We start from the raw sequence: 117,203 nt of genomic DNA, 5'->3' as shown, positions 1-117,203 counted from the left end.
TCGAACACACATGCAAACAGGCCACCGAGGCAAGCAAGTGTGCGCTGATGCAGAAAGAGAGGGAGTCACTTTCACTCAAAACAGACAAGCCAATTGAGGTGTTTAGCTGTGGAACGAAAGTGAACTGCCATTCAATAGCATCACAGTCCCTCTCGGCCTGTATTAATTAACTCTGTACAAAACAATACACCCTTGTTTATTTTGGATTTTCTGTCAGGCGAACCCATCATCCCCAGTTTTTGAATCACATTTTCTGTGTGGACGAACGTTGTTAAATGCACAGTGGCGATTGAGATATTTGATTACCAGCACAGAGAACTCATATTAATTAGATTTTTATTGTTCTGAAACTCTCACTGAGCATGTTACAGTTGACCCAAAAATGAAATACTGTTGTCATTTTCTCAAGGTCAGTTCACACCAACACAAATGTTTGGCACAACATTTTTTTCTGTGTTTTAGAAGTAATTTGTCTGTTCATGGCTGAATGAAAATTACAAAATTGATTCTATTAAGTAGGTGGTGCTGTTAAAAAGCAGAAATATCCCAGTTATTTTGGTATTATAAGTGCTGTGCAGTTTTCTATTACTGACTCTAATGAAAAACATAATTTGTTTGTGAGCACAACCAAATAATTTTTTATGTAACAGCAGAAGCTATTGATATGATCAAAAGTACAAATCTTATTGGTTGCCCAGTTTTCTATGCAGTGCAATGAAAGAGAGATTACAACATCTCTTCATTAAAAAAAAGAAAAAGAAAAGTTCCTCTGTCGCCATACAAATGTTTGTGTCAGTCTAAAGAGGTGCATCAATAGCCGTTCATTCAAATTCATCTGTATCATACCAAATATTAATCTTGGTGAGAACAGGCCTTCACCCTCATATCAACTGTATGATATCTAGAAGAATGTCCAAGCTGCTTATTTCATATGTAATGAAATTGGATGGGTCACCGTTCCCCTTTCATGTGGAAAAGTGCAGCTTTGACTATTTCAGGGTGAACTGCCCCTTTAATTCATTTTACAAGAATAAAACTTGACTCAATCAGGTCAGCTGCCAATTATTTCCAGTAAACTGATTATGTAAGCAGTGAATGCTTAGAGGAAACCTTCAACCGATGTCACTCATTCAGAGGACTAATTATCACTTAAATGAAGACATACAGTATTGATAAACCGCAATGAACCACTTTCATTATATTCTCACTAATATCCTGAGCAGATGGTGGTCCATTTTTCTGACTCCTACACAATCTTCCCGTCTTCACTGTCTTCCCCATATCTCTTTCTCTCGATGAACCTCTTATATACACACACTCTTTATAGATAGCATTATGCCCATACAATTTTCTCTTTAAACTGAATTACGCAGGAAATCCATTTTCAGTGCCAAACAACTAGTGGGTTTTTTTCTCTCTCTCTTTCTCTCATTCTGTCTGTATGGAGTAATTGATTCAGGCATTAAATGGAGTCTCGTTTCTGTTGTGTATTGAGATTCTGTATGTGGTACTCAGGGTCTGGACACTGCTGTTCTGAGAATACAGAGAGAATGGAGTAGCATATTGTGTTCAGGAGCTCTAAGGTGTATTTATAAATTCACCAAATGGTTTTAAATGATCCCCATTCTTCTCTTATATATGTGGGTGTGTAATCGCATTTGTCCATTCTGTCTGAAATGTACAGTAGTCTTGTCAGTTATTTCTTGATGTATGCTATGCACATGTTAGTGTCTTGACGAACGGCATGTCTCTTAACTTGCTATAACCTTTTACAAACTTCTCCCTAGGTTTGCTATTCCTCTGGATATCTATGTAAGACAAAACATATCATGTCTAAAACCCCTTTAAATTGATTCCTGCAGGACTTTTGTATAAGCTATACATATGCAGCAGCCAGTATGCCATACCTCAGTCTGAGCAGTCCACTCAAGTGTGAAGGCTTTATTTTCTTTTCTGGGTTCGGCTCATGTGCAATAGATGAGGTTTGATCATTAGTCTACTCACATTCACAGAAGTTTCCCTTATTTGGGTCTCTGAAGAAGGGAAGAAAAAAAAAGCTATGGCTATTTTCAGGCACTTTGTAGCTGCAAAACATTCTTGCTATCAAAGCTTTATGCTTTTTTAATTTCCCTTTATTGATTTAAAAGTAAATCATAAATGATACATGTATATAAATCGTAAAAACACTGTCTCAGAACTGCCCAGTTATTTGTGTCAGAGTGCCTGATATTGCTGGTTATTAATAGACATTTGTGTTCTGCTGCATTGATCTGAATGTAACTGTTTAAAAAAAAACTCTAAGAAAATAGACAAAAAAGAGCATGTCCTGAGAAAGCACTGAATGCAACTCTAACTATGTAAATATGTACCAAAGCATATAAAGATGCTATTTTTGCATGCTTTTTGTACCCAGACATAATCAAAAACAATAAAGATATCACAGGTGACTCGGGTTCCTTCTTTGTTTTGTCACATAGGATTTTATTATTATTTTCAATTGCACGTGATAAAAAAATCATTGAAATGTACCTACTAATAATACATGTAACAGTAGCTATAGTATAGGAAAATAGTATTTTGTACACAATAAAACCAAACAATCCTTCATGGTGCTGTCTGATTTTAAAATTGTTCAAGATTTAAAAAAAAAAGTAAATTCAAAACTCAAATTTAGGTCAATTCCAACAAATACAAACAGACAAATTCTCACTCTAAACTTATTGCTTATTAGTGTGCATGTCACTAGCATATTGGTTGCTTATTATTAATTATAAAGCACATAACACTGCATTACCATATTTTAGATCCCTTAATTCACCCAATACCTAAGCTTAACAACTACCTTACTAATTAATAATAAGCAGCAAATTAGGAGTTTATTGAGGCAAAAGTCGAAGTTAATAGTGAGAATTGGAACCCTAACTAAAGTGTGACCAAACTATTTTGTTCTATGGAAAACTATTTTGTTATTTGTTATAAAGAAAGACTGTATGACACGCAACAATGAAATATATGGGCATGGAATATTGATTTGAGTAATAATTTTGGAGACCAAACACAAGCAAAGCTAAGAGTTTCCTGGCTAAGTGGTCGGAATATGTCACTATTTCTGAAATATTTGATGACTGAATGCTGCATTAAAATCAAGTAGTGCAGAAGGCTGTGTAATAATAAAAAAATAACAGACCTTCGAGACAGAGCATCCTATGTTTCTTGGCTCAGTGTTTTGTGAATGAGTTAAAACAAGAGGCCTAAATCACTCACCATTCTGCCTTTCAGAGCTGGTTAGCTTCAACCTCATATGGTGGACTAACCGTCAAAAATTTATTTCACACAAAAATTGTAGGCTCACAGTTTACTTGCTACAAAAACAACAACAAATATACCTTTACAAAATGCATATTAGTAAATAAAAAATTTAAATTTAAGGTGATACATTATCCAAAGTTAAATATGGGTGACATATCCAGACATGGCAAATGCCAAGAACTTTGGGAACCTTGTAAACACCTCAAAACCCTCACACAATTGTGTACCTTTACAGTCCTGAGCCTCTCAATATAATCACATTCAGTGGATATTAGTTATGTCTTAAATCGTAACAGTGAATTAATTTCTTTCCTTTGTAGTTTGGGAAGGATATGTTATTTAGAAAGGAAAAGTGATGCCTGACAGTTCTGTGTCAAGTCTCCCAGTCATCTTGTTGAAGCTCCAGTGTTTTTTCTCCTCTCTCTCTCTCTCTCTCTCTCTCTCTCTCTCTCCAGTGCAGTAGTCAGTCATCATGACAGCCATCCTGACTTCACTCCTGTACACAGCAAAGATCAGAATTACTGTGACCACAATTAAATTTGGAAAAGTTGTCTATGGAGATACGCCATAATTCTACAGAGATCTGCAGCTGAAATGATTTTAATGGCATGTTACCTTCGATAGATCTCTTTCTGTCTTTGACTGGGGCAAGGCTGGCTTCTGTGAAAGGGCAAATACATATCTGAGACCATTTCCCATGCTCCTATCAACCCCAATGTGTTTCTTTCTCAGAAGGCTACTAGAGTGGGAGTCCTGGAGGTTAAGATGTGGCCTCACTTTCCTTTCTTATAAGAAACAAGTATGGTCAATGTGCTGCGTTGCTAGGGTAACTATCACTGCAGAGATTTCTACAGGAAGCTGTGGTGTTGCGTGGACTTGAATACAGTAGTCTTGCACACTGCACACTGCCTACTTGCATACAGATCAGAAGTAAGATACTTAACTGACGCAAATGTGGTTTTACTTTTCCACTCACATAGCCTACACTCCCTCAGACGTGCTTTGGACATTTGAATTATAGTTCAATCCTGGATGTTTCCATAATGACACTATGGGAATGTAGCTTGATGTAAATATTTGGAAACTGCATTGCATCTGCCCAAGTAACAGTTTTTTTTTTTTTTTTTTTTTTTTTTTTTGCACGGCACCTAACTATGTATCTCTGCTGCCATCTTGTGTTTTGGTAGTGGACTAACATGGAGCTCTCAGGGACACAAAGACAAGATTGATTCCAATGAAATATTTGATTTTTATTTTTTTTTTTTCATTTAAAAACAACACTCACCTCTTCCAAGATTTCTGTATTCTTGAATTTCATGTTTTTGTAGAAATTTCTCTTTGGAACTAAATATAGGAGCAGCATATCGCACACAACGGTTGCCTTAACAAATGAGAGCAAATGTTAGTTCATTTTCCAACCCGATTCCAAAGAAGTTGGAAAACTGTACAAATTGTGAGTAAAAAAGCAGCCTTGGTGAACATAAGAGAACTCTTTCAAAAGCATTAAAAAATCTAACTAACCCAAAACTTTTGAACAGTAGTGTATTTGTTTAGTTATTACATTTTTGGCCACAGACAATCATAGTGGACTGATCAGACTGAAGTACTTCAGAGAGCTGGGTAATACACAGTAGTTCCACATTAATGCATCTTTTAATTTTTACATGGATGGTGCAACCCAAAATATTTTTACATCTGGTATCATCTCTTTCATTAAAAGCAGAATCCAAAGGATGGAGTCTGTAGTTAAAAGTAATTGAGGAACTTATACCAGGAATCTCTTTATATAAGTATGTAAGTTTATTCTTTGTGACACTCACCACTCCAAAGATTCCCACTCCTGAGCCTATGGCCGTCAGCGTAGGGATGATATCAAATTTTCCTGCCTGCAAGGAACAGTTGTAAACAAATGGAAATGTGCATGTCCCATATTTTTTTTTGTGAATGAGCCATAAAAAATAAGCTTACCTGTCCATGGACAATGATGTCTATGCGTACACCAAACACCTTCATTAGCGTTCTCCTTTCCTCCCCATTCTCCACATAATATTTAGCGTATCTAAAACAGACAGTATCACATAATAGTTCTGGTAGTGTATACACTTAATATATTCTTAAAGTTCTTCAAAACCATTTTTATTGATTCTTTCACATAACATCAAAGCTTACAGGTTCAGGAATTATACAGTTCAGCAACACTGACCTTTTCTCATTTTATCTGTATTAAATGGACATTAATATTGACCAGGTAATCTGTGATTATCACAGATTATCAGATTTCTTGGACAATGTTCATTTTCCTTGTCTCTTTTATAGTTTTGCTTCTACAGGACCGTAGATTAGTCAAATTAAATAGCTAGTTGTTTTCATAAGGTGAAGGAGTTAAACCTTCTTACCCACCTAAAATTGTATCCCAATGATGGTTTGTCTTCTTTGTCCCCATTTTTCCCCGTTCCATAAAGACCATAGAATTCATAGTTTGGTTTGCATTGTCTTACACTCAGGTCCAGATTGCAGTCCCAGTCGATGAGGACTCCTATAGCACCACCCTTACACATCACATGGGAAATATCATGGAGATTATCATCCCATGTTTCTGTAATCTTCTCCAGATCTAAAATATTTCACTACAATAATAATACTCTTGTTAACCTATAAAACATTTAATACTGTACAAAATACTGTAGCCTACCATTTTAAAGTTTGTAAACTATACAATTAAATACATCACTCTTTTGGAAGTCTATATGGAAGATATGTGTGTATTTACAGTCATCGATGACTAAAACCTACCACGCGAGCTATCTCTGAGAAACTGAACCCAGAACGCTCAACAATGTCTCCCAGTCTGAAGATAGGACACAGTGGATCAGTCTGGGGATGATACAAACACTTATTGATGTAACTCTGATTCACACTCTCCACCAAGTTACTTCTAGAGAGAGAGAAAAAGAGTGAGGTGTACTTTAATCAGTTAGACAAAACTAATAAAACTGAGTGCTGCATTTTAAGCCTGGCCTTCAATAGCATATACAGTATGAACTGTACAAATATTGTTACAGGATGATGCCTATTGCAAATCCACAAAAAAAAAATTTCCTTTTTTATTTTATCCTCCTTTGTCCGAATTAACCTGTCTTTGAAAATTTACCACAAGGAGAATTTGAAATTTTACCTTACTACATTAAACTGGGGAAAGGTAATAGAGTTTTTGATGAACAGTGTGTAGTTTTCTGCTGTCAGCAGGACTGGAGGGCTGTGGAGAAATATAAGAGGGACAAAACAAAGTTAAATGGATCAGACCAAAACTGTAGGCTGATTCAAAACAGTTTTGAATACAATCTGTCACATGCCCCATGGTATAAACATATTTTTACGTTTAAAGCAACTGTCAAGTGTAATTAGATTCTTTTGTTTAGTTTCCAAGATTTCTAAACAAACAGGAAGTTCAAGTCATTCAGGAATGGTTGCTTTTTATTAAACAGTATCTTATCAATTTATTATGGTTGAACTATAACACATTGCTGGTCTATTGGCAACCAGACCTTTTTTGGTGGGTTTATAATTTAGTGAAAGTGAAGTGACATGTGGCCAGATATGATGACCCAACAACAATAAAATAGGCATTCATACTCTGGTATTTTACGGTCGTCTTCGACTGGACACCAGGAGTAGATCTCACAAGTACTTGTATTTTTTATACATCTGCCCGTCATGTGCCCTGAGAGAGACAGTGATGCCGTTAGGTGAAGAGTACAGTAAAATAGCTTTGGTGTTGATCAGAACAGACTGAAACAAAACAAGACAGGCCCAAAGAGAGATGGCAGGGTATATCGTAGGATCCAAAAGTTTTATGTCCCTTGTGAAAATGCTTAGATTTAGCATTTTCTAATTTAATACCAATGTACATTTATCCTTACATATAGTTATCCACGTTTACAATCCATAACACTTTGAATCCCACATTTTCTTTATGCATTTAGACTTTGGATACCCACTGTATATGCACAAACACACACATACACATAAACAATGTCATACTTTTGATTTACTCTCAGCACACTTTAAAACTGGTATTCAGAAACATGTTTTTAATATTTACATTTTTAAATTGTAAAAGTATTCACATTTAAAAGTATAAAAAAAAATGTGTAGAAGATTGTGAGACCATGTGAAAGCACTAAGAAAAAATCTAATACATTTGTTTGGTTGATACACATCTATTTCCATTAGCAACTGACTGTGATTTCAGTGAGGAGCTGCCATGACTTTGATGTTACTAAATCAACTTTTCTCTGAATTAATGAGCATGAAGGATGATTCTATCAGTCCAGTTATTTAGGAATGCTTTCACCAAATTGCATTTGGTCATATTTTTTTAATTTCAGTCTGACTTTTGTAACATTTACATTCACAAACTTGCTTTGTTAGTAGAATAAAATTGACAAACTTTTGTACCACCATTAAAATACACTTAGTCTAATCATAAAATATAACACATCCCTTGTGTCAAAGAACATCTAAAATATATCAGAGACATGATACAATAAACATAAAACATATGCAGTCTGAAGCCTTGCATAAACAACAAGAAGCTTGTGTGTTTTACCCTGAATTCACAGGGTCAGTATTGTAACAAGATTAAAGAAAATATGAGTTGTATGGTGAAGTTTGTGGGACGTTTGTACCAATTGCCCATGACTGGAAGTCATGGCAGTTTGAATTTCTGTAATGTGAGATAGTGCTGTTTACTTACGTCTGTATTCCTGGAGTTAATCGTTCTGCTAGGCTGCATGTTAAACTGAGTCAATATTTGAGTATTTGTGACCCACACAAAGCTCACGATATCAGTCAGTAATGTGGCTTTGACTGTATTTTCCTTTTTTAAATCAGCTTGTTGTTAAGTGTTTATTAACTATTGGTGTTCCCATTAGCAATGTTGATTGAGTTTAAAACCAACTACTACTACTAAGCTTTGCCAGTCCTTTATTTAACATGAGTTTGGGTAGCAGTGGAATAATTTTGCATAGCTCCTGTTATAAATTATCAATTAAAATTTGGAGAAGGTTTAAAACTGAAATAAATGTTAAAAAATAAATAAAAATGAGTATAAAGATATGGAAAAGTTTTTATTTTATGTTTTTCAGTGACATATTAATTCATATTCTTTCAAAACTGGCAAAACAGCTGTATAGAAGCGGCTTGTCACACCAAGTAATCTAAATCTGGATAAGAGTGGATCTCTGGGAATTACAGACATCAGTAAGCATGGGGTAAAATTCATCAAAGATGTGGAAAGCTAAGAAAAAGCCTTAGAGCATGATAGCAAAGCATGTTAGTGAATGTTAGTGACTTACGGAGATGACAGCATGGACGATGTGCAGGTTTGTCAGTTAGGAGAGTAAGAGTTCATTAGGCCCCCTTTGATTCTGAGTAGAGCTGAAACCAAATGCTTACGTGCAAGTGCACCAATTTTCTTACCCAATGATCATTTGAATTCTGCGGTACGTATCTTACACCGCTGGTGTATTGATTTAGTAACCAGTCAGGGTCAAAGGGATTATACAATGGCAATGAAAAGACACTTAACAAGTGAGTTCCTCTGCCCCTGGCTGTTAGTGATGCAAAGTTATGCTGCTGCTTCCTTCTGTCGGGAAAAATGTAATGGTTAAAACTTTACCATTTCCCATACGTTTGTATTTGCCTTCATCACAGTCTGCATCAGAATTGCATGTGTTCTTCCCATCTGGCAGCTGAAATTCACAAAGGAAAGTAATCACTTTAATGGATATTAGGGTTTAATTAAGCCCCAACTGGCTTGTTGAATATATGCAAATGTGAGATCCAAATGAGACAGGATGCACCGAATAACCACAAAACTCAATTCTTGAAACCTGGTTCTTGAGACTTATTTGTTTAAGCAAAGCTTTGCAGGTAGGGCAAAAAAATCAAATAGAGAGTCAAGTGAAAGTCAAATATAACTGAGGTAAACCAAGAGCAGGAAAATGAATTAAGAGATTGTACAGGAAATTTAGCCATGCTATTTTGTTGGAAATTAACAGATTGTATCGCAGGTTATATGTGTGTTTTGCAAAGGACAATGGGGGAAATAAGTGACACTTTCAGTTTCTTTTTAGGATAAGATGGATAATAATCCACTTTCTGTATTTCTGTAACTCATCTATTTAGATTTAAATTAACCTTGGGTGGTTGGCAATCAACCACACTGTAAAATGTCTTTGCCTTGCATGTATTAAGGACTGAATTAAGTGCTAAAATGCATTGCACTTTAATTTTGGCTTACTGGTACATTGCATCTGTTGTAAAAGTTCGTTCATTTTAATATCATACTTAAGTGTCACACACCATTACAAACATATCAGTTTAGCTTTGACTTAAAAAACACTAGAGAATTGTGACTGTACATAATATGAGCAGACTATTTTGTATTTTATGCATTTTAATGAACAATGCAATAAATCTATTGAAAAATATGCACTAATGAAATGTTAAAAAAAGATTGTCTTTGTACAGTATTTCAGCATTTATTATAAGGGAAACTATATTCAAACTAAACAAGCATGTACACCCTCAGATTTTTGAAGTGAATTATGAATGCAAAAATGTTGCAGTTTACCATGCACACTAAATTAAACTTTCACTACTAGTTTTCAATAAATTTGAATGCATTTATTATTTAATTTAATTATTATTCATAATTTGGATTAAGTTTTAGTTTGGTCTCAAGCAGGACTGCCTCGTGCCTCTCAAAAAAAAAAAAAATCTGCATGACGTCCCTCATCCCTTATTTCTGAGAAACAGGCTACTGTATATTAACTGGGGGGAAAGATGATCAGGATATGACTCATATAGAAATCTTAGAGAGAAAACAAACAATTATGAGAGTCATGGTTATGAAAGCCAATAGAGATCTAGAGAAAAAGACATATTGACATACCTCAGGACATTTGTCCTGTTTCTGTCCCACAGTGGCAATGTAGTTCGTCATCACAACAAAAGACGAGTCACCCTGGAAAACGGAACAGACAGGACTTGAAGGGTTACACATGACCATATGTAGTCTCAATCTCTAAACACAAACCAGTGTGTGGATTTCTACAGAGTGCCATGATGAATATACAGTACATCTTTTGTCTATTAGGTTATACAGTGGTTGCATAAGAAATTGAGTTTTTGAAACGCACAATGCTCGCTTGACTTCATGATACTGTTTTTGACACCCCTGCATGACATGATAAACGTCCTTTTTTAAAACCAAAACCAAAAACCGACCTCAAGAAATCTGTCTCTGTATATTTGATTAAGTATTAAAAGCTTGATTTAAACTGAAGACTGACATGGCTATATTTTCAGCTCGCATCAGAGAAGCAGCTGTGTTTAAGGCTGAATCTATGATTTAACCTCAACCTTAAATAGTCGAAGTATCATTTTTCTCATGTCTCTGCTCTGCTAGCACTGTTAGCTTAGTGGCAGCAACCTGTACTCAATAAGTGATTCATTTATTTATTTTTAATGGTCATTGACACCAGTGTTTTTGTGCAGAATCTTAGAGTACATAAATTATTTGAATATGCTGATTATCACCGTTAAAAAGTTGTTGTGCTTAATTTTTTATATATGGAAACTGTAATACATTTTTGTCAGGATTTTTGATGAATGAAAAGTAAAAACAATTTATTTGATTAAGGTAACATTATATATCTCTTTACCATCACTCTTGATGAATAGAATTTTCTGTTAGGGCTGTGTTTAGGGATGGTGAATAGAATATACAGTTTGTACAGTATAAAAATCATGTCAATAGAAAGTCTCAGTATAACATGAAAACCCAGTGTGTGTGCTTGCGTGTGTGCACAACAGTGCTGATATTTGTTATCATGATGCACATATATTTGATATTTGCTTTTTTGGATGATATTATTTGACTTAATCTAGTAGCTCCTGGAGCCACTCCTTTGATTGCTGAGTGATGACGTGTTTACTTTTCTGTCAACAGTCTGTCTGTTTCATATTGCACTGGGTGCTTTCAGCAAAATAACACACACATTTCACATTCTGAAACTGCAACAGGCCGCTGGCATAAAGTATATAATGGCAGACATTTTCAATTATTTATGAAAAACTTAACAGTAAATATACAATTAAATATATTGTAAAAAAAAATAGTTTATTCTAAATAGTGTCACAATATACAGGTGCATCTCAAAAAAGCACGTTAATATCATGGTCAGCAAACCACTTGGAAGTGATTTTGGCACTTTGGGCAGGTGCTAAAGTCCTGCTGAAAAATGAAATCAGCATCTCCATAAAGCTTGTCAGCAGATGGAAGCATAAAGTGCTCCAAAATCTCCTGGTAGATGTATTGACTTTGGACTTGATAAAACACAATGGACCAACACCAGCAGATGTCACGGCTCCCTGAATCATCACCAGACTCCAGACCTTGATTTCCAAATGAAATGCTAAATTTACTTTCATCTGAAAAGAGGACTTTGGACCACTGAGCAACAGTCCAGTTCTTTTTCTCCTTAGCCCAGGTGAAATGCTTCAGACGTTATGGTTCAGGAGTGGTTTGGTTCTAGGAATGTGACAGCTGTAGCCCTTTTCCTGAAGACGTCTGACTCCGGCTTCAGTCCACTCCTTGTGAAACTCTCCCAAGTTCTTGAATCTGCTTTTCCTGACAACCTTCCCAAGGCTGTGGTCATTCAAGTTGCTTGTGCACATTTTTCTACCACACTTTACCTGTCAACTTTCTATGAATATATTTTGATACAGCACTGTGAAAAGCCAGCCCTTTCAGCAATGACCTTCTGTGGCTTACTTGTCGATGATTGTCTTCTGGACAACTGTCAAGTCAGTAGTCTTTTCCATAATTGTGGTTGCATGTTCTAAACTAGCCCAAGAGGTACCCAGTATTTATACTCAAAAATGTAATATTCAAATTTTTTGAGATACTGCTCCCCCCCCCCCCCCCCTAAGCTGTAAGTTGTAAACATCAGAATTAAAACAAAAAGAACTCTTGAAATATTTCAATTTGTGTGCAAGATTTTTTTTTATTAAATTACAAAAAATAAAGACCTTTTACATGATATTCAAATTTTTGGAGATGCACTTGTAGATGTTTACTTGCTGTCAAGGTGAGAATAACCTGCATGTGTCTGCAGATGTTTACACAATAAGAGTAGAGTACATTTATCTGTGATTAAGCCAAATTCACAGCCGTAATGACTCTCATACGTACCAATATAAGCATGTTTACACTCAGGAAGCATAATACAAAGTTAGGGAATGGACAATTACCATTCAGTAGCCTACATCTGCATTCAAATACATATTTCTTCATTTTTTAAATAATAATGAAAATAAAGAAAAAAATAATGATACCTATGTATTTAAATTAGGGTGTCTGAAGTTTTGTCAATTCTGAGGCCAAAATGAGGAGACACAACCCACCTGTTCCGGAAAAACATAATCAGCTACATCCCATATCCGCTCCTTTTTGCTGATATTTGTAAATGCCACTCCCTTCATTTTGGTGAAGACGGAGCCTATGGCAGTATCTACTACCTGGTAGCCTTTCTCATACATGAACACCCACCTAAAAAAAACAAAAAACAATTTATGACACAGTCTGCTATAATCAAACTGCCGTCTGAAGCTATATGTTTACAGTACACTATATATATACTGTGGGTATAGAAAAGAATCACCCCCCTTTAAAATAATCACTTTTTTTCTGTGCAGCCTGAAATGACGATGGACAAAGTTTTTTGTTTAATCCAACTGCATTTCCTCAGAAACTTATAACATCCAAATGAAAGAAATAACACCAATACTAAAGAGATAATAATGCAGAATAACTCGGAAAACTTGGAGTTGGAAAAAGGATCAACCCCTTGTGTCAGTATTTTGTTGAACCACCTTTTGATTTAATTACAGCCTTTAGTCTGTTGGGATATGTCCCAATTTCTCTACTAACTTTGCACATCTAGACTTTGCAATATTTGCCAACTCTTCTTTGCAGAACTGCTCTAGTTAAGTTGGTGACCATTTGTGGACTGCAGTCTTCAAGTCATTCCACAGATCTTAAATGGGGTTTAAGTCTGGGCTCTGACTAAGCCATGCAAGGACATTCATCTTTTTCTCCCTCAACCACTGTGTGGCCAGTTTTGCTGTGTACTTTGTCATGTTGGTAGGTAAATCTCTTCCCATTGACAACCTTCTGGCAGAGGGCAGCAGAGTTTCCTCAAGAATTTGATGGTATTTTGCCCCATTCATATTACCACCTCCATGCTTTACCGTAGGAATGCTGTTATTTGGATGGTGAGCTGTACTGAATTTCTGTGAGACATATCATTTGGTGTTGAGGCAAAAATTATTCATTTTAGAAAGCTCAGACGTGACTGCATGTGCTCTTTCTTGAGGAATGGCTTTTTTTCTTGCAACCTTCCTATACAATCCATGTTTGAGGACAATTTGTGATATTGTTGTCACATGCACACTGTAACGATAAAAACTCCATAACTATGGGAAGAGGAGGTGGGAACCTGTGGACAATCAAAATGAAACTTTAATGCTCAAAATAAACATAAAACAGCACGTCAGCCACTCACAGACGACTGACGCGCACAAATAAAAACCAAACACAACTAAAACCCAGGCCTGGTCCTCTCTCGTCCTTCACGGTCGTCGCTCCTGTTTTATATGCTTCCATCTCCTGCTTGGGACTCGAGACCGGTGGGTCGAGCAGGTGTCGCTCATCTCCAAACACTCCACCGGCCTCGCTCCTGTTCCCACGTCTCTCGGCTCCGCCCCACTCGTCACATACCCCCATCACCCTTCGCAGGCCGGGGGGTACCCTCGAGACTGCGCTCTACACCCCCCCCCCCCCTTCCGGGGGGGACCGCTCACGGGGACCTGCGGGAACCTGGGGGTAGGTCAGACGAGGCGAGAGAAAAGGAGATGGAAGGAGGAGCGACAGAGACGAGAGAGGGGAGAGAGGAGAAAGAAAAAAATTCCTGTTCCCAGACCCACTGCTGCTCGGCGGTGGCACTGGACGGCGACGGCTCCTCCGGTTTTGGGCAGCCGGCAGGAGTCCCCCGTTCCCTGCTCCTCCGGATTCCTTCACGGAGGCAGCAGGCTCCGGCCCCCTGGCGAACGGCGCCGACTCCTCGGCTCCCTCACGGATGGCAGCAAGCTCGCCCGTCCCCGGCAACTCACTCAGCCCACCACCTTGAGCGTCCATGGCGGCACACTCCCTCGCCTGCTCAATGGCACAGCGGATTCACCACAGTGGCGAGGGATCTTCAGCAGCGCATCCCTCCTTCTCCCGGGGTTCCCGGGGAAAGCTCTTTTCATGCTGAGCTAATCAAAATGACCACAGCTGATCACAGTTGAAAGTCAGATGGCTTTGTGTAAGACTGAAAATGAGATTGAGTTTACAAGTAATTTTTGGAGCAAAATATCATTTTTCCAACTCAATGATTCTGTATTTTTTTATATTTATGTTTACGTTTTACGTCCCCTTGGAATTATAAGGTTCTATCTGACATTTTTGTCAAAAATTGAGTTATTCACATATTCTTATCCTGTGTCAACGTATTTACATTATGTGATAGATTTTTTAATGTTATGTATATTATGGGACTTTTTATTTAAAAAACAATAAGGTTCTTTCTACACAGTCGAATGAAACACAAAAACTTTAAAGCTCAATATCTCAAAACTACTTGTAATGCAGATACCGGGAGAACCTTATAATTCCAAGGGGACAATATATAAATTATATTATCTGTATTATTATATGACTTGATGATATTATGATTATATGACCTTATGAAACATTTCTTCATTCCTTCTTTCTATTCATGAAAATTCACAGCACACAATTTGTAAATATTGAGCTTAATTTGTCAACAGAGAAAGAAAAAAGTTTTTTAATTTGATCCTAATACCTTTCACTCAGAGTTGCTATTAGTTTCATTTTTATTGCTTACTGATTGACAATAACAATACAAAATATATTTACCAGTGCATTATTATTTTCAAGTAAAAAGCATATACTGAATCCTCGTGATCTGCACTGTTACACTTACTTGCACAGCAGTTGGAAAAAAAACATCATAAGGCTATGTTTCATAGTTTCCATGTTAGAATGTGTGCATGTGTTCAAACAGTAGTTTGAAACATGTTTCAAACATGTAGTTGAGCCACCTTGTGTCATATACAAGTAGAATGAAGCAATTTTGGCATCATGCCCTCTAGCAAGACACGACAAACAGTATCCTTCCCATTGAGGCGTGACTCTCAGTCATCATGTGGCATGCATAAGGTTGAAATACTGTTCCACACAGACCAAAACTAATACTATTGCAACAGTTTATCAACTTGATCAATTTGTGGTTAATTCAGCTAATTTGACTACAAAGACAAACAACTTCCTCATGACAGATAACAGAAGCACCATCCACTTTTAGCTGCACAAACACCAGCTATAGACAACATGTAAGTTTTTAGTGTATAATGCTTTCTAGCTTTGAATTCCCAAACAAATACCTCTGTTAGCCTGCTGTAATTTGGACCCGAGCTGGATTTGATTCACTAAGGGTAGTCTGCTGATGTTCACTGATAAACTAAAGGGAGTAACAGAGAGGGATAACAACTCATATGCTGTTCTGTGATCACTGACATTAAAGTTTAATACAGGGATGTAACACTTTGTAGATGTACCCCATAAATAGGAGATAGACTGCTACATATCACAGTATATTACAGCCACTTTTCCAATTGTGTTTTTGCTCCAGTGGCTTTATGTACTGCACCGTAGTCATTGATTTCAAGAGAAGTGCAACAATTTTATTCAACATTCATTTAGTTACTTTAAATGCAAATTGTATTGTTTAGACGAGCAGATAAGTGACACCCACATAATGTGTTAACTGATGCTCAATGGGTTGCACAATACAGGTTTGAATTACTTAAGAGGAAATGAGCAGCATTTGTCTGGACTTGATTGTCCTAAAGGTTAACATCTGCAAGTCTGCTTTTTCTCCATGAATGACTACAGCATTACATTTTACCGCTCAAATTAATGTTTGCTTTTATAAACATGTCTGTATGCGAGACACATATCATGAATATCGCGTAAGTGAATCTTTTACACATAAGCCACGTACATCAGTTATCTAATACATACTGAGGGCCAGCTGTTAGTTGTATGACTGGAGATAAGCTATATGTTATTGAAGCTATAAGCCATTAAATCTAAATGAGATGCAATAAAAAAAACTTTTTAAAAAGAGAGAGCATACTTTTAAGTAAACTAATCATATAAAATACATTTCAGTTTATTCAAATTCTCTTCAGAAATGTGTGTCCTTTTCTGAAATAATAACAGTTTGATGGTATGCTGCTAGTTTGATAAAACATTGTTTTTTAAATGGTACATCATGACAGCCCTTAACTCTTCAGTTCAATATAAGGCTCAAGCCGTTAGTTTGTTTGCATTCTTTAAATTTTTCATTCTTGTTGAAGCATGTTCTGTTCAGTTACTCATGCTCACTGACATTTGTCTGCTTTTCTGTTTCAGGTTTTTTAAGAATAAAATAAATCTCTTACCCAATGATATAAGCTAGAACACCCATTTGGATGATTCGGCACACAACTGCAACTCTTTTGTTCCTGACCAGAACCTGTCTAGGAGTTTCGTATTCAAAGAAAAAGTCTGAAAACGTTCTCCTTATTTGAGATTTCATTCTTCTTGTTAAAAGGAAAGAGTACAAAGACGTGTTACATCCTCCTCTCTGTCTTCACAAGGCTCTTGTTCACTGGTAAGATGTCCTAGTCAGTACTGTAAGATGTTTATAGAGTGCTGTAATCTGACTTCCTTCCTTGCCTTAACTTTATTTGTCTGTCTCTCTCTTTATTTCTCTCTCTCTCTCTCTCTCTCTCTCTCTCTCTCTCTCTCTCTCTCTCTCTCTCTCTCTCTCTCTGTCTCTTAAACCAAACACTTCTCAAAGTAAACCACCCACTTTGCATTGTCTTCATACTCCCTCTTGTGAATATATAACACAAATTCATGTACAAGTGGATAAACTTCTTAAGGGAGGAGTGACAACTTAGAGTCCAATTGCAAATAAAGGCTTAATGTCGACCGCACATCTTTCACATGCCTGAAACAGCCATCTCCTCTCTCTCTCTCTATCAGCACTCTTCTTGCGCTCTATGGCAACTGCCTTCCTGAATGAATGCTAAAGATAAAACCCAGTGTTCATTTTACTGTATGTTCACATACAGAATATACAGTTTCACAGGATGATTCTTATAAATGTATGAAGCACCTTAGTTCCAATTGCTTTATATAGTTATGGACCACCATTCTACATCAATTCTTTGCTATAGGACAGACTTTTATTAAATTGTTGAATCATCCAAAGCAACAACATGTATGTATGTTAAATCCCATACCATCTAAGCTCCTAAAAGAGGTGCTTCCAGAAGTCATAGATCCTCTTCCTAATATCATTAATTCATCATTGCCATTAGGATATGTCCCAAAATCCTTCAAACTGGCTGTTAAGCTTCTCATTAAAAAAACCTTGATCCTAGAGAATTAGTTAATTACAGATAATCTCAAATCTCCCTTTTCTGTCAAAGATACTAGAAAAGGTGGTCTCCTCACAACTATGTTTTTTCTTATAGAAAATGGTATCTCAAGTGTCTTCTATATTACAGATTTAGACCGTATCATAGTACAGAGAATGCTCTCATGAGAGTTACAATTAACCTAATCTTATTATACTGTGGTCTCTATTAGTGCTCTTGGATCTTAGCAACCACAACATTTGAATAGACTAGAAAATTATACTGGAATTGCATTGGCGTGGTTTAAATCATACTTATCTGACTGTCATTAATTTGTACCAGTGAATGAAGAAGTATCATATCATTCACAAGTACATTTTGGAGGACAACAAGGCTCAGTATTAGGATCGTCAGCTCTATATATTTCTTTCTCAATGAAACATACTAATTCACAAAACTAAAAGAATGCATAGCTTATATATATATATATATATATATATATATATATATATATATATATATATATATATATATATATATAATCATAATAATGGATCAAAAATAATCAAAAATGGATCACTAGTAATTTCCTATTGCTAAGTTCTGAAAAAACAGATTAGTTAATTATCAGACCAAAATCCTATGCATGTATCAAAATCAAAAACAACTGCAGGCAGATACTTTTCCTATTTAGCGCCCAAACTCTGGAACAATCTACCTAGAATTGTTCGGGAGGCAGAAACACTCTGTCAGTTTAAATCTAGATTAAATACACATCTCTTTAACCTGTTTTACACATAACACACAATCACTTTTCTTTAACTCAAATCCATTAAAGAATAGTTAAGCTGCATTAATTAGGTCAACCGGAACCGGGAACACTTCCCACAACACCTGATGTACACTTGTTACATTCTAAGAAGAATGGAATCTACGCTAATATAAGTCTGTTTTATTCTTATTCCAAGGCTACCGTAGCCACCAGATCCAGTCCGTGTCTGGATCAGATGGGTGATCAGCACCTAGAGGCGACCTTTACAGCCCTGAATGTCAGTGGAGACCATATCAATTAGATGAGCCCTAAGGTTGATCCCCTGCGTAGACCTCGTCAACTAGATGCCCATTGGAACAAGACCACGAGAACCAGACGAGTCCTCTGCCCAATCAGATGTGCGTTGCAGCCTGGAATTAAACCACACCATGCTGGTTTCATCTGGCCAGAGGAGAACTGGCCCCCTGACTGAGCCTGTTTTTTACCATGATTTTTTTTTTCTCCATTTCTGTCTCCGATGGAGCTTTGGTGCCTTTCCACAGTTGCCTTTAGCTTGCTTAGTTGGGAGCACAATTAGAACTGAACTGAGCTGGATAATGAGTTCAGAATGAACTTTAACTGTTAAACTGACTGTTTGTTATTGTCCTCTTGCATTATCAGCACACATTTTTCCTGTTTAACACTGTAAAGCTATAAATAAAGGTGACTTTTGATAAAGGTCACTTAAAGTACTGTGCATATATTACTGTTTTTTTTTTTCTCATGGTCAAAAAGATGCAAGTAATCAATCTAGGTCGAACAGTGGTGGTTTTCCCACTGTAGGAGTTTTAAAGTAACATTTTAATGTAATTATTTCCTGAACATTACAAGATCTGACATTTTCTTATTTGAGTGCCAGAAGTAAAAACAGGTATTTTCTCCTCCTATTTTCTCTTTTTTGATTATCAAGCAGAAAAGTCTCTGAAAAGCTTGAAAACAAAAGCAAGAGATTACTTTAGATTAGTTATCTGCATATTTTGATTATATTGAATCAATTATAACATTGTTTTTTTTTTTTTTTTGGCATTTTATGTTAAAATGCCAGTCAAATTAATTTTGCTCAGAGCAGCTGACAGGTAGTAGAGTGTTCTTTACCACTGGAGGACGCTATTACCCTGTACTTTTATTCAGCGCAAGCACGACCTTTTTCTCGTACATTTTTTAAACCTCCTTTAGGCGTTTCTACGTCAGATTTTCCATTAACAATGAATCCATTAACATCATGTAAATTTTAACGCCCTTAAATTTTATTTTTTCCATAACGTGCTTTTAACCACAGTTTATAAACGAGTTACACACAGGTAGAATGGGGCCATCTGATTTGATAGCTCTATTATTTGTTTCATTGTTTGTTTCTATGTTTGATTCTCACTGCTGGCTCCGCTTAAGCTCTTGTCTCGAGCTATTTTAATGTCGTCTTACCCGTTTTGTTTCTTTTGAAACTTTTCAAGACAGCTCATAGTTGTCAGTCTTGCGGCTCCTCCTCACAGTCGTATGATTGGTGCAGTGTTACGCCAATCTTCATATAGCGTGCGCTCTGATTGGATGGAGGCGTGGCCGTAGTAGGCGGGGTTTACAACTGTCAGTCTCGCTGGAGTGAAACCTTGCAGATCACAGCGCGAGAGTGGACAAATGGAGACAATTGGCTGAAACACGGATTCGGTAGTAAGACTAATATCTGTATAGTACTAAAGGACACAACTGAAACGTTTCACATGGGGAGCTAAAGGACAAAATGACGTGTATGCGTTACACTATGTTACTGTTCTCAGTTTTGGAGCTGTTGTTGTTGTTGTTAGGACACACAGCTGGTTTGTCGCGCGCTTTACGCCTCGCTAGCGATGAGAACGCGTCTCCAGGCGCGAGAGTCCCGCGTGCTGTGCTGGCTGAGACGTTAGAGGCTACTACCACCATCCCAAACCACTTACAGGAGGACGACAGGGACTCCAGATTTTCACCTTTCACCCCCAAAATGACCATCACATCCAGGACCACTGGTAAAACTAACCAACTACAGCCCTTTTGGCAGACCACCACGGCTGCGCCTCTGACCAAAACAATGGACCCAACCTCCAAACGCAGTAAAGCCAAAGAAAACAACACATTCTCCACAACACAAAACGATACAGAAAAACCTACTTCTTCCTCTCCATTAAGTGGCACTAAAAACACAACACCGCCTGCACTGGATACTGCAAACACTTCATGGACCGTGAAAAGCACCTCAAAGCCTCTTGTGACCACTGAGAGAGGTAAGTTCAGTTCTCATTCTTTTCAGTGACATGATGTTAGGCAGTGTGCCAGTTTATAAAATTCATGTTTTCCAAATATTCATTCAAACTAGAATGTGTTCCTGTGCACTAAAAATAGTGTCCTTTATTTTGAGGGGTTTTGCAAGAGGTTTACACCTGCACAAGCTGTTCTCATGCGCTACATTTATTATTTTATCTTCATACATTATACAGACACTTTTTAACTGTTTCTTCTATGTATTCCTATGGTAACAGAGTGTAGTTTCAAACTGAAAGTGTTCACATTATGTAGTTGTTGTTCTGTCTTTCAGTTTTCAGTACACTTCTTTGTCTCACTTCACAGTCTTTTGGTAGTACTGATAATTCAGCCGTTTGATCAGCTGTATCATAAAAATTAACTGACAGATAAATCCTTTCTACCAACCTCAGTACATCAGTACAGCTGTGTATCTTAAGGACATTCGAGATCTTCCCAGCTGCACAGAGACAACCTTCTTAATTACTTTAATGTGATTAATTACCATTTGACTTCCAAATGAGGAAAACAATCATAAATCTAAAACCCTCTACTCTTTTATCTTGAGTTACGCTATGCCAAGCTGGCTTGGAGAATGAGGATGATTAATTTTGATTAAGGTCATATCTAGTATAGTATCAGTCACCTTTATGTCTGCTTTAACTGTTTAATATAATGACACATTAATCTGTCTGATTCATAATCTTTCATCTTGACAGTTTCTTACTTGGAAAAAGGGTGAGAGCTTCCTCTTTTTAGTACCATTACATGCTCTCACTCTGAACTTGAACATATTCAGAGACAGCTGTGGGATTAAATGAAGTTAAAAGAAAAGGGAACCAGCCATATTGCGTGTCATCAAAGGTTCAGTGAAGACTTTGTGTGATCTGCAGCCCCGCTGGATCTCATTGTATGTGAATCTTTTACAGAGGAGGCAGGTGTTTGGGATTACAGTAAATAAAATGCATCTTATCCTGTGTAGTGGCCCAAAGGTGACTGAAATCGCTTCCTCAGAAAAGCAAATATGGCACATTAAACCCACTTATTCAGCATCTAAATGTATGTATGGAGAGAAAATGAGCATCATCATGTTTCAATGCCTTTGTTTCTTTAAGGTTTTTTTGCATCTTAAAATTTGTCGTGATTGTCTAATGTATGAGTGGAGTGAAAATTTCAGATGCTGACTATAAGAATAGCTGGTGTTTGACTTTTGTATCTAGTGTGGAAAAATTCAGTGCCCTTATTTCCCAAGACGTCTATGACACCATCATTTCTGGGAGGTGTCGTCCTTAGCCCTAGATAACATCTTATTTGAAAGCTTAACCTAAAATCATGAGCAGAGTATTCAGGATCCTCTCAAGTAATTTCTCATATTAAGAAAAATATTTGTTGTGATTGATTTAGAAAGTACTTGGGAATTTGTTCTGGCAGCTTCTCTTTTTGATCAACAGTTTGTGCATGTTTAATATTAGCAGTGGTTTGTGGAACCGTTACAACATTCACCTCATTCTGTCACAAAATGATTTCAGACTCAGAAATAACACAAGTTAATGCAGAAGCAAGAATCAGAGCGAGACACTTTAAGTTGAGTTCCTTTATTAATGATAATCACTAAATCACGCATTAATGCATTTTTATAGCTGTTGGACACTGGTAATTGTCTCGTTTCAGTTTCCTCCATTATATTCCCTTCTATGCTTTGTAGGTCTATTTCTGTAATTCTGTGTGATAGAAAAGCAATGGAAAAGAAATAAGATTCAGGTGTTTAAGGAACATCTTTATGTATATAGACCCATTGTTCGACAGAAATTAAGCTCACAAGAATCAAAAAAAGTTGCCATTAAATTGCATAACAACTACAGTTGTTAGTTTAGCTCAGAGACTAGAAATACATGACAAAAGTGGAGTTAATATATGAAGAACTATTATCAGAGTCTACTTCTCTTATTTGGCAATAGTTTGCACAGAACAGCTGTGTAATGTTTATTTCTCAAAGTTTTTTCAAATATTTTCATAGTTGAATGTCAACCACTCTATTTCTGATAATTAACAGTTTACAAGAATGCCATTTACAAGCAGAATTGAGGTTTAAATAACACTTATAAAATTGACACCTGTGTATATTTACGCTTGTTTAATAAGGGCAGAATTAACCCTTAAACAAAAGAATATGAGCCAATTCTTTTTCCAGTCAACATTTTTTATTTGCTCTGCTCCAGACTCCTGAGATGTGTTGTTTTTATTGCAATGCAGTCAGGGAAAATCATTTCCCAGTTATGTTTGTTCATGCTGTGGTGGTCGTAGATAGGAGTCTTTGCCATATACAAGAACTTTATTTTGTCGAGAGTACATATAATAATCATCATAAAATAATGTGAACAATACACTAAAATACCTTATGGAGATGATATTGGTTTATTGCTGAACTGACTGTAATGTTGGCATACTTGAGGGTGATTTTCTTTTCTTTTTTTAAATTGCCAGCAGATCATTTGTTAATGGGAATACACCCTGCACCACCTGTGATGCAGAGTTGCACTGTAACTCTTATTGCATGTCATATTGTGCTGTACGTGTGAGCAGCGTGTGGCTTATTAAAAACACAATTTAGACAAGGACAGTGAAAGTCATTTCATAAGTCCCCAGCACTGCCGGACACACAGGCTTGTATGATGGCTCTTTTTCAGCTACCACACTGTCCTCGCTCAGCTCAGTTTCATGAACGAGTTTGAAGAAACATGAGCTCAAACAGATTGCTACTGTACACAGATTATAGACTTCAGATTATAATAAGTCTTCAGCTATGTGTTACTATCTCGTACTGTACAGTTGATGACTAGATTTTTGTAAGGCATTCTGTATAGTAAGTTTGATGTGTGCTGCAATTGCGAGACAATTGTTGCTGTAGTCTGATTTACACATTGATACAGTTAAACATTGAAAGCATCCATCATGCTCTGAATGGAACATAGTCTTGTGTGTTTGCTTGGGTTTGGCTGTTGAACATTTCTCAGTGTGTTAACATTAAACTTCAAATAGTTTGTTTGATGTCTCATATGCCAAACTAATTCTTATCCAAATAAAAATAATTTTACAGAATGGTGATGGTAGTAGTGACTAAAGCTACTTTTCTTTGAATATGTGTAAGAGCTATTAAGAGCTATAGTTTGCTAATGTGCTTTATAGCACATATTAATTTGCACATTATTTGTGAATTCCCTGCTGCGAGTTTTATAAAAGCACCGCTCTGCTATTGCTTAGACTGCCTGCCATTCTTAATAGAGCTCCAGGCCTACAAACACCCTAAATCAAGTTATTAGTGAGGAGTATACACTTCTAGACTTTGCAGATAAATTTTTCTGGCTGATTAGAAACTCTGGAGTCTTAATACACAGATAACTGCCTGTGTCCATTATATATCCTAATATTGCACCCCTGTGCTATTCCTTATGCAAACAGTATGCCAACTTTGAAGTTTATTTTGCCACTGGCATTGATCTTGTCATTGTTATAGCTGAATTTATCTTCTTTGCAAAATTATATAAAATATACAGTGCTTTTCTATATGTACTGTATATATTTATAAATGTATGCATTATAATCCATTTCCTTGCTACTATTAATCAGTTGAATATCTAAAAGTGCACATCTAGATATTGCTCAGATGTTTATCTCCATCTTACACTCTGCTCGTCAGCACGCTACTTGCTCTGATGAAAATGAAGAGTGACAGTTTGTGGACTGAGCATGCAACAAAGAGCAAGAATATCAGCGCACGGTGTGCATTTACAGTGCTTTCACAATGCGTGCATTTCTTTGTAACTGAACTGAGACCACACCCAGGAATCTAGATAATCCACTTCCTCAGAAAATGAATTTTAGGACAGGTTTATACTTGTATACATCATTTCTTATCACTAGTACTTCTTATCACAATAGTCATTCAGCTTTTATTCGATAACCATGTGCCTTGCTCAGAGACGCAAAAGGGCTCATGTAGTTTGAATTAGAGATGAAACGGTATGAAAATTTATTATCACGGTTATAGTGACCAAAATTATCATGGTTATCAGTATTATCACGGTATTGTTAAAATGTGCTGGAAAGGTTTAAAAAGTACTGACACCCAAATCATTTGACCAAGTTTGATATTTCAAATCAACAAACTGAAAAAAAAGAGTTTGTTTGTAAAAACACTAAAACAATAGCATTACCAGTAATGTCTGTATTTTAAATGACAACATGACTGACAACAGTTTATCTAATAACATGTACGAAAAAGTTTAATAAAATTGTAAACCTCACATTTCAGCCCTTAAAGGGTTAGTTCATTCAAAAACATCATCAAAGTAGTCATTTTTGTTATTTTTGGACCAAAATGTATTTTCGATGCTTCATAATTTTCATTTTTGGATGAACTAACCCTTTAAGAAAAGGGTAAAGTCAAATAATTGATTAATAAGTGATTATATGTATTTTACCTGCTCCATAACAATCCTCAACTGACATCTTGGCAATTGAATTGCAATTGGCTAGTAAATATTTTAGTTTACTCACCAGACTGAAATATATGTTTGTAAAATGGCACATTTTTTTAAATATCTGAAAGTACACTCTTAATATCAGTCTGTCAAGCATTATAATATGATAATCAAGTATTATATAATGATAGATTTTTAGTAATTAGAATTAAAACTTGATAACCATGTATGAATGCATATTAGTCATTTTAACTGAACTTGGGACTGGTGGTGGTGCTTTTTTGGTTATTCAGTGTTTTTGTAAAAACAAATTGGGAAACAACAAAAATACTGGTAAGATACTAATGCCAAGAATTCCACAAATAAGAACCATATAAAACACACTAAGGATTAATGAGCTGCTTAATTCATGAATATTATATTATATATATTATATACAGAATTAGAGCTGTTTCCTGTAACCTCAGTGTCCAAAGCATTGGTTAGAACTACTGTTACTTAAAACTTTGCTTTATGCTGGACTTTATTAGTATTTATTTATCCTGAGTTGTTCAAATCACCATATGGAATACGGTTTTAATGACAATTATAAAAACAATATATGAAACTGTAATACTAACTGTGGATAATTTTAACATGATTTATCATCAAACTGGTAGACGTTTCATCTCTATTTTGAATCTACAATCCATTCGGTAACATGATGGGACTTAGTTGTAAATAAGTTTACTAATTCTGAGCCACACCAATTCAGCAATATCATTTGACACTCTATCATTTACCAAACCTGTTTGTGTTTATTTATCTAGCTTATAAATGTCTCTTTTGTTTTGTTTTTTAGAAGATTTCTTAGTAAACGTGACCGTATGATAGTGTTCATGTATTTTTCTTTTCTCTGTGAGATGAAGCCAGAGTTCTCACACTCTCAGCGATGCCACACAATCTGGCATGTGGGTGGCAATGAAGAGTAACAGGCCCGTACACTCATTACCGTTAAATAAGTGTCCCGTAAATGTCTTTTGTAACTTTGCCAAAGCTACTGAATCTGATCATGGGAATTTGTCCAAACATGTTCTGATTATGTGTGACATCCCTGCATATCACAAACAATGGTTCACCATTTTTTGGAAACTACATCTGATCTGATTTGTCACACAGTACTTTTCATTAAGCATTTTAGCATTGATGGCACCTTAAAAAAGTTTTTAGTCTTCGTTCAAGTAAGACCAATCAAGTAGTAATGATGAATGTTCACAAAGCAGTTGAACAGCAAAAAATTTGATTAGTTTTTACACAAATTATGATAATGGGGCAGATTAATGATTAACACAGACTTTTTTTTATGTTTCCTTGCACAATACTACGTTATTACCTCAAAACACATTTAACATTGCCCTTCAGGCAGTTCAAAGATTTGTAGAAACAAGCCAAAATGGCATGGTTGCTTAAGAAAATGTGTTTTTATCTCACGTTTGCTTTTGTTAAAACTATTGGTTAGGTTTAGGGTTGGGGTTAATGCGACTCAATTTAAATTTAATTTATGAATTGCTGTGATATGTACAATACCCAATGTAATAAAACATTGCCAGATTCACGGACATCTGTTTCAGATCAAACTGAATGTGCTTTCAGCCTCACCTATTTGACATTTTACTTTTAAAATGTCATGAAACTTGCAAGAAGCAACATAATACAATTTTACAGAAATGTCACCATAGGCACATACACGTATTTCCTATATAAGACTGAACAATAGTTAAAATCTGTACTTGTACTGTATGTTATTTTTTTGAGAATGTCTTTTTCTCATCTTTTATTTTTTTTTAGACTTTAAGTAGGCCTACATGGAGCAGTGTGTGAATTAGCATAGCTAATAACTTAATTCACCATCTCTGTGTCAACTCATCAATCAAGATGAGTCTTTAGCCACTTTCACTGTCAACCTTACTTTTACTGTCTGGAGCTAACCTGCAGTTTGCCATTAATGCGTTGAAGAAGGTATCTTAATGTCTATCCATACTGCAACAGTGAGACCCTCATGCAGAAATCTGAACCTAAAAATAAAAAAATAAAATAAATGAATAAACAAACAAACAGATTTGGAGCAGGAATTTCCAAAAAGGTGCCAAAAGTGAATTTAGGCCAGTGCTCCCAGCCCTTATTAGATATAGCTGGTAAACAAACCTTTAAACCTTATTCAACCAGAATAAAGCTGTGACCTTTATATTTTGGAAGGGAAAACTGCATCTCATTATCAGTGTCTTGAGCTGACTTCATTTCCTGCATTCTCAATGGATACTCAATAAGCGAGGATCACCTTGTCAATGTGTCAAGACATTTTACCCCAGGATTTTTTTGATAAATAGTAAGTTCAAAGGAATCACTTTTATTGGAAATGTATGTATTCTGTAACAATGTAAACATTTTTACTGTCACTTTTGATTTATTTAATGTGTCCTTAATGCATCCTTGCATTAGAATGAAAAAAAACTTCACTGACCTCAAACGTTTGACTGGTAGCATCTATATTTCTATTAAATGATGCCTGCCCTCACTGGACTGTGAGAAGTACAGTAGGTTAGGAGTGAATCTTGTAAGACGATACAAGACAGATAAGATGGATACTTGTAATTGTTTCATTAAGAGAAAAGTAAAAATAATAATTATTTTTGACTTTGTCTGGCAGAGCTCTCCTATTGTGTAATCTGATCTTCAGCAAGGTCACCTCTGATTCAGATCAGATTGCCCCCAGTCAGCTATGGGAGGGAACTGTACACGCTGAGAGCTTCTGCTAAATATATCACAGCGCTCCATTTCTCTCACTGTGTCAGTGCACATGTGTATATGTGTGTGTTTTTTCATGTGTTAACACTCACTGGTCCGATGGGAGGTCACTTTAAAACAATGACACACTGCAAGAATGGCCCCCTCTGGATTTATGCATGCAGTATGTTAAACAGCCAGAAGAAAAGGATAATTTTCTGAATTTAGTTCCCACCAGATGTGCTCCCTTACGGAGCAGTATTATTTCAACAAAATAATGCATCAAAATGTGGTTCTTGACTAGTGATTTTACTAGTGATCCAGGGCTTGCCTTTGGCATTTTGTCTGGTAGGCTGTACAAAGAGAACCAAAAATGAATATTTTATCTGACACTTTTTTTTCCCTTACCCTGCCTCTTTCTCTCACAGACACATCTCATTGAAACTAACATCATCGCAAATTACAGCTACTATGCTTTTCCTATGTGAGAAAGCAACGGCTCCTCTTTTACCAAGATAAAAACACAGATTGTGTCACTGTATTTGAACACTGCATCGATGTGATGTAGTTTCCAATCAGATAAGCCCTGCCCTACACAACAAACTAATATTACAGCACAGTCAGAAAAATTGTGCTTTAACAATCAGGCTTCTTTGTTCTGCTCAGATTTTGACTTTTGGGAGCAAATCATTTCTTCAAAAGCCTCTCAGTGACCTCTGTATTATTGCTGATTGTATTAGATGTGTAAGGTTCCTGCTGCTGTAAGTGCTGGAGGCTTCTGAGGTACTGAGAAGGCTGTTTTTTTTTTTAACAAAAAACAGTTTACAGATGTGTTGACGTGTGCAGGATAGAACAGCTTGTACTGCGAGAGCTGATAACAAGACGGGCCAGGCTCAAGTCCTCTCTAAATCCTACAAAACATTCCTTGAAAACCGTCCTTGAAGGCAGTAGCCAAATACTGTCTGCCACACAGGCATTTCATATAATTTCCATTAACTGCAATACTTGAATCATAATGTTGCTGTTTTGCTCATATAATTTCTATGAGAGAGATTTCAGTGCCATATTATCTGTTCTCGTTCTATTCCCATTCTGTAACAGCACTTGAAAGTGGCAACTTGCAGCTTTGAATAATTTCACACTTTCCTTTGTGCCATGTTCCTTTGATAAAATATGTGTAGGGGGCAAAATGAGAATGTGCTTTACCCCTACCACTTACTGATTAAACGGCTAACATGATGTTCATCTCTCTTCTCTCTCGTGCACAGGCCATCAGTGCAACTGTCGTGCTGAGGGTTCACAGGACCAAGATACCTGCAACTCTGCCACAGGTCAGTGTGTCTGTCTAACTGGATACACGGGTCAGCATTGTGATGAATGTGCCGATGCGTATTTCACCAATGGGACCGGTGGCTGCCAGGCCTGTAACTGTGACTCCTATGGAGCTGTGAATCGACTCTGCAATAGGTGAGTATCTGCTCTTCTCACATCAATCACATCACCCTTGTTTCATTCAGATAGGTATCATAATGACTTGGTGGAAAATTTCCTCAGCAACCTCTTTACAACAGAATGTAGGAAACTCAAATATTTGATAGGACAGTTTGTTCCCAGCTTTATAATATATTCTTATAATGTCATGTGCAGTGTGATGTACTGGTCAAAATTCAGCATGTTAGAAAATGTACTCTGATCTGAACTTATGAGCTGTGTGTCTTTGTTTCATTTTCTATGTCTGTTCTGATGCTGGCTCATATTGTAAAGCTGCACTTACCGTATGTCTCATGTTTGTCCTTAATTTGACATCTGCATGAATGCAGTCAGCAGGCATGGAGCAATTTCTCTCTGCACTGCAGTAGAGTGGCTGCTAGATCGTCCGTGTCCCTCAACTTTGTCAGATTCCTGCCAAACTGCTGCAATCATGTCAAATTTATTGTATCATCATAACAGGATGTCACCTGTCAGCCGTTTGCCTACGAGCCTCTTTATGATACTTGTCTCTGAGCAACCTTTCCCGAATACATTCTGCTGCGTGTATCCTGTGTGAGCATGTTTGTGGGTGTGTCATAGTGTCGTAGCATCTTGTCATTGACTGTGTTGTTTTGTGCACCTGTTGTTAGTATTAGACTGTAGGAATACGGTTAAGCCACAGAAACCTAATATTGTCATAGCAAACCACCACACATTAGAAATGTGACACTGTTTAATTCACAGCATTACACTTCATCATATAACATAACCAACAGGCCATTATAAATATTTGAAGGCTCTATCTATCTGTCTATATATCTTCCTGTTTCTCTGTATGTCTGTTTGTTTTATGCGCCACAGTAATAACTAAAAAACACTTGTTAATGTCTTGTCAGCTGTCTATACATGCATGTGCATGTAATGTACTAGTATGATGACAGTATCTCTCTATGTTCTTAGATCTGTGTGTGTAAAGCAGACATGAGAGTGCAAGGGTAAAGTTAGTGACTCCACACGTTGAATAATTATAGCTTTCCCACAGCAGACGGCTGCAGATGGAAACGAAATAGCCGCAGTCGTGTGAGAGTCAGCCATCCGCTTGTGTTTGTTTTGGAGCGGGCTCAAAGACTGCTGCCCCCCTCTGCTCCCCCTGACATGGAGAAAGGCATCATAATTCACAGCATTCCCACTCCCTCCACGAACACTGGCTGTAGAGAGCTTCCATTACAGTACCCAATCTGTCATTCATAAAGTCCTGCTGTGTCTGTGGTGTTTGAGAAGTATGTGCTTTTTAGGATAAGAAGCATGCAGTGGGGGATGCAAGTGTGAAGAGTCTAAAATTTTAATATTGTCAAGAAAATTGCATATAAATGTTAATTGGTTTGTATTCTATATTTAGGGTGCAAGGATCACCAGGTGATATTTAGAAATTTGATGCTGCATCTCTTGCTAGTTAGCTGGCATGGTAACTGTGTGTGTGAATGTTTGTCATTTGCTAAATAGTGATTAATGAGACCATGCTGTGAAGTACATTGCCACACTTAATCACAGATCACGACATCCATCAAAATACAGAATAAAAGTGACAGGGCATTAGCCAAGGGTGCTATAGATGATTATTCTATGCTGTAAGCTTTCATGCTACACACACAGGCATACAAGACACCCTAGGAGCCCCACACTGCGTAGGGGCCCTGACTAGTGTTGTCAAAAGACCTGGTACTTCGGTACCATTAATTAAACTTGTTTACTGTTTTTTATAATTATATTACTTGTAGAAAAACTTTAAACACAAATGTAAATAAGTATAAAGAATGGCATTGGTTTTATTTTTAGTGATAAAAAGTTTTTTTTTTTTTTAAATTAGCATATTTTTTTGTTTTGCTTTGGTACCGAAATTGGTACCGAGAACCGTGGATTTTCACTGGTATCGGTACCGAATACTGAAATTTTGGTACTGTGACAGCACTAGCCCTGACCCTAAATGGGAGGGGGGCAGTCAAGAGCAGTATGAGCCAATTTTATTATGGTAAAACTTGCTATGTAGAACTATTCTGCTTCACAAAGACGTCACATTAACCATCAAGTACACTATGCAGCCTAAATGTATTTTCAGTAATGGCAAACAATAAATGCATCACACATTTGAATGTTTATTGATTTAGACAGAAAATGAGAGTTGTGATGATTGACATGTCAGTGAGGCAGAGTGAATTCAGCCTTTGTCAGTCCAACTACCTCCCTGTGAAGCAAAGGAAAGATTAGAGAGCAGTGTTCCATTCTAGAATTGTAAAATGGCTACAGCGAGTTCACTCCACATTAAAGAGTAATAAAATTACATTTATTGTTTGAATTTCCTGATAAAATTGACTGAATTTGAAAGGTGAGACTTTGTTTAATATCAAAGTAACAAAGCACAAAACCTTTTGCAATTAATATGATGGCATGCACATGCACAAATAATTTTCTTAAGTTTTGTTCACACATCAACAATAAAATAAAATAGACTAAAAGATTGATCTTGGCATTTAAGAATCAATATTGGTTCAACAAAATAAAGACTGATTAAAATTTAGAAATTGATATTGTCAACTCAGTCCTATTTATTATTATTAATAAAATTGGTCATGATTAGAAAAAAATATATATATATCACACAGCCGTGGACGTGTAAAATTTTCATTACATGAAATGTATGTATCATGTTTCTGTGTTAGTCATTTGTTTTGGTGCAGTGAATGATGGCTCTGCGCTAGGGGTGTCCATGGTTAACCGATTAACTGATTAACCGTTAAAAATTGCGTAACCGAGTGAAACATTTTGCTCTGTTAAGTGGCGTCAATGGCGTGCATTGAATTTAGTTGTAATACATTTTATGCACCACTAGAGACAGCCAGAGCGCTCCAAGACATTTGTAATGTCCACAAGAAGAAGTCATGACCAGTTTTCTAATATGAAGCGGTTAAAGAAAAGTACAGCGTGGGAGCACTTTAAAATTGAGAATGATGGGGCAAAATGCAAGTATTGCAATGCAGTGCTTAGATATACTTCAAGTACAACCTCGTTGTTGTACCATCTCAACAGCCAACACCCGGGCATCATTAGAGAGGCGGCCGCGGAGCCTGCGAGTACCTTCGCCCAGCCTACCATCCCCACGTTGCTAGCGCAAAACATGTGCTGTGGTGCTAAAGCCGAATCCATAACACAGGAGATTTGCAGAATGATTGAAAAGGACATGATGCCAATTAGAATGGTGGAGGGCGAAGGCTTTAAAGAACTGATGAATATTGTTCAACCCCGCTACAGCATTCCCTCGCGTTCGGCAATCACACGCCGCATTGAAAAATGATATGAGGCAAAAAGAGATTCGCTCAAAGAAGATCTACAGTCACCTGATGTAGTTGCCATCACTACGGATTGCTGGACTGCTCTAAACACGGAAAGTTACATAACTATTACAAGCCATTACATTGACGAAGATTGGGTTTTAAAATCATTCGTCCTTTAACTGAAGCCCGGCCCGTTTGCCATACAGCTGATAACCTAGCAGAGAAGTTAAGGGAGTCCGTGGAAAAGTGGGCTCTTACAGGACGAGTGATTGCCTGTGTCCAAAGGTCGGTGTATTTTTGCTTTATACATTTTAGGCTTATTCTCAAATTCAGATTGTGTTAGGGGGCGGGATTATTAGGCAATTTTAATCAGACGGGAGAGATTTAATTTTGTCGGACATTTCATTTTTTTTCCGGCCAATGTCCGGCAATTACCGGACAACGGAAACCCTGGCGCACACTATGGTTAACTGAGTATTAACCGCTAAGGGCCTCGTTTAACGGTTAATGAAAAACTTGAAAACGTGCAGCCCTACTCTGCGCTGGTCATGGTCCAAACCTCAAGCTATTTCCTGGGCTATAAGTCTAAAGGCAAGCTGAAACAAATTAAAGAAAAACCGATAGCCCTGATTTGGTTGTGGAAGTAAGATCCTGTGGAAGTTGGTAGTTTTCACGTTCCTGGCTGCCCCGGAGTGTTTGGGGAATGCTGATTGAAGCTTGTGCTTTCTGCCTCTCATGCTGACACTGGACCGACATACTTATCCCATTCTGTGATTTCCACTATTGTAAGAGAAACCACAAAACTGGGCTCTTATCAGTCAGTTTTTAAAAGACAACTTAAATATGCTGTTACTTCTTGACAGCGCTTCACTTTCTGACATGCACTGCTGCCAGTAGGTTATAAGGGACATTTTCAACCTCAAATATTTACAGTGAGCCTCAAGTCATTATATTGTTCTCTACTGATATTGTAAGGACACACAGTATAATTAGATGCAGCCTATATCGAGCACAGACAGAGGAAAATCTGCTATCTGAGGGTGCTGTGGTATGCCGTTTGCCAGACCGAGTAAGAAAGTAAAGAAAACCTCCCTGTAATTCGGTCACATTGACAGTTGTAAAGCTGTGTTCCCTGCAAAAGACAAATATTGCTGTAGGTGTCTCCAGACTGAAAATGGTTGTTGTTCAATACAGTTGAAGTAACTTTAGATTTTCAGCAGTCTTCTCCACAGACATAATTTTTCAATTTATTATTTTCTTCACTATGTTCTTTTAAATATAGCCTCTCTAGGTCTGTTGTGGAAAGAACTGTGCGGTTGATATGTTTTTTCCCCCCTCTGGCCTGATTTACCACAATTTAGCCAGCTACTGCAACTGGAAAAACTGAATTTAAAGCTAAAATGTTGTTGCATAAAAGCCATTTCAGATATTAAGTAACACTAAGACTGATGTGTCACATCTTGTTTGATTTTTTGCTTAACGGACAAGTATGCCAGAGCTCCCTTCTTCAGTGTGGCTCATGCCAGTGTCTTTCTGATGCCAGCAACCCTTGTTTTCCTCTGATGAAGGTGCCTTGGGACATTTTTAAAGTGCTAATCCACATTTGCTGGAGCTGGCTGACTTTTGGTGGTATTGCAACAACAAAATCCTTTGAGTCCTTTGTTCTCATATTCTTCAAAATTCATTCCACCCAGATGTTTACAACCACTGAATTAGTTCCCAATGTTCACTCTTTAGAGTATACCTAGACAAACATTATTTCTGATTGGCTGTTTCTGTAAATAGCAGTGGGAAAAAGCTACTTAAAGGGATAGTTCACCCAAAAATGGAAATTTGACATTTATCTGCTTACCCCTAGAGAATCCAAGATGTAGGTGACTTTGTTTCTTTAAACACAAACCATTGCAGGTCCTTAGGTCTTCTTTGTCATATCTTCCTCTTTATGATGCACCAAATGTTTACTATGGGTGAAAGATCTGGACTGCAGGCTGGCCATTTCAGTATCCGGATCCTCCTTCTACGCAGCCATAATTTTGTGATTGATGCAGTATGTGGTCTGGCATTGTCATGTTGGAAAATGCAAGCTCTTCCCTGAAAGAGACGACGTCTGGATGGGAGCATATGTTGTTCTAGAACTTGGATATACCTTTCAGCATGGATGGTGCCTTTCCAGATGTGTAAGCTGCCCATGCCACACGCACTCATGCAGCTCCATTTCATCAGAGATGCAGGCTTCTGAACTGAGTGCTGATAACAACTTGGGTTGTCCTTTTCTTCTTTAGTCCGGATGACATGGCGTCCCAGTTTTCCAAAAAGAACTTTACATTTTGATTCGTCTGACCACAGAACAGTTTTTCACTTTGCCACAGTCCATTTTAAATGAGCCTTGGCCCAGAGAAAACGCCTGTGCTTCTGGATCATGTTTAGATATGGCTTCTTTTTTGACCTATAGAGTTTTAGCCGACAACGGCGAATGGCACGGTGGGTTGTGTTCACCAAAAATGTTTTCTGGAATTATTCCTGAGTCCATGTAGTGATTTCCATTACAGTAGCATTCCTGTATGTGATGCAGTGCTGTCTAAGGACCCGAAGATCACAGACATCCAGTATGGTTTTCCGGCCTTGACCCTTATGCACAGAGATTGTTCCAGATTCTCTGAATCTTTGGATGATATTATTCACTGTAGATGATGATAACATCAAACTCTTTGCAATTTTTCTCTGAGAAACTCCTTTCTAAGATTTCCTTTCTAATTTAACTTTTCCGGCCTCTTATTGCTACCTGTCCCAACCAATATTTGGCATGACATTTCAAAATGTCTCAGTATCAACATTTCATATGTTATCTATATTCTTTTGTGAATAAAATATAAGTTTATGAGGTTGTAAATTATTCCATTCCTTTTTTACTCACAATTTGTACAGTGTCCCAATGGGTTTGTACGATAAAAAAAAAAAAAAAAAAAAAATAAATAAATAAATACTGTGGCTTGTGACGATACATTAATGTGTAAAGACACAAAACGATCGGTCTTTTTACCTCCGATTTACGCAATATGCAAACTGTTAGAACTCTCCTGAGCACGTTCTCAGCAGCAGGCGTGAGGCTTCTTCTTCTTGCTTGCGTTATGAAGGATCACAGACTTATAAGTGCATTTCTGCCATCGATCTCTGAAGTGGACCATTGACACTCCTAATTGAGATGGTTCAGAATGAAACAAAGCAGAAGCAAACCACCTCTGTTCTCCCAGTGTGTCCCAAATCATTTGAACCGAACTGGGATGCAGTCTCCACTCCCTGTGAGAAATTCTGTTTCTCAAAAGCATGTCAGCTCCGTGGTTTAAAAGACCAGGGATAAGCGTCACTCTAATGGAGAGTAGATGACGATCCGCCCATAATAGGAGGCTTGCAGCCTGCTCGCAAATGACTCTGGAGTACATGCCTCCTTGGCGATTTATGTATGAAACATGTTATCGGTGTAAATCAGCACACAGCAGAAAAGCCACTAGGGCTAAGGATACCTCTTTTAGATCCAAGCGGTTTATGTGCAAAAGACCCAGGTGACAAACTGATTTATAAGGCCGATGCAATAAATCCCAGAAGCCTCTGAAATTCCCTCAAGGGAATAGACCAGCCCGGTCTGAAGTTGTGCAGAGCTGATGAATGGTTGCTATGCACTCTTGAGAGAGACAGGCTCGCAAAGCGCATAGCCTCAAAATTATATCACAATATTTCAAGAATATTTGCAATAACGAGATTTATGATAGAAAAAAATATGGAACGTTTTATTGGTGATTGCACATTGTGTAAATCTTATTGTCATAAGTTGGCAGCAGCAGCTATGAGTGACCGTCAAAATACTGCAAGAGTGACATAACCCTTATTTACACTAGGGGTGTGCACGGATAGTCGAACATTCGAATATTCGTTCTGCTCTAATTATTCAATAAATAAAAATGATATTCGAATTTCGCAAAAATAAAAAAACAAGTTCACAATAAAACCTAATTTGGTCACTTTCTGTGATTCTTCACGCCATATTTGAAGATGTATGCAAGCAAAAAATAATGAATGAATGAATAAGGGGCCGTTCACATATCGCGCCTAAAAACGCGTGGAAAACGCTAGGCGCGCCGTTTTCTCCTTCTTTCCAAAGCGCTTGGGCAGAAGCGCTCCTGAGGCGTCTGCCATTGTGAAGCAACAATGACGCGCTTTCTCCATGAAGACGCGAAAATTTCAGGGATAAATGGATTTGCAGCACAAAACATTGCTTGCAGTAGCTCTGCTACTAAATGTATTTCAAAATGGCAATCCATATACAGCTATGATCAGCTGTTCCTTCATCTTGGCTGAGCTTTCAACGTTGTTACATGACCTGCAGTGCGCTTGCGGCATTCTGAAAGTTGAGATGTTTTTAACTCGATGCAGTGCGGACGCGCCTGGAAAAAACGGGCGCGTCGCACGCGTCGCTTCCATTATGAGCGCGCATACCGCGCGCCTACATTGGAAATAATGAACTTGAGCGCGCCAAAGACGCGATATGTGAACGGCCCCTAAGAACTGCGGTCTTCTACAGTACTTCAAATATGCCGTGGATAATCACAGAAAGTGACCGAATTCAAGAACATTGCTGCGGCATCTCTCATGACACGAATAAACACAGCTAACTTGGAGAATGCAGTGAAAACTCCTCTTCTCGCATCTGCCCTAGACCCTCGGCACAAACATCTCAGGTTTCTCGATGAAAACATGATAGAAGTAAGAAAAAAAAACTTTTTTTGAACATTATCAGAACATTTTCCTTGATGCGAGTGGTGCGGATGTAGCCGCTGTCACCAACGATGAAGAGGATGCAATGCCCACTCGTCGGAAAAGGCAGTAGATATAAGTCAGTCAGTCAGTCAACTGACTGAGTCAGTTCTTCAGCGATGATTACAGAGAGTCCAGCCGAGACGAGTGGGAACAGTTCTTGTTGGAGCCATGTATTCCACCAGATGAGGATCCCATTCAGTGGTGAAACGAAAACACAAAGCTCTTCACAAAATAAATTCGCTTAGCACACCATTATTTGTGAGTCCCGCCAACGTCTGTACCGTCAGAGCGCGTTTTCTCTGCGGCCGGCCTTATTGTTAACAGACTAAGGAGCCGACTTTCCCCCGATCATGTTAACATCCCCGTATTTCTTAACAAGAACATGTAAAACAATAGAAAAAAAAAGCAAAAAAGATGTGCGGACAGTTTAAAAGTTTCAAAGTTAAGTGTAGGCTACGTTCTACAATAGCCTAATTGCTGCAGGCTGCTTTACGTTTTTTCTTTGTTCACTTTTTTTTTTTCAACGTTGTTACATGACCTGCAGTGCGCTTGCGGCATTCTGAAAAGTTGAGATGTTTTGAAAAAACGGGCGCGTCGCACGCGTCGCTTCCATTATGAATATGTATTCCATACATGCGGACCGCCCCAGGAAAGGAAGACCAAGAGTCACCTCTGCTGCAGAGGATAAGTTCATCCAAGTCACCAGCCTCAGAAATCGCAGGTTAACAGCAGCTCAGATTAGAGACCAGGTAAATGGCACACGGAGTTCTAGCAGCAGACACATCTCTAGAACAACTGTTAAGAGGAGACTGTGTGAATCAGGCCTTCATGGTAGAATATCTGCTAGGAAACCACTGCTAAAGAAAGGCAACAAGCAGAAGAGACTTGTTTGAGCTAAAGAACACAAGGAATGGACATTAGACCAGTGGAAATCTGTGCTTTGGTCTGATGAGTCCAAATTTGAGATCTTTGGTTCCAACCACCTTGTCCTTGTGCGACGCAGAAAAGGTGAACGGATGGACTCTACATGCCTGGTTCCCACCGTGAAGCATGGAGGAGGAGGTGTGATGGTGTGGGGGTGCTTTGCTGGTGACACTGTTGGGGATTTATTCAAAATTTAAGGCATACTGAACCAGTTTGGCTACCACAGCATCTTGCAGCGGCATGCTATTCCATCCGGTTTGCGTTTAGTTGGACCATCATTTATTTTTCAACAGGACAATGACCCCAAACACACCTCCAGGCTGTGTAAGGGCTATTTGACCAAGAAGGAGAGTGATGGGGTGCTGCGCTAGATGACCTGGCCTCCACAGTCACTGGACCTGAACCCAATCGAGATGGTTTAGGGGTGAGCTGGACTGCAGACAGAAGGCAAAAGGGCCAACAAGTGCTAAGCATCTCTCTGGGAACTCCTTCAAGACTGTTGGAAGACCATTTCCGGTGACTACCTCTTGAAGCTCATCAAGAGAATGCCAAGAGTGTGCAAAGCAGTAATCAAAGCAAAAGGTGGCTACTTTGAAGAACCTAGAATATGACATATTTTCAGATGTTTCACACTTTTTTTGTTATGTATATAATTCCACATGTGTTAATTCATAGGTTTGATGCCTTCAGTGTGAATCTACAATTTTCATAGTCATGAAAATAAAGAAAACTCTTTGAATGAGAAGGTGTGGCCAAACTTTTGGTCTGTACTGTATAGGCCTATAAATTGGAGATTACAGTTCTCTAATGGTGTGTTCACACCAGACGCGAATAGAGCGCGAGTGATTAACTGAATAAAGACCAAAAGATTAGATTTACAAATGAATTATATTTTATCTTGAACCACTAAAGAGACATCAGAGTCAGCGGCACATATCAGAAGGTCTAGCCGAGTTGAGAGTGCTCTTGACGGATACATGATCACTGAGCTCCCACTGATTGCATGGAGCTCATCTCCGAAAATCGGCTAAACACATTTTTAAATAGGCACTGTCTTTATTAATAAACCGCATATTTGAGTTTAAACAATTTATAAGAGACATGCCACTTCCTCAATCCTCAATACAACTATATAAGGAAAACCCGTAACGACAAAGATGGCGGTTGTATGCACAAGTCCCGCCCCTCCCGCTGGAAAGCCAATCATCTGCTTTTAACAGTCAAGCCGGGAAACATTTAAGCCTATCGTCTGGTTCCACTGACGCATGCGCACAGTTGAGGTTTTGGGCCAGCGGAGATGATTTGGTGACAGCGAGTTGTGGTGTGTGCAAGATCAGATGGAATCCACATACTGTAGTAGAGGGTGATAACAACGCGAAGACACCGGACTACCAAGGCAGTTTTATATCGACCACAAATATGCATTTGTTTAAGTGCTTGGCACAACACCGGCATTCTGGATAGAGATGTAAATGAAGTTGGTGTCGTGAACCCTTGCGCATGCGTAGTAAAAGTATAACCTGTGGGGGAAAAGGCGTTTTAAACCTTATTTTGGGACAAAGTCATCAAACTTTTTCAGGGAATTTTATCATATTTTACTGCTGTTTCTATACATGCAGTTTTTATGTCCCGGTGACCAGTGAAAGTGCAGTTCTGGCTCTCTGTCCATTTATTTAGATAGGAGCCTGGTCTTGTTAGTCTGAAATAGCTGCCTGGAGGCATTGCCAAGATGGAGGCCGAGTGGCACGACTTGCCTAAAAGGACTTTGGTTTAAAACAACTACATTCTCTCCTGAAATACTTTTAAAACTACATTTCAAGAGACGATAACAGTAATATTTTGAAAATTATCCAAATAAAAATGGTGGTTGAAATCACAATGCTTCGTGAACTCAACTGGCAGAAGCCCCTCCCATGACGTGAATTAGCTTCTGTTGTGAAGTTAATTTCATGCGCGAATGAAGCGAATTTCATGCTCAAAATGAACTCAAAATGTTCAAGCGTCCAACTACACGCTAATTGCGCAATTAATTCGCGCAAGTCGCGTCTGGGGTTAACACACAGTAACTAATCTAAAGAAAAAAAAGATTAGAAAACTAGACAAAATAACATAATTTACTAGTGGTTCTGACAAAATGTTTATTGTTTAAGTCTTTTTTTAATATATTAATTTGAACAAAATAAAAAGAATTAAATGGAGTCTGTCTCAATTAATAAAGAACTGTTTCTCAATTAGAATCTTTTGAATGAACGATTCAATGACAAAATTTTTTAAATGGGCAGTGGTCACCACCTTGTGGCGGAAGAGGATATTGTTTTACAATACATACCTACACATGTCAAGATACTTTCATTTTGATCGCTACTGTACAGAGAATAAGTGTATATACCCATACTATAAACATTTATCCCAGTACTTATCTAAATTATAAGTTATCTAAATGTCTGTGTAACGATAAAACCTTCATATTCATCCGGAAGAAGGAGGCGGGAACCGGCGGACAATCAAAAACATTTTAATAACAAAATAAACACAAAACAGCGCACCAGCCCCTCACGGACGACTGGTGCGCATAAAATAAAAACCAAAACACAACTAAAAGCCCAGGCCTGGTCCTCTCTCGTCCTTCACTGTCGTCGCTCCAGTTTTATATCCTTCCATCTCCTCCATGGGCCTCGAGACCGGTGGGACGAACAGGTGTAGTTCATCTCCAATCACTCCCCCGGCCTCGCTCCCATGTCCCTCGGCCCCGCCCCACTCGTCACAGTCTGTAATACAGAAATAATGACGTGTGGTTGAAAAGAATGTTTGTGTTGCTCTTTCTTGATCACTTGCAGCATGAATGATTAATTAACACAGACAGCAACAAAACGTGCTTCCCATGCTCCACTGACACTCGGGATGTGAAACAATCATAATTGTAGCCGCACTGGGTTGTACATTATAATTAACTCAAATGATATATAGGGAATTTTAATAATTAATCAGGAATATGATTAATATATATCTCATATAACAGTTACATTAAAATTATTGAAGATGAAAAATAGGTCAATTGTATATATCAATAACTCATTATAGGGCAATGTAATTTACTCATTAATATGTCAATATGCCATTCTTCATATCAACTATAGTGATATCTCTTACTGTAAATTACCGCAAATCAAACAGTGTTTTTTCCAGCACACGGCTGTAAGATTAACTTATCAACTTTCAATAAAGTTATCACTTCTAAAAATATTCTCTGGCCATGAAAACATTATCCTATCATTATGACATTTTGTATACTAAAAAGTAAAGAGCTTGTAGCTAAAGATCAGACATTTCATTGACTCGTGTTGTGAGCGCTTAGACAGAGGCAATCATGAATATATATTGGTTTTTAATAATTGAACTAATAATACATCAAACTACAAATCACAGAGTAAATACGCGTACGACAATACAGACAGTAAACTTTGTACAAGACATAATGGAATCCAAATGAGGGAGAGAGAGAGAGAGAGAGAGAATGAGTGAGAGAGGATGAGAGAGAGAGGTGAGAGAATTAGGCGCGAACACAGAATTACACGCTCAGTTATGCAAACTCACAGACAGTAACCCTTGAAAGACAACAACAAATCAAATCACCTTGAAAAGGTAATAGACAAACTTTAAGCAGCATTTAAATCTCCATAGAGAAGGGTACTTGTATGTGGTCTCTTTATGACTTGCCAGACCAGCGCGCGTGTGAGCGTGGTCCTTTGTAGCTAGGCGTGTTCTTTCGTGTCTTCCGGGGCTGCTGCGGAATCGCGCGATATTTGAAAGGTCCAACAAACGTAATGATTCCAGAATTCCTCTTCCTCGTGTAGAGAGGAACTTAGTAAGTAAAAGAAATGAAAACAACGGAGATGAAAGCTCCCGAAGGAGCCATGAGAACGGTTGTTCTCTCAGCCGCCGTGCTGAGAGGGACCAGACAGGGACAAGAGAGCGAAGAAAGAGCAAGAACAACAGAAGAAAGGGAGGAACTTCCTGGGTCAGTTCTTATGGCTTGACTGGTTCACGCCTCTGTTTGCGTGAACAACCAATGAACGTCCGCGATCTGAAGCGGGAAAAACGTTCCTTTGTCTCTGGGGAACCACCCACTCTAATAAGTTATGGTTTATCAGATTTCAGCAGTGATATTCTAGCAAGTTCGTAATTCCAGATTAATACATTTTTCATTAATTTCCTTTATATAAGTGATTCCGTCAAAGCATGACGATTAAACAGATATCAAATATAACATATATGACTGATTCATATGCAGAATTACACACATTTAAAGTTTGATTAACACACGATAAAATTGTAGATACTCCAATTTTTGATTATGGAAAACATCTAATGCACCAAAAAGCAATACTCAATACATTTAGAATACATTGAGAAAAGGTACCAGTTTAGAATACATTGAGAAAAGGTACCAGTGATCTGGCTTTGCTGTTCTGTCAGTTAGGTCATAAAGTTTTACGACCTGGTCAGGGGAGTAGGTTTACAGAATCATGACTCTTTGTGAGAACATTCATTCCAAAAACATTTCCCATTTACAAGTCAGCAATTTATAAACCTCGCATAACAGGATTAACCACTTTATGCAACACACAAACCTATTCAAAATACATATTATTAAGGACTTACATAAAGAGCATAAAGAAAAGTTTGTTTGTGTGTGTGTGCTTATGTGTGTGTGTGTTGTGGAATGTGTTTCGTTTCTCCTTTGAGGCTGCTCACGTGACAGTGGAATTTCTCGTCCAGAGTGTTCGTAAATAATTTAAATCCAGCCAGGCTGGCGCCAGGCATTTAGTTTAGAGAGAGTTGGGTTTATATGCCTGAATTCAAAATCTACAAGCTTTGGGTTTGCATTGTTTTAGATTCAACGAACTGTGATTCATTAGTTCAGAACCAATGAATCGATGAACTGCATATCCGTTACATAATAGACAAAGCTGAATCATTATCATTCAGGAATAAGATCGAGTGGGTGTTTGAATTGAGATCGCAATCTTTAAACGATTAATCTTGCAGCTCTTATGTAAACACTGCAAATTGTTTTGCAAGGATTATCATCATGTTCTCGCGAGACCAGTAGGATCTTGTCACATCCCTAATATATATAGATATAGATATAGATATAGATAGATTAGGTCTGCCCCCTAATAGTCGGCTAATCATTAGTCGACGAGAAGAAGCTTAGTCAGCCAAAATTTTAGTAGTCAGTTAGTCACCAAAAAAAAAAAAAAAGATCAAAGTTTGTTTCAAGATCAAAGACTGCAATAGGTAAGCACATGGCATCAGTACTGGAAAGATAAGTTTGTCTTAGTACTTTCAATGAAGATGATTGTGTGTTGACTAGGGCTGCATGATGTGTCGTTTAAGAATCGATATCGCGATGTACGAATCCACGATAGTCACATCGCAGGATGTGCGATGTAGGCTGTCGTAGTTGATCCGTTATTCATTAACTGTACGGGCCAGCTACTTCCCTGCCCTTGACGAATGTGATTAGCGGATTAATTGCACAGCTTAACCATCATAGAGTGAAAGTTTATAATTGACAGGACTGAAAACCACATGCAAGTTTAACAGGGCAGAGAGAGAGGGAGCGCGAGAGAGACAGAGAGAGCGAGAGAGAGAGAGAGCGCGAGAGAGACAGAGAGAGAGAGAGAGAGAGCGCGAGACAGAGAGAGAGCACGCAAGAGAGACAGAGAGAGCGCGCGCGCGCGAGAGAGACAGAGACAGACAGAGAGAGAGAGAGAGAGAGAGAGAGAGCGCGCGCGCGCGAGAGAGACAGAGAGAGAGAGAGAGAGAGAGAGAGAGCGCGCGCGAGAGAGAGAGAGAGAGCGAGAGAGAGAGAGAGAGAGAGAGCGCGAGAGAGAGAGAGAGAGAGAGAGAGAGAGAGAGAGAGAGAGATTTGAGATTTTATTTTCATAAACTTGAAAATAAAAGAGAAATTACAATCATAAACATTTATCAATCAGATCATAACAAAGTTCACAAAAAGAAAAATACTACTTCATTTTCAAACAGACAACACAGGGCACTATTGCAACACCAAATATTAACAAAGGTATCGAGATCATCAACAAATTTATAATAATTAAAATCAATCAAGATTCTTGCCTGTACCATATTAAAAAGAAGCTCAACTACATTTTGTTCTACATTATCTTCAATTTTTTTCTTTCTACTCAGATAAATTGCTAGTTTAGCCTTGCCTATGATAAAATTCAACAACTGACATTGAAATCTTTTCTCTCTAGCATATTTAAAACCAAAAATAAACAATTCCACAGAAAAGGTTTCACCACATCTTTCAAAAATATTGCTTAATGACAAAAATAGAGGTTTTAACCTGTGACACTTTGCAAAAGCATGGAAAACAGTTTCTCTTTCATTACAAAACGGACATTTGTCACTACTTTCAGGGTTTATAATAGATACAAAGGAATTAACCGCAATGGCTCCATAAAGGATTTTCCATTGCAAATCTCCTGTTTTCATTATCAATGGTGGTTTATAGAGTGACCTCCACTGAGGTTTTATATCTGCACTCAAATTGAAAACAGTACGCCACGGGGTGTCAACTTTCCCATCCAACATCTTTTTGTTAAAACTAAACACACAGTATTTATATAATTTTTTTCCAACACAGGATAAAAAATCAATATACACAGTACTGCAAGACTCCAAAAAAAAACCAGAATAATTTTCCACATTCACAGCAAAAACTAAATTTGGAAAAGGATCCGCTGGATTGGGTTCGATAAGCCCATCTCGGAACCTAGACAACAGAGTTAATTCAGCTGGTTCAAGTGTAGATTTCCATTTTGATAAAAGCTTTGTGATGATGCGAACAGACTTGAAGCCCAACTTTTGAGCAATTGTACCATTGTTCTTTAGGTCACAGTCTGTTTCCTTCAATAAAAGGCCCAAGGTTAGGATTCTGTTATCAATAAGGGCTTTGTTAAGTCCTGGAAATAAACCATTTCTAGACAAATCCATTCGTGTACCATATATTAAGGGCTCCTCCAACAACCAATGAAGTGATTGTAGATCCTCTGTTCGCTTGAAGTGAAAAAGATTCCAGATTTTAAAAATGTTCCTATAGAAAATTGGTAGTCCAGAAACGTCTATGTCCGAAGAATTCACGAGGAAAAGATTTTTGTCCAATCCTAGACCTTTGAACTTGCGTAGAATGACATGGGCAACAGCACACCACTTCACATCAGAAGAACTAACCAACAGTTTCTGAATACGCTGAAGCCGAAAAGTTGCCACTCTGCTCTGCAGATGTACCAAACCTTGACCCCCTTCTTTAGATAGAAAGAGCAAACTTTGAGGAATCCAATGTATATTGTCCCAAAAAAATTCAACTAAGATGGCTTGAACTTTCTTCAATAAAAGAGAGGGGGGATCAATACATGCAAACTTATGCCATAAAGAGGACGCAACCAAGTTATTAATTATTAGGATACGACCCCTATATGACATTGCTGGAGTCAGAAATTTCCATCTTTCTAAGCGACCTTTAATTTTTTCCACAACATTTTCCCAATTCATTTGTAAAGTAGAATCGTCTCCCAAAAATACACCTAAGTATTTAAGACCTGTTCTTCCCCAAAAAAGACCTTCTGGTAACTTTGGCTTTCCTCTCAACCATTTACCTAATAAAAGAGTTTCACTTTTTCCCCAGTTTACATTTGCAGATGATAGCTTCTTAAAATCGGATAATATCTTCAATAATTTTTCAATGTCATCTTGATCATTAATCATTATGAGGACATCATCAGCATAGGCTGATAAAATAAAATTATCTTTGCAATTTGGCAAACATACACCTTTTAACTGAGCTCTAAATTGCTGTAAAAGGGGCTCAATTGCTAAGGAATAGAGCATTCCAGATAATGAGCATCCCTGTCGAACACCTCTATTCACTTTAACAGGAGCACATAAACCACCATTGATTTTAATAAGACTCTCAATATCACAATAAAGAACCTTTATGAGATCGATAAACTTTGGGCAAAAGCCGAATGATTTTAAAACTTTCCAAAGGTAACAATGTTCCACACGATCAAAAGCTTTTTCTTGATCTAAAGAGATTAAGCCACAATCCAAATTAAGCATCTTGGAGACCTCTAAAATATCACGAACCAACGAAATATTATCAATTATCGTTCTGCCAGGGACACAATAAGTTTGATCAGAATGGATGACAATATCCATTACTTCTGCTAATCGATTTGCCAGAATTTTAGAGAGCAATTTATACTCACTACAAAGCAGAGATATGGGACGCCAGCATCTTATATCAGTGAGGTCGCCTTTCTTGGGCAAGAGGGTTAATACTGCTCTCCGGCAGCTTTGAGGTAGCCGGCCCTCAGCCAGGCTTTCATTCAACACCTCTAACACATCCTCTTCCAGGACAGCCCAGAAGGTCTTATACCACTCAATTGGTAGACCATCAACTCCTGGAGCTTTTCCTGACTCCATTCCTTGAAGTGCTTTAAACAACTCAGCTCTTCCAAGAGCACCTGAGATCTTTGCATTGTCTTCTTCTGATAATTGAGGTAGATCATCGAAAAAGGCATCCTCCCTCTCATATTCTGCTCCGAGTTCGTTCGTGTACAGTTTTTCATAAAAACTGATTGCTCTCTTTCTAATTTCTTTAGGATTAGACAAAAGCTTACCAGACTCTGAACGTAGAGCATGGATAACTCTGCTCTGTCCATTTTTCCTTTCCAAGCCGAAAAAGAAACTGGAGGGAGCATCCATATGATTTAATTTTTGGAATCGTGATCTGACCAAAGCTCCTTGTGTTTTAACCTGCAGTAAATCATTCAGCTGTGTCTTCTTTTTTGCTAGAATATCAAAATAGTTTTGGGTTCTAGTTGATTCAGCCAATTCTTGTAGTTTTAGGATATCAGCCTCCAAGATACTTACATTTAAAAAGGTCTCAGCAGTGATATTAAGAGTATATTGTGTACAGAATTGCTTTATTTGGACTTTTCCATAGTCCCACCATTGCCTTACAGAGTTAAACGTTTCCTTCTTTGTCTTAAAATCATCCCAAAAATTTTTTAACATTTTTCTAAAATATTTATCATTTAATAAATTAGCGTTTAATTGCCAATAGGCACTCTTTGGTTTAATTGAATTAACAAACACATGACACTGTACCATACAATGGTCAGAGAAACCTACAGGAGTGATTATACATTTTTTAATGATGTTGCAATGATGATTAAAAATATAAAACCTATCAAGCCTAGCTAAAGAAATCGTATTGTCACGAACATGTGTCCAAGTATACTGTCTTTGGGTTCCTTCTAAATGCCTCCACACATCACATAACTCATAGGTTTTAACAAGTTGAATAAGGCGTTTACGAGAAGGTGCGTGCGGTTCGATGTGATTTCTATCCAAGTTCGATACAGTACAATTGAAATCACCACCCAAAAAAAGATATTCTTCTCCGTGACAATTTTGTATAATAGAACTAAGTATGTCTAGAAAAACCATTCTTTCAACAGCAGAGGTAGGGACGTATACACAAATCAGAACAAAAGTACACTTTTCAAAAGTAACCCTTACTTTCAAGAGTGTTCCTTTAATGACTTCGTCAATCTGATATGTATGGGGAGACATTTTTTTTGTAAAAAGGATAGCAACTCCTCCACTGAGTGAGGTATTATGACTCAAGATTGAGAGCCCACTCCACTCTACTGCCCATTCAGGGGCATTTCTAATATCACTATGCGTCTCTTGTAGCATAGCAATATCTATTTTCTTTAGTTTAATTTCTTCAAACAAGCCAGCTCTTTTTCTTATATCTCTCAATCCATTAACATTGATTGTTGCTATGTTTACCTCACAAATAATTAAAGAAAAAAAGAGAAAAAATAAACAAAAAAACAGAGGTGAACACACATACTCTTTCATGGTTTTAAAGTTAGATCTTTCCACTGTCAACATTGTTATCCCCTAATGAAAGCTTTCTCACAATTTTTTTCAACCGGTAAACCTCCTTGTTTGTGAACAAACTCTCAGACATAGAAAACCTGACCTTGTCAGCAAATTTTCTTGTGTCTGGGGAAAAATCAGCTACACACACACCTCTTCTATTTTTTGTTGCTCTTAAAAAGAGTTTAATATCCTCAACTTCATAGCCGCTGCTAGTAAAGTCACTTTGAGACAAACAAATGCTGGAATCAGAGGATTCACTATCACTTTCTATGTCTTCATCAATATGTGTATTTCCAATGTCTATCTTTATGGCCTTTGCAATTTGAGGAGAATCAATATTTTTCCTTTTATTCGGGACTTTAAAATGAATTTGCTCTGTTTCTGTCTCGTTTTTATCCAGATGTTGATGAGACTGTGGCATATTAGACTCATCATCACCTTCTTGCATTTCTGTCTGTACACTAGGATCATATGTTTCAGTGTTAACAAGATCATTTTTACCAGCCATAGTAACAGAGCCAACTCCCTGAGATTCTAAACTCACTCTCTCAGATACAGCGTCTTCGATCCTCTTATCAGTATTCACGGTTTCACTCGCAGCAATACCCGATGATCCCGCTTTAACAGTCTCATTCACATCTTTCTCACTATCATCATTGACTTTGTTAGGACAAGAACGAATTAAATGTGTTGTTTCTCCACACCTAAAACACTTCATTTTCTCTGTTGTGACATAAATAATATAATCACAATCCTCTACTTTGAGGCGAAGTGATAAATCAATCTCTTCATCATCTTTTAAGATCATGAACAGATAGCGTCTAAAAGACACCACATGTTTCAACAACGGAGACTTGCATCCAACTGGAATCATCTTAATCGGTGATACAACTTTACCGTACCGTGACATAATATTAACTAGAGTTTCATCACTGACAAACGGAGGAACGTTCGATAATAACACTTTCTTGGACGGCATAGAAAGCGGGAGTACCGGAATAAAATTCTCACCCACAACAATGCCGGTTTCAACTAGCTCATTAGCTTTTTCAACTGAACTAAGAAAGATTACTACGGCACTGTTCATTCTAGAGGCCGACAATACATGCTCATGTCCCACCATTTCACCTGCAGCCAAACAACATTCCTCTACAGTCACCGCGGACGCCACTTTCACTCCGTGACGCCGTGTGAGGGAGCTTAAAATTTGCGATCGCGGGGCCGCCATGCTGCCTACAGCAACAGCAGCACACACGGCCCAACTCAATAATAACAACACGAAAAAAAACTCCAATTACTAAACTAATCCTACAAGCAGAGAAAAAAGGAAGGAAAAGTACTCACATTCACTTCTCACACTCAAGCCACTCAGCCTCACACACCTGTCCACTCGCACCGGAAACGGAAACGAGACAGAGAGAGAGAGAGAGAGAGAGAGAGAGAGAGCTCGCGAGAGACAGAGAGAGAGAGAGAGAGAGAGAGAGCGCGAGAGAGAGAGAGAGAGAGAGAGAGAGAGAGAGCGCGCGAGAGAGAGAGAGAGCGCGCGCGAGAGAGAGAGAGAGAGAGAGCGCGCGCGCGCGAGAGACAGGGAGAGAGAGAGACAGACACATTAGAAGTACCATCAATGTTAATAGAAATGTATATGGATTTATTTTGCATGTAATTTTTTTTTCTTATAAATATATATGTATTTTTGTTTTGTTTGTTTCTATTCTGCTATGTACAATGCTTTGGCAATATGTACCTTTGTATGTCATGCCAATAAAGCAATATGAATTGAATTGAGAGAGAGAGAGAGAGAGAGACAGAGAGAGAGCGAGCCGTTTTCAAACAACACGAGCGCTGTCTTGCTCTCTCTCCCTCGCGCATATGGTGGTGTCGATGTTTAAATCATTTAAAATGAGAATGTGCTCACCCCATTTTTGTTTGTAAGAAAAAAATATCGCAATATATATCCCAGAAAAATAAAATATCGCAATGTCATTTTTTCCCAATATCGTGCAGCCCTAGTGTTGACCCTCTGCGTCTTACTTTGTTTCATTTGCGGCAGTTTGCTTCATTTGGGTTGCTGAAGAGAAACTCAACTACTCGTCCGCAACGATGCGCATTGCATTAGCACAGTCATCTATGACTAAAATGTCATATAGCATGCTCTCACACGTTTATTTTATTTTTTTTTACATTTTGAGAGGAGTAAAATTTACATGAAATTTGTGTTAGCTTTACTTTAGATCTGGCCAAGAATTGTCATACTAAAAGCCTTTATCTCCATGTATTATTGGGCAGTGGTTGCTTTTGAGGAGTTGGTGTGGGAGTAAAGACAATGACCACAATGCAGGCTGACCTAATAGTTTACAGTAGTTTAACCAAATCCCACAGTGCTGCGACTGTCTGCCAGATAGCAGTGCATATGTCTGCTGTCTGGTTAAACACTGTTATCAGGCTTGCATTTTGCACATTCAGTATAGTGTATGTAGTGGAAATGCTTATGGAGTGTAGTCATAAGATGTTTTTCAACACACATTGTCTGAAAGGGGAAAAAAATAGGACTGCTTTACCATACCAATGTGTCTGCCGGCAGGGTTTATAAAAACACTGTGACAGGATTTGGATGCAAGCCTTGTGTGTCACAGTGGAGGTATTACAGTGATATTAAATTTTGGCACTTTTCTGTTCTGCTGCTGTTTCAGTGACTTGAAGTGTGTCATCATGAGAACATTTGTATACTAGCTGTTGAACATGTGCTGTTTGATTGAATGATGTGGTGTGAGGAGAGCTGGCCTTCCTTATACAAATGGTAACTTATTGTCCAAATTGTGTAAAAACACCCAAAAAAGAAACTTGACTTCAAGTGATTTAATTTTGTTCTTATAAGAGTTTATTCATATTTTCATTTTATACAAATGTATTGTCTCATATAACATGGAGTGGAATATTTGTTTTAAAGGATAGTTAATTTTCAAATCTACTGTAGAAAAATCTAATATTTAATGGTTCATCACTACCCAATGTGTGGAGTGTTTTTGAAGCACCAACAGATCAAATCATCACTTGCGTGTGATTCTTATCCATCCTGCTTGAGTGTGACAGCAGAGCGATTGACCTAGACTCATCTTAGAGCTTGTATGAAGTGTTTTGCATCTCTTCCTGTGAGCCACATCCTTGAACTGTGTCATTTTCTGGCTCTATGGGCAGCAAAAGCACCTTTGATGGTTTTCTGTTGTTTTCAGGGGCCATTTTTGCAGGTCATGAATCCATTACGGTTAAAATGAATCATCATAGCCTGGTTTTCATGGCCAGTGACAGATAAAAGGGACAAACCTCTCTTAAAGCACCTTGACTTAAATCTTCAGTTTTTAAGTAGCTGTGACTAAGTCTGTTTTCATCTCATTCATAGACTTTCATTTCAGGTACAAATAATCGTATAATCATTATTTTAAAGATTATATCAGCATATTAAATGACATAATGTTGACTTAATCATATGCTGTGGCAGCTGAAGATTTTGGCTTGTGTAAATGAAAGCAGGGGCAGTCACAGAGGGTTTAATGGAGATCTGAACACAAAGATTGGCACAACAAAGACTGAAATCCCTTCCACATAATTCCCCTTCAGCAATCTGTCCCCATTCTTCTGCTGCATTGGATAGTCATACTCCGTCAGCATCTTGTTTATTGGAATAGACAGGAAAACAGGAAAAATAAGAGTCAGAAAAACCATTAAAAACTATATGTGATACCATCCGATGTATCTGATCTAGAGCTGGTCCTAGAGCTGGTCCACACAGCAGAACATTTATGTTTTGGAGCAGGGAGTGCAAAGTCTTTGAATACAACACAATGCAATATATATGCATGGCAGTGCTGAATTAAGACTGCTCAATTTTGAAATATAAAATTATATATATATATACAGTATTGATAGCAGGGTTTTGGATTTTTCACAATTAATTTGAATTTAGATTTTTATATACACATTTTAATTCAGTTACAAAATAGACAGAATGCAAGTTTTAATACAAATTAGATTTTTATTAAATAGTACTAAATGCTGTAGGCTTGTTTGTTTATATATATATATATATATATATATATATATATATATATATATATATATATATATATATATATATATATATATAAATTTAATTTTATCAGTATGAACTGCCCATATACTCTTAATTTGTCATTTTTATTGTAAATGTGTAATGCCACTTATAGAAATGTGTTAATTTCTACATTTAGATTAAATTAATTAAATATTTTTTTAATTAAATTTGAATTATTTAAATATATTTAAGCCACTATTTATTAGTTTTTATTAGCATCTTTTGTTTGTTTTGTTTCCTTGCTTAGCTTCAGTGGGCAACCGGTTTTGGGCTACAGGGTGACATGGCTGCCGGCAAATGCAGGGCCCACACTCATGACAGGACCCCTCCTCTAAGGAATGGCTTCCAGAAGTTCCCGAGCGGCCAACCAGGGGAACGGCAAAACAGGGACAGAGCAGGGGGAGGAGCGAGGGGCCAAGTCCGTGTGCTGTAGTGTAGTAGTCCTTCTCTTAAAGACTGATCACTTAACTTATAAGGCACACTATATGGTGATGACTTAGAAGGACTACGTGAGAACCACTATGAATGATAAGTTCGCTCTGCCGTCTTGTTATTATTTTCAAGCACACCGCACTATAATGTGCATGCAAAATACATAGTTTTGGCCGTTACAAGTCTCCATCCACAAACAGAAGTACATCGTCTGCAGATATAAGGTGTTTCATTAGTGATGCACCGAAATGAAAATTCTGCGCCGAAAAACGAAACTGAAAATTTAGGATGCACTTGGCCGAAAACGAAAATGGCTTCTTTTAAAAACGTATATTTATATTGCTTGGATTTAATAGATCTGAATTGAAAAATCACAATATAATAATCAAACTTTTATTAACAGTTACATAACAAAACATAAAATATTTTTTACAATAAATATAAATAATAATTATTCTTCAAGTTTTATGTTCCATCAAATAGTTTTTTAAAAATTGTGCAAAAAAATCCACAATTTTGGAGATTTTTGCAGAACAAATGTTACATATTGCAACTTTGGTGTCCTCTCGTATAGGGCTGTCACTTTTGTGAAAAAAAAAATCCTGTTCGATTTTTGAGACATAGGCAAAGTAAAGGTAAATTGCCTATATTTGGCGTTGATCCGTTTTTCAACGCCAAATATAGGCAAATCCACCGACAACTAAACAGGCATTAGGGCGAACGTAAAGAGGGCACTTGAGACGCGCACAAGTCAGCAATGTGGACTGCCATAACATCAATGAAAAACATTACTGAAGGCTACATTGATATTATGCACTAATAGGCTCTGTGTGTGTGTGTGTGTGTGTGTGTGTGTCAGAACCTGCAGTTGCTGTGTGACGCGCGTTCACTGCGAGCGTATAGTGACGAGCTGGACGCGCTCCGAGAGAAGGCCGTTAAAATCGATTCCCTGTTTTCGTTTTCGAAACTTGTGTTGGTTGGTGCGATCGATTGTGCAGCTTTTGTGACAAGCTTTTTTTGATTGTGACAGCCCTTTGACATGCTTAATCTTTGATAGGCAGACGCGTGATAACAGCTCGACCGTGAGTGAAACCTCGCTTGCGCACGGATGGGAGGGGCGGGTGAAATTCATTTTCGGTTTACGTTTTCGGCTGTTTTTTTTATTTCGGCCCGAAACCGATAATGCCATTTCGGCCGAAAATTTTCGGCGGCAGAAATTTCGGTGCATCCCTATATTTCATTGCACTTCAACAAGTAATCTGAACGGCCTATATATGTGCATTATTTTAAACGAGCCCTCACTAACTGAGTTTAATGGCACAGTTATGTTAGAATGCATCTCAATATTGTTTCTGTGGCGGTGCGTCGGTCTCGTCATGAGGCGCGTGGTCCGGAGTGCTGTATGACTGATGCAGCAGTTCAATTCAACTTTACTCAAAATATATGAACTTACCTGTTATGAATACTTTATATTTAACATGTTATGTCATTTATGTCCAATATTAGTGTTAAACTGTTGGACTTTAAATGAAATCTATGTGTTTGAAAGTATATTTTTCTGATTATTGGTGATTCCATAGGCTCTCTCTCGGGCACCTGCACGGTTTAAAACACCATTTTTATGCTAGGATTAGAACAAATAGTCTCTCTCTTGCTCCACCCATACACGATAATATCGTGTATCGTCGATCTCACAAGCTGACGATATGACGATCTGAAAAATGGCCATATCGCCCAACACTAGTGCCGTGCTCATTTTTATTCATTGAAGTCAAAGCCTTTTGGAAAATCTACCCTGGGCCTCTGATCATCGTGACCTCGTAACAATCCCCATATCTACTGATTGGCTTCATCACTCTGTCTCCTCTCCACCAGTAAGCTGGTGTGTGGTGGGCATTCTGGCGCACTATGGCTCCAGTCGCATCATCAAGGTAGATGCTGCACACTGGTGGTGGATGAAGAGATACCCTTTCATGTAAAGCACTTTGAGTGCTTAGAAAATCACTATTTAAATGTAAGGAATTATTATTATTATTTCTCAAAGTCAATGAGGACCATCAACTGTTTGGTTACCCGCATTCTTCAAAATATCTTCTTTTGTGTTCAGCAAAAAAAGGAAGTTAATACTGTTTTGGGACAACTTGAGAGAGTAAATAATGATAGAATAGTAATTTAATTAAGATTTTTGTATTAACTACCCCTTTTAATGACAAGCGGCAGCACGCTTAAAGGGATAGTTCACCCAAAAATGAAAATTCTGTCATCATTTACTCATGGTAATCAAACAGTTAATGGTTCCCATTGACTTCCATCGTAGGAAAATAAATACTATGGAAGTCAATGGGAAACACCAACTGTTTGATTACCAATAATCTTCAAAATATCTTCTTTTTATCTTCAATATATAAAGCAACTCATACAGGTTTGGAATGACATAAGAATGAGTAAATGATGACAGGATTTTCATTTTTGGGTGAACTATCCTTTTGGATGTTATAAGCTGCATTAAGTAAATACAACTGGATAAAATAAAAATCTTCTGTGTTTATTTCAGGCTGCAAAGCAACAAAAAGGTTATTTTACGCTAAATGTATTTTAAAATTAACATTTATTTTCTTACATTTGGTAATATATTTGGCATTTGAAGATTTAATGAAATATATTTTCAATTTAAAAAATTGTCACGCTGGTAGCAACTCATTTATTTAGCATATTTGTGAAATATATTTTACGTTTAATTCCAAAATATATTAGTTTAATTTTGAATCAAATCTAATGTTGTTAATGTTAAATAAGACACAAACAAAGTAGCAGAAATAATTAACATTTTATTCAGTATTTATTAAAAAAAACTTTTTTGAGAAAAAAAAAATATTTTCCACTTGACAATGGCATTACGTTTGTTAAAGACCAGTAAAATGGCCATTTCTGTTATTCCGCAATAATGCAAAATCTCTCAAAATGAGTCTTGAGAAATTAAAAATATATTAATCTATCTCTCCCTGTTCCTCCCACTTTTCATTGTCCATTTTGCTTCAGTCTGCAGTGAGGTCTAAAGGCTCTATTCATGAGCCATGGAGAAGTAATGGTGTGAAGTTGTGTGTATGATTGCAGCTCTAGCCCTTTGTCCTACAGCCTGGCCTCTTGCCCACGGTAGCTCTCTATTTCCTGGGTGCAGCCATGGCTGTGAGCGTTTGAACAAGCCCTGTTTGATATAATCTGAAAAGGCTTTATTCATGCTAGAGAACAGCAAGAAAGGACTGGTCAAGACATGACCTTCCAGCAATTGTCATCCAATCAGATGACTCTATGTGCATGGCATCAGAGGATGTGATCCGGGCAAGATGTCCGGGGGGCCCTGTCGGGATGGTGAACTATTATGCCTCAGTAATTGCCGAGATAGTTCCACAAGAATGAATCACAATGCATGACATTTATTCATAATTAAATCCATTATTTTCTGTTACACGCGACTTGATAGACATTTGTTTCTTGACATTTTTCTCATTTCTGTTTTGGACTATTGTGGAGAAACTGTTTCATCTCTCAGTAAGCTATCAATAGAATTCCCCCTTTCAAAAAATCAATATATGAAATTTTTACACCAAGAGCATGAATGTTGTTTAACTCCATGTGAGTTCATTACTGATTTACTGGGGTATGTGCTACTGTAATAATAGAGATAAGTAATAATCTTCACTACACATTGACATGAGACAGGCCTTATATTTAGGAGAATTTTGTGACCTCCAGCTAAATAAAATGTAACCGTCTGAGGTGCTGGAGTAATTAAACAATGATATCGTAGTGCTAAAGCCAGTAAAAATGTATAGCCTGAATACAATGTAAGTCGCTTTGGATAGAAGCGTCTGCCAAATGCATAAATGTAAATGTAAGCATTCAAATGATATTGACACAGTTCTTGCTGGCCTGTCAATCATTTTGAAAACCACAAGGCTGGCTAGCTATACTGGCATGTTTTGTTGATGATATTGGTTGTTGCTGCTGATCTGGTTAAGAGGATGTGGCATAATGAATCAAGCCTTCATGTACTGTAGTGCAAAAGGGCTATGTTTACCCAGAGTGTGCTGAAAGAGTAATAATAATGATTTATAACAGCTTCTCTTCCCAGTCAACTTGGCTTTTATGTTCAAATGATTTATCAATAAAATTCTGTTACTGTATTCAGCTATTCAGACTGGGTATTCTGTGTGTGCAGTATCAGGAATGGACTTTTTTTTTTAATGGAATGCCACTCTAAATAAGACTCTAAAACTGCCAGTAGGTGGAAGTAAATGTCTTAATGAGTTGAGTGTATACTAGGGCTGTGACGGTTGCCGTGACAACCGCATCACCGCGGTGGTCAGTTGCTACCGCGGTTGTCTACTGCCACCGGCGGTAGTGCACGTGACGTCACAAACTCTATAGCAAGCATAATACAAAGTTTTGTATATAAGTGTAATAACTGTAATAGTTGCAAATTCTAAATCTATGGTAATTAACAAATTACCTCAAACACAGAGTTTCCTTTAGATTGGAAAATACAGTTTATGCATTCAGCAAATTAATTAAGTGTTGGGCAATGGATCTTGTTGGGAAAGCAAATACCACATCGCCGATCTGGAGTCATCTGCATTCATGTCACCCATCAGCGTTTGCACAAGTTCTTGTGATCGCAAACGCTGGCTGGTCAGGTACGGTGAGGCTTTCTCCAAACTGGACAAATACAAACGAGACAGCGATACATGAAAGATGAACGATTCCTATTTCAAAGAGAGCGCGTGCAGATGAGGAGTTAGCTACTGAGCTTGCTTGGTGGCGGAAAAGTAAACCGGACGCAACACAACCGCGTTGCGACAGGTTTAGTGTCTATACAGGACATTTGAACTCTGTGTCAGTAGCCTCACAGACCGGACGGGGGATTTATCATGTCGTGTTGTGCTGCATCCAGTATAGCATCACTGATTATGAGGAGTATTTTCTCACGCTTCGTCGCTCGCGTCCGTTAGACAGGGTGTATTTAACTTTCTTATTTAGGCTACTTTCTTGTTTAACTGCATTATTTCTTTGATATTTATTTTAGTGTTTTGCAGGCGGCGTTCACTGACAGAAGTGCTCAAATATACACAAACTGACGAGTTAAATATGATGTGTTAGATGAGTGAGACAGTGCTGGGCTGATTTCATAGACATGTGCATACATATAAATATATCCTGTATATAATATATATAAAAAAATATTACATGCATGCAGAGTTTAAGTCAGCTTTAATCACCTTTTTTTTGGTAATTCCATGAATTAACTGACCACGACACTGCTTGCACATAGTTTATTTCGCAGTTTGATATGAAAGGATATGCACAAAGGAAGCGCGCACCGGCGACTTTGAGCACAGGACCGTCCACGCTCGCTTAACTTGCACCTGATAATAAAGTGAGTGGAGCGCGTGTCTGAAACGTCTCCTGTTCAGTCATTCTGCGACTGAATAAATTCACTTCTTGTCATGAGAAAAAGTGACAGAAGCAGCAGTTGTGAGTGGGTGGCCATCTGCGCCCCTATATGTTAAATATTTTGAATACGTTAAACTGAAAAAAATTATCGCCTTCGTTAACAAACAACTTTTGACACTCATATATATATATATATATATTTATAATATTATTATTATTATAATATTATTATTATTATTATTTTTTTTTTTTTTTAATCAACACCGCGCCACCGGCGGTTGTTGGTCCATGACTACCGCGGTGGTAAAAATCAGCCACCGTCACAGCCCTAGTGTATACATGACTTTCTTCTTTCATACGAATCCATTTAGAGTTATTAAAAAAATTGTCTTTTAATTTTTCTAGCTATTTGATGCCACTCAGCAGGTGTTGCACTGCATCGTTTCATGAGAAGTTTAATAAAAAGTGCAGTGTCTCATACTCAGTCGGGGGGTGAACAAATACCTGTAGTGAATCGATGCATTTTTGTAAAAAAAAAAAAAAACTATAGAAGTTTGTCTAATAATCAGAAAGAATGTTTTAACAAAGGAATTAAATTATGCAAAAAGTATTATAACGATTGCTTTTTATATTATTAGTAATAGAAAGGCAAACATTATAATACTTTATCGTTTGCTGTCAGCATTAAGCAAATACTCATTTATATAATTTAAAATAATCTTTTAATGACTAATGAACTTTTAATTCCACACATCTTGCAAATTAAGTCGAACCCAGCTGTGAGATCTTGTGAAGTGTGCATGTGTATCCTGCATGATCACGTGTTCTCTGTGTGACGGTCAGTCCGTGTGAATTGAATGCTTTAAACTCATTATTTCAATATATGCTGCACTTTTTGCATTTGCCCAATTTCATATTCATGTAATTTTCTCTGTGTGCTGTATTTAAAATGAGTGTTACTCTTGCTTTATTTGAAAAATATGAATGCCCTGTTGGTTACAGTGTTTACTTCCTTTTTAATTATATTTTTATTAAATATTTATTTATTTTCAAAAAAAATTAGTTGTCATCTAAAGTATCAGTTTATTTTACACATTTATTTTTTAATACATTGTCAAATGATTTCAAATTTCTTAAATATTAATTAAAAATGTAAAAAAATTATATCGGTTTTATATCGGCTTTATATCAGCTCCCCCTGCTTTCCAAGATATCGGCATTGGCTGTCAAAAAACTAATATCGGTCGACCTCTACCGGAGTCGTGAAAACCAACATTTGCTAACAGGAGCAAAGGAAGCAAAGTTTCCTTACTTTAGCAATGGAGGCAAAGTTTCCATACCAGTTTCCTCTTGGCTTATATCGAAATCCTCCGACATTATTCTTTACAAATCCTTGTTTTTTTACTTCTAATTAGTGACCATTATTTTGTTTTGATCTCTCCGCTGCATTTCCACGTGGGTCACTTCTGAGTGGTGCATGCGCAAAGCTGACCTCATACGTCATTCCCCCGGACTGCTTCGTTAACAACTGTGAGCGCAAGCTAGATTAAATTGATTATTACTTTTTGAATATGGATATTTTTTGCTTACAAAATGCATCAGTTTGCTACAGGAGGCATTTGTTCACCCCCTGGAGCCGTGTGAGACTCTTTTTTTTTTTTAATGGATGAGCTTTTTATTAAACTTCTCATGAACCAATGCATTGCAACACCCACTGAGTGGCTTCAAACAGCTTGAAAGATCAAAAACTCCAACTGAATTCGTCTGGAAGAAGAAAGTCATATACACCTAGGATGACTTCAGGGTGAGTAATATATGGCTTAATTTTTATTTTTGGATGAACTAACACTTTCAATTAATCAAATTAAAACCTCCGTAATATAAGTCTGCAATAGTGCACTGTTCTCTACAGCCTTGTAATTCATTGTATTTTTTAAAAATATCATTTCCAATTCCGTGCAAATACGGAAGCCTAAGTGTTGCTTCACAGTGAAGATTACTACAGTTAATAACAGTATTCTTTGCAACAACACAATGTAACAGTATCAGAATAATTTCAAAATTAGGTTCATAATTTCAAAAACATCAATTGTAAAAAAAACGATGGCTTTTCACCGTAAGTAGCAAACTGGACTAGAGGGTGCTGGCACGAGAAAAAGTTTGATACATCAACATGAACTGTGGTTTGCAGACAACCTTGTTTTGCACTGCTCCTAACTAGCTTAATGTTAGCTTACCGGCCGTCTCATCGTCATCATTTGTTGTACTCTTAACTGGTTTTAAGGAAAAGGGTACTCCGCTTAGTACATTAAGCCGTGTCAGTTTCAGGAGCTTTTTTTTAATTATTCAGGGAACTACACTAACCTTTTCCACTGGTGGCACTTGCGCTACTAACTTTTTCAGTTACTGGCGCAAAACATGATTTTGTCGCACAAATTATTTATAGTAAGCCGCTCTGATAATAATGAACAATAATGTAACTGTATTGCATACAGATGTGATTTTTATTTTACTTGCCATCTTTTAAACCACATGCCTTCTTGTTTTATTTCTTACAGTACACACAGTGCATTGCTCTGTCTTGGTACCTTAACCCAGGGCTGTAGCTGGGGTTAGAGGGGCCCTGGTGCAGGTTGTACAGTGGGCTCTGTCTTAAAGTTTGTCTTTGTTAATAGCACTGCATAGTCTTCACTGTAAAATAAAATACACAGTCAAACCAAAATGTATTCAGGCACATTCAACATTTCTCACATTATCACAGTTTATTTGCTGTAGTTTAGAAATTGATAATAAAATATGACAAGAACTCAGAGTTAAACTGTGTCAGAACAAATTCCTCTTGATAATATCAGATAACTTTGATAGAAAGATATGTAATGGAATCAACCAAAACTTCAGACAACTGTCAGTATGACAATATTTACACAAATATCCATACTTTGTTGAACAGTTACCAGGCAAGCAATGCTTAATTTTGTTCAATCTGTGGTGTGAAAAGGTTGCATTAGCAATTAAAGAAAGAAACACTTAAGCAAAAAATGGTCAGGTCCCTAATTACAATATATATATATTAGAGCCCGACCGATATATCGGCCGGCCGATATTATCGGCCGATATAAGCTAATTGCATTTAAATTGGCATCGGCATTTATAACGGCCGATGAAACATGAGAAACAGAGTCTCATGCTTCACTCATATTATGAGTGTTGCACAGTGTGCCCACCAGAGGGAGCGCTGGCAGCTCCAGAGTTAACAACAGCGCCAGAAGTCCACTACAGAAGAAAGCGATCAACTGTTTTAATGGTGAGTCTGTCGTTCGTCATGTGAAATGATTGTAGATTTAGTTCATACCCTGTATATAAAAACTGTTTGGTAGTTCTAGCTAACGGTCCTATCATTATCACTTCTAAATATTCTGTAACATCACTTACAGCCGCTAATGCATTGCTATATTAGATTAGCCTCAAAGCTAATACCATGTTTATCAGTAGAAGAGCGCGAACGTTAATAGGAGGTCAAACTATAACGTTAGCGTTTAACTTATTCTTATTCTATTGCGGTGTGTTTCCCACATAATGACCGCGTAATTGGGCCTTTCACACAGTACGCGGTATGCACGGCGCTTGCCGCTGGGCTCAGCGTTGCCCTTCAGATACAACGCGATTTGCGCTGCGCTATGGCATAGGCGGAGTTTTAAAAACGTTTAGCGGGAGCTCTTTCATAGTCTGTTCCTCCACCTTTCGGTCAGCAGCAAACATGTATCTGTCCCGTTGTAAGAAGCGAGCGATAGCGCTAGTCCTGCTGATGAGAATTAAGAGAGAAGCAAGGAAGAAGAGGCTACCCTCAGGTCCAGAGAACAATTTGGTGAATTCAGGCTGGTTACGTTACTCTAACGCTAATAGCTTCCTTTTTAGCAGGCCCCTTAAATGCTTGCTATTAACTTGTTTGAAGGTGGTTCTTCTCAAAATTGACAGCGGTGTGTTCATGACACTAACGTTAACCATTCAACTTCGAATTGATTCCGTAATCTTCCGGTAATAGTAGGCAAGACGATGTTTTGATTCAGACTGCACAAAGAGAAGAGGAGAAGATATACGGGTCTGTTGTGAATGTGTCTGTGAGAGCAAATATAGTGTAGTTACAGTAACTACAGTAGGTGCGTCAGAAATGATTAAACCAGAGGGGACATGTAAATAAATGTGAGCTGAACAAGCGCTTTTTTTTTTTACATATTGTTTCAAAGCAGCTTTACAGACATAACAGGAAAATGTTGAAATAATATTGTTAAATATAAGTAGGTAATACCTATTGCTTGACAAATAAAAAAAATATATATATATTTCTCATTTTTGCCTATGTAGGAGATCCCAGTTTATTATTATTATAATTCTAATGATGACATGAGTAATAATACATGGTGATATTATTAATACACATGCTTATTCTTTCTCTGTCTCTCTTTCTGCCTACAGATGGCTGAAAAAGGTGAATGCTGTAGCAGCAAAGTGTGGGACTACTTCTGCGAATACTTTAACTTTAGTATTATAATTTATTTACAGTAAACACACAGACTGTTAAAATCAGCTTCAACTGGAAGAAAGTAAAAGTGTTAAATGTTTAAAACCAGACTGTTTTTTGATCATTAAAAAATATATACTTTTGATGTGCAATTGTTTAGTCATTGAGACTGTAATCTAAGGCTTTTTTTTTTAACATAGTCCATTCTGGAAAATGGTTTATACAGCCCACATACATAGAACAGGCAGATATTTTGCTATTGAATGTTGTGTAAGTGCAGTTTATAGGAAATAAGTCTAATATCCAGATTATTTTTAAAATCAAAATATCGGCTTATAAATCGGCTCTTTTCGAGTTAATATCGGCATCGGCCCCCAAAAATCCATATCGGTCGGGCTCTAATATATATATATATATATATATATATATATATATATATATATATATATATATATATATATATATATATATTCTTTTTTTAATTTCACTGGTAGTCTACAGTATGAAGAATTTTTGGGTATAATATTTCACAGATCACTGTATTTTGCTATACTCACTTACTGTACATAAATTAACTAGTGTCCTGCACCCACCAGTAAAACAATATAATCAATTATATCTGATTTTTAGTTTGACTGTGGATAAATTCTTGTTAAAACTACAAAGTAATTCAGTCAAGAGCAGTGAGTTATTTTCTTTCATTTTCATACATTAAAGACACTGACAGCAGAGCTAGTAAATTAGGCGCGGTCACTTTAAGAGACGATGCATCCATTTTAATGATACACATCTGATTTCTTTCTCAACTCTTTGCTTTCACTTAAAACATAACCACAGACTTTTTTTTCGAACACACTTTCCAAGACGGGTATTTTGACATATTTTGTATGTATTTGTTGTCTGTACAAAAGCAAGAAGACTTTGAGACGCGTCTCTGCGTGCACCCTCATCACCGCGGTGCTGAATTAAGCTCTTTCACTTTTCGCTCTTTTTTTTTTTTGTTTGTTTAAACTGCGATTTGTATTTGTTCGTTCAGGTGCAGGAGGACGCGAACGTCCTGAAGGAGAGCTCGGTTCAGTGTTGCTGTCCGTGAGACGCGGCTCTCTCTCTCATGCACACCGAACACAGCGTGCGAGTAACCAGCTGCTCAGTTCAGCTTGACCGTATCTTGTGTTTGAATGCTTTAAACTCTTTTGAATGTTTAAATTGGCAAGCCAACTTGATGTGTTGAATGCTCGGAGCACGTTATAAAATGTATTCTTAAAATACACATTTCTGTTTTAATAAATGCTTATATTAAATTATAGCATAACACATAAGTAGGTACAAAAATAATCAGTGATACATTTGCGACCCCATAAAAATTAGGGTCGCAATGGCATTTCAAAAGGTCGCATATGCGACCATTTTGGTCGCAGTGTAGTTCCCTGATTATTATTCTGACCTTTTCAGCACTGCCTTTGTGCTTTCTATTATCCATTTTTTGCTCTCATATCTCCAACAACAGAAAAGTTGTTGTTTTTTTTGAGCAAGGTGCCGCTGTCGGGGAGTCAAAAGATAGTTGCACCAGGCTGTGAGAAAATAATAAATAAAAAAGTGGGGCTGCTGTGAGTGCAGGCAGCATTCAAATTTCAACCCAGTGACATGACAACACCTATTCTGGACACACACAGCACTTTATATTTTTGCATTATACTGTTTAACTATATCATATTATATAAATAAGAGACAAAAAACATTTTTGCCACAATCTATATTAATTAAATTAATGTGTTAAATCAACAGCCCTAATATATATATATATATATAGAGAGAGAGAGAGAGAGAGAGAGAGAGGGGATTCTGTTCATGTAATAATTTTGTGTATGCTACCAGTAAAAAGTTTGGATCGTCTCATTATTACTTTCTACTGTTCTCACATTTTAGAGTATCAGCCATCAAAATTATGAAAACAAAACGGAAAGTACGGGAATTACGTAGCGACCATTTAACCACTATCACACACAGAGGTAGTAGACCCCAGTTACGCTTCTTATGAATCTTGTTACAGAAGATTTCATTCCCATCCACGCAGAAGTCTAAAGACTAGGGCTGTCACTTTTGAGAAAAATCAAATTCGAATGGATATCGAATATCATGCAATATATTCGAATATATTCAAATATTTACGTGCACGCCCTCCTCCCCCCCGCGCATAAAAAAAAAGGAAAATCACCATAGCCTAATGGAGATTCAATGACAAATGTATTAACAGTGAGTCATAAACAGGACTTTCTGGATTTATTTTATTTTACTTAATGTTTGAAACAGCAGGTTATCAACTTAGAATATCAACATATATGAAGTGCCACCATGCATATCCCACAACATTAGGCTAAATAAAAAACAAAAACAAAAAAAAAATGATTCGGAACAGGCACAAACAATAACGTGACAAATTAGGGGCCGTTCACATATCGCGTCTTTTGCACGCTCAAGTTCGTTATTTCCAATGTAGACGAGCGTTATGCGATCATAATGGAAGCGACGCGGTCGCGACGTGCTCAAAACATCTCAGTTAAAAACATCTCAACTTTCAGAATGCCGCAAGCGCACCGCGGGTCATGTGACAGGAACTAACCAATCAGCTTCATCCTTTCCCGTAACAACGTTGAAAGCTCAGCCAAGATGAAGGAACTGCTGATCATAGCTGTATATAGATTGACATTTTGAAATAAATTTAGTAGCAGAGCTACTGCAAGCGATTTTTAGTGCTGCAAATCCATTTATCCTTTGTTGAAATTTCCGCGTCTTCATGGAGAGAGCGCGCGTCATGGTTGCTTAGCAACGGCAGACGCCTCAGGGGCGCAACTGCCCGAGCGCTTTGGAAAGAAGGAGAAAGCGGCGCGCCTAACGTTTTCCACGCGTTTTTAGACGCGACATGTGAACGATCCCTAAGATGGCAAAGATTAAAATAAAGAACAAACGGTCTAATCAAAGACTGTAAAAAATGCGCTACACATGGCATTTTAAAAACCGGATATTTTATTTATAGTTCGATTACGGATATTTCACGTCATTCTCGAATGCATATTCGAATATCGAATAGAAAGTGACAGCCCTAGTAAAGACACTGACACCCAGCACCGTTAGCCTAACTAAACAAAGCTATAACACACTTAGAGCACTCTTTACTATAGCATATGAGATTACTACTTTCCTTTTTTCAATTTGCCATTTTCCATTTCTGTTTTTATTTGGATAAGATGAAATGACTTTACTGCTGATATTTATTGCTTGTGAAGAGGATTAGCTGAACCTGCTGCTTGGCCTAATCAAAAGCCAAGTAAGAAATTTGATGCTTGCCAAAGGAAAAATAAGATCTGCGCAATGGAAGGGTTTATTTTTGATCGGAAAGAAAAATCTTTGCTCATCACACACTTCTAAATGTTTCATCTGTTAACCAGAAAGAAGTCTTAAAGTGAATATGGGTTGGAGAAAGTGTTTAACTTTCTTCTTGTTTAAGTCTAGTTGGTTCCTCGATGTGACAGGTTGAAGTTGCTCTGATGTCTGGCCAGGCATAAGAGAACTGAGGGAGAGAAAGTACTTATTCTGTCTGTGGGGTTTGCACAGATAAAATCCAACTCATTCACTGTCCTGCTCAGTTTTATGAAGTGTTGCCGCCCCTCTGAATCAGCATGAACCTCAAGGAGTCAACCACTTTGGCATTAATGCAGGATACCCAGCAGAATTTAATCTCACATAAATTAAACATTCAAATAATGATATGCCGATCAAAGCTGATCAAAAGGGGGTTGGGCCCCGGCCTTGGAGAGATATAGCCAGTCAAAGTTTCATGTTCGGGGGGCTCTATCCCCGGCTCCCGAGGGGCTATCAACTCGGGGACGGCATTGTCGGATAGGGGGTCTATCATCGACCCGAGTCCCTAGGCCTCGGCGAGATATAGATGGGCAAAATTTCAACGATGCTATCTCCGGTGCCCAGGGGTCTATCCCCCTCTGGATTGCCTCCAGGTGAGAGCAAATATAAAAATGTAATGTTCATCATTCTGTCAAATTTAGTTACAACTTTTCACACGTATGTATGTGTGTTAATATTATTATTATTAAACAGAATTTAATTGTTACATGCTCCAATACTTTGCGTTTTTAATTCAGTTCAAGTTTATTTGTATAGTGCTTTTCACCATGCAAATCGTTGTAAAGCAGCTTTACAGAAAATTACATTTCTACATAAAATTTAGTAATAGCTTATCAGTGGTGACTCTCAAGTTGATGTCCATATGGCAGAAATAAATAAAAAATCAAGCAGTTCGTTAATGTCATGTAATCAAACAGACGGTGAACAATATTAACAGCAATGATGTTGCGATCAAACTTATAGCAAAATTTGGTCGTTTTGTATGTTGTCTGAGGGTTGGCATCATTTGAGGTCTTCTGAGGGGTTGGCATCATCTCTTCTCAGGTGTTCAGTCATCTCAGGTGTTTGTAATTCCTAGTTACCACAGGATACCAGAGAAGGAAATAGAGAAAAATTAACATAGCTGCTGTTCCATCTAAGCAAAATACCTGAATTACAGGGTTATGAGATACATTATGTGAATTCCTGTCTAAAGAGATGTGTGTTTAATCTAGATTAAAATAGAGATAGTGTGTTTGAACCCCAAACATTTTCAGGAAGGCTATTCCAGAGTTTGGGAGCCAAATGTGAAAAAGCTTTAGTGGACTTTGCTATCCTAGGAACTACCAAGAGTGACATTTGTGACCTTAGGGAGCAGGATGGATTGTAGCGTGATAGAAGGCTTGTTAGGTACGCAGGAGCTAAACCATTTTGGGCCTTAAACGTAAGTAGTAATATTTTGTAACTGATACGGAACTTCATAGTTAGCCAGTGCAAAGAATGTAAAATTTGGGTAGTATGATCATATTTCTTGACCTGCTAAAGACTCTAGCAGCTGCATTTCAGACTACCTGTAGCTTGTTTATTGATGATGCAGGACAACCAGCTAGCAGTGCATTACAATAGTCCAGACTAGAGGTCATAAATGCATGAACTAGCTTTTCTGCATCAGAAACATGTAGCATATTCCGTAATTTGGCAATGTTTCTAAGATGAAAGAATGCAGTTTTTGTAACATGGGACAAGATGCTGTCTAATATAACACCCACATTTTTGACTGTAGAGGGATTAACAGTACATCCGTCTAGATGCAAATTTTTATCTAAGAGATTCTGTGTATTTTTTTGGTCTAATAAGTAATATCTTTGTCTTATCCAAATTTAATGGGAAGAAATTATTGGTCATCCAGTCTTTAATGTTTTTAACACACTCTGTTAGCTTATATAATTTAGAAGTTTTTATCAGGTCTTGTTGAAATATGTAGTAGAGTATCATCAGCATAACCAATCCCGTATTTTCTTATAATATCACCAAGGGGAAACATATATACTGAAAATATCAGAGGGCCTAGGTCAGATCCTTGTGGCACTCCATAATTTACTGCATTTAATTGAGATGTTTCACCATTTAAATAGACAAAGTGTTAGCAATTGCAAAGGTAGGATTCTAAACCATCTTAAAGCCTGCCCTTAAATTATCTGTTAAGTTTTGTAATCTATCTATTAATATGTGTCCCTTGACCACAAAACCAGTCCTAAGTCATTGGGGTATATTTGTAGCAATAGCCAAAAAAACATTGTATGGGTCAAAATTATAGATTTTTCTTTTATGCAAAAAATCAAGTAAAGTAAAGATCATGTTACATGAAGATATTTTGTAAATTTCCTACCGTAAAAATATCGAAACTTAATTTTTGATTAGTAATATGCATTGTTAAGTACTTAATTTGGAAAGTTTTATAGGCAATTTTCTCAGTATTTTATTTTTTCAGATTCCAGATTTTCAAATAGTTGTATCTCGGCCAAATATTGTCCTATCCTAACAAATATACATCTATGGAAAGCTTATTTATTCAGCTTTTAGTTTTCGTATAAATCTCAATTTCAAAAAATTGACAATTAAGGTTTTGTGGTCTATGGTCACATATGTCATGATCTATAGCAGCGGTTCTCAATTCCAGTCCTCATGCCCCCCTGCACTAAACATTTTGTATGTTTCTCTTATCGCTTCAGACGTCTGTTCTATTCGAACGTAAGTGCCCTGTAAAGTGGACATCACAGGATATTCCGCCATGATGCCAGTTAAAAGTGAACATATATGTTCCATTCAAAGTGCATTGAAGTTTGCGAGACGTAAATTTAAATTGTATTTATTTACAGAAGGATATGATGTAACACTTGGCCGTGTGTGAAGACAATACGCAGCGCAAATCCATTATCTGACAGTGTAATATTAAGCAGAAGTATTTTGAATGAGTTAAACCTGTACACTGTTTTCTGAGTAACATTGAGAATATCACTTTATATTGTTGCAAAACCGCCGCCACAACCAGTCTGACATGGCTCATGCTTATAACAGTAGCTTGGTGGAGTAGACTTATTTAGACCAATATAGTCATTTGGTTTGAGCCAAATTCAGACCACATTTGATGATCACTCATCACTTCCTTTCTATAATCATTCTGTCCTTGACAGCTCTCTGCGTTCATTCTCACCAGCTCTGGCCTGTAGGCAGAAGGGGTTATTTAACAGTCTCCAGCTCTGCTCCAAGCACAGTGTGGCTTTGTTCTGTCAGGCCTCCCACTGCCCTCCACACAATCAGCATTTGCACTGTGTGCACAGGGATTTTATCAGGATGGGCCTACCCTGAAATCCCTCACTCCAAGTGGCATTTTACTTGTACTTCTGCTGGTTTGTGGTGTTTTCTACTATTGGATAAACAACCTTTGATTTTTGATTGTGGTGCCAAAGCTTGGTTTAGTTGCTTCAGATCAGATGGCTACAACATTTAAAAGAGATAAAACAGCTTTCTCTGAATGAGGAGTAAAAGAGCATCCATTGCCAATACATCTCTTCAGAGAGAAACCAAATGAATTAATTATTTTGGTGCGGTATTATGTTTCTGGTGACACTGTGTGTATACTGTAGTTTATTAGTTTATTAGTTATCATTTCTAGTTGAGGCTCACACATATAGTTCCTTTATCAGAAACATGCCTAAATATCCCAGTGAATGAGGGCACATCAGACCACCCTAATTAAGCTAGATACTGTCATCCAGTGTTTTACTGTATGTCTGTTACTCTGGGTTATTATTTCTGGGAACTCAAAGTATTTTTGGAAGAGATTGTGGCAGGATAGTGACAATGGCATTCAGTGATGCAGTGAATAATTAGGAACAATACCACAGTCAATAACAGAGTCAATGAACAGCAATGACCATCTGCTTTACAGATTTAAAAAAAAAATCAAAACAGTAGTAGTAGTTAGTTCCTATGTGAAATATTAAAAGAGAGCTGACTGATTATTTTATAGTATTTCTCTGGCTATATTCTAGTGAAATTAGATAAGGAGATACCCAAATATTACACGAGCTCATTTCTGGCCTGCCTGTAATGACCCAGGGGAAGTGTGCCTATTTCACTCAGCTTGAGTAAACCCTGAAATAACAGAGTGAGAGAAAGACAGAAAGACTCAAATTCATGACATCTGCAGTAGATGCTGCTATTAGGAGTATTGCGTTGGTGGTGAATTTGCCCTCTTTCCATTTTTATATTCATTTATAAACAGTTATGGTGCTAAATGTATTTGTGGAAACTGATGCATTTATTTCAGGAAACTTTGACAAATAGAAAGTTCAAAAGAACAGCATTTATTAGAAATAGAAATCTTTTGTTACAGTGTGAAAGTCTTCACTGTCACATTTGATGAATTGGATGCATCCTTTAATGCATCCTTGCTGAATAGTATTTTTTTCTTTAAAAAATAAATCTTACTGACCTAAAACATTTGAACAGTGATTACACTTGAAGTCAATTTTAATAATTGCATGGATTTATGTAAATGCCAAACATGTAAGAGGCTTCCTTGAAAACACATGCAATAAGGCTAAAAAGCTTTTCTTACATGGGATGTCTGACAAGAATGGACTATGTATTCTTCAACTGAATATGACAGTCTACTTTAGCACCACTGAACCATATGAGGCCAAGAGCTTTCAGAAGGTTGTTTGACTGCTCTGAAGACCTTTTGGGTCTGACCATATAATTCAGAGATCAGCATAACCCACTACCGCAAAAAAACTGGGTTATACATTAGAGGTTCCAAACCACCTAGGCTTCAAACCGCACTGCCGTTAAATAGTCTGGAAGGAAGTTGATTGCCTTCACCTGTATCTCATTACCTCATCAGTCTCACCCTATTTAAATCCTATTTCAACACACTCACATTGCTCAGTATTGTTTGATTGTTGGTTTGTTGTCTGTAGTGTTCCCATGTTTCCTGATTTTTCTAGTTCCATCTTGCCTTGCCTTGTTTTTGCCTTGGACTGTTTCTCTGGTTTTCTCTGATTGTTTGATGCCTACTAGTAATGGGAGAAACAAAGCTTTGCAAAGCTTCGAATCAACTGAACCAATTGCTTCACAAAATGATTCACTGTTTTGAAGTGCTGGAAACACTACACGCTGGTGACGCCTGCTGGTCAAAAGGGTGTAAATACAGCAAAAAATCAGGCTTAAACATGCCTAAAAACAGCTTTTAAGGGTGCTTTCACACTAGCACTTTTGGTGCGCACCTGGGTTCGATTGACGTCAGAGTTCAGTTCGTTTGGATAATATGAACACTGTCTTACGAACTCGGGTGCGCACCCGCGATCCATACCCGAGTCTACATAAAAAGGGTGGTCTGGGGTATGGTTCATGTGAACTCTGGTACGGTTCGCTGCTGATGTGAACACAGTCATACCAAATCGGGAAGCGAACTGCTATTAATGACATATTATTTGATGAAAATGTGTGTTTGTGTGTGTTTCACTCACTTTCCTGACAAGCGTGATTGACGCCCTGCAAGCAGAGAGCTGTATATCTTATTTCTGTTCACCTTCAGCATTCTTTTAAACATATGCAGTACAGACACTAGTGCCGTTATGTACCGAAGCTTTGTAAACAAAACTAACGGTTCAAAAATGTAAATACATAAAAGTGCAAGAGAGTAATGTTATGCATTTGCCGCCTTCTCCTGCGCCGTCGTTACGAAGTAACGGGGTAAACAACTGCTGGCTTGATGACGCAAGTGAAACCGCAGTTTGGACCCATATAAAATAATATGAACACAGTCCAGTGGGGGCAGGGAGAGGGGGGAGTAATCGAACACTGGTTCAGACCAGGCAAGCGAACCAAGTAGAGCTGAAACAACGAATCGATTTAATCGATTAAAATCGATTATTAAAATAGTTGTCAACTAATTTAGTCATCGATTCGTTGCTAAATAATTTATTTGCCGTAGGCGGCTTATTTCGTGCATATTTCAGATCTGCGGTGACCAAAGTGTGGCAGTAATGAGCCACCGGAGGATTTACTCAGCCAGTACAACAGGAGAAGTAGCGAATAGCCAATAGCTGGCCTCGTTTTATGTCACGTGCTTCCCGAACGGCGTCTCTGCAGCATTCAGCAGGATGTGGGAGTACTTTATTTTGAGCCTTCAAAAAAGAAGATTAACCTGTAAACTCTGCACTACTGAACTGTTTAAGGGACCGTTCACATATCGCGTCTTTTGCGCGCTCATGTTCATTATTTCCAATGTAGGCGCGCAGTATGCGCGCTCATAATGGAAGCGACGCGGTCGCGACGCACCCGTTTTTCCAGGCGCGTGCACACCGCATCGAGTTAAAAACATTTCAACTTTTCAGAATGCAGCAAGCGCACCGCGGGTCATGTGACAAGAACTAAATAATCAGCTTCATCCTTTCCCGTAACAACGTTAAAAGGTCAGCCAAGATGAAGGAACAGCTGATCATAGCTGTATATGGATTCCCATTTTGAAATAAATTTAGTAGCAGAGCTACTGCAAGCGATTTTTAGAGCTGCAAATCCATTTATCCTTTGCTGAAATTTCCGCGTCTTCAAGGAGAGAGCACGTCATGGTTGCTTAGCAAAGGCAGACGCCTCAGGGGCGCTTCTGCACGAGCGCTTTGGAAAGGAGGAGAAAGCGGTGCGCACAGTCTATGGGTGCGCCTAGCGTTTTAGGCGCGATATGTGAACGGCCCCTAAGCCTTTTATTTGTGCAGATTCTCCAGTACAATGTTGTTTGCAAATGTTTAGTCGTAAAAGCTGATAACAGTTTGTCGTTTACCAGTTCATAATTCAGTCGTGCAGCCTAGTTATGACTGAATGAGAGAGGTAAATGTTTAAAGATATTTGAAATGCACTTTTTTTTTCCTAAGTATTCACTGCTCTTTTTCACACAGCAGGTTTTTTGTGTGTACGTTTTTTCTGGACAACCTTCTGATGGATTTTACTTTAAATTGTGAGTTCCATTCAGGTTTCATGCCATTGGCACTTTATTCGAAGGATTGTTTACAATTTCACAGCATAAGCTATAAAGCTGTTTCCCAGTAAATAATAAAATACAACGCACTGCAATCTTATTCTGTTTTATCCTTATTCTTCGTGAAAATATGTTCTGAAAGATTCCTTAATAAGCTTTGTTCGGGATGTTTAACTACTTTAGGAGCTCTAAGGACTGCCATGGTGAAAACATTATTTGAAATCTCCTCGTGAAATTTGCTAGAGTATGGGTCAGTGTTCTGATTGCAGAAGAGTTCAACAAAAGGATTACTAACACATAATAAAACAACTCCAGGTATATTTTTGATTAGGATATGACAATGCAAAATTATTAAAATCTCTTAAAAATCTATGCTGAATGATAAAGACCCTTTATTAATAATTTACTTTGGGGGAAAAATGGAAAAAACTAAAATATAAGTACATAAACCGATTAATCGATTAATCGTAAAAATAATCGACCGATTAATCGATTATCAAAATAATCGTTAGTTGCAGCCCTAGAACCAAGTGTGAAAGCACCCTTAAGGGATACTCCACCCCAAAATAAACTTTTTGTCATTAATCAGTTATCCCCATTTTGTTCCAAACCCATAAAAGCTTTGTTCATCTTTGTAACACAATTTAAGATATTTCGGATAAATGGAGGCTTCAGACTGTCCCATAGACTGCCAAGTTACACTGTCAAGGTCCAAATAAAATATGAAAAGCATCGTCAGAATAGTCCATCTGCCATCAGTAGTTCAACCATAATGTTATGAAGCGACGAGGATACTTTTTGTACACTAATAAAACTAAAATAATGACTTTATTCAACAATTCCTTTGTCAACAGTCTCCTCTGTCTCTCTCCACATCACTCAAAATTAAATTGTGTTTCGAAGACGAACAAAGCTTTTACGGGTTTGGAACAACATGGGGGTTAAGTTAAGTTAATAAGTGATTTATGACAATATTTCCATTTTGGGGTGGAGTATCCCTTTAAAGCCCATTGCAAATGTTTTATTGAAAGTATACTACATTAAATGCAATAAAAATAATTAAATACCATTAAATATGAAGTGTCTGTATGATATGTGGTTTTTAAAATAGTTTATATTAATTTGCTGGCTTTATTGGTTTTATGGGCAGCTTCTATACTATTCTACTGTACACTATTCTATCTAGACACTATTACCTACTTCTCATTCTTTTAATTACACAAATATCTCAATAAATATGTCTACAAATTGATGAAACTGATCTAAAATCATGTAAAAACTATACATGCTGGTTCAGTGTTTCACCACTAGGCGAATTCCCAATGATTCACGGGTTTACAGAGATCGCCCCCCCCTGCGGCGAACATTACAATTTTGAAACAGACATGATGTAACAAAGCCTCGTTTGCTGAAATCACGTTATTTGCCCAGTTTGATATTCACTCCGAACCACTGATTCGAAACAAAATATTCATAAGAGTTTCGAAGCTTCATGAAGCAGTGTTTCAAAAGCAGCCATCACTACTACCTACTCTGACCATCGCCTGTTTTTGGATTACGTTTTTGTCTCATGCTGCATTTTTACAGTTTAACGTGGAATGTCAAGGAATTTGTCATTTTAAATGAATTATCAAAAGTATGCGATATGGACTAATATCTACAAATATTAAGCCGGAAAAGTCTATTTAAATATGAATCCTGCATGTCTGTGTTAATGAATGGTGCAGAAGCGCTGCTTTGTTTTATTTCACACACTGAAGCGCGTGTGATGCTCCGGTGATTTCAGCTTCTGTCCTCTCACTAAATAAAGATGTGAACACATGAACAACATCTCCAGAACTGCACTGAGAGTCACTTCATGAGCATTTGACCGTTTGATTTGAGTAAAACTAGCGTCATATCACATCATAGACTGTAGTATCACATACACATACACAGAACTGTAAAGGTAAACCCGTCAAAATAAAAGTATTTGCCAGAAATCTATTACTAGCCTATTGTTCAGCAGAATGTAGAAAGCCTATTACTACTACTATTCAAATGAAACGAACATAATTTAAGGAATAATCACACAACATTTCTTCCATGTATTATTTTTAATAGTAAATCCCCTTTGTTTACCAAAAAATAAAGTTTGCTTAATTTTCTATAATTAAAAGATAAATTAAATGAATGTTTTATGCCTTCATTTGATAACCAGAAAAATGTGAATACACAGAATTTCAGAGGGGAAAAAACATTTCACATAAGGCTATTTTAAGAAAAAAATTACACTTGCTTGAACACAGAATTAAATAACAATAAAACATATGGTGAAGAAAAAAATAAAACATTTCATAGGGCCCTAAACGTAATATTTGGCATATTTTTTTTTACAGTAGTTTTGGGGGGTTATTTTTCCTGTAAAGATATCGAGATATATATCGTATATCGAGATATAGCAAAATATATCAAGATTTTTTTTTTTTGCTCCATATCGCCCAGCCCTACAATAACATTGAGCATGTCAGCATTCACAAATAATTGCTCTGCTACTTTTTAAAAGTTAATATATTCTGGCCCTTATGAGTGGGTATGAACTGTGCTGTGCTGTGCCATCAGCATTTCCACAGTTTGCTAAAACGATTAATTCATTAATCTTGACAAGTGCAAAAGCTGCATGATTTACAAAAGGTTGTAAATTTGCTTCCACAGCTTATTTAATGCTTGTCTTTTGTGAGGGATTTTTGCCCTGGTGATTATACTGTAATATAGTTTCAGTTTAATCACAGCGGGTACTTTCTGGTGATCTGAGGTGTTATTGCCATGGAAACCTCAACATTCTTACACCCTCAGGGCTAAGTCGCTAGTGTATTCTCACAAGTTTTTAAGAGCTAAAGATTTGCATCCAGTGCAGATCTGGATTAGGTGATTCTGCATTTTTTATGTTTTATTTTTTTTTCTTCAGTAGGAACATTTCATTTATGTTCATTTTGAGGCTTAAAGCTGCAGTGTGCATGTAATGCTACTTTTTAAAAATGAAAGCTGGCTGAGAGCTACCAATGTTATACAGTACTTAAATCTCTTAATGTATCAATCCAAGCTGTTATACAAGGCATTGTTAAAATGTGCTGGAAATGTGCTGGGAAAATGTGCTGAAAAAGTACTGATACACACTGAAATAACCAAGTTTTATGACAAAAGCCAACAAATAAAATTAGTAGCACAATACACTTTTGGGAAGTCGTGGCCTAGTGGTTAGAGAGTTTAACTCATAAACCTAGGTTTGTGGGTTTGAGTCTCTGGCCGGCAATACCACGACTGAGGTGCCCTTGAGCAAGGCACTGAACCCCCAACTGCTTCCCAGGTGCCGCAGCATAAATGGCTGCCCACTGCTCTGGGTGTGTGTTCACGGTGTGTGTGTGTGTGTGTTCACTGCTGTATGTGTGCACTTTGGATAAGTTAAATGCAGAGCACGAATTCTGAGTATGGGTCACCATACTTGGCTGTATGTCATGTCACTTTTATTTACTTTTACTTTTATTAAGATGGAAAGCAAATGAAAACAAAACTTTTCTGAAGACATTCTGTTTCCTATTATGCATTCACACAAATAATGAAATCATATATTCTTTCATTTAATTTCCCTCAGCAGTCTGCCTTAATTTTTTCACACAAACAAAACTACCCTATTATGTGTTGCGCCTGCGTGAGACTCTTAATAACTTTGATTAAAGCTGAACTGTATTTACTGTGAGTTTTTTTTTTATCGCGATAATTTTATCGGTTTAATGAATTAAAATACATAACTACTGGTAGCTTGCGGGCGACGTGTTGGAAACCCCTGCTTTTGAGTATAGGCAAAGGCAGAGAGCTTCTGATTGTACATGTGAAGAGTAAATTCACTCTGAGAGTTAGTGTGTGTGTTTGTGTGTATGTGTGTGTTAGGGTTGTGAAGAAAATGGAAATTTTCCCACCAGTTAATCGACGTGTGACAACACTGGTAATTTCCTCTTTTCCTGGCTTTTCTTCGATCTTAAATAGCTTGTAAAAGCGAAGTGTGCGTTTTACTTTCACTTTCAAATAGCGACAATTGTAAAGCAATTGTTTGTTTTTAGTTTGTTTGAATCTTCCCTCTTTCCCACACTTTCCTTCACTTTTAAATAGCTTAAAAGTGCCGTAGGCATTTTACTTCCACTTTCGAATTAGCGGCAGTTCTGTGACAATTGCTTGAATGCAACAACAAAATAAAACGTCAAACTCAATTTAGCATATTTATAAAACTAAGTATTTTTATTAACAAAAAAATAAATAAAAATGCCCTATTCTATAGGGCAGGCTTTGTATAATATAAAATAACAAATAACTTGCATGAAGTTTAAATAGGTATACAAAACTGGAAATAGACTAAGTAAACATGTATAATAACTTATATAACCAAATAAATAAGAAAAGTAGAACGCTTATTAGCAAAAAGAATAAGAAAGCTTGGAGGAACAGCATAAACCTTGATGTCAAATAAAGTAAAAATCAGCTATTGGGAACCAATTAAATAAGAAACTAATGTTTAAAGAAACTTCCAAAATCACCTTAGATAAACTGCAAAAGTAAACAAGCTTTTCAAAATCCAAAATATTGCCAAACTTTTGCATTTCGTTACGAAACTAAATCATCAGCCTTTGTCTTGTCTGTCTCACCTCACTCTTGTCTGTCAGCTGGACTCACTCTCCTCACTGGATAAATGAAATCTGATCTGTGATGTGGCTGTCGTTGGGCATGTTTCATTGAGCAGCCGTGTTCAGTGTTTAATTGAAGTGTCTGCTTTTTTACTGTACTAAATAATTTTTATTACTATAAAAAAAATATAAACGACGTTGCCGCAGTAAGCAAGTGACGTGTTGTGCCTTAACACCGTTATCACCGTAAACACCTTCTATCGCGGCAAGCATAGTGTGTGTGTGTGTGTGTGTTTGTGTCTTTGTGTGTGTGGTTGTGTTTGTGTGTGCCTGTGCTTGAAATAAATAATTGCAGATATTTTTCATAGATTTCACAAGCCTCTCAGAAGAAATCATACTTCTGCATTTCTCATTCAAAGACTGAAGTGTGTAATCAGAAGTTTTTTAATCTCTGGGAATTTCTGTTCCTTTTTATTTTAAATGCTCTGATATTGTTTATTGTTGTTTGATATTGTTACACTTTAATTTCTCATGTAAAGCATTTACCCTGCTCTGTTTCTGTTCTAAGCAGTACAAAGAGATTTTATTACACGCACAGGCACTAATGACTAATCTACCGGTGTATAATCATTTCTCATGTAACCCAGGGCAGGAAAAGTTCTGGTGTATCCTACCTGCTGTTAAAGGGGACCTTTTATGCCCCTTTTCACAAGATGTAACATAAGTCTTTGATGTCCCCAGAGTGTGTATGTGAAGTTTTAAGGGTATAAGGGTGGTTATGTACACACACTGCCAACACACATTTATGTCCAAGCAACATGTGAAAGTGAATTTTGCATAATAGGTCCCCTTTAAATCCAATGCAATCAAATACGTTTAGGTATTTGTTGTCCACAAACCTTAGTCATTTCATATTTTTTATGCCTGAATTTGATAAATTGATCAATTTGGATTTCCATCAAAGATAAATTGTTTTTATGCCTTTAGTTTAACAGCATTATTTCTAACAGATGTTGCTTCGGCTTTCATAGAGCGGTTCTATTAACTTGTGATGGATAGGAAGGATCAGCTATTCTGGCAGTTCAGAGGAAACCTGGTGTTTGATGTGGACAGAGGTTTTAACCTCTCTGTGTCTGGCTTTTGAAAGATAATGTATGCTTCTGTATTAACCAGTGTGCTTTCTAACTCCATTACTGTTACTCTGTATTTTTCTGGCAGTTCAGGCATGTGCATCTGCAAGATTGGAGTGCACGGGGACAAGTGTGATGACTGCCGCCCAGGCTTCTCGAACTTCAGCAGCACAGGGTGCCAACCTTGCCAATGCAATAATCATAGCAGCTACTGCCACCCACAGTCAGGTGAGCCACCCACATGTATACAACATAAAGAACCTCAATCTCTAGAAACGTAATGTAATCTATCTAATTAGTCCTTTAACTGATGCTTTTACCCAAGTACATTTATTACAGTGACAAACCCCCAAACTCCTGGAGCTAATTGAGATTAAATGTTAGATTAATAATGATAGTTCACGGTTAGCCCCTTGCTGGGATTGAATCTGTATATGTATAGATCAGCGTTATCAGCTGCTTTAACGTTCACTGTATACCTAAAAGTGCCAGCGGGTAAATTTTACTGTAGCACATACCAGCTGTTTTTATATGGCTAAAGAACCTATTATTTCACTGTATTATGCTACTGTCTTCACAAAGAAGTGTCTAGAGTCATGAAATGATTATGTCTAGTCATCAACTATATTTTTGTCCTGTTGTTTTATGTTCAAGGCTTTTTTTTTTATGCAGGCTACACTATTCACTTTTAATAACGGTCAGTATTAAGCTGAACAAGCCTGCACTGACAACGAGAATTAAAAGGAAGTAAATAAATATTTGGGTGGTGTTATAGGTTATTATAATACAATATCATTAATCAATATATTAAGATAACCAATGTTATTTAAATTACTAGAATAGCCTATGAGTTTTTAATAATTCACCACATTGCATAGTATGATGCCATGACAAGCGCACAGCTTCACCTAATTAGTTATTGTTTTGTTTAGTTATATCATTCATAATTTAAATAATACAAGAAGAACACCAATAAACTTTGGGTAAAAAAAAAACAGAGAGAGAAAGGTTTTATTTATTACATCAGATCGGATTTTTCTTCTTTCAGTAGGAAACTGGCAGATTAGAATAAATAGCAACACAGAAGCGAACAATAAACGATAGAAATGGCGAAACAAAAATTAAAAAATATTTAAAGAAATTTGAAAAAATATTTTTTGTACGTTTTAAAAACATCCATGGGTAAAATTTACCCCGTGGCGGTTCTAGTGTTAAGGTCATTTTCTGTGTAGATTGCAGACCTTTAGATTGTCTAAAACATACAATGATCATATCTGAGTACTGTGATTTTGCTGTATTTATGCAGATTAACATTTTCCAACCTGGGAAGTATGACATATATGAATCGCAATATGTCCTTAAACAATTACTAAAACTGCAAAATTATGTGATTTCAAATACATTTGTATTTAATGGATGGATTGTTTCTGACAGCAATTGCTAGCGGCGCCATGAAGCGGCTGTGTGCTGGGCACCCTTAGCATGTCAGACACGGTTCGAAATTTAACACTCACCTAGTGCCAAATGCAAGTAAAAATAGTTTTTTGACTACTATATGAAATAGTGTTACTCACCACTTGATCCAATTATCAATTCACAAGGACTGTGTTTTAAATTATATAAGTATACAGTCTGATGCTGTGCATGCTTCAGAGTGCCATGCTCCATTGTGTTACTTGCGTGGAGCTACTGAACCGGTGTTTTCAGCATCTCTAAGTGTCTAGTTAAGTTTAGGACATTTATGTTGTTCATAATTTGCAAAACAAAATGCGTTTTCAACCATCTTCACAAATGTTTTATGAAAATGGTTTATAAATCTGTTGTCAAAAAAATAAATAATAATCTTTAAGGTCTCCAAAAGCTGTAATAGTTCAAAATAATATAAAAAATTAATGTTAATATTTGCACATAAGTTGTAATTTTACTGTCAAATAAACATTTATTGCCTTTTTATTTTTATTTTTTTATTACAGTCCTTTAGAGGGTGGTTCCGGTTTTCCATTTTGAATCCTTTCCTGTGTTTTGTTAAAAATGATAGCAGAGTTACATTTAGAAACATGAAAACCAAAACTTCAAAAATACGTTTTTTTTATATAAAGTTTGAGAAAAAGAGCAGTGCAACAATTTAACAAGCCTCCTATTCCATTATAATAGGGATTAAGAACCACAGCATTAGAGAAAGGATGGCATTGCAACAGTGTAACTTAAATAGGCTTTTGTTGTGTCAGTTCACTGCAGTAGCCAAAGACTGGTGTTGGTGTTGGTGTTGATGCTGATGCGCAGGAGCCATGTCATCACTGTAACTCAACAACCGCACATAAGCACTTTCTGCTGCTGTATGCACAGTAGCAATGCAGGGCTTTAACCAATCCTGTATCTCTCTACACAGGCTGTCCATTTTTCAAACAGACAGGTATTTTCAAACTTGCAAAAGGGTACCTCGTATCTAAAATCTAAAGGCAGGGATATATTTTTCAACCTAGGATCATTAGAAATATGTGCCTGTGGCATAATTTCTACAAAATATTACATGCCTTCTTGCATGTTTAGCAACACTATCAAAGTGAAATGTTCAAAGAGTGGTCCAATATTTTCTTATATTGCTTCTTTGTTGGTCACGGACGTTTGGAAATTAAATGTCTGCCACCTACACTACACTTAAACCCTATCTTAAACCTCACCAACAGTGTTAGTGTTACAAACACAAAAGTGAGATAAAAATGTGTTTGCTCAAGCAACCCCGCCATTTTAGCTTGCTTACAAGGCTTTGAGCTCTTTCATTTTAACTCATGTTTCGTGGGACTCGTAGCTGAGTGCACCACTTCACAAGTGCAGTTCTGTACCAGGTGAGCTACCAAGCATGTGTTTACTGCATCAGAAAAGTAATACATGTGGCTCTTATTACAGTGGACCATTGACACTCCTTATTGAGATTGTACTAGATAGAGTATCAATGGTTCATTTGAGAGATAGATGGCGTTAATGCACTTATAAGTCTGCGATCTGCCATAAAGCAAGCTCCTGCTTGAGAACGCGCTTAGGAGAGTTTGAACAGTTAACTCAGAGGTTAAAAACTATACAAGGACTGTTCAGTTTCTTGCACAGACCGATCGTTTTGTTTCTTTACATATCAATCTATTGTCACGAGCCGCAGGGTTGAATTTGGTTTTGTCTGAGTATGTTTTTTTTTTGTTTGTTTTATTATATGCTTTAGTCATGATTCCCATTCATCTCCACTATAAGACTGACAAACTGCAACGGTTTGTGTTAAAAATTGTTGTTTGTTTTCTACTGAAGAAACTAAGTTACCTACATCTTGGATGCCCTGGGGGTAAGCAGATAAACATCAAATTTTCATTTTAGGGTGAATTATCACTTTAAGGTTTGAACCTTGCTTAATATGAATCCATCAAGTGATTTGTTGCTAATTGTTTTCTCTCTTTCCTTCAGTTGATTTTCTGTCAGATATTTCTGCTGTTAATGTTCGCCTTAACAACCAGTTATAATTTTCAGTATCTAGTGTCATCTGCAGAATAGGCTTTTCCCCCACAATTCTTGTTAATTGGGAACATATTTTTATAATGGTATATTGGAACAGAAGCCTGTCATCTCAGATATTTGCAGGTATTCTTTCTCTCTTTTTTGATATTTGATGCATTGTCCCTATAGCTGTCTGGGCTTTTTTCCCCTATCATCCATTTGTGCCACTCCAGTGGTGCTTAATGTTCCTGTCAGCATGCACTCTGCTTTCAAAAAGCCAATAATGTACATTACATCAGATACCACAGCAGGAGTCAAACTGTCCCAAGCAGTGCCTCCAAGCTGGTGAATCTCGTCAGTCCATGCAGTGAGACCAACGGATATCGTTACATTAGTTCAGCACAATTTGAGCTGTTGTAGAAAACCTAGATGTGAATGTGTAGCTCTTTGGTCTTTTCTGCACAACATTCTTGGCTTAAAAATTTCATCTTAATGTACATTTTAGACCTGAAATAATCCTGTTTCCTGTCTGATTTTCCAGATCAGCCACTGACAATATGTTGGTGCATTAATTTTACATATCCACAGCAGAGATTTCCTTTTCAGAAATTACATTTCTGTTCACTATGATACAAAAACCATCAAAACCTTCACTGCTAGTTTTAGTTATTATGGTGTTTTTTACAGAAAGATAAACAAATAAGTATGATTTTATTCAATATTTTTTACTTTCTCGGGTCTTCTGGAAAAGTCTGGGGATTAACAACAAGACTTTTAAAGTTGTTACAAGTGCTGTTTATTATCTGTTGAAAGATTTTGTAGATTTAAGTTGCAACAGTTGAGGACCTTTTTTTTTTTTTTTTTTTTACTAAATTCAGTCAGTTTGGGCCTGTACATTTCTCATAAAGTTTTCAAACAAAGCTGTATTTAGTTCAATAAATAGCTGCCTAATCAGTGGAATTATTCAGTACAGTTTACAGTGATGACCCTTTCAAATTAAACCTTTTTCAACCCAGTTTCCAAAACACATTTTCCCCTTGCTTTCAAACAATATTACAAAGAAATCCTGTTCCGTTTTCAGGACGTGTCATAGTATAGAGTCTGCTCTTCTGAAAATGTAATGATTTATTGTTGTCTGTGAACTCTAAAGTCTTTTCTGGACCTTAAAATTGCTTTCGACATAGTCAGTCATGCAATTAATTTTATCATGGTTGATATTCATTTACTCCACTGCAGTAATCCAGCATTACACCTCTGAGGTCTTCAGATAATCCCAGTCAGACTTGAAGTGTGGTTGTGTGCGTTCTGCTCTCTGGTCGCTCCAGGGTTGTGAAGCCTTTCAGAAGATTTTACCCAACATTACTATTGATTTGTTTAAATCCTGTCTATAGATAACCTTTTCTCTTTGGTCTGTGTAAGTGCTTTTAAATTGAATTTTATGTTTTGTTTGTAATACATTGTCTTATTTAATATGTTTTAATTTAGATTTATTGTTATTTTTGTATAATTAATATATCATTATAGTATTTATTAATATTTTGAATTAGATTATTAAATTGAATTATTTGTATATTTTCAGTTATTTTAATTTTACTTTCAGTTTTATATTATGTGCTTTTATCAATTACTTATTTATTTATTTTTTCATGTTTATATATAACATGAATTGATGTTTGTTTCCATTTCGGTTTTAGTCATTTTAGTACTTCAACTTATTTATTTTATTAATTGCAAAGGCAACATTTCTCATTTCTCAAGTTTTTTTATTTGAGTTTTTAATTTAATATACAGTGGAGATCAAAATTAGAGAACAACCTACAATTTCCCAAATGTCAAGGTCACTGCTTAGTCCTATTTCAAGTTATAATAACAGGAAGGGCAGTTTTTTAAGCATATTTCATAAATTAATTGGGCTATATTCTAAAGCACAGTATACAAACTTAAAGTAGATATTTGAAAAAGAACTCTGATCAAAATTAAAGAACACTTACAGATACCTCCAAGTTCTTGATGTTAATCTGGCACCTGGTGCTAATTTCCTTGAAATTAAAATTTAAAATTTCTTGGGGATAAAAATCTACCTCAGTTTATGCTCTAAACTATGGGAACCCTTTTATGTTACTGTAAGGTTACAATTAACTATTTAACGTGTACGATCACACCGGTGTGATCAGTCTTGGCTGGTCCCTGAAGCGTACGATCACACGGGTGTGATTAGAACTTTCAGTGCGTTAAGTCATCAACTGTTGAATTTAAATCCGCTTTCGCGCTTTGGCTGATGCAGAGACAGACCAGACGTGCTGATAGCTTGTCATATTATCACAATATTCAGTGTTTTCAACCATATAATGCTTATTTTAGGTTTCAGTTTTGGCTATAACAGGGCAGAGCATGTAAGCTTCTCATCCTAAAAAGGAACAAAAGGAGGAAGACAGAAGGAATGAATCAACTGTGAGCAAAATGATGGGCAAGACCTTGAGGATATAACCAGATCTGGGCCATAGGAATACCTTAACAAGGCCCGGAGCAAACTCCATGAATGACTCACTAACAGAGAGAGCCTGCAAATTCCCTACGCGATAGAATCAAACACCAACAGGAGCATCACCTTAAGGGGCAGAATCTGTTCAGGAACTGACTCCGAAGGCTCAAATGGTGACTCCAATAAGCTCTCAAGCATGACAGACAAGTCCCAGGAAGGAACACTGACAGGGCAGGCCAGCCTCAAACACCTTACCCCACGCATAAACGAAGACCAAACAAGAGCCGTGTTTCCACTATCGAGCTTAAACTGGGCGTGCTAGTGCGTGCCAGGGCCAGCCGTGCCTCGCCGGGGCTTTCTCGGGGCCAACGGCCAGTTTTTTTTGGCCCGACGAAAACCTTGGGCCAAAGCGGGCCAGCTGGGGCTAGAGGAGGGGTTATGAACAAAGGCGGAGTTTCTCCGCGTCTAGAGAGCTCAGCGCTGCAGATCATTTCAGAGAGATAACAGCTTTAATACTGGTATTAAAGACTTTTTAAAATAAGTTGAGCTCAAAACTCACTCTTAGTTAGCAGCAAGTGTTTGAAATAACTTGATCCGATGTGGATTATAATCACTAAACAAGGCAGAAATATTTATAAGCGATGTAAAAGACTATGCACGCTAAAAATTAACATTACCATAGTAAACATGGTAAATATGACCGCTTGGATAAATCAGACGTCAGCTTCTTATTCTCTATCACAATTGTGTATTTATTAAGTAACATTTTATATGTCGTCTCGTTTCGTGAGTTTAGCTCCACGTTGCATATCATCAAAATATAATAAAGATTTTTGTTTGGGAGCTTTTATAAAAATAGAGAGCGTCTGCGCTATGGATCATTTCAGAAAGATAACAGCTTTAACACCAGCATGAAACACTTTTTTAAATAAGTCAAGCTCAAAACTCACTTTCAGTCAGCAGCGAGTGTTTGAAATAACTTGATCCAATGCGGATTATAATCACGTAAACAAGGCAGAAATATTTATAAGCGATGCAAAAGACTATGCACGCTTAACATGTTACCATAGTAAACATGGTAAATATGACCGCTTGGATAAATCAGACGTCAGCTTCTTATTCTCTATCACAATCGTGTATTTATTTAGTAACTTATATTATCTGTCACAAGCCTCGTCTCGCGAGTTTAGCTCACGTTGCCTATCATAGAAAAAAATATAATAATGTTTTTTGTTCGGGAGCTTTTATAAAAATAGAGATATTATCATTTTTTCTAAATGTGACGTCTACTGTGGCTACAAATAAACAGAAAGAGACCCGACTGAATAAGCAGGCTATTTTCATAAGCGTTAAAAATAAATAAATAAAATAGAAATAAGTGTATTTATGTGTGATTAATTTTGAGTCCTGATAAATTAAACCAATATGATCAATGTATCACTTATTCTATAGTTAAAACATCGATGCTTTTGAATTTGAATATATAACAAAGCATGCAAACAAATGGTCGCTTTTATCATGTTCGTTTTGTGATCGCGCATGTTCCAGTGACTTCTTAGTTTTCAGATAACTTCTCTTTGTTGGTGAAATGATGAGGTTGCATGAAGTTGTTCCTGAAAGGCGTGTAAAGGGCATGTTTTAGTGACGCGCAGCGGAGCTTCAGGCTCCACTGTGGAAACCCTGCGCTATTCTGGCCTCGGTGCTACTGGCCCGAGGCTATTAGTTCCGCCCGGCCCGCTTTAAGCCCTGGCTCGCACTGGCCCGACAGTGGAAATGCGGTTAATGTCTACCTAGAGAGACTTCATACGCATTCCTGCGTGCAGCGATAGCTGCAAGATAAACTCTCAAGGTGGTAGCAGCCACTCCTGCCACAAACTTCTCCTGCAGAAATTCCAGCACTGAACCAATTGGGCAGCAGACTGGGTCCACTGGATGAGCCGAACACCACTACTCAAAAACCTTGCACTTGGAAGAATAAAGCCTCCTAGTAGAAGGAGCCCTAGCATTATCAATGGTTTCCTGAACGTCCACAAGAAGAACAGAGGGCACAGCCCCATTCCACCTCCTTTCCAGCTGTGCTTTTTTGTTCCATCATAAAAGCCCAATTTCAAGTGCAAATCAGTAAAATCATGTAACGAGACTTTTGCGAAATGGGATGTTCTTGATTTATTTAAGTTGATTCAATTTATTCATGGTTTTAAAAGCATGAAAGAAATTTCCTTGCTTGCGCTTCCTCTGGAAGATTACTGTTGTATGAGTTTAGAGACGGAACACAACACGGACATATAAAGTCATCTTTTAGTGCCTAAATGGTTAAATACAAAAAATGTGTCAAAATGTAAAGAGTAGAGAATGAAAACACTTGTATAACAGTAAATTGGATCTTTTAAAGTGACAGCAGGCTATATTCCTGCTGCCGACTGTGCTTAATATTAATCAAACAACAAAAGACACATTCAAAATCACTCACTGCTCTTGACTGAAGGACTTTTGTAGCTTTAATAAGAAACAAAGGCTATGACTATGCTGTTTTATTTTACATTAGGTTAATCAATTTCTCTAGTAGGCTGTTAACTGAATAGCCAATACTTTAAACTCACATTAAAAAATCTTAAAGCACAGTTTGTTTCATTTGTATAATTTTTATTCCATTGTATTATTTTACTTTATTACTGTCATTTTATTTTTTACAGTTTAATTATTTTCTTTAATTTTTCTATCATTTTTTTATCTAATATTAGTTATGTTATCAGTTATAATATTTGGTATTCTGCTGTTGCATTGAGAATTGTGACATTTCGCTGGACTCTAAAATGTAAATGTAATAGTATTTAGTAGTAATAGTAGTAAACCGTATTTACCGAAATATATATTTGATATATATATCACAATCTTTAAATAAATCTTTCATATAAAGATTTGGTCATATGACCCACTAATAACCGTTTTAAATATTCATGATTACAATTTTGACCAAAATAATCGTAATTTTTATTTTTGTCATAATCAAGCGGCCCTAGTGTGATGTCTGTCTTCACCGTTAGGTATTTTAGCTCATTCTACCAGGAGTCTTGCTTCCTATCAAGCTCTTTTCAGAGGAGTTCCACCTCTCTTTTCAGAGGAAATCCAAGCTACAAAACCTGATAAAAGTGTGAGGAGAGGACCATGCTGCCGCCACACATATATCCCCTCCTCACACGTTTATCAGTTTTTATAGCTTGTATTTAAATGCATCGGGCCAGATATGGTAGCGCTTAGCTTGGTGGGTGTGGTATATCGTTCCCATTGCATCATAGCTACACAGCGTTGAGTGAACCTACAAAAGAGAGTGTCTCGGGTTACATGTGTAACCAAGGTTATCTAAATAGGGAACAAGATGCGGCATTTGCTGCCAGGTTCCTTGCGTTGCCGACAGAAGCGGAGGGCATTTCACCATCAGCCAACTAATTTTACATGTGCATTACTTTTTCTCCATGTTTCAAATTTCTTTAATCTTACTAGGTAAAAGTCTTCAGTCTAGGCATGTGTTTTTTTTTTTTTTTTGTCCAAAACCTTTTTCATTTGCTGACACTGGGAGACAACCTAGCTATTTTCAACCAGACAGTGAGCCTCTCTTTGGACTTTTACTAATTTACTGGCTAAGCATGTGTTTGATCTTCTCACACCTGTCTTCATAATTATGCTCATACATACACAGACACTCGCACTCATTAATTTGGCTCATTATTTCTCCTCCCAGTTCAGTGAATTCCTGGCCACTGTCAGAATAGTGATTTGTGGACTCACATTGTACACTAGCAGCTGCTGATCTATAAGCTTTCACTACACTGTAAAGTCTTGCAGAATCAACAGCACTTGGAGTTCTTTCACCAATGTATCTTGCCTCTCTATTCAGTCACAGCTTTTAATTGAATACGATACGATGAGAAACAAAAAGACAAAACAAAAGACTTTGAATCAGAGCAATTACTTATTAACATCTGACTCACTGACTAAATGTGTGTGGTTTTTAGCAGAGCCTGACAGTAAAGGAATACATTTACTTGAGTGCAGTACTTAAGTACATTTTTGAGGGATTTGTAATTTACTCGAGTATCATTTTTGGGGAGTACTCATGACTTTACTCAAGTACATTTGAGAGGCAAATATTGTACTCTTTACTCTGCTACATTTCTATCCATAACCGTAAGTACCTGTTACTTCTTCGGCCCCGTCCACACAGAGTTTACCCCAATCCGACTTTTTTTTCCTCGTCTCAAGGAATATCCGCATCCACATGAAACCACAAAACGACTTAGTATACATGCCAGACCAGCATGTGGCGCTGTAATTCTGCCACACAGGTATACTTAAAACAGAGAAGAAGACATGGACTTGTTCATAAACATTGCGCGTGATACACAAACGAACATGGAACAATACATTTATTAATCTGTGTTAATGTTAGTTAATAAAAAGACAATCGTTCAGTGTTTGTTAATGTTTTTGTTGCTGTTATGTGACATAGCGGTGTCTGACTAGGGGCGAGACGTGGGCTGATGACGTCATCGTTTCAGAATATATATTCGAAAATATATTCGCTGTCCAAACGAAAACGCAAAGGCGGCATTTTCAAATTTATCCACTCTGGGACCCAGTTTAAAAAAACATTGGTTTCACTCTTCCAAAACGCCGGATTCCGTGTGGACGAAACCTCTATCTTTATTCACAGAAACTCGTCTCCGTGTGGACGGAAAAAAAGGAAAAAAGAAAAGAAGACGACTTCAGTACATTTAATTGAAGTACAGTACACACACACACACACACACAGAGTTGTTACACATAGATTGTGTGTGTGAGAATGGTGTTATTCAGCTGAAAGTATTTTCTTCTGCATTGCCTGTATGTCAGTGTAAGAGGAAGGGGCTTAATACTGTCACTCAAATGAGCTGAATTTAATTTTTCCTTCTTTGTACGCTGACCTAAACACAGCTGATTTTCTTTAATCATTATTATTTTCTCTTCTATGCTGCGTGTATAACACGGTCAGGTTCAGAGGTGTGTCAGAACATTGCAATATTGCTTTCTTTGCTGGTTTAGGTTTATTGATTTGATTAATGAAAAAACAGAAACTCACATGTACACACAATTGTTAGCTGGATTTTCTTTTCTGATATTACACATTAATGTAAGCTGAGCATTTGCTTTGATATTCTTGAGTATGCAGTGTGTTTAACACAGTCAGGTTCAAATGTGGGTGCAAAAAATCCATTAAAACTCTAACAGAGGTTTGTCAGAGCGTTGCCATTGTGCTATTGCCTTGTGGGCAAGTGAGAAATGTTAAATAAGGCTACATAGTAAAAAGATGAAAATGACTTGATTTTACTTTCAATTCCTTTTATATTCTCCAAGGTATTAAAATTTTTCATAACTACCATGTAGGACGTTTCTGTACATAAATGTAAGCACTGTGCCAGTAGTAATGCAGTATTTAGAAAATGTACTCTTGTACTCAAGTACTTTTAAAAACAAGTACTTCAGTACTTTTACTTAAGTAGACATCTGACTGTAGTACTTTTACTTACTTGAGTAAAATTTAGCAAGGGGTATCTGTACTTTTACTCAAGTAATGAAGCTGTGTACTCTGTCCGCCTCTGGTTTTTAGTAACAGACACACATTCACAAATAGGTTTTATTATAATACATTTCATTTTAATTAAAACTTTAAAATACAATATAGTGTTGTTGGTATACATAGGCTGCTATACACTGTAGGAGACATTGCATATATTTTATTCATGACAGTCCATCTGATTCAGCTAGATTTAGATACTTGTTTTGTCTACTGCCTCGTGTTAACGTAAATACACCATCATTGATTGTTTTTCTGATTACTGATCTTGCTTCCCTCTGACCTCTGTCAGTCTCCTGCTATGAAATGAAAGTAGAGTTAGAGCTGGACCAGGGGGAGTGTTTGCATAAGGCTTCATCTGTGGACACTCATCCGTCTTCTATACAGGGAATAGCGTTTGAACACTAATGATCATCCTCCTGTTTTACTGTCTGGCCCTGGAGACCCAATGGAAAAACACACACGTACGCACACTCAAGTGAATCTGACAGCCGCCCATCTTTTGAAACACACATACATAGCATCTTTGATCTGTGTGCTTTTGGCCCTGAGTTGGATCTCTCTAGTGTTTGCTTTTGTCTTGCTTTAAAAAATATGTTACTGCTTTCATCCCTGAATATATTCAGACTCTTGCCTTATGTCATTTGATGGACAGATGCTTGAAGTCATCAACTGATCCATGATATTGTAATTTTATCCCATATTTGTATTTTGAGATTAATTCAAGTAACTTTGAATATAAAACATTGCGTGAATTAGATTTTAAACAATTTTTAGCACTTATTTCTTTGATTTATGCTCTTTATTAGAGGTGTTTTCTGAAGTTGAATCGGTCTTGTTTGTACAGTGCCTAGCCACCTCCTAGCAATGCCCGAGCAACAATTCAGAACGCTATAGCAGTTGAAATCTTTGGCAGTATGTTGGTGAGTTTTGAACAGCCAAGTACTACTCCCATTTTCTTCAGAAAATATAAAAACCTGTAATTGTTAAGCAGAGTATTTGTGAAAACCATTTTATTTTTGACTGCACAGCCAGTGACAGATAAGGCAAATGAATCTGAAGAAAAAGAAATCACCTTGTTGCCTGACTGTCTGTGATTTTGGTGTGTCGGATGAAATGTTATGAAATACAAAAACACAAAGGCTGCATTCTCATAATACAGAGATGATCAAACAGGCGTAAATGTTTGCTGATGACAGCTTGTAAAGATCTCATCCATGCACTGCTGTTCCGCTCCCGGCCTACAGGGGACACCTTCCTTAAGCCTCCTTGGTTAGGCCTTCAGATGGCATGTTTACCCCAAGCCTAGTGCTCTCCACCCCTGCAGAGGGCAATATTGTACTTAATCTTGCTAAGTACTCTCCTCGTTAGTCCGAATTCCCTTCACCTGTTTTTTACCCTTTATAAGGGTGCTAGTTCTCTGCTATTGTGTTCAGTCTTGAGCCTATGCACTCCAGTTACCAGCTCTCAGTTAAGGCTCAAGTCCCCTGACTCATGACTCTTCTGCTAGCTCAGTAGGAAGCACATCACACCTTCTACACCAGAGACCCGGGTTAAGGTGGCCTCTTAAAACAGCTGTACAGAAACTCGTAGTCAGATAATTACTAGTGATGCTGCTTACACCTGTGCCATGCAATTGTTCATCAATTGTGACTGTTGCTTTGTTCATTTGTGTCATTAATCTTTCTTTGTCTGAGGTAATTGCTCACTGAGAACTGCAGTGGACCCAAAACGTATTTGGACATTGATGCCACAATTAAAAATGTATGAATGTGATGAATTGCTTATGCTCCTCTATTGTATATCACTTTGGATAAAACCATCTGCTAAATGTATGAAAAATGTATGGGCTGCAATCGTATTTTAATCATGATGTCGATTTCTGCTTCTCTTGATTAAGCATAACCATTGCGTTATTGTCCTGCTGATTATTTATCCTCAAAAACATTTTTTTTGTGACATTTACATTATCTATAACAAGGCTAGGTTTTATTGTTGCCAGATGTCAAGAATCTAAATGTCTTAAAGTTTTATCCATGAATAGATACATTTTCCACCTGGTGTTTATTTAATGTTCCTCACCTGGCAGCCATGCACAAAAATAGTGTTCACAATCTGAAAACACAGACAATCATGCACATCAGTTATTCCATTTGCCGCTGTCAACAACTTAGGTGTCACGGGCTTTATATTAGACACTTATATTATTAAACTCTCTAAAGCTGCATTCCTTCAACTCTGCTGTATTGCCAAACTCTGTCCCTATCTCAACCCAAAAGATGCTGAATAATTAGTACATGCATTTATCCAGTCTGTGTTTCGTCTACCACTAAATCATTTCAAAGGGGTAATTTATCCAAAAATTAAAATTCTGTTATTATTCACTCATTTCATTCCAAACCCTTTCTGTTGTATTCCTTGGTTTGATAGTTTGCTATCTAATACAGTGACATTTATACATACTTTGTGTACAGGAGTAGGGACAGATTTGTTTACATATTTTTTTTTAAAGGATAAAAGAACAGCAAAAACAAGAAGGCTGATGTTCAACAGAGAAATCTCTTTTGGACATCAGTAGCACAGGTGTTCTTCATCATGTGAATCAGAGGATCATTGTCACATGTGAAAACACTGTCAGATCCTGTTCCAGCTCTAAACAACACCTCGATCCTCACTCAGTCCTTCCTTCTGCTGTTTCCTTCCACTCATTCATTACTGTGCACTGTATTTACTTCTTCTCTCAGGCTCAAAGAAGGAAATCATGACTCATTTATCACCTACAAGAGTCTATTAGCTGATCACTTTTTCCCAAATAGAAAGCTCACTATTGATGCACATGTCAGGTTGGGCTTGTTACATAATAATCAGAGGAATGCCATTCTGTGCGTGGTTTCTCGTACTTCCTTTGTGAATTATGCAATCGCTTGTTCAAGGGTTCTGTTTTCACTTAGCTTTCAAATACCATTTCAAATCAATAAAATAAGTTATTCAAATCACATTTAACCTGTAAAGAGTTCACTTGAATGTTACTGGCACGCAAAAAGAGCACATTCAAATTTTTAAATTTGTGTTTTATTTATTTTTGCAACTCTGTTAGCATTTTTTTTTTATTAGAGTTGCACTTGCTCTGGCAGGATGTGAGGAAGTTCCTTCCTTGTTTTCATGTGTTGCAGTTTTGCACGCTACCTATAGGTTTAATGTCTTCAGATTTTTATGTCTACCTTTGCGCCACTGAACTCCGTTTGCCTCTCGTCAAGCTCAGTGGACCAAAGTCCTGTCAGTCACAGCTGTGGGTCTGTTTACTCAACCCTCTCTCCCTCCCCTTGTTCTTTCAGGCAACTGCACGAACTGCCAAGGCAACACCGAAGGACCCAGCTGTGAGAAGTGCAGGTATAATTTCTACCGAAGTCTCAGTTCTCCCGTAACAGAGTCCTGTGTACCCTGCCCCTGCTCCAGTGTCACCTCCACAGGCAGCTGTAAGCTCGGTGAGTCCTTCCCACATGCATGCCAGGCTAGTGTAGCTGACGTTAGCGTAGCCTGCTAACTTTATTATTGAGCTCTTATTGGCCACTGCTGTAGTAAATTCAGAGGAGATTTCCACATCTGGGATATGCGGAGTACCCCTCTCATCTGTTTTGGATTATGTGTCTTGCATCATTCTGGCCAACCACCTGCTGTCTGATTTTCTGGGTGGGTGGACTGAGACTTTAAAGAGAAGAGAGGTTTATTTTAAGTGAAAGTGAAACTGGAAACTTTTTTTCTCTCCTCTCTGGGCCTCCACTCTGAACAAAACCCACAGGATATGTTTATGAAATACTGTAAAGGCAAGAACGGATGGGAGTGTTTCTTATTTCTTATTCAGAAGTGTTTTGATCAGTCCCACAGTGCTCTGTCTCTCTGTCTCATGGCTTATTCACTGTGTGTTTGTGCGGAATTGCGTGATATTGTTTTGTGTAGGGATTTCTGGATTTACTGACAGCAGCAATGCTCTTGTAGCCTTGCAAGCTGATGTAAGGTACAACCCGAATTCCGGAAAAGTTTGGACGTTTTTTAAATTTTAATAAAATGAAAACTAAAGGAATTTCAAATCACATGAGCCAATATTTTATTCACAATAGAACATAGATAACGTAGCAAATGTTTAAACTGAGAAATTTTACACTTTTATCCACTTAATTAGCTCATTTAAAATTTAATGCCTGCTACAGGTCTAAAAAAAGTTGGCACGGGGGCAACAAATGGCTAAAATAGCAAGCAGTTTTGAAAAGATTCAGCTGGGAGAACATCTAGTGATTAATTAAGTTAATTGATATCAGGTCTGTAACATGATTAGCTATAAAAGCTTTGTCTTAGAGAAGCAGAGTCTCTCAGAAGTAAAGATGGGCAGAGGCTCTCCAATCTGTGAAAGACTGCGTAAAAAAATTGTGGAAAACTTTAAAAACAATGTTCCTCAACGTCAAATTGCAAAGGCTTTGCAAATCTCATCATCTACAGTGCATAACATCATCAAAAGATTCAGAGAAACTGGAGAAATCTCTGTGCGTAAGGGACAAGGCCGGAGACCTTTATTGGAAGCCCGTGGTCTTCGGGCTCTCAGACGACACTCATCGGCATCACTCATCGGCATGATTGTGTCAATGACATTACTAAATGGGTCCAGGAATACTTTCAGAAACCACTGTCGGTAAACACAATCCGCCGTGCCATCAGCAGATGCCAACTAAAGCTCTATCATGCAAAAAGGAAGCCATATGTGAACATGGTCCAGAAGCGCCGTCGTGTCCTGTGGGCCAAGGCTCATTTAAAATGGACTATTTCAAAGTGGAATAGTGTTTTATGGTCAGACGAGTCCAAATTTGACATTCTTGTTGGAAATCACGGACGCCGTGTCCTCCGGGCTAAAGAGGAGGGAGACCTTCCAGCATGTTATCAGCGTTCAGTTCAAAAGCCAGCATCTCTGATGGTATGGGGGTGCATAAGTGCATACGGTATGGGCAGCTTGCATGTTTTGGAAGGCTCTGTGAATGCTGAAAGGTATATAAAGGTTTTAGAGCAACATATGCTTCCCTCCAAACAACGTCTATTTCAGGGAAGGCCTTGTTTATTTCAGCAGGACAATGCAAAACCACATACTGCAGCTATAACAACAGCATGGCTTCGTCGTAGAAGAGTCCGGGTGCTAACCTGGCCTGCCTGCAGTCCAGATCTTTCACCTATAGAGAACATTTGGCGCATCATTAAACGAAAAATACGTCAAAGACGACCACGAACTCTTCAGCAGCTGGAAATCTATATAAGGCAAGAATGGGACCAAATTCCAACAGCAAAACTCCAGCAACTCATAGCCTCAATGCCCAGACGTCTTCAAACTGTTTTGAAAAGAAAAGGAGATGCTACACCATGGTAAACATGCCCCGTCCCAACTATTTTGAGACCTGTAGCAGAAATCAAAATTGAAATGAGCTCATTTTGTGCATAAAATTGTAAACTTTCTCAGTTTAAACATTTGCTATGTTATCTATGTTCTATTGTGAATAAAATATTGGCTCATGTGATTTGAAAGTCTTTTAGTTTTCATTTTATTAAAATTTAAAAAACGTCCCAACTTTTCCGGAATTCGGGTTGTAGGACCTGACAATGGATAAATACCACATAGACCAGCAGAAGGGCAGGTGTGCGTTCAGTGTTTCCAGATTTTACAGTAGGGTACATCACAAATGTAGCCACACAGTGTAGCTGCTGTTTTTGTGTAACAGGAGATTACATTATAACATTCACTATAAGAATTATATCTTTTTTTATGTATTATTTATATGGTTTGTTAATGTTGATTAGCCACTGTTTCTAAATCAGAAGAGACTATATAAATCCTATGTGTAAACACTTTCATCTTATTTCTTAGTGTGTGTTTAGCATTGCATCTGCATTTGCACTGTTTGCAATCGGAGAGCATATATATTTGTCTTCTTTAAGCTTTCTTAATCAGGTTATACACTTCAAAATGCATATATGTTTTATAATTGTCTGTTGGTTGCCATTTATATTTATGCAAATACTGCCATCTGAGGCACATCAGCATAACTCAAGGCACATCTTTGTAACAGAAGCTGTATTAGGCTCTTTATATGTGATTTAAGAGAAAGTAAACATGCCTGACTACAGTTCTTTCTATCTCTCCCCTTGATCCGGCATTTCTACTGTTGATTTGGAGGAACAACTGATAGACAGCATTTTGAGATTATGCATAGCCTTCCGAAATTTAGCTAATGAATTATTAATGTGGTTTGACTCCTCAGTTGAAAAGTAAGGACTCCTGACATGGCATTTAATGAGGAAAGTCTGCGTTAAAGAGAGAGTGTTGATCATCATGCCTGTATTCAAAAAGCGGCCCACACTGAAATGGGAACTACAGGTTCAGCCTTAGAGGATTAGTGATTATGTTAATGGCATGCTTATAACCAGCACAGTCAGGACAGCGGCTCTTTAGACGACAGACCTTATTTTATTCTGCCCCTAAATCCCTGATGCAGCCCGATGAGGTATAGGGGAGCACATGACTGTTAAATGAATTTTGCATTTACTCATCAAGGCCACACTTTTATTAACAAAACTCCCTGAATAGCTAAATGTACCATCAGCCGGCCTCTAGATTACACTGCAGGCTCACAGGGCGTCTCTATAGAGCTAACTGGGGAAGCTGTGTTTTACTGGGATCTAAACAATGGAAATATATCATAATGTCAAAGCACCAACAAGAGGATGGAAGTGATTAATTCACACATGTGCTGCAGTAAAGGTCACTCAGCACAAGAGCAGAGCACATTGCTTAGATCATTACTTTACATCCTGCACTGCACCATGGGAGGCATTAGCTCTGCTGCTGTGATTGAAAGGTTGCTGGTTCAAGTCTCAGCATCTGAGAGAATGATGTAGCTCTAGGTGGGTGGCAGGTTGCACCCGTTTGCACGCTTCCTGTCCTACTGAAGCTGTGTTTTAAAATAAGAAACTGATAATGTATAACCCCTTAGTTCCAGTGCCATAACCCAAATAAAAGATAAACCTTTTAACCCGTGGCTTGGCGAGCCTTACACTGCTCTTTTAGGATTAAAGCCAGAATGGTTCTTTATCAAGTTTTTATCTGACATTTTAATTGCTCTGAACATAAAAGATGTGCCCTTAGCATCAGTTTAATTAACACTACATATTTTTGGTCTTGGATGGTGTGATATCACTATTTAAAAGATCAAATTTAAAGCACAGTCATGAAATATAACACCCAATATTCAGTATTAGTGAGAGCGTGGAAACAGCATAGTGCTCATAACACAACTCCTGTTTGACTTATGTAGTCCAGTTTTAGTCACCGTCTGATTGGTGCTCAGGGACTCTTTTTTTTTCTCTTCCTCTCATTGTGTCTGTGTTCATCTACAGTCTGGAGGCATCCCTCAGAACTCACAGCCAGAAGCTCTTTGCTTAGATCTAACAGCAAACTCTAACAATGTTAAGTGTTGAGTGTAAATACACTAGTTTGTTTCATTCCCATTGTACCGCATAAAATATAGTATTAAAAGTACTGTTTTTTTTTTGTGTAAGGTAGTCTGCCACAGAAAATACTGTGCATAGATACAGAATTAACAGCATCCTCAGAAAGAGAAGAAATTAATAAATGCTTTACAAAAGATTAATATCAAATAAATGCTGTTGTTTTTTTGTTTGTTTGTTTGTTTTTCTCTCAAGAAATCCTGGATGAAATCGATCACTGTTTTGATGACAATGAGTAGTACAACTACCTTAACTGTGATTACAAGAAATGTTGAACATCAAATCGGAATATTAGAATGGTTTCTGAAGGATCATGTGATACTGAAGACAGACTGGCTGCTGAAAATTCAACTCTGCATGACAGGAATAAATTACATTTTAAAGTATAATCAAATAAAAAACTATTTAACAAAAAATTAAATTAAACTGTAATACTGCAAAATGAGTATAAAAGACTTCTTTCCCTATTAAAAAAAGTCTTTGCAACTCCAAACGTTTTAACAGTAGTGTGTATTTGTTAAAATCATACTAATAAATTTTTGTTTGTGTAATTTAATCTTGTGTGTGTATGTTTATGTTTGCTCTATTAGTAAAGTGAGCTCCATCTTTAGACTAAATTCTTTTAACGCTTCAGACTTTTTTTTTACTCTTATTTCTTTGCTGTCCTCTTAACATTTAGGCCATAACTTTATTTACAAATACAGTATGACCCTGAGTGCCCTATTTTTTCTTTAAAATGGTTACTATGTAATGATTCAATAATAAATAAATAAATTATTTAAGGACACATTTTTATTATATAGTCCCTGAACATTGGGTACAATGATGGCGCCTGTGTTTGGCGATGCGTCTGTCACTTCTGTCACTTCTCTGCTCTCATGTACATTTGTAATCCTCCTTGTAATATTACTTGTGTCAACCCTATCAACCACCAGCTATGTCTCTGCAATCATACGATACGATCGGGCCGCGTTGTTCCGCATTAAGGCACATATGCAGGACTTGTGTATTACCTGGGACAGATATTATGAGTTTTTCCCTCCAAAACTGGAGTGCGAAGCGCCATCATCGGAATACCTTCTGCTTACTCGGCGCCGTGGCAGGAGAAGGAAGCGGGGATCCAGGGCTGGGGTTCAAGTCTGGAGGAGAAAGTGGCGATCCCGTGGATTTTCTCCCGGTCCGAACGGATCCAGAGCCCCCGGGAGTGAGCGGTGCCTGAGGCCGGTTCCGGTCTGCGAGTCAGATCGGGACGCGATCTGTGCATCGTCACCTGTGTGGTGCACCTCTGACCGGATCTTCCCCACCCGTCCCGCTTGCCATCGTGCACGCCGTCAGCGTGCCCTGTGCCCGGTTACCTGTCGGACGGATCATGCCATCCAGCCTGCCCCAGGACAGACCTTGTCATGCACGCGCACTACCAGGATTACACTTATCAACGCACGCTCCATTGCGAACAAGGCTTTTACTTTGAATGACCATTTCACTAATGAGAACTTGGATTTTATGTTTATTACGGAGACTTGGCAGCGGGAGAACGAACACTTTCATCTTAAAGAACTATGCCCCCCGGACTGCTCCGTGTTTGGGACTCCTCGGCTCGCGCGACGTGGAGGCGGTCTTGCGCTGGTCTTTCGGGACTCTTTCTGCTGCAGCTTGACGGACACAGCTTCGTTCGACTCATTTGAGATGCAGATGTGTAAGGTTGGGAAAACACAGTCCTATTACTGTGTTTTAGTTTACCGACCTCCTGGTCCTGCACGCACATTTCTTGATGATTTCACTGAGTTTTTAACGTCTATCATAAAACTAGATCGCGTTTTAATTTAAATTATGCAAATTTTATTTGCATATTGATGATCCCACTTGTTTGAATGCAGCTGAATTGTTGACTACCATGGACTCGTTTAATTTTGTACAGCACGTTTCTGCCCCCACCCATAAAAAAGGTCACACATTAGATTTGGTCTTCTCTTGTGGCCTAACCATTGATAAACTGAGTGTGGAGGATTTTCTAATTAGTGACCATTGTTGTATATCTTTTAATTTGTCACTTATCACGATGCCTACTGTCTGCAATGTTGTAACACAAAAACGCATCATTAGTGAGACAACACTTAGTGATTTCTCTGCCTCCTTTGACTCTCGCTCCTTTGTTGATTGTGATGATGTTGATTCATTTGTGCAAAGTTTCAACAACCACTGTCTGTCGATTTTGGATATGGTAGCGCCTGTTAAAAACATTTCAGGGTCACATAAAAAAGCCCTCCCATGGATGAATGATAACATTTGTAGTTTTAGGAGAAAATGTCGTAAGACTGAGCGTCTGTGGAAAGCAACTAAATTGGAGGTACACAGACTCCATTTAAAAGATATGATACTGGATCTGAATGAACTGATAAAGCAGGCTCGCTCGGCTTATTTTTCCAATCTTATTTCAGGTAATAAGAAAAAACCTAAGGTCTTGTTTGACACCATCGAAAATCTAACTGCACCTTCAGCTCCTCTTGTGCCTGTGTACACTCATGAGGACTGTAACAACTTTTTGTCGTTTTTTTGTGAACAAAGTACAAGACATTAGGGCCAGTGTTAAAGTTCCCATAATCACTGTGTGTTCTACTGAATTTTCAATGGTGTTGTCTTGGTCGTCCTTCACTCCTGTCAGCCTACAGGAGGTGAAGACCTTAATAGGAAATATGAAACCGTCTTCAAGCCCTGCTGATATTGTCCCAACACCCCTATTGTTGAAAATGTTTGATATTGTTGGCCCCTGTATGGTAAAAATAATTAACCTGTCACTTGCATCTGGCTCAGTCCCCAACTACTTCAAACACGCTGTGGTAAACCCGATCCTTAAAAAGCCGAATCTTGACCCCTCAGAACCTCATAACTATAGGCCCATATCAAAACTTCCATTTATTTCAAAAATTTTGGAAAAAGTGGTGGCAAGCCAGCTGACCTCCTTTATGGAGCAGCACAACTTGTTTGATATTTTTCAATCTGGTTTTAGAAAATTGCACTCCACTGAAACAGCTCTTATTAAAGTCTCTAGTGATGTGATGATGGCAGCGGACACTGGCCGCTACACTGTACTTGTACTTCTCGATTTGACTTCCGCTTTTGACACGGTAGATCACAGTATACTGATCAAATGGCTTCACAATGAGATGGGACTATCTGGATCTGTCCTCCAGTGGTTCTCTTCCTATATTCATGACAGAACCTTTAATGTCGCTATAAACAATGTACAGTCAGATGTGACCAATTTGACCTGCGGAGTGGCACAAGGGTCAGTTTTGGGCCCTATTTTTTTACTGTACATTTTGCCACTTGGTCATATTATGGGTTGTTTTAAGGATGTTTCGTATCATCTCTATGCCGACGATGTCCAGTTGTACTGTTCTTTCAATGATGCTGAGTTCCATCGTTTATCACTGTTTTTAGAGTGTGTGTCCTCCATCAAAGACTGGCTGGCCTCTAACTTTCTGCAGATAAATGCAAGTAAAACTGAAACACTGATCTTGCTCCAGACCACAAGATTCCGCTGATCAAACAGCACCTTGGCTCTCTTGGCTCCTCTGTTAAATCCAGCCTCAGAAACCTGGGGGTTGTGTTTGACCAGGCCATGTCTTTGGAGATACACTCAAAACAGCTTGTCCGAAACTGCTTTTATCACCTTAGGAATATCTCTAAAATATGCAAAATGTTGTCAAAGAAGGATCTGGAAATTATTATTCATGCTTTTATATCAACTAGACTTGATTATTGCAACTCTGTTTTTACCTTCTTGAATAAGTCAGCCTTGAACAAACTGCAAATGGTTCAAAATTCTGCTGCTAGACTTCTAACTGGTGCCCCCAGAAGGTCTCATATCACTCCCGTTTTATTAGCTCTCCATTGGCTCCCTGTAAAATTCAGGATTGATTTTAAGATTTTAGTGTTGACTTATAGGGCATTAAACAGTCAGGCCCCACAATACATCAAGGACCTTTTGACCCCGTACTCCTCAAGCCGCACTCTTCGGTCCTCTGGCCAGAACCTGCTTATGGTCCCAAAAACTCGCTATAAGACCCGAGGGGACCTGTCTTTTCAGTCTGTTGCCCCCAGACTGTGGAATGCCCTGCCTCTGTCTCTGCGTCTGGCAGACTCTGTTGACTCTTTTAAAAAAGATTTGAAGACTTGTTTATTTAAGAAAGCTTTTGGTTGATGGGTTTTTTCAGTAGTGTTACTTTGATTTGACTTATGTATATACATTTTTATTGTTTTGTTCTACTTTTCTTGTGTACAGCACTTTGTGATTTTATCTGTGAAAAGCGCTTTAGAAATAAACTTTACTTACTTACTTACTTACTAGAAAATATGGATAATGGCCTTGATATACACATTAGATAGGCTTACAGCAGCCATAGTGTCTTGTTGTTCTGCTGGAATTCTGTATTGACCCCTTCGGCAGTATCTGAAGCATCTGTTTTTATGTTTGATGAACGTTCCCGTCTGCATCAGAAAAAAAAAAAAGATTTTGAAGTTGCTTTTCTGAATTCAAGTCTTGTATAGAAAACACACTGAAGACTCCGATCTCTATAAATGGCTGAATTTGCTTCGCTTCAGTAAGTCTTTGTTTGTCCATGAAGCTCTGTCTGAATTAACAAATGCTTTCTCATTGACTGAGTGAAATCAATTGTCCTGAACAGTGAATGAGTCATTATTAGTACCTCCTATTGTTACTGTGACATGGCTTTGACACTTTTTTTTGTTTTGAATTGTTAAATCAAAAACACACACGTTTTGGTGAGCAAAATTGAAAGGTGCAGATGAAGCTCTCACATATGTCATTATGAATTCATGTAGTTGTTGTAGTGCTTATTGTTTTATGAACTAGGGATGAGTTTTTGAAATGTGTAATTATTAAACTCTCTTGTGACAGCTCAGAGATCCTGCAAGTCTTAATCTATCAGTACTGTACATATTTAACCATATTGTGTTCCTTGGTTTAATTAGGTTGTTTTTGCAGATCTCTCTTATAGAGTGTCTCATGAATATGTATATACCGTTGAAAATGTCTGTTCCAAAGCAGCTGTCAGTCATTATTTGTTAGGTTTCATGGGAAACAAAGGCATTATTTGATCTGTCTGAAGATTGGAAGGGCTCCGGAATGTAGATGTAACAAGAACATTAAATGTAACAGAACATTAAATAAAAAAATATTCTATCAATTATTTATATCAGTTGAAAGATACCTCCATTAACAACTCTCTGAATATTTTCTTGATTATCTCAAAAATAATATCTTGATTTTCTATGTATTTTACTATAGTGTTTATATATTTTTATATATATATGTAGTTAGGACGTTTGTTGTAATTTCTTCAATCAATACTTTTATTTAGTAGAAGATTTCTACTTCAAATAAATTATGTTCTTTGGAACTTTCTGTTCATTAATGAATACTGAAAGATGTATTACACAGTGTATTACAAAAATATTAAGTGGTGCAACTGTTTTCAACCTTGATAAAAATAAGAAATTTTTGAGCACAAAATCAGCATATTAGAATGATTTCTGAAGGATTTTGTGACTGCTGAAAATCGAGCTTTGCCATTTTAGAATATTTTAACATATAATTGTTATTTTAAATTGTAATAATATTTTAAAATATTACTGTTTTTATTGTATTTTTGATTAACTATAGCCTTGTTGAGCACAAGAGATTTTAATCAAAAACATTTTTTTTTAAATCTACCGCCCACAAACTTTTCAATTGTTGAAGTGTGTGTGTGTGTTCTTGTTTTTGTGACATATCAGGACACAACTCTGTATAATGACATGGGTATGACACAGGTATTACAAATGTGTGTGTGTATTATGTTATTTGTCACAAGCTTATGGCATCATCCAAGACTCCCTCCCCTGAGTTACTCTGTAGACGTCTCTTGAATTTAACTGGCATGTGAGTGTGTAGCGTAGATAATCATTCAATCATTCTCAAGTGAAATTTCTTTTTATGCAATTTATAATGTCTTTTTACTTTACAAATGGTACCTTTTGAACAGAATCTCTCTGCTCTCCCTGCCAATGCTTGCCATGAAATGCATGTTTGATTTGCATATGCTGGCTGAATTTGTATTGGAAATGACCTAGCACTGGTTGGCTTGTTATCTGCCATGCAGTGTCAGTTGCTATAATTTTGATGAAGTCGCCTGCTTTATTCCACCAGAGCTTCAGCTTTGATTCAACAAGTCTGCTATTTGCCACTGCTGTTTTCTTCATGGCCACCCTTGTGATAGACAAAGGGTGAGAGTGTGAAACATTCAGTGAGCTGTTAAAATGAGCAGAGTATTAAAACATGGAAATATAAGACAAGAAATCTTCATAGATATATACATGTCTAAAATAGAGAGCCGATGAGTAATTTGACCCCTTACTCTGCATTATGTTTGTTGTACATTTTAAGTTTGTTAAATGTACTTTAAACATTATATATTATATCATGGTACATTATGTACTTTTCTTCTTCGCTGTATCTTCCATATTTGTTTCATTTGTGGGTTTTTTGTTCTTGGTGGTGGTCAGAAAGTGTGAAAACTCTTGGAATGACTGTAGCGCATGAGCATGTCTGTACCTGTTCGAGCTTGTGCGTCAAACGTTGCGTTGTGTCTGTGTGTGTGTGTGTGTGTATGTATGCTTGTGACGCTGAAAAAGCAACTAGGTAAAAGTCACCACACTACAGAAGCTTCTGTCGGCAATGCAATTATGAGATGGTTAAACATTGACTAGCCTCATTTCAGACATTATTGTCACGAGTCCGAGTCACAGCTACATGAGGAAGCATTTATTTTGTGTCGCCGGAAATCTTATATGCTTTAACATGTTTTGACATTTGCGCTGCCAAGCAGTCCTCAATTTTTTTGTCAAGTTTTTGCTGCCACAAAAAGAATTGAAAAACGGCTTTATGGAATAGACACATACTGGTGATACCAAACAAAAGAAGTCTTTGTGTGTCTCTGTGTGTGTTTACATTGATTTTACTCTGACCACCAACAGCTCAAGAGGTCTGTTTTTTCTGTTTCTCTTTGTTCTTTCATTCTCTTGTTCATTTAATTTGTGTAAATGTTCCTAATTCTGTATAGCAATAATCGTTTCAAGTTCAAAGAGCTCAGTGGAGTTCAAGCTCTTTGTCCCTATGTGATTTTTTTTTTACTTTCGTGGTGATGTATATCTAAATGGGCTCTTTTCTGTCTATCTCTCTCCTTCCTTTCATGGTGTCATTATCTTACCATGGTTATAGCCCTTATGCTTGAGAAATGTGGAAAATTGGTCTTTCTAGTATAGTATTCCCCCGGGTGTACGTCACTGTCTGGAGGTTTGGGTTTTATATCCTGCCGTCAGACATATGCAGGTGCTGAGTCTGGGCAAATGAAGATAGGACGGTCATCGAGCCCTCTCTGTATGTAACATAAAAATTGCCTTTCTGCTAGATATATTTGAATCACAGCAGGTCTATCTCTCTTTCGCTCTCTCTCTCTTCTTGTATGGCTCAACATGGATTGTGCTTTAACTGTCCCTTTCTTCTTTCCTCCTCCTCCTCCTCCTCCTCTGTTCATCACTTTCCTTTTATTTTACCTCTGCTAATGCCAGGTTATAAAATCGATTCTTTCTTCTAGTTTTGAACTAATGCATTTTCCCATTTATATTGGGATGAGCTCAGTATGTTTTTTTGTTGTTGTTTTTTTTAAAGCTTTTTATAGAGGGAAAGATTGCCTTTGATGACTTTTGTATTGATGTCCATATGGGTTATTGTTTAGAAATGCACTGGTTAAACGAAGGGCTATCAATGATTGCATGGTCATCCTATCATTCAAAATGTTGTACACTACTAATTAAATGTTTTCTTTTACAGAAATTAATACTTTTATTCTGCAATGAAACATTAAATTGATCCTTTATAACTTTGCAAAATATGATCAATGAAAATGCTGTTCTTTTAAACGTTCTGTTTATCAAAAAATCCTGGAAAAAAATGCTCTTAAAGAGCAACCTCCAAATCTCCCCAAAAATTCAGTGAAGAAAATGCAAAAAAGTTTACAGATTGTGCCTGGGCCTGCCAATTAGTTCTGCCAAAAGAAAGAGGGAGAGAAAAACACATTTGGTTGAGGCTGCTGTGCTCATTAAAGGATTTTAAAAAGTGCCTCTTTTTTTCTCCACAGAAAGTAATCAATTTATATGAGCTGTAGATGACAACTAATTTCCTTAATTTCTCAGTAGTTCCTCAGTACTTTCGCAGCAGTCATATAATCATCATGCTGAGTTATTTAGTTGCAAGCAGTTTAATTGCAGTAGCAGGTCGCAAGGTATGTCTACTTTCAGTATCCACCCTTCACGTGTCATTTCTGTAGAACAGTCAAAAGTTCATTAACATTTTTGTGCTCTTAAATGCACTATAAATGGAGAAATTACATTTACACAATGCAGGTATCACACTATCTTGTTGGCCAACTGGCAAATGTGACATTTCTAGAATATTTTATATAGTTTTTTTCACTCTTTGATGTGACAAACATCAGTCATGTTATCAAGCAAAATAAAGATGTTTATCTGCAGTATGTGTCAGCCTAAAGAAAATCAGGTTTTGAGGCAAATGTGCTTTTGACTGTAGTGGCAGTAGTTTTGGCAGTAGTTGTGTGTGTGTGCGTGTGCATGGGGAAGAGTGTATTCACATTTTTTTTAATTTAAGCTCAAGAAAACATCAGCCCTTTTCATAAGCCGGATTTGCCTGTTGTTTAATTACTTCATCTGCAAAAAAAAAAATGCACAAGAAAATCTTTGTGATAACACATTTACAAAATGATTGGAGGTTAAAAGTTCATCTGACAGCTGAATATAGCCTAATATAAACAAAGACCTAAATTCCCCTTCTTGCTGTACTCAACATCCTTAAAAGATTCTGCCATCTGGTGGCCAAATGAAACAGAGTCTGGGTCTTTAAATGCCTTTGCAGGATTGCACAAATGCAGAAGCCCTTTGTTATTTCAGTGAAAATATCCTCTACTGTGCTACTAAGATATTTTAGTAAGCTCTGTCTGGTTACTTATTCATCCTGTTTTGACAGAGTGAATCTAGTCTATAACCTTAAACTTTCTTTTTGTCTATATGTGTTTAGACTCAAGCGGCCAGCCTTTCTGTGTCCAGTGCAAGCCAGAGTACAAGGGTCCCAACTGTGAGCAGTGTAGTGATGGCTTCTACAATGCCGACAGCATCTGCCTTCCCTGTAACTGCAGTGGGAACGGAGACCCCCACATATCTCCCCGGATCTGTCACCCGGACACGGGCCACTGCCTGAGCTGCATCAACAACACTACAGGGCCACACTGTGAGCACTGTGCGGAGGGCTTTACAGGGGACGCACTCACCAGGAACTGCACTCCTACAGGTGAGAGCCTGCAGTAGGAAAACCTCTAGTGATCTTTGGCTGCATTCGGGTAAATTAGGGCTGTGCCGATACAATAATTTTATTGATATATTTATTTTTTGTTCACATTATTGCATCTGTATTTCACATTCTTTTTTTATTATGCTCATTCATACCATTTTCAACAGTTCAGTTAGAGCTGTAACTCTGAAACCATCATTTGTCTTGTGAATAAATGAAGATAAATGAAGTGAATAAATCCTTTTCACATTTCACAGCAGTGGAAGTCATCATAGTTGGGTTAACTTGAAAAGCAGTGAATGGGAGAATACCACAAATATATGTTTTGCATTCCCATGTGCTCAAATAGCGAAAGAAAAACTCCATGATAGTGTTTTCATGACTTTCAGTAAAAGGAAGAAAATTGAGAGAGATTGATAACGGCAGTCAGAAGAGAGAACGATTTCAAATTTACTGTCCCTCCCATAGACACTGCTTTAGAAACACCCTCCTAGCGTTAACTGTATTTTTTTTATTTGCAAAGGTGATATAATGCAAACAATAGTGTTATAAATGTACATACATTTAAAAAAAATACAAAAATGTAAAACTTTTGAGGATTTACGATACTGATCACCATTAAACACGTCATTGTGAACACAGTCTTGTGAAAAGGGTCCATCAGTTGAAAGAGGTTGAAACTCAGCCCACAGGTTAACTCTTTCTTGTGGACACCCTGAATCTCTTTCTCATGCATTTGATGTAGTTTCAGTTGTGATTTACTTATATTGCAACATATTAAATGCACCACGTTATCCAGAGTGTAGATTGTGTGAACAGGAAGGACCTGAACTTTTGATATTAATATACTTAAACAACTATTTTAAGAGGTAATTAAAAAGTGCTTGCGTGTTTTTTGACTGTGGTTTTCAGAGAGGGGAAGAGAGGGTGTGTTTTAAAATGACTAACCCCAGATCAGTGTTCTGACTCACAACATCCGTCTATACACTGCTGATTATATCAGTGGCATACTGTAATGAGGACAGATCATACATTCTCACAGGCAGGCTGACTCGGGCTGCCAAACAGTGAACTTGGACCCCAAGGTGAATGCATGAAAGAGAGAGGAAGAAAAAAAGAGTGAATTATCACTCCATTAAGTCAGCCAAATCCGCATTCTCTTTTCGACAAGCTTTCCACTCAACCAACAATAAAAAATCCTTCTCTTTTGGCCTTTCTGAGCTCTGCTCCAGATGTTCTGTTGCGGTCTATGTTGCCGCTCACTGATGACGTCCCGTTATAGAGGTACACTAATGGTGCTCCAAAAGGCAACATATTGACTTTCAATATTGACTTTCCAACAATGGCTGAAATATCTCTTACAAAGTGTCTCCTATAATGACAGTGTTGCAATTGTGTTGTTAAAGTTAACATTTAAAAAGTTTTTCAGTTTTTGTTAATTGAAATACCAGCTGTAATATAATAAAATCTAAATATCAAATGAAAAACTTTATTCATAAAATTCATTCAAAATGTTGCTTTGGCAACTAACTGAAAGTTCTACTGAAAGTACTAAATGTACTAAAATGACCAAAATTAAAACTACAAACAAATCTATGTAGAAATTATTGAATAAAACTCAAAAGCACATACAGTTATTAAAACATGAACTAAAATTGAAATATGAAAATTAAAGCCAATTCAAAATATGAATAAATACTATAATAGTATATAAATAATAAAAGATAAAGATAGCACTACATGATGAACCTTACATATTTTCTGAGGTAGGTTTTCAGTCTTTATGTACACTGCGTATGGTCTGACATTGCCTGTTGTACTGAACAGATGGAATGGCTCCTGCCTGTGAACCTTCTACCAGTGAGCAGCATCTGTTCTCTACATTACACAGGATCAGGGCTCCTCATGCGACTCTCACTTTTCATTCCCACTCTGTTTCTTCTCTTCCTTTACTCTCTTTTTTGCTCTCTCTATTTTTTACTCTATCATTATTAAAAGCATTACAATGCTTTTAATATTTTTTTCCTGGGATTCTTTGATAAATAAGTTCAAAAGAACAGCATTTATATTAAATTTAAATCTTTTGTAACATTATAAATATATTTAGTGCCACTTTTGATCAATTTAAAGTGTGTGTGTGTGTGTGTGTGTGTGTGTGTGTGTGTGTGTGTGTGTGTGTGTGTGTGTGTGTGTGTGTGTGTGTGTGTGTGTGTGTGTGAAATGTATTTAAACAAACATCATAAACATCATATTAAATTATATATACATATGTGTGAAAGAAATGTATTTAATTAAACATGTGAAATTTAGTCAGTAATGACACCAATTTTTGTTAACAAACCTTAGGTTCATAAAATTTGCTTTGTTTCGAGATCATGATAACTTGCAGTTAAGTGATAAATGTCAGTTCTGTGAATGAGTCAGAAGTTCCTACTGATTCAAAAAAGCAGCTTGCTAGTTTATATATACTGTGTATATATATATATATATATATATATATATATATATATATATATATATATATATATATATATATATGATTTAGAATTTTAACTAGAATTTTAGGATTTCAAATTAGAATTTAGTTTTCTGTATGCAGTCTACAAACACATTTCATTTTCTTACTATGTCATGGTACACAGTCTTTTTTCTCATTGCATTCAATAAACACTGTAAACTCACATCACATTCACAACTTATATTCAGCAGCGGTACAGTAATATCACTGAAAAATCACTGGAGTTTAATGCATAATCTACTTCAATTGGATATGTTGTATTTTATTAGACTTGTAAACTGTCCTTCTTTCACTCTAGTCGTCCACACTACTCCTTCAACCACTACCCTCTGGTTTCACTACACCACCATGACCTCCAGCCCCAATGCTACAGCACAATTCACCACCCTCTCCACAACTTTGCTGAGCAGCCTGGGCAGCTCCACCCCCAACAACACCGCAACCACCACCACAGTGACTCCGGTCCCGTGGAACCAGTTTAACATCATTATCCTGGCAGCCATCATCATAGTTGTCATTGCTCTCTTGGCAGTGGTAGGTGGCGTGTACACTTACAGAAAATATCAGAACCGCAAGCTGAATGCCCCATTCTGGACCATCGAGCTGAAGGAGGACAACATTAGCTTCACCAGCTATCATGACTGCATTCCGAACGCAGATGTATCAGGGCTTTTAGAAGATGAAGTTAGTGACATGGAAAATGGACAACTTGCTTTAACCGGTCCTGGTTGTTTGTATAAGGTGTAACTGATGTTCCGTCACAGAAACTGGGCTGCTACATCGACACTGGGCAGATTGTGGACCTGTGGATATATTGAGCCCTGATTCTTTTTTTTCTTTTTTCTTTTATGCTAATGAACAAAGGAATATTGACATGGCTCATTGGACATAATGCAAACACTTGCACAAGCACTCCAGAGCAAGAAGACAAATTAATGAATGAGGAACATGAGCAGTGCATCGAACTGAAAAGCTAAGTTAAACATCCTGCCTTGTTGAAGGCCTTGGCCAACTCACAGCTGAAACATGTTGTCTTCCTTTGAAGGAGGAGAAGAGATGCAGAGACTAATTCACTAATGTGTGACACAATATTAGACAATGAAGCATGTCTGATTGAGTGTTAATACAGTGACTGATGTTTCATCACACACGGATAGATCAATCAAATGCATCTAACATTTGTATAATTGCAGTTACACACTTTTCCTTTGTAAATGCTGTTTTAAATTGACAGAGTGGAGATTCTTTTTTTTATCAAACTCAGGGTGAATATAATTTTGTTGTTTTCTTTGTATGTTCACACCGTTTTAGTGTCGCTTCTTACATGCTATTACATGTGCAGGACTTTAGAGGGCACCGTAACACTGACCTGGTATACAGAGCAGGCCTGTGTATCATGCAGTGGAAGTATCTAATACTCAATGGCAGATGCTGAATGACTTCTGCATTAAATTGCATTTATTTTTGGCAGACGCTTTCTTGCCAAATCAAATTGCAAGAAGGAATGATTTGTTTTTATCGGGCCAAAGAGGATCTGTGTGTCAGTCTCAGATGGAGAGAGCCTGACTAATTTTTTCACAATTTTACAACGGTAAAGTGGATTTTGAAGACCATTTCATGGTGTATGGAATTATACTCGTTTTATTTATTTTTTAGAAATGTTCTCCTCAATTCGCTTTACCTTCGTGACTTATCACCGGCCATCAGTTCAATGGTACTTGGACTTGACTTGTCTGACTAGGAGAATTTAAGTTTTGGTTAATTTATTTTAATGAACCTCTCTCTCAGATGGCTTCAGGGTCAGTTTGTGCGAGTCAGAGGTGGGGAACAAATATGATCAGATGAGCAATAATGCCTGTTGGATCTAACAGCCGTATTGGACATTAATTAATCACTGCCATTTGTGTAGCACAGGTTAAAACAAGTTGAGCAAATGGTTAGGTGATGAATAAGTGCACATGTTTGAGTGCATGGGAGCTGAGTGTGGTAATCTAATATTACTGGAGTTGGGTAAAAGAGCATAAAATGCAATGTCAGTCAGTAAAAGACATTTAAAAGGGTGTGTATGAATGAGTCTGTTTTTTTTTAGACGATGGCCTGAACTTGACGACAAGAGCAATAGTTCATCAGTGATTGTATCTCAGATGACTCCTGGGATATCTACTTTTAGCTTCCTCCACTTTCACCATCCTGAAGCTGTCTTTATCTGAGGTGTGTTGGTACAAAACGATGTAAATATTAGATGTACAGAATGGTTGTGATGAGGAGGCTGCTGTTGTATTGGTACATATGGTGATGAGTCTTGTTCCTGTGACCAGCATATACTGGTGCGCACACATAGAGGCTTACGTCGTAATGGTGTCTTAATCTCACATTTTATGCATCGTGCAGTATGCATTGTGCACCATATTCACAAATAACTCTGAAAGATTTCAATAAAAGTCACTTTTCCTATAATATGTGATTTCATTATTATTATTATTATTATATTATTGTATCTCATGCATCCGTTTCCTGACCATCTGGTTATACTGCACACAAAACTAGAAAGCACGTGTGAAAATAACGAGTTTCAGTTTAATAAAATTTACATTTCATGAATTTACTGAGGACTTTTGTGAAAAAGTATTAAGTTGTATTTGAGGCACTGTAAATCTATTTTATGTTGGATGCTAACATGTCTAATATCTATTTGTTACTAGGTAATATGTGAACACAGTGACCAATTTCATTTGTATGGAAACAAGTATTGTTTTATTTTGAAATGAAAAGTTAGAGCTATAGGGTCAGACACACTTCAGATTTGGGCCAGAGGGTGTGATGTTTTTATTATTTGATTTAAAAATAGTTATAATTCATGGAGCTATTGTTTAATAATTCCATGAATTAGGTGTACATTTTGGACATCTTTATTATTCACCATAACCTAAAGTCCAATTGTCCAAACTCATTTTGGACAGATTGACTGAACTCCTAGTCTATTCCTAGACATCCCTTCAACTAAAAATACATTTGTATAATTATATTGGGTAATTCAGATGTATCTATTTGACTAAACATCTGTTTATTATTCATTAGCATATTATTCTGTTCTTCAGACTAAACTAAATGCCAAACTACATTTGTCCAAATGCATGAGCATTAGTATTTATATCAATGCCATTAAGTTGATACAACTTTAATAAAATAAATAAATAAAATGATACTAGATTAATTTCACACATTCTGCAAAACTAAGATGACGTCATCCTCATTATGTACATCCCAAAGTCATCTCTAAATATGTTACAATTTAGCATGAACTGTATTCTTATGTACGTCAGTATGTTTACTTCAGTTTTCAGTGTTCCTTTAGTGACACTGCAAATATCAAACAAAGGTTAAAACATGACTCCGTTTTTTTTTATATACATGTACAGTCAACTATATCGCTCAGATCGGTTTCTTTTTTTCTGTTCAGTATAATCATCACTTTCATCTACAGACCATGTGGTGCATCATCTGTGTAAGAATTGTGATGGTTGGATAAATCAAGTAAGTGCCTGACTTCAAATGTTTAGCTTTTTTATAACGTTTTAACATGTTGCAACTCATCATTTCAAATATTTCTAGCCCTCCTCCCTTACATATAGCACACGAAGCTGCTTGTGGCAATTATTGTGAGTTTGAGTATTATGCTGATGTGTGAAATATTTTCCATGGCTGAACTATGTGAACTGTTTTTGTAGAAATGTGTCCATTCCTATTGAGCAAACAATGGTTAGTAATAAGTGGCACAGAGGAATTTCCTAGATTTCCTAACATTCATTGAGTCATACCAAAAATCTTTTATAGTTCTAATGTACAAAATGAATATTTGTTCACAAACACTGGATGACACATTTTCCATATCGAGACTTTTCTTCTGGCTGCTGTTGATTTTGAGAACTGAGGCAAACATTTTACTTTGCTTAATCCTTAAAAACAATCCAGTGGAGAATAGCTACAAAAGCCCCCCACCCACTTAAATGTTCTCATCTTTAATTTGTACCCTTCTTAAAGGTCGAGGTAGATAGCTGGTGACTATTCCTGCAACCGCCCACACCTTCTGGGTATCCATTAAGGGGTCATACAAGTCACTTTAAGTCATACGAAGCACCTACTTTCATTTCATTAATTTTTACTTTCATTCAGAAATGCCAAAAAGCGTCCTCCTGAAATAATTGAAGATCTATAAATAAGCAAAAAAGTAATTCAGCTTAGTTGTCTTTCCCTTTTTATACTTTGTTGGCTTATTTATCTACTCTTGCCATGAATTAAACAAAATGGAACCAAGAATTATTGTAGTCATTTGCATAAAACCTGGTCAAGACCAGGCAAAGGCCTCTGAGAGCTCGGCAGTGGGCGGGACTAATGTGCAAAATTGTAATCTCATTGGCTAGTCCTCACCGTTCAATGTCCACGTTTTGATTACAGCAAACCACTACCTGATATAGGGCGAGAGCAAAAAGATAAAGCTTTGACTGTTGTAAATTTAATGTTGTTAAATACTAACAGATAAAGCATTTTATATGTAAGTAGCTTTTAGCATGTTCTTAAACCCTGACCTCATTATTGTTATCCATTTTTCAAAGAAACCATGTTTAATGGAGAAATTAACTTTTGAAACTTTAAAAGAGGTGTTATTGTACAAATTACTCCACCCCTGCATTTGTCACCTGCTCCCTCGTCTAAAAAGGACATGAAGTGTCATACAGAAATATGATGATTATGTTGATTTTGTTTGTGATATTGTAAACACAATGCAGACTTGCTGTGGGAGTTATTCAAAACACGACTGATTTTCACTTTTCTCCCGTCCCATTTAACACTGCATTTTTCCATTTTGCTAATGGAGAACATTTCAAGTGGAAACTAACTGTTGTAGTAGTGATAGTCTTTCATATGTCTTGCCTACCTGGAAATACTGTTGCTATGACACATAGTTGTTGAGGTTCTTGTTAAGATCATCCCTCAATCCCACAAACCCTGCAGTGACATTGGAAATAAAATGTTTATGAGAATTATTTGAATATCTTACTCAGATATTGACAGAATGTGATCCAGATCCAGAGTAATGCAAAGCTAGCCAACACAGCCTCCTTGCTCTAATTCTGAGCTTTATCAGTCCTACTTAATAAATAAGGATCATCATCCTCAGATTGTTCTTTAAAATCAAATAAGTCAGTTACTTCGCAGTAATCAGTGATGTGAATCACTGCATATCAAAAATCCCGAGACATTTAAATTAATCTAAGCACATGATGCCGGAAATCAACAGCACTTTAGCCAATCGAGTGCTGACAAGTGGAATCTGATGTCATTGTGGCATCACTGAGCCATGTAGGCCTTCGAAATGGAAGACATTTGCGGGCATTTTCTTTTACTTACTTTGATATCATCTGGGAAACTTGTGAGTTCAGTATATAGAGTAACCGATAAAAATGAGTCATATAAATATATATATGTGTATATATAACTGGAAAAACACAATCTGTGTCTGAATCAACAGTGAGATGCTCACAAACAGACTGAATGTCCCTAAAGCGCCCAGCAAACTCTAAACATGCACAGTGCGTGAAGATTTTTGCTGATGCTTCTGCTAACACCCACACCCAATGGGAGCACACGTATATACATGTGGTGACCTTGTTTGCATGATTGATTACAGATATTTCTTATGACTTCCAGTCAACATTGCGGGAAAATACCAGATGGGTGGTCTCTAAAGAACTTGTGGTCTATATGTGATCTTAAAGGCATAGTTCACCTAAAATATCAAATCCTGTCCCCATTTATGTTGTTTCAAACCTGTGTCACACTTTATTCTGCAGAATACAAAAGGAGAAATTCTGAGGAATGTCTTGGTCAGTGTTTTCTGTCCAATGACAGTGGTGATGAAAAAGGATGCAAAATCACTTTTTTAGTTATTCTAAAGGCATGTGATGGCTTTTGTGTGGAGAACAGTTCAAATGATTAGTTATTGACTAAAAATAGGGACTTTAAACAGTAGCTGATAGAATGGCAACATCATTCTGCAAAAATGTTCTATTAAATATAGTTATATAGTTCACTTGCAGAATAAAAATTCTGTCATCATTTACTTGTCCTCCACTTATTCAAAACCTGTATGAGCTTCTTTCTTATATAGATATTTTGAAAAAAGTTGATTGGCCTCATTGGCTACCACAGTAGGAAAAAAATACAAATGAATTCAATGTTGCCCATCAACTGTTCAGATACAAAAAAAATAAATAAATAAAAAAAAATATCCTCTTTTGTGTTCAAGAGAAGAAATAAACTCATAAATGTTTTGGAACAAGTGGAGGTCAAGTAAATTATGACAAATTTAATTCTGGAAGTGAACTACTTAAATTCAAGTTACCATTACAACAGCAGCCGTTGCATAATCTCTGATTATTTACCTTTCTTTGTATAGCGCTTTATACTTTACAATGTGTCAAAGCAGATTTACAGTGTCAAAAAGGAAAATAGTTTGTCATTAATACAAGAAGACGATAACAAAGAATCATTTTTTCCAGCTAGAGTGAGTTCATATATTAAATAATTCAATGATTCATTGAGTTTAAATTCATGAATTAATCATGATTTAATCATTCAGAACAGTTGG

The 117,203-nt window shown here is 37.3% G+C and overlaps 2 protein-coding genes across 5 annotated transcripts; one reads left to right on the top strand and one right to left on the bottom strand.

Annotated features, from left to right (window-relative positions):
- Positions 1-3,223: 3,223 nt before the first annotated feature.
- Positions 3,224-30,273, bottom strand: LOC132139677 (P2X purinoceptor 1-like). Of its 4 annotated transcripts, none has more exons than XM_059548214.1 (13): positions 30,011-30,273; positions 12,784-12,928; positions 10,268-10,339; positions 8,990-9,062; positions 6,943-7,030; positions 6,485-6,565; positions 6,103-6,244; positions 5,710-5,858; positions 5,278-5,368; positions 5,130-5,195; positions 4,595-4,690; positions 3,925-3,969; positions 3,224-3,805 (listed from the first exon to the last, which is right to left on the bottom strand). In XM_059548214.1, exons 2-13 carry the CDS (start codon positions 12,916-12,918, stop codon positions 3,800-3,802), a joined length of 1,044 nt encoding a protein of 347 aa, XP_059404197.1. In that variant the 5' UTR covers positions 12,919-12,928; positions 30,011-30,273; the 3' UTR covers positions 3,224-3,799. The 4 variants fall into 4 exon arrangements, with proteins under 4 accessions (XP_059404197.1, XP_059404195.1, XP_059404194.1 ...); XM_059548212.1 differs by lacking the exon at positions 30,011-30,273 and adding an exon at positions 16,948-17,258 and having other exon boundaries at positions 9,002-9,062; XM_059548211.1 differs by lacking the exon at positions 30,011-30,273 and adding an exon at positions 16,948-17,257.
- LOC132139676 (multiple epidermal growth factor-like domains protein 9) lies at positions 20,313-111,370 on the top strand. Its single transcript, XM_059548210.1, has 6 exons — positions 20,313-20,976; positions 29,505-29,703; positions 79,586-79,725; positions 94,406-94,555; positions 107,767-108,036; positions 110,853-111,370. The coding sequence occupies exons 1-6, from the start codon at positions 20,460-20,462 to the stop codon at positions 111,299-111,301; spliced, it is 1,725 nt and encodes a 574-aa protein (XP_059404193.1). The 5' UTR covers positions 20,313-20,459; the 3' UTR covers positions 111,302-111,370.
- The last annotated feature ends 5,833 nt before the right edge of the window (positions 111,371-117,203 follow it).

Source organism: Carassius carassius, chromosome 4 (assembly GCF_963082965.1).
Source record: "Carassius carassius chromosome 4, fCarCar2.1, whole genome shotgun sequence".
Lineage (NCBI taxonomy): Eukaryota > Metazoa > Chordata > Actinopteri > Cypriniformes > Cyprinidae > Carassius > Carassius carassius.
Note: the sequence above shows the minus strand (reverse complement) of the source record. Positions and strands in the feature narration are given on the sequence as shown.

Coding starts and splice junctions, on each gene's coding strand:
- LOC132139676 (XM_059548210.1), top strand. CDS start 20,460: ATGACGTGTATGCGTTACACTATGTTACTGTTCTCAGTTTTGGAGCTG. Junction 29,704..79,585: donor GTGAATCGACTCTGCAATAG/GTGAGTATCTGC, acceptor TTTTTCTGGCAG/TTCAGGCATGTGCATCTGCA. Junction 108,037..110,852: donor CAGGAACTGCACTCCTACAG/GTGAGAGCCTGC, acceptor CTTTCACTCTAG/TCGTCCACACTACTCCTTCA.
- LOC132139677 (XM_059548211.1), bottom strand. CDS start 17,084: ATGAAATCTCAAATAAGGAGAACGTTTTCAGACTTTTTCTTTGAATAC. Junction 12,929..16,947: donor GTTCTAGCTTATATCATTGG/GTAAGAGATTTA, acceptor TGTTTTTTTTAG/GTGGGTGTTCATGTATGAGA. Junction 9,063..10,267: donor AACAGGACAAATGTCCTGAG/GTATGTCAATAT, acceptor TGTGAATTTCAG/CTGCCAGATGGGAAGAACAC.